Consider the following 121,896-nt stretch of genomic DNA (forward strand, 5'->3'; position numbering starts at 1 on the left):
ATGATTACAATCCTCCACATCTTGAAAGCAAAAAACGCACGGTAAATCATGCGGATTAGATAAAATACCTTTGGAAGCTAAAGCCGCTTTGGTTGGCAATTTCTCAATAAGCAGACGCCATCCAAAAACTCCCACCTTTGATGGAATATCATTCTTCCACATTTTATGTAATGCAGCCAATACATTTGGTTCGATAATGTTTGACTCAAGACGAGATTGCAGAAAATTATAAACAGATTTTACACTGAACAAACCTGTAGTGTCTGAGTTCCACCTCCATCGATCTTCTATGTTCAAATGTACTGTCAAGCCGAATAAAAGTTGTTCTAATTCTGCTTTCTCTACTAACTCAGCATGCGATAATGACGATAACCAATCTCTATTCCAATTTAACTCAAAACTATCTGCTTGAATTAATTCTGACACGACACTATCTTTGTGCAATACTTTCTCAAATAAGCTAGGAAATAGATCTCTTAAAGGAACAGCTCCATACCATTTCTCTTTCCAAAAACCAATTGATTTACCATTACCCAACACACTACTTACCTTAGAAGGAAACCAACAGTCATCATATTTTCCCCCGATTCCTACCACATCTCTCCACCATAGAGAGTCCTTAGATCCCGTTACAACTGCATCCCAGCTCAAGAGTTTAATAGATAAAGGGCCATACCTGTACATCAGCAGAGCATGCCAAATAGCATCTTTATCATTTAAGCACCTCCACTTCCATTTGCACAAAAGAGCCGAGTTAAACATTTCTATATTCTTCACTCCTAAACCACCCTTCTCTTTGGGTAAACACACTTGTGCCCAGCTGACCCAACAAAGTTTTTTAACCTCCGCGCTGCCTCCCCAAAGAAAATTCCGTTGAATTCGCACCAATTGATTAATAAAGCTCAATGTGAAGGTGATTGAAGAAGGCGTGGGAAAAATATGTTATCATGCGCAAATTTCACATTATCATTGGATTAATAAATCTCATCATTAAATCAATATCACATTTCATTTCATTCATAGGTGAAACTTATAGATTAATTTAATAGTAAAGATTTGTTACACATCACACTTGTGCACTATATATGCCTTAACCTTGACAGAGTTTTTCTTGCACTTTTGGCACATTTGTGGTCAAAATATTTTCAATTAATTATTGTTGTATGTGGCTCACGACTAATATTTTTCTTTTAATGTTCAATCCGATGAATATTAATATTGCTCTAATTTTTAAAGGAGATTCTCAACGGTAAGATTGGAGGTCTATCTATCTTTATAACGTAATTTATAAATTAGTAGCAAAAGTCTGATAAATAGGTTAAAGACTATTTTGAACAAGTTCATCTCTAATAATCAATAAGCTTTTGTCCCCAACCATTCTATTCTAGATAATACAACGGTAGCTATAGAAGTGATGCATTATATGAAAGCAAAGATAAGCGGTAAGATTGGTGATGTAAACATATGACAGGATTGACTGTGATTATTTACGTGAATAAGTCTAATAGCTAAACCTACGCTTTTCTAATCGGAATAAAAATGCTTATAATTTTTTTTTGTTAAATAGTCTAATAGCTAAAATTTCACTCATTTAAGTGAATAAGTCAAAAATTTGACTATCAAAGAGACGATGTGTAAAGTGATCCAAAGAGGATTCTCTCATGTTACATTTGAAAGTGATTCAAAAGTAGTTGTTGATGTAATTCATTCTAGGATTGATGGTGTCTCAGAATTTAGTAATTTAATTTCTAGTATCAAGAGTTTGTTACAACTATATCCCGACTTTGAGGTGAAGTTTATGAAGCGACAAACAAATAGAGTTGCTCATACATTAGCTATAGGGCGGCCTATACTAGGACTAGTCGCTATATTTTCGATTCGATTTCTCCTTATAAGATGAATATTGTAACACCATATAAACACTTATCAAGCCTTATACAATATTATAGCTAGTGTTCACGTGAACTTAACTTAATTGGTAAGAACATCGTATTTTATATATAGAAACAATGTTTAAATTCCGAATATTTTACTTATTTATCTTATCTTAAAAGTGAAATTTTAATCGCTGAACGACAATAATACATTTCGCTATTTATAATTGTTATAGCTGACGCTGAAATTTCATCTAAAAATAGCCTACTAACCTTTTTTTTGTTTCTCATTTGAATTGCACCGAACTGTTTCTCATTTGCATTGCACCGAAAGCGACAGACATGTGCAAGTATATGTTGCCAAAGTTCTCAAACATATATATAACATTTTTGTTTCCAAATAATTTTATTGCTTCCATTTAAATAATTACATCGTTTATGTCTCTGCCATGTTTTTGTTTCTATAATTTGGGGTTTACAGGAATAACGACAATTTTAGAATAACGCTTAGCCAACAACAAAGCATGCTAACTGGTAACTACCATCTATTTTTAATCAAGAAAGTATTTATACATAATTTGATTGAGAAAAACTAAAGTATAACTTATGTATCCACATATTTTCTGCGTAATATTAAATGGTGGTTCGAACTCCGGACACTCTACTTATTCTTCTTAAAAAATGAAATTTCTAGTCATTAGACTATTTGACAAAAAAAATAAAAACAATAAAACATTTATAATATGTTGAATATGTTATTTGTGTAGTCGGAGTTAGTTTGAAGTCTCACATTGCTTAGGTTCACGGGATGTGAAATGTATAAATATGAAGGGCAACCTCACCCTTTGAGCTAGCTTTTGGGGTTGAGATTCAAGCATATTTAACATGGTATCATAGCCGGGTTAAAGACTGCAATGTGAACATATGACCCAGGAACAACTTTTTGTCCATAGTACAACTATAAAAAATACGAAAATACCCATTTTATTTTTGAATATAAAAATATTATCATCTTATATATATCTCTCCGGTACAGTTTTTTCATGTCCTGTATTATCTTGTTCTGTCCTGTATTGTTCTCTCCAGTTCTTGCTGATTTACGAATCAAACGCATATGCAATTGCAATAGATTTTATATGCAATAAATTTGCGTCCAATAGGATTTGAATGTCATATAGGATTTTGGCCATCAGATTTTTAATTTTACAGTTTTGGTTTCTCAAATTCTATAAATTTATTTATGAAATTGAACTCACCACAATTTCTTTTATATGAAGCAAGTTCTTAGCCGATATGGAGTTAGAGTGGGACTTTTGTCTCTTATCAAAAAAAAAAAAGAAAAAAAGAGTGGGACTTTTGTGTATCCTTATTTGACTTTGAAATGATGTTTGTATTTGGTGATGTTATTCCACTGCATTTTTTGCAGTTTTGTACATTTTCTTACCGTTTGTATGTCTTATATTAATGGTCGAATGTTATAATATATTTGCCGATTAAAAAAAAAAGTTCTTAGCTGACTTAGCTTGTAGAAATGCGAAGTATATATTTGGGCCAGTTCTACGCACACAAGCCCACTCCCTTCTCTCTCTTTTTTTAGGAAGCCACACCCCCTTCTCTCTCAACCACAAAACCACACCTTATATCCTTTCAAATGATTGGACATTTGTTGCTTTATCTACCAAAATAATCAAACTACTTTGCGATACAATTAAGGTTTCTCATGCACCTTCAATTATGGTTTCTGAATGTACAAGTTACTATCTAACAATATGTCATCAATTTGCTAAACTTCACATAATCTGTATAAAAAAATCAACACATAATTTTAAATTTAATTAATTAGGATCAGAATCAACAAACAGAAACTAATCATTTTGGACTGATTTGGTGATACAATATAGCAATATTATTAATTAATATCTAATACTATATAGTATATGCTAGTAACAAATAAACTACATTGTTTTCAAAAAACTATAAGCTATATTATTGTTGTTTGTACGATATATATATATTATTTTTATTTTTTATAAAATAAGTTCCTCCCTAATGAGCATAATATACATTGTATTTGTATTAAGAGACAATAGAAGTGGATAAGAAAATGTAGAAACAAAACAAAGAATTATCAGCTTTAGTTTCTCATTCATTCTAATTAGCGGAGGCATGTGCATGTTTTTCAAACTAAAATCTCAATAGAGATATCATTGTTGAATTAGAAATTCTCTTTCCCATGTGCTTTGATGTTACTGGTGATTTTAATTTTTAATCATATATATGCTGATTAATTACATATATTTATAAATCTAGCTATATTTGTTAATTAAGAACATGATTAGAGATATATGCTGATAAATTTGGATGGTTATGTATAGGGAATGAATTCTCTCAATTTTATTTTCCTCAATTTTCTTAATTTTTTCAATCTTTACCTTTTAATTCATCTTTTTTCTCTTTTTCTTTTTTCTCTCCTCACAAATCAATGGTTAAGATTCTACTATATTTTTCAAGTAATGGAGAAAATTCATTCTCGTATAGGGAACCAAATAATCTCGTGTACTACGGTACTAGTATATTGGAATGGGGATATCATTGTTGGAATTGATCTCTTCCATGTGCTTGATGCTGCCAATGATTAACTATCAGGCTATCAGCCGCTGCAACATGCTGACTAGTTGAACATAAGTAGCCTTGTTTGTTTTCTTCCTTACAACTTTTTCTCATATTTTTTATACTTCAATTTTTATTTATTTTATTAGATGGAAAATAAAAACAAACAGCTCACCGACTAGCAACGCCCATAAATAAGCAATCAATACGAGATTGAGTTGAGAAAGACAATTATTACAAATCTTTAAAGTATCATTGGAGTAAACTTTAGCTTTACAGGCTAATCGACAAATTCATTACATTCTTTAAAAGTATGTTGAAAAGGGACATTTCAATTTCCTTAGTGGAGATGACGAATTTGTTGAATAAGTGGTTATTGAATCTCACACAATCATCATAGGTTTAACCACAAATTGTGGAACTGGACATGAAAGTGAAAAAAAAATAGCATTAACCTCAAATTTGAATTCTCTCAAAAAAATTACTTTACCTCAAAAACTCCTCATCCAAACACAATCTTAATGCATTTGCTAGTATGAAAAAAAATTATGAGATTTTAGATAACATTCAAGAATATCAAGATACAATACTTAAAAAACATTTAGAACATACATACTTCAATATGTTATGAGGTGACACAACTCTCATATTCTCCATTTCAACTTACTTGACTCCAGAGGCACAAAGACCCGATAAGAGAAACATTTATTTGGCTAAATCTAAATGATTGTCACTACCTAAATCATAACGTCTTCTCTCATATTCTTCTGAAGCGCGACCTCTCCATATTGTTCAATATCGCCAAAGTTCGACATTGATGAACAACATCACGTAACGGCTCTATTCAATGCTCCAACGACTCAATCGTCGCCTCTATAATACGTGTTTGCTTCTTATAACATATGTTCTCTACTTGTTTCCACCAACATAAATTGCAAAAACTAATTTGTTAAAAATGAAGCAGATTGAAACCATAGAATCATCATTAGTCGGAATCGAAAAATCCACGAGATCTAAATCAAAATTTGTATTAATTAAACTTTAACATTGACGGTTCACCACTCATCGTTCATCCAATTTGCTCAAAATCAATATATAAAGGAAAATAAATAATTTACGGAACATTTAAATTTGAAGTAGTTTGGACAAGGACATTAACGGATTAACAAATTTAACATGTGAAGTTAAGAAACACAAGTATTCAAGTTGAAATCAACCACTCCTTTGTAGCAACTCAACAATAAAACAAAAACAAAAAATAATAAGTCGATACTTGGGTCCATCAACCATTTGGTCCTGGGTTTAATCCTCGGCCGATACATATGGATAATTATTTATTGAGAGAAGTCAATCCGTTGAATGAATTTCAGTTATTTAGATTGATCTCTGTAGTTGCGCGTGAAAAATATCTTTGATTAAAAATAAATAAAAAATTTACAACTAGCCGGAGCAATCTGGGTGACAGCAACATCAACAGGCGGTGGCCGTGACAATTGACAATAACATCTCAAACTAACAGACAATCAAATTTCAACCGTTCAGCATCCTCCAACCGGTTCACCGGAACCATACATAACTCTCTCTCTTTCTCTAGTCTCTTCTTTTATCATCAAATGCAAATTCAAATTCATTTCATTCATTTCGTTCATTATTATTTTTTAATTTCAATTTCAACAACCGATCATGTTGGCGGTTACGCTAACAACCCCTTTTCTTCCCGCCAAACCCTTTCACTCCCGCCAATTCCGTCTCTACAAACGCCGTAGACTCAAAATCAATTCATCATTACCACTTCCTTCACCGTCACCGTTTGAAAATCTCTTCACCACGTTAATTTCCCAATGTTCTTCCGTTAATTCTCTTAATTTCATCACTCCCGCTTTAGGTTTCACTTCCGGCGCCGCTCTTTTCTTCTCCCGATTCAATAATCAACGAAATTCTTCTTCCGATGTTGGTGAGTGGATCCTGTTCTCTTCTCCGACGCCGTTTAACCGTTTTGTACTTCTTCGGTGTCCTTCGATTTCGTTTAAGGAGAGTCGTGATGAAGTGAATGAGAGGTTGGTGAAAGAGGAGAAGCATTATGGGAGGATTATTGCGAAAAAGAGAGAGAGGGATTTGGAATTGGATTTGGATGAATTGAGTTATCAGAGAGTGTGTTTGAGTGCGCCTGATGGTGGTGTTGTTTCGTTGGATTGGCCTGTTGAATTGGATTTGGTTGAGGAACGTGGTTTGGATTCTACACTTTTGCTTGTTCCTGGTACTCCTCAAGGAAGCATGGATGATAATATTAGGGTTTTTGTGATTCAAGCTCTTAAGAGAGGGTTTTTCCCTATTGTTATGAATCCTAGAGGATGTGCTTCTTCACCTCTTACCACTCCTAGGTATTATTTTTATTATTACTTTTCATTCTCTTTTTCAAAATTATTATTTAGCTGCTAGTAATTTAGGATAAAGTGTTCATTTTTTTAGTTATTTTTCCTGCTTATTGCGTGATTGGTATGCTATAATGTATAGATTTGAGAATCGACGAAATGCTAGTTCATTAAGGAATCTGTGAAGTGGAAAATGAAGCGACAGGAAGTATCTTGTTTGAGAATGAGTAGTAAAAATAGTTCATAGTTATAGTTTAATAGTTATGGTGTGGATGATAGAGATATGATGATGGTGGGTAAGGGTCTTAATCTTTTTGGGACGGAGGACCGTCTTCTAGACATAGTAACAAATCCTCTAACACACTTTCCAACACGCTTTTTTTATTGATTACTCCCTCCGTCCCAAAAAGAATGACCCATTTTGAATATATGCACTATTCATATATATTGTTTTGACCATATTTTTCTACTAATAAATAAAAATAAATATTAACATATAAGATGTTGTTAGATTCGTCTCGATGAGTATTTTCAAAATATCAATTTTTTATAATTTTTACTATTATACAATTAAAGATATTAGTCGCCAAAATTATGCATTGGCATGCGTGTTTCGGTCAACTGGGTCATTCTTTTTGGGACGGAGGGAGTAAAATTTAAATGGGTCTCACCAAATCATGTGGGTCCAATAAAATTTGGTGGGACCCATATGAATTTTAACCAATAAAAAAAAGTGTGTTGAAAAATGTGTGTTGCTAAGCATTATTCATTGCATTTTCAACCAATACAACCAGCCATAGGATTACGAGCATGACACTCTTTCCAACACTTTCTCTGATATTGGTTGAAATTCATGTAAGACTCGCCACTTTGAGAATAGGTCCATCACATTGGAAATGGACCCATATGAGTAAGTGGAATTCACACAAATTTCGACCAATAATAGAGTGCTGGAAGAAGACTGTCAGATAGTGTGCTCCTAGCTCTTCTCAAGGATTATTTAGCTCTGTGCCTTCTTCCACTTCTTTCCTCAGTCCTAAGGTCGGGGGGATGCTGGTCATCTCTTTATAATGGACTGGGACTTGGCAGTACCTTTTTTTTCCTGTCAATATAGACTCGTGGAAAAGATAAGACAATGGTAGCTTTATTTTCTGTAGGTTATTTACTGCTGCTGACAGCGATGATATCTGCACAGCTATAACTTATATCATCAAAGCAAGGCCGTGGACTACCTTGATGGCTGTTGGCTGGGGATACGGTGCAAATATGCTTACAAAATACCTAGCTGAAGTTGGGGAAAGAACACCACTGACAGCTGCTACATGTATAGACAATCCTTTTGATTTAGATGAAGCAACAAGAGCTTTTCCTTATCACCATGTTACTGATCAGAAACTCACTCGTGGACTTGTAGATATTCTACAAACCAATAAGGTAAATTAACTGCTTTCAGTTTTTACCCACCTCGTTCTTTCTCTGCAACTTTCCTGCATCCCATTCAATCTCCAATTTGTTTAAGGGGGGACACTCATTTTCAGTTATCATTCATTTGTTATCCCTTAGCACCAGTGGTTATGACTTAGCTAAAAACTCCTACTTCTGCAGGCACTATTCCAAGGAAAAATAAAAGGTTTTAATGTCGAAAAAGCTCTGCTGGCAAAATCCGTACGTGATTTTGAAGAAGCAATATCCATGGTATCGAATGGCTTTGTGGATATAGAAGTTTTTTATAAAAAATCCAGCACAAGAAATATGATCAAAGATGTTAAAATTCCTGTTATGTTTATACAGGTAATTATGCATTACTTTATATCATTATATCACATAATTCCCCTCTTGATCTATTGCATCCTTTGCATTTGCTAAATATTAATTTATTAAGTGTTCTATTGGTTTGGTGGTGACTGTTTTAGGAATAGGTAGTATACTTCTGATTATCCATGACATACTAAATAACTGTGTTTCATTACTTTGAGACTAGTAATCTCAACTTTCTTGTACTTGTACAAATATGGATGACGTATTTAGGGACAAGATCTGTTGACACCTATGTAGTCAATGATAGATAGCGTAGCAGACGGCCCCCAAAATACTATAGCGGTGAAGCAGGTAGCGGTAAGGCCACTACTGTGAAGTTTAGGGGAAAGAAAAACAGGGGAGAAAAAGAGGTATGGTCACACAGAACAGTGGAGATGTTGAGATCTGGTTGCACACAAAACAGGAAGAGAAGCTCGCGTTGGAGTTGCACAAGCAAATGTTGTAGAAAGGAGAGGAGAGTTTGCACTCTTGTAGAAAAAAGTTCACGAAAGAGAAGAGAGGGGAGGTTGCAAAAGTAAAAAACCCTAAATGGTTCAAAAATACTAAATATCGCACACATTTTGGCTTTTCCACCCGTCTTCTCTGTTACACATTACACTCTTCTCCGCTATTTCTCCACCATTCCTCTGTGATTTTGTCGCAACTGCCACAACACATAACCACTTTGTCACAGCATTTTGCTTAGCGGCTGACATCCGCTACGTCACGCGCTTCTGCTGTTGTGGCCGCCACCACCACTATTGCAGAGGTTGACTCCGGGTGCCAAACTTAAAATGTGGCACCTCTAATAACTTAGTGTGGAATTTGAGTTTCATCAATCCGCCGTCAAATTATGTTATATTATTTGAATAATCATATATACAAATTATTAGAAGATTTAAACATTGATAACCATTTAATTTAATGATATATATTAACCTTTATTTTAAATATCATATTACACATTAAACGCATGAAATAATTTTAGAATTATATGAATTTTTATAGATATGATAAAAAAAAATTCAATTGAACAGTGGGATTAAGTGAAAATTGTCTTCTACACAGAGTTTTAGAGGTGTCATTATGATTCAAATGGCACAACTGTCATCGATTGTTTTCATTTCTCACAATAGTAAATTGTTGCCACGTGAGAATGACAGTTTTTCAGATGTCATTTGAATTTGTTTCTGGGTGACAGGGGAGTGCTTTTCACGATTAAAACAATCGAGTGTGAAAATGAGCAAATGGAAGTGCAATTAGTAGAAGGTGGCAACTGGATTTTTATTTCACATTCAATATATAGAAATATAGATTGATATCAGAGACGTGTCTCTAAACCCAATATGCACAAGATAAATGTGAGCATTGAGTTATATACAGTAACAGCCTTGCTCCCTCATCCTTTCTCTTCACTGGGGTATTTGACAATACATATTTTTTAAGTTGGATTGACAATACTTACAAACAACAAATAATAGATGAATCTCAGTTTATGACGTGTTTTAGCTCCTCTATAACAGGGAGAAGTTCTATATATGCCTGCATCGACTTATTGTTTTATTTTTAAATTAAAAGTAGCATTTTTTTTAATTATCTTTTATTTGCTAATTATTAATACTGATTATGAATATATGCAAATGCATAAAATGTCAAAAGTCTTACTGTCGGGAAATTTTTATCAGAGTGATAATGGGATGGTTCCAGCATTCTCAGTTCCGCGTAATCAGATTGCAGAAAATCCATTCACAAGCCTGCTCCTATGTTCATGCTTATCATCAAGTGCTATGGATACTAACACATCTGCATTATCATGGTGCCAGCTTGTAACAGTCGAGGTAGCTATCTCTATCTAGTCATGGATGAATATGTTGTCTTATTTATGTAACATTCTTCAAGTTGGGATTTCTATTCTGGAATCTTTGCCTAGGTAAGGACCATATTAATTCATTTACAGGTTCTGAAAACAAGACTGGACTGGGCAGATAGACCAGCAAACCAGCTGGAGGTTAGGTTATACAACCAGTCAAGTCAACAGAACCTGTCAGGTTAAAAAGAAACTGAAAATTTATTCTGTTTTGACCTGACTGGTATTACCATTAATAATTTGGTCCCATGGATTGGCACCACACATTTCAGGACAAGAAATGTTGAATATGGGCGACTTTGAGCCCATGATCATCAGCTTGTATGGGATTGGGAAGTGCCTCCAAAAGTGGCAAACTTTCTTGTTGCTAGGATTAACTTGCTATATACTATTTTTTTAACGACTATAGCATAAACAGATTTGTTTTTATATTTAACCCCTGCTTAAGAGATGAGAAATATAATTACACAATACATGGAAAAGCTGAAACAGCTAATGGATTAGAAGGGGAGAGAGAGAGAGAGAGAGTAAAAATTTAAAACATTGTAGGATGCAGCAGAATGTGTGTGAATTATTTCCAGCTCACCCCTCAATTGATACTAAAATTTTCCTTTAGTTGGTCCTCTATACCTGTAACCAATCCCCCTTTAATCAACTTTAAGTTTAGGGCGAAAACATCCTCACTTGTTAAAACCATAACCCTAAATTCACTATTTAGGGCATATCCTCGTCTGTAGCCTACTTCCGGTTAATGTGGCCTCATGGGTCACCTCAGAAGACACAGTTCAGCCTATCCTTCAAGTGCTGCCGTTCTTTATCGTCAGAAATTTTTTGACGATCTTTCTGACAAAAATCAGCCTATCTCAATTTATACTTGGATATTATTAATGAAGGGTCATTTTGAATTTCTTTTTTCCTTCTGTAGAATATTGTGAGGTTTGAGTATATTTTACATGTGCTATTTTGGTATGCATATGCAGTGGCTCACAGCAGTGGAACTAGGACTCTTAAAGGGCCGTCATCCTCTTTTGACAGATATTGATTTTACAATAAATCCCTCTAAAGGATTAACTGTTGTGGAGGAAGTAAGGACGGAGAAGAATCCAAAAGTAGGAAAATTATTGGAACTTACTCGGTCAGATGCATATAGTGGATACTCTATTGACCCTTCTAAAGATTTGCTTGAAAAAAGTAAGGATGATGCTGGCCTCCACTTTAGGCCCCAACAAGATCTACAACAGAACTTTGAGCAAGGAGATGTGAGTTTACAGGTAAAAAATGGTCCAGCACAGCAGACTAGCTCAACTGGCAGCGATCAGATTGGAGAAGAGAATGCTGCATCAGTGGATGGTGAACATGGTCATGTTGTACAGACAGCCCAAGTAGTAACCAATATGCTTGATGTTACCATGCCTGGTACTCTAACAGAAGAACAGAAGAAAAAGGTATGACAAAAAGTTTTTGATTATCAGGTGTCATTTATGTGTTTGGAGGTTGTTTTCAGTTCTGTCTTACATTAATGTAATAATCCTCCCTGCTAATAGAATAAGACACAGGGAAAGCTTGCAGATTTGACCTTGATGAGATGAGATCTATGTGGGGAATGTAGGGATGTCAAGGGGCAGGGAGTACTCTCCTGCTCCCTGTTCCCCACCTCTCAAGTTTTTCACCCCGTTCCCGACCCTTCCGTGACTTCGTAGGTCATGAAAATAGTAATAAGTAATGAAAATTCAATAAATTTAAAATGAAATATATGACAAAAAAAAATCATTAACTTAAAGTTATGTCAATATGGGATGTATAATCTTTTGGGATTAGCAAGTAACTTGTTATCTTGATAAAAATAACGAGAAAAGTTCATCTTTACGAAAATCAACCACAAGAAAGGCACGATGAAATCTGGTCTGGTAATCTTAATTTTTCATCCACCCATGGCTGTGCATTTAGTCAAACATGTAACTTCTCTCTTTCTTTGAAAATTGTATGTTCTATTCTTCAGTTTCATGGGTCAAATGCTTCGTAAGATTTAGCACCTCTCAAAAATAATACATTAAAAATTTCTATAATACTACCTCTGTCCTATATGTAAGATCCAATTGTAAAATTTTATTGTCCTTTTTTATAAGACCCTCTTCAAATTACAAGATGCATTAATTACTTTTTCATAAAAATATCCCTAATTGAATGGAGAGAATTAAAAGACCAAACATTTCTGACTATTAATAACTGAAGGATACTTTTAGAAAGAGATTGTACATTCTAAACAAATTTAGTGTAAAAAGTAGTTTTTTAATTTTTGTGTTTTGTTCAATGGGGTCTTACTTACATATAAGGGCAGAGGCAGTATATACATACACATGTTTATATATGGGTTTTATTGCAATTTTATAAGGAATGGAGCATCGTGTGGGGGGCCCATCCCCACAGTTCCTTCTGGGTTGCCGTTAAAATCTTGCAATTGTAATAACACTTGTAACATATTTCCAGGTATTAGCTGCTGTGGGTCGGGGAGAGACACTCATGAATGCTTTGGAAGGTGCTGTTCCGGAAGATGTTCGTGGAAAGTTAAAAGATGCCGTTGCTGGAATTTTGCAAGCACGAGGCTCTGATTTGAAGTTTGATAGAATTCTTAGTACTCAGTCTCCTAATTTGTCACCAGAGAAAAACAACCAAGAAAAATTAACAGGAGCATCGAGTGCAGAAGTTAGGGAAGATGGGTCCTCTTCAAATCAGATGAAAAATACTAGTAGTTCTATAGATGGCTCTGATAACATTCCAAGTGGCATGGGTGAGCCTGTAGAAGGAACAGAAACAGAAGTTATTGGTGTAGAGAAACATTCTACAAATTTAGGTCAATCTCAAGAATCAAACAATGAAGTTGGTTCTATTAGAAAGGAAACCGGCGAGTCTAGAGACAATAATGATAAAAATGAGGATTTAAAAGGAAAAGTTGTTCCTGATATGGATCATAGCGAGAAGGGATTGGAAACAGATTCTAAATCATATACCCCCAACCATACTGATGGGGCAGGTGGTTCTGAAGCAGAAGCTGTTACTGAACAGAAAAGCCAAAACAGTGGAATAGCTCAAACAGACACAGAGGAAAATGATATACCGAAGGTTGACGAGAAAAGTCAAGATTTCTCTAGTGATCAAAGTAAAAAAGCATCAACTGATGCAAAAGAAGAACCGTCTTCTCCTCCTATGTCCTCCGAGAACCAGACAGTGGAAGGGGAAGTTAATGGTAGCGAGAATAAAGATATCAAGAATGTGCAGCAAACTTCCCCACAAACCAACTCTTCCAATTCAGGTTCTGCTGCCCCTGCCCTCAGCGTTTCTCAAGCGTTTGAAGCCTTGACAGGGATGGATGATTCAACCCAAATGGCTGTTAATAGTGTGTTTGGTGTGATAGAAAATATGCTGTCTCAGCTTGAGAAGAGCTCAGATAATGAAGCTGAAGTCAAGGATGGAAAAGCTGTTGAACACAAGGTAGAAGAACAACAAAAAAGTAATAGCCAAAACAATGACTCTAACACGTCTGGAAATCCTTCTCTAGATGATCACCATGATGACATGTCCTTGAGGAATGATTCTTGTCATGCAGAAGAACTAAAAAGCACCAGAACCATTAATGGGAGCGGTGTATGTGATTCTCAAAATTGTCACTCTAATGATCTCCCTGTTAAGAAGCCAAGTAATACAAATAGTCAACTGATTGACAAAAGATATCTCGTTGATGAATGGGATGGACACAGACATGTAAATAGAATGCCAGAGTTCATAATTGCAGGTTCATATGGACATGGGAACTCTCTGTACAAAAAGTACCTCCGCAAACAGCTTGTTTCAGATATTCCTACCAAATCACTTGATTTAGACACAACAACCGCATTATTTCTTGATTACTTCCCTGAAGGTCAATGGAAACTCTCGCAAAACATGGAAATTTCTTCTGCTGATGCTGAAATTTATAAAGAGGTTGGCAGCAAGATGAAGGCCCACACATCTGCAAAATCTTTTGATGAAAAAGAATGCATTGAACCACCATATGTGATATTAGATACTGAAAAGCAGCAAGAACCGGTTAAAGAGCTCATCACTAAAGACACTGAGAACAGAATGATTCATACGGGTGATGAAAGGTCAGAAAAGTCTATCCAGTTTGTGAAAAACAGAGTACTAGATTCTTTGAAGATGGAAGTTGATCGCAAGCTGAATGTTGCGGAAATGATAGAAATGAAACCAAAGCTTGCCGAAGATCTGGAACATGTGGCAAATGCGGTTTCACTGGCTGTTGTAACTAGCAAGGAACAACTACTGTATTCTGAAAGTCAAGATCATGATGTTAAGGGTGCTGTAGGAAAAGTTGGCACTCTTGATGGCGAACATATCATTAGTGCAATTTCATCCTCTGTTCAGCAAACGAGCTGTCTAAGAAAAGTGATTCCTGTTGGTGTCATTGTTGGATCCATCTTAGCTGCCTTGAGGAAATATTTTAATATAGCTCCACATCAAGAAAGTGACCAGGGAAGATCTCGGGCCCTTGGTGATGGGGGGAAACCTGGTGGAAAGAATTATGTCATTGTTGATGCAACAGAGGCAGATCAAGTACTAGATGAGAAAACTAGTTTGGACCATTGCATCAAGAGAGAGTGTGTAGAAAGTGAATTGGAAGATGCAAGCAAAAATACTGTCATGGTTGATGCTGCTATTGGGGCTTCTGCTCCACATCAAGAAAATGACCAGGGAAGATCTCGGGCCCTTGGTGATGGGGGGAAACCTGGTGGAAAGAATTATGTCATTGTTGATGCAACAGAGGCAGATCAAGTACTAGATGAGAAAACTAGTTTGGACCATTCCATCAAGAGAGAGTGTGTAGAAAGTGAATTGGAAGATGCAAGCAAAAATACTGTCATGGTTGGTGCTGTTACAGCTGCTATTGGGGCTTCTGCTCTACTCATGCAACAGAAGGTATTGTTTCAGTCTTTCCATATGTTTTCAGTGCTCTCGACAGTAAATACATCTGTGCAAGATAGGGATCAAGTGTTGTATTTTATGACTTGGTTACTTAACCGCTTTCTAGATATAGGTTTGGTACCGAGGTATGTCACGGTCCAGGGGTTGTTCCTTAAAAAAAAAAAAGATTTAGAAATGAGCTAAACATGTCTAGTTTGTCATATATTGTCTTAATTGCAATCTATTCAATTGTGTGGTTGTTCACTCATTATTTAGTTTTCTCTTTTCATATACTGAATTTGCATTTTACTGAAGTTGTTCTGATTTATGATTTTTCTTAATCAATTATTAAAAATTTAAATAATCAACTTGATAATAGACTAACTTAAGTTGTGTAAAAGAGAAGCAAGAACAGAAAGTGGTCAAACAGATGGGAGAAATATCAATTTTCTATTTTAAAATTTAACTACCAGTTACTAGTAAAGAAAAGTATCTGGGTATTTTTTAATTTAAATTGCTCTGTTCTAGGATTCACAAGGAGGAAATGAAAATCACCAAAAGAAGCCAGGAGAGCTTGAGGAGGAAGTCTCTGATAACCAGAGTAACATAATCACAAGCCTTGCTGAGAAAGCCATGTCGGTTGCTGGTCCAGTTGTACCTACTAAAGAAGATGGTGGAGTGGATCAAGATAGGTCAGAACACATATATTACCACTATACAAAAGTCCCACTGTTCTTTTTTCTGTATTAATAATTTGACACACAGCTTCCCTTTCTGATCAGACTGGTTGCAATGCTAGCTGATTTAGGACAGAGAGGTGGCTTGTTGAGGCTAGTTGGAAAATTTGCTTTGCTATGGGGTGGTATCCGTGGTGCAATGAGTTTGACAGACAAGCTTATCTCATTCTTCCATTTTTCTGAGCGTCCATTGTTTCAGAGGTAACTTGAACTGATGAATGTTCATTCCATCCTCTGTTTTCCTGCAATTCTGCTGCTTTCCATTTTGGAAATACCTAGTAGAAAATATAAGTCGTGTAATTTAGATACATTTTATCACAATCGATTCAATTTCTAGTTTTGACTTCTAGTTGAGAGCCAACAATATTATTTTTGAAAAACTGCAATTTTGGAAAATCTATTAATTTATCTTTAGTTAGAAACTCTGCTATCACCAGTGCTGCATGATCCCAATTCAAAATGTATTTTTTTACAAAAATCACTGTCTATTTGGTAGTTTTTCTCATTTGTAGAATTTCATGGCTGCCTTGAGGGAAGTGCAATCCTTAAGGTTAATTAGGATGATTTCTGAATGTTGATGTTTGTTATAGTGTATCTTCTTAAATAAAATTCAAGGTGGCCATTATGCATATTTTGGGGGTTAATCATGAGCGGTCTATTTGTGCGCCATAATTGAACCCTTTCAGTAAATCAATTATTTGAACATGATTAATCATTTTCAAATAAGTTAGAAAGTCGTGGGTATCAAAGAACATTCACTTGTGTCACATAGTACTCCCTTCGGTCTCGATTATAAGCAAAAGTAACTAATTTTGCACTTATTAAGAAATTTAGTTTAGTGTCTTGATCTTATTTAAAAATAATGTCTTCTCAAAAGTGGCCATCATGAGAACTTGCTCCGTGAAAATAAGAGTCATTAAAAAGTAAAATTTATATTAATTGAAGGGTATTTTAGGGAAGTCATCATTAAATACTAAATACTGGAAATAGTTAAATTCGCATATATTTGTGACCACCAAATGTGTACTTTGTTGTTTATATTTGAAGCTGAAAGGTATATTGATGTAATAAATGAAACACTCTATAGACAAACCCGTGAGAGCTCACACAAGGCCCAAAGCGGACAATAACTCGGAAACACAGTGTTGTGGAGTTGAGGCCAAAACATTGGCTCACCAGGTTGGGGTCGAACCCTCACCACGCTCGAGGGCCAGACCCTTTAGCCCCTTAACCTCGACTAGGGGCTATTGTTCCGGTACACCAAAAAGTCCCACATTGTTTGGGAATCGAGGCTAAGGATAGTTTATATACAACACTCACACCCCTCAAGGCCTCAACCCAACGAGGCGCCTTTTACAAACGACAAACCCGTGAGGGCTCAGACAAGACCCAAAGTGGGTAATACCTCGGAAACGCAGTGTTGCAGACTTGAGGTCAGAAGATATATGCTATTAAGTAACTTTTATTTGCATGAAATTTTATTTGCTTTATTTACTTCATAAAAACTTTTAATTCAAGTTTTGGATTGGTTAATATGATTAAATAGTAAATAGCCTGACACTGGAATTCCATTAGGTCTGATTGTGAGAAAATGAAGGCCTGGATTTATTACTCTAGATATTCCTATGTGAACATTGAATGATGGTTTTCCCATATAGGCACATGATTGTGGATGTATATCTTCCCTAGGTTTTTATATCTGGTGTGAAACTGAATTGCATCTTCTCAAACTGCACTGTGTTTTCTTGTCTAGGATCTTTGGGTTTGCTGGCATGATCCTTGTTTTATGGTCTCCTGTTGTTATTCCGTTGCTTCCTACACTTGTTCAGGGTTGGACAACAAACTCTCCTTCCAAAATAGCCGAGGTTGCCTGCATTATTGGCCTGTACATTGCTATAATGATACTTGTTATGATATGGGGGAAAAGAATCCGTGGATATGAAAATGCATTTGAGCAGTATGGTCTAGACTTAACTTCACAAAAGGTAAAGCTTTGACAGTAGTTTCAGTAAAATATAATGGAGATTATTTTGGATATATTTCTTTAAGATTGTCACTGTAATGCTATCATTTTTTGTTAAAGTTTGTCACTTCTAATGGGAAATAGTGCTTTGAAGTCTATCAACTTGTTGAGATGGAGAAAATGACAATAGATGCAGTACATAAAAAAGGAAAGGAAAAAAAAAAAGATAGATGCACTTAGAAAACTTATAAATGTATTATTGATTTATTTATAGTTATAATATATATTACTCCCTCCATCTTATTTCATTTACTACTTTTGGAATAGTGGTTATTTGTCGGTTGGAATATCAATTATTTTGTCAGTAATGCTCATATTTATTAGGCATTTCAACCGAATATATAATTATCAAAGATTTTTGAAACTTTGTTATTAAGAGCGTGCCAATTAATATTTCAAAATGTATTACAAACAAGTAGCATACCAACTACCAAGTATACACATTATGTTGCTTCAAAAGAAAAAAGTATACACATTATCTATGAAGCATGGACACTCCTCGGATTAGGCGTGTCCCGGTGTCGGACACGCGTTGGTTTCCGACACCTACACTTATGATTACATTGAATTGTGTCATTTTCTCAAATTATTATCGGTGTCGATGTGTCTGTGTCTGTGTTCGTGCTTCATAGCACATTATGTACAACTTATTTGACCAAGTAATGTACCTTGTATTAAAAATCAGTAACTGTGCAAAAGAGTATTGTGTGTTTGGTAGAACTATGGTTTGGACTTACCTGCTTCAATATGCATCAGGTGAATTTATTCTTTGTTTATGTTTGGGGATGGGTGATGGGAGCTTCAGGAAGATATGAAATCCTTATTGAGTATATTATTCTCCTGCAATACTTGTCTTGATTCATTAAAGATAAGCTAATTTTGGATCCTTGTTGCAGTTAATTGAATTTTCGAAGGGCTTGGTCGGTGGACTTATGTTCATTTTTTCCATCCATGCTGTGAATGCATTTCTTGGTTGTGCAAGTTTCGCTTGGCCTCATATTCCACCTTCTTTAGATCCCATCGCTTGGCTAAAAGTGTGTGGACAAATGAGTCTGCTAATTGTTCAAGGAACTGTAATGGCAAGTGTTATTTCGTTGGTGGAAGAATTGCTTTTCAGGTCATGGTTGCCCCAGGAAATTGAAGTTGATCTTGGATATCATTATGGAATTCTAATTTCAGGGCTGGCATTTTCTTTCTTGCAGAGGTTTGTCTTCTCTTTAGAATTATCTATGTTATTCATGCTTGTATTATCCATGCAGTACACTTTGGGTTTTACAGGACAATTAACTGCATTTTTTTATTCTTCCTTCCCAAGAAATCTTGTTAAAATATCTCATTTGTTGTTTTTCGCCTGTCTTTCTTTCTTTTTATCCTTGTACATTTGCTTGTTCCATTGAAAAGTTAAGGAGAGAAAAGAAGTGTTTGAATGAGTAAATTAAGGGAGAGAAGTGTTTGAAAGAGTGAAAGATTGAGATGAGATATGTTGAAGGGAAATGTCGAAACACATAAAAGTATTTTCTTGGACTGGCACACAATGAAGCTTGGTCCAGTTGGTAAGGATTCAACTCATATGGGGGTCTTGCTGTTGAGTGATATGTTAGTACATTTGTAATGCTTTTGAGCTTTGGGGCTTTCTCTGACCTTAGTGAGTTTTTGAGACTCAACTGACCTAAAATTTTATATTTCTTTTAAAGAATAGTTAGAAATGCACTTAGGGAGCATGAGTTTTCTCTCCACTCTCATATCACTGATTACCTAGGGGTGAAAATATGTTAGTTTCTTGGTTGAGGCCTAAGCTTGTCTCAAATTCAGGGAGCATGAGTGATATGTAAGTACATTTATAAATGCTTTTGAGCTTTGGGGCTTTCCCTGACCTTGGTGAGTTTTCAAGACTCAACTGACCCTATTTTTTAAAAGGAGTTAGAAGTGCACTTAGGGAACATGAGTTTTCTCTCTGCTCTCAACTGACCCTATTGGGATGAAAATATGTTAGATGTTTGGTTAAGGCCTAAGCTTGTCTTGCTCAAATTTAGGGAGCTCAAACACTCCTCGAAACATGCAAGAGGTCATTATTCACAAGATTTCTTAAGGCTGATGGTCCATCTTGAAATTTTATACTTGTTTGCCTATTTATAGGCCTAGGCTGGTCAGCCTATATAAAACCCTCATTAATAAGAATTAAATATTTTTGTAGACTTTCATATCGAGTCAGGATTTGAAATGGTGATGCCAAGTCTTAGAACAGCCCTAGTTTATTTAAGGCAAAGCTTGACCAGTTTCCACCCCTACAATAATCCCTCTTATTCTATTTGATTATAAAAGGTTTCTAACAACTTTAGAAAACCAATTTGTACTAGTTAGCACACAAAGGATGTATGCCAAAGCACATCGTATGGATTACACTAGCCTGCACCTCAATTCATATTTAATGCTATTCACTTCCTTATTTAATTCACAAGACTTAAAAAGAGAAAGGAGTCAACAACCATGTGTCATCCCTGTGGAGTTCTGTAGTTTAACATTGTGTTCAGCACATTGCAACCAGCATCCCTCTGCTCTGGGAAGATAGGTCTTAGATATCTTCTGTAAAAAAAAAACAGTGGCCCGTTTGCCTTTTTATCGAATTTGGGAGATCGGTTTTTCACAACACTTGAGTGATCCCTTTGCCATTTTCAGTTATCTCAATGTCTTCGTTTCATTGTACTGCATGTTGGCATTAGCGGCCCATAAATACACTCGGGACTCAGCTCCTATTCTGCTACTAGTGCCCTTGTCTGCAAGCCACAACTCCATTAACGCCAGAAGAGAATAACAGAAAGGAAAGTAGACAAACACAAAGCATACCCAACCTAGGCAATAAACAATAAATCCTTTAACTTCTGAGAATTATATACATGCCTTGCAGTCTAAACGTTGGATATGACCTTTTAACAAAATACCTTCATTTTATTTTTTCCTTAGGAGGCTTGTGTTTGTATTTTGCAAAACATGATTGTAATGCTATATATTAATGAACATTAGACTTATTCTTTTTCTTTCTTTTTTTTTCCATTTTAAAATCTAATCTTTTCTTTTGCTGGAGTTTTCAGGTCGCCACAATCAATACCGGCACTTTTGCTTTTATCTTTGTCTTTGTCAGGTGCACGACAAAGAAATGGAGGTAGCCTCTCTATCCCTATTGGGCTACGTGCAGGGATGTTGGCGTCCACTTTTATCTTGCAAAAGGGTGGTTTTTTAACATATAATTATACAGGAAATATTCCTCTTTGGGTGATTGGATCTCATCCATTTCAACCATTTAGTGGTTTAGTTGGTTTCGTATTTTCTCTATCATTAGCACTCATTCTCTACCCCAGACAGACTTTACCAAAAATTGAAGCTAAGGAATGAGTGATGCAGCCCTGTTATGTGCCAAAGTTGGAAGTAGTTGGTACACTGTTGGCCGTTTTGATCACACACGGTACAAGCTTTTCTTGTAATGTTAATTGGGGAGTAAACAATGGGAAAGACAGTAGTTGAGGCATACAAAGAATGAGGAAACTTTGGAAAATTGCAGGCTTCAGTTCTCTCAAGTATCATGCAAAATGCTCATGTAGAGAGGTAGGCACCATGGGTTTTAGATTGAAGGTAATACAAGGTCCTTTTTGTAGATAGAAGGGTATACAGGTTTATATAGAATTGTATATTTAGTTTTTATACTCCATATTAGTTTATTAGCCAATCAAAGTGTACAGTAGGATTTCTGCAAGTTTCACCATTTTTAGAGGCATGTATAGTGTACTGTTATGTTGTAACATAAAATCACGATTACTCCAATATTTTCCAAAGCAATAAGAATCCATGTTACTTATATTCAGTTATTCCAAAGCAGAATTTTCCGTATCCACTTCTATTACATCTATGCACGGTGTTAGAAAAGGCATCATCCATTCTACCAAATCTTCAAAATAGTAAACAAACAAGTATTTGTGCTGTAGTCTAAGTTTCAACAAGTTGTAGCTTTTCAAATGCACCCTTGATTACTTGAAAACGGCTATTCTGCTCCGAAATAAGTTCACAAGAGCGAGCAAGATTTTGGCTTAATTATAGATTGTCTAATTCACAAGGGAGAAAGATTTTTAAATTTTGATTAAGGAATTTTTTTTCCTCTAAATTTAATTAAAAAATCATGTATTAACCCTAAAGTTGTGACTCAAAAAATACTCCCTTCGGATTGAATATCTATAGCGTGACTTGAATAACCCAATTAAAAAAATTTATAGGCAAGAGTAAGAAATTGAACTTTCCACTTAAACAAATTCATTTAAAAGATTGAAATCACTTTCCACTTAAACAAATTCGCCTTTCTTCTTTTTGACTAAAAAATAAATAGTTGTGGATTTTTGTTTTAGTAATTACATATGTAAATTTTAACTCCAGAAGGTCTACTAAAAAAAATTGGTTAAGGTCTATTAAATTTTAACACTTAAAGTTTGTACCAAATGAATAAATTAAAAAAAAAAACTTTAAAAACTGCAATACTATGTTAATTGGCTCAGGTGACTGACTGTGCAGTGTAAGTGGAATCACGAGCACACCTAGAAATTCAATAAAATGATGTTTTTTCTTCTTCTTTTCATGATCAGAAAATGGACATTTATTTGTTCCTGACTTCAGAAAATGACAAGGAAAACAAAAAGGAAGAGAAAGAAAGAACTAATGCTCACAGGTCCCCACTTTTAGTTGTTAGCTCAACTCAAGGTCTTCAGATGCGACAATAAAGCATGGGATCCTAAGTCACTGTTACACATTTAAAAAGTAAGTGCTATATCATAATTTTTTTTTTGGTAACTTTCTTTTAACTAAAATATTTTCAACGTGTAACTGCATAGACGAATTCCAGCGAGATGAATGAGATTCATTTAAGGGTTTGATCTCTCAACAAATATTACTCTATACGTACCTGCGAGAGGTCGAACTCAAAACTTAATGGTTAATAGACTCAAGTACATAATACCTTACTTTACGACGAACATATACATTGTTTTCTCTTTATAGCTGGTAAATTAATTTTCAATTAAAAAAAGAAATTATTTTTTCCAGATAGAATATCCAATTTTGTACCAAAAAAAGAAAGATTATATCCAATTTTAGGATAGGCTAAATTGCAGTTTTGGTCCCCATGTTTTCTAATTGTGCGATTTTAATCCTCCTAGTTTCAAACGAGCGATTTTAGTCCCCCACGTTTGCCCCCTTTTGCATTTCTTGGTCCCTGGACTATTTTGACCAAAAAAAACTTATGACATGAAATTTTGGAGACACATGTCTTAATTTTATTAGACAACCTACAAAAAAAAATATTAAACATCCTTTAAAAGAAAAATTGAAAATGAGAGATAGAGTTGGAAGTTGGAACTACTACTACCAACAATATTATTTGGCTTTTCTTTCTTTGCACTTTGGTTTTAATTGAGAATACCTTAAAAGGGACATACCCTTCAAATTAGAAGACCCCCTCCCCACAAAAAAAACCTCCTGAATGCAGAATTTTTTGTTTTTTTATGTACATACACAAAACGTGTAACATTTATGACCCAACAACACATTAGCCCAATTGATAAAGACTTTGCATCACCCATTGTCCTCATGACTGAATAATACTACTAGTCCAACTATGAAAATTGAAAATGACAATTGCATCAAAATTGTAATGTCAATTATTGCCTTTTTTTTCTATTGATAGATAATATCAGGATAAAATTGAAGGGTATCCTTTGCTTTATACTTTATTATAGATTATAGATATATTATTAGTACTATAGATATGACCTATGATTTTTTGTTGTAGTTGCAAGTATTATATATAAAAAGACAAAAGATTGAACTAGAATCAGAAAAAATAAAGGCACGGCTTAGAATTGAATTGATAAGCTTCCCAATCACATTTCAAATCATGCAAAAGAAATTGACATTGACAATTTTTTTTATCAAAAGCTTAATGAACAGAATCAAAATCATTGACAACTTTATTTATAAAACTCAAAGCAGACTCTAAATAAGAAAAAAGCCGGTTCCTCCATTCTTCATGCCTCAGATTTTTACTCCTCAACAGCTAGGGGCACTGACTCAGCCTAAGGTACAAAAATATGTAACAAAATAATTAGTAACTTTGATAGAAAAACATTTATTAACTTGAACTTAGATGATATATTAAATTTCTGAGTCTAACTCGACCTTACAAAATTAGTATATATATATATATATGATAAAACTTACCAATTTGCGGTACTTGAGAGCATAGAACATCTCAAGATAGCGGCGACTCTCAAGGCGGTCGAGGTTAGAAACATGCTTCCAGAAGCCATAGACACCAGTGAGTGTAAGAAGCCTCTGAGAGTAAATTCTCCATGTATACCTTTGGAACCAAAAAACAAAACAAGTTAATCACAATTCACACAACCAAAATAAAGACAACAACTATGTGATATGGTTATAGTTAGTATCTTACTTCTCTTCGATACGTTGGAGACCACCATGAGAGATTGTGTCCCAGTGAGATGGATCAGCCTTGGTTTTCTCAAAGAATTCAACAAGGAGATCAGCAGCACGTTCGCCATGGTATGGATCAATGTGGAATCCAGATTTTCCATGGACAATGATCTCAGCAGGTCCACCATTTAGGGTTGCAAATGTTGGCAATCCAGTAGCCATGGCCTCAACAACTGTTAAACCGAAAGCTTCGTACACAGCAGGCTGCACGAACGCTCCCTTTGTGTCACAGATGACACGGTAAAGTTCTCCGTTTCTGACACGGTTCATCTGAGAGGAAATCCATCTGAATTGGCCGTTCAACTTGTAGGTTTCGATTAGGCCATACATCTTCTTCATCTCAGCTATCTCTTCCAAGTCCTTTGACTCCTTCCTCCTGTCTCCGGCAACAACAACGAGGTTCACCAGCTCACGAAGCTTGGCGTTCTTTCCGTACCACTCAACTAGTCCTGTAATGTTCTTCACACGGTCCAACCTTGCCATGGTGAAGATAATTGGTTTGTTGCGGTCCTTCAACACACATCTGTAACAATGGAAATGCATACGATTAGATGAATGTTTATAGAATTACAGTATAACACCAAGATTTCACCAAGTCACGGCCAATCCAAACATGCATCGAGAGAGAAAGAAACTCACATGTGCTCAGTATTCTCCACTGAGCTGTAAAGAAGCTCTTCGATTTCAGGGTGGAAGGATGTCAACCTGCGGCTAGTTTCGGTGTAAGGGAAGTAAATGGTCGGATCAGCTCCTGGAGATACAATGTTAAACTTAGGATCAAAGACATCAATACCGTGCACGACACGGTAAAGTCCTGGAAGAGTAAAGGCAGTGTGGCTCTCATACTGTCCAACAGTATCCTTGCTGTACAAGAAAACACAACAATTTTAGTGAGTCTGTTAATCAAAAAAATCAAAATTGCGAAAAAGGAACATAGTTAACAATTAAGGGATATCACACCTTCCAGCAATCTCTTGGAAGGTACTAGTGATGATGAAATCGGTGTGGTTCATTGCGAAAAGATCAGCAGTAAATTGGCAAGAGAAGTGATACTTCTCTTCGAATTTTTTCCAGTAAATATCGGATTCGGGGTATTTGGTCTTCTCAAGTGCATGAGCAATGGTACACTGTAATAATGGATAAAGAGAAAACATTAGGCCAAATCATAGTCAAAAAAAGGTTACAACATAGAACTAGTATAAGTGTTCATGTAGAAATACCTGAGTGACACCTAATTTATGTGCCAACAAAGAAGCAACAATGTTTCCATCACTGTAGTTTCCAACAATCAGATCTGGTTTGCCATGCAACTCTTTGGCAAGCTCATGAGCAACATCCTAATGACAAGATACATATAATTGGACTTAATGTAAGATAACAATTGAAAAATGAAACATCAAAATGTTTGAAAAAGTGTCGGGAGTATGGATCAAAATTATACCTCAGTGTAAGTTTCTAGATATGGCCAGACTTCAAATCGTGAGATCCACTTGCGAACAATTCCCTTCGAATCTCTGAAGGGAACTCGAAGAATGTGGCAATGTTCAGTTCCGTAGACCTTCTCAAGCCTTTGGCCACAAGTAGTACCTACTGCATCTGGGAGAAGACGAGTGATCTGTATTTAAAAACATCCACAAGTACGAATTAGAGAAAATATCCATATACCATATACAAGTAATAGATAAAAATCAGCTTTGATAACATAACATAACACAACATAAAACTATGCTATATTACAACTTACAATGAGAATGCGAGGGATGATATCCAAGCCTTGTTGCTTAATGCGAAGGAGCATCTCGTTCTCCAAGGCACGGACTTGATCCAAGATGTAAACAACCTGAATTGTAGATCAAGTAAAGCATGTGAGTTAAACTTGATAGGTATAACAATAGTATGAGACTCTCATAAACAGCGAAAACATTTGATCTAAAACTAACCTGGCCACCAGTATCAGGGTATCCCAAGACATCATCTTGGGCAAAGTAACCATGAGGAGAAAGGATGACAACATTAAAGACCATAGGGATTCTGTCAAGGAATGTCTCAAGGGTGCAAGGGTCAGGAGCCTCAAGAAGATCCAAGAGAAGTTGAATGGACTCGTGGACGCGGTCTGCGGTGGCACCCCAGCCCCTCTCCAAACCAATCTCCTGGAACTTGTGCTCAAATTCTGAGTATGGTGTTTCAGGAGCAATTGTGCCTAGATATTCTTCAGCTTTCATCAGAACATGTTGAAGAGAATCAGGGTTTTGAATTCTGTCATTCAACATCAATGTCTGCACAAGATCTCACAAAATCACTACTAAATAACAATATGCTATTACATGTCTCATATCACCAATTCATCTATGTATCTATATCTTAAATAAAGATATGCCGAGTGCATGAATCATTCAACGGTGAGTTCAGCAAAATCACAGTGGCACCCTGATTTTGTTGAACCTACAAAGTGTAGCAATCAAGGTGGCACACTTTGATTCTGCCAAACTCGTCGTCAATCCAAACATGCACTAAAGACATATTACACTTGTACTCAAGATCATATCTTACAAGGCAGTTTCTATTAGTTTTCACTACTAATTTGAAGGATACATAAGCATACAATTTTCACTACCATGCAAAAATGAAATTAAAATTAAGATCAAGAGCAAGAAATAGATACATACCTTTCCCTCGTAGCTGTGAAGTCTGAGAAATTCCAAAAGTGGATGTAAACTCTCTTTGTCATGGAAAAGTTTTGCAGAAAGGTGACGGTTGAGAAATTGCACACCATTTCCAATTGACTTGTTGAGAGTAGGACGAGGGAAAGATGCAGTAAATGGTGCAAAATCCAACTCCAGCACAAAGTTACCATTAGCACTGCAATCAAATTGAGACACAGAAACAAAACCATATTTAACAAAACACAAAACTAAAATAAGCCTTAAAGTATAACTTATTGATTATGATTAATACCTTCCATCAACAAGTTCTTCCTTGAATTTCAAAAACTCAGCAGGTTGCAAATTTTCAACAACAAGAGCATGCACATTCACTCTAAGATACTCCCAAACACCTGGCCTTGGTCTAACTGCAAGAGCAACCCAAGGTGGCAAAACTATAGCTTCCTATAAAGTCAAAAATAATAAATATCAGGAAAAAAATCAACAAACCCTTTTAATTATATAGCTTATTTATTAATCAAAATTAGTTCCTAGTTACCTGTGTGGATCTTAAAACTTCACCAAAAGCACCATCACTAAGCTTCTGTCTACTCTCTTCAGGAATTTCCTCAAACTCAGCAATAATTTGGTGATGTTGTAAGATTCCCTTTCCCTTTGCTTCAAACCTTTAAAAATCATCAAACATTTTCAATATTTAGAAATAAACATATTGATCTTAAATACTAATTACTAATTAAACTTATGCTTGCTTATGCTTGCGATCGAGAGGACCCTGGAACCATTGATGTCAGAACTGACTTTGAACCAGATTAGTCACTCTAGTGGACCGAATCCTGATGGTGAAAAAAAAAAAAACTTATGCTAAAAACATTAAATGATAATTAATGAACTAGTTAGTACCTTGAAAGAAGGGCCAAAATTTCATTCCTATTAGCAGTTAAGGTTTCATCAAGCCTCTCACGGAGACTATGAACTCTAGTCAAACCAGCCATTGAAAATCTTCAACTGCAACAACAACAACAACAACAAAAATCATCACTCTAAGTAACACATCAAAAATATTCAAAATAAATTATATAAAAAAATGTCCTAGAAGAAAAGGAAAAAAAAAAACTGGATTGGATTTTCAAAATTTCAACAAGACCCACTAGCCACCAACCACCTGTAAATTAAAATATTAATAACAAAAATTCCACTTTTCTTCTACTAAGATTTCAACCTTAAACAGTGCATGAGAATAATTTCATTTTTTTATTTTTTATTTTTATTTTTGCAGTGTGACCATCTTTTTAATTTTAAATAATAATAGTAACATAATTATTAAACTGAAACAAAAAGAAAAAAGATGCTTCAGCTTTTGAACATTCTTTATGAAGCTTAATTAACCTCATATAAGTTAGTGATTATTATCCAAAAAAATGAAAAAGAAAATGAGAAAAGAACAAATAAAGAATCTCTTTTGTTCTAAACCAGGCTGTATAAAGTTTCCTTCTTTTTTTTTTTTTGTTTTTTATTTAATCAAGGTCATGCATGTTGTCATCAAAGTTTCATCAACAAGTTTTAAGGAAAATTTCAGAACACCGACAGAATCTTGTATAGTGTTTCAAGAACACAAATTTAAGACTAAAAATGAAGTTAAATTCAACAAAAACAGAACCCCATTTTCATGTGTGACACAACAAGATCAGAATCATGGTGTAGAGTTTGATCTAGTGATCACAAAAGAAAGAACATGCAGAAGTGAAAACAGAGGAGAAACAGAGTAACAAAACAGGGGAGAAACAGAGGAACAAGAAAGAAAAGAAGAATACCTATGAAAATGAAAACAGAGTAAACGCAAAAAAGAGAGGGGGGGTGTAAAGAGAAGAGATGAATGAATGGAAAATGAGGTGATGGATGATTCAATTTATAGAGAGAAAAGAGAACACAGAATGGGAATTTCACATGCTGATGTGGAAATTGAGGAAAATAACTTTATTTTATTATTTAGTTTAAGACATTCACCAAAGGTCAAAAATCTTATCTATCTTTTTCTTACTCCTCAAGTCTAAAAGGTAAATATGCATAACAAATACTATAAGTATATTCCTTTATAAATGTTGCTTTTTTTAAAAGAAATAAATTCAAATTTGTTTTTTACTCAATTTGAAATAGAGCTAGAATATGCATTCTTTTAGCAATTACATAAAGTAGGCTTTTTTTTTTAGGGGTAAGGATATATCATTGTTCAAATTTATCTATTTTTTTTATACTAAAAATTTAAAATAACAAGATGATGTTTTAGTTTTAGACAAAAAAAAACTACTTGAAATAGCATCTCAAAAAACACATATAAGCTATTTTAGAAAAACTCGTTATCAAACACTTCATATTTTTATTAAATAAGTTTATAAACTAGTCCAATAAACTATAAGCTAATTTATTGGACTTACCATCTTTATAAGTTAAGTTGGTAAAATAATATTTCTTAGTGAAAAAATTAAATTATGTTTTTAATTATCTATTACTTCAATGTCAGTCGTCACAACTCACAAGCAAAGACTTTGTTTGCGTTTTTAATTAATCTTGGTTTACCTACTAATTAAACCTCATTCCTCTAGTTATTGGTCATTGGATTATGCATTAAGAGTGACTGACCCTGCAATTGAGTAATATTATGTACTATGATTGTAGTGGATAATATTATAAACAGCACTAAGAAACAAAGAACATATAAATAATGTTTTATAATGTAGCCGTACTTAATAAAGAATATGCTCCAAAATAAATAAGTCTAGCCAATGATGATGACTATGTGACATTTTTAATTTGGGTACAACAAGACTATGTGACAATTTAACCCCAAGCAAATGTCGAAAATACCAAGACTTGGCGTTAAATCATATATGGATTCCTATTTATAAATAAACATCAAGTTGATATACCTTGTCCCACGTAGAAAGTTAGGTTTACTCGGTCAGGAAGGACACATCACATTATATATAGAAGTTAAAATTTGAACTCTGAATACTTCACTTATTCACTTTTAAGATAAAATTTTTAGCTACTAGATTACCTACAAAAAATAATATTTTGGTTAACGATCTAATTCAGATCTATTTGGTAACGGATATTTTTTAGTTTACAATTTATAAACTCGTATAACTATAAAAGACTTGTCGATAATTGTAATTTTTCATAAATTTATTGTTTTTATAATTAGAAATATAGTGTATCTTAATTAATTCAAGTATCTTACATCTTCCTATTTATTTCTCTCAGTTTTACTCTTATTGTCTCAACTAAAAATATTAAATATTAATTTATGTAATTTCGTATATTTAGATATACCTTAGTTTTTAAAATGAGGAGGAGAAAACAAGGTAAACCAAAGTTAAGCAAGGGAGACATGTAGAGTAAATCAGTGAATACAACAAATAAAATAAAAGAGAGATTTAAAGAAGAAGAAAAAGAGTAAAGAGATATTTAAATGTATTTGAATCAAATACAGATAACTGCAGATATTAAAAACAAATCCGCTCTAATTCTCATTTCACAAAATTTAATGGAAAAATTAAAGAGAGGTTTCATTTTTTATTGACAAAAAAAAAAAAAAATTATTTTTGTTTTTATTTTCAACAATAACATTTGACTTTTGTTTATATTTGTGATGGAAGAAGTGGCCAAGAACAAGCTCATTTATAAATTACTAGTCCTTTAGATAGATTTTATTTTTCAAAGGTGGATAGAATAGTCTTTATGATCATTGCATATTAGGTGAAATATTTCTCGAATCATCACAATATATATTGACACCTTCAATATAATGATCATGAATCCATGATGGTGTGGTTAATCTTTTTTTCTTTATGGTGTGTTTGGTTTGAGAGATTAAATGAGAATGGAGAAAAATACAAAAATCAATGAATAAATGAATTATAACTAAAGTTAATTTAAATTCATTCATTGATTTCAATTTTTTTTGTCTTTTATTTTTTTTTCCTTTAAACCAAATGCACCTTTAACGATTTCATGTATATATTTTTTTTGTACTAAAATTGTATATTTTCTTCAAAAATTTAATAAAATGAGTTTTATTAATTAGAATATCCTTATCAATAAGATAGTTTGTAAAGTACTAGTTAGATGAATTGAGAGTGTTAAAATAGTTTATTTTACTTTTATTGAAACTAAAAATAATTAATGTTGTGTGGGATAGTAAGAGTATTAAAAGAAGAAAAAAAACACATAATAAGGAAAAGAAAAAAAATAATTAACATCACCAATAATATACCAACCAACGGTGGTGTCTACGGTGCACAAGTTATCAAATGATTTTCAATCTCTTTCTAAATTTTCATGAATAATCTATATGATATAAATTTTCAATCCAATAATAGATTTTATAAAACTCGTATCCGTTATAATATAATTGGTAACTTGTGCATCATACACCACTTAATCAAGTGGTGCATGTTAGAAAAGCCCCAGCGAACTTGCTCAAATTCACATAGTATTCTATTTGTTGTACTTAACACTAGAGAGAATCGAACTTGACACCTTAAGAAGGAGTATATTCATGGGTCTCAAGTTAATACAATCAGACCAATTCAAGTGAGTTTAATAATACTTTAATGACTTAATTAGTAAAATGGTCCCTTAAAGATATTTTTGGTTTCAGATTGGTCCCTTAAAGAAAAAAAAGGTCTGAATAGGTCTCTTAAAGAAAAAAAAGGTTCGAATAGGTCCCTTAAAACGGTGGCTTCTAAGGTGAGGGAGCTATTAAGTCCCTCACCGGTGAACCATTTAATTGTTACCGTTAGATCTGATCAATGACTTAGATCTATTAAAATTAGAAAAGGAACATGTACACTTATCCACATGCAATCCTGTCAAACCACAACTTCATCTCCCAACATTTCAATTCGACGGAAATTCCATCAAAACTCCATCCATCACTCACACAAACTCCGGCGAACAACCACACCTCCGGTGCCAACTGTCCCCATCACCGACGCAGACCACCACCGCCGTTGAATCTTTCTTTCGCTTGCCAAGCATCTGAAACAATATTAGTTTTGAAATTCTATTTGAGATTTTAATTGTTCATCTTGAAATGTTACAACCGGTGGTGTCACCAAAGCAAGACGAAGAAGAAGACAAAATTGTTTGGAGAATCATAGATAAAAGGATATTGCACAGTGATCCGAATAATCTTCTTGTTGCAATTTTGGGTTTTTTCAATGGTTTTGCATGATGGGTTGGTTTCAAAATTTGATTTTGGAGGTTTTGCTTCAGATTCTAAAGCTTCAGTTGAGTATGGTCATGGAAGAAAAAGAGAAACACAATCAAAGTTTTTTTTGTTACTTGCTTATTAAAAAAAAAAGTTTTTTTTGTTACTTAAGAAAGATTGTATGTGAACAGCTTTACATGTGTCTCTTTTTATTTTTAGTATATCTAAGCCATTAATCATATCTGATCGTAAAATTTTAGTGGTCCACCGGTGAGGGACTTAATAGCTCCCTCACCTTAGATGTCACCCCTTAAAACATATCTGTTAATCAATTTGGTCATATTCAGACATTTTTTTAGGAACCAAATTGATTAACGAATATGTCTTTAAGGGACCTATTCAGGCATTTTTTTCTTTAAGAGACCTACTCGGACATTTTTTTCCTTTGAGAGACCAATTTAAAATAAAAAATGTGTTTAAAAAACCATTTTACTAATTAAGCCTACTCTAATTTAGCTCTCTAATTTGAATTGGAAATTTTTTCTCTTAAAAAAAATGAATTGAAAATTGAATTGTAGTACATTTTTAGCAGTGTTTCTGGAAGAGAGTGATTATGATTACTGCCAACTTTTCCCGTCGCTGGTTTGCTGTTGTTTTCACAAAACAACTTTTCTCCATCGATTACAGCTACCACCCTTTTTACTCTTTTCTTTATATCTTGGCAAAATTACACTACAAGTCCTTTATCTTATTTTTTTGTAACATTTTGGTCCTTTATCTTATTTTTGTAACAATTTGGTCCTTTATCTTTTTTTTTTGTAACACTTTGGTCCTTATCTTATTTATTTATAAAAAATAAAGGATCAAAGTGTTACAAATAAAAAAAGATAAAGGACCAAACTGTTACAAAAAAAGGGACTAAAGTGTTACAAATAAAAAAATAAAGGACTAAAGTGTTACAAATAAAAGATAAAGGACCAAAATGTTACAAAAAAAAGATAAAGGACCAAAGTGTTACAAAAAAATAAGATAAAGGACTTGTAGCGTAATTTTGCCTTATATCTTTTATATTATAAGCTTGTATACACAAGCAAACTCTAAACCCTAATTTGTTTTCCATGTTTTCCCTCCATTTTATCTTGCAATTTTTATTAAAAAATAATACAATTTTGTCTTGACTAGGATTCGAACCCGTAACCCTTCAATGCAAGGCAATATTTCCAACCATTATGGCAACTATACCAATTATGATTAAAATTATGTGCAATAATTGATAAGCACCATCAATTTTAAAAGTATATCATATCAAAATTATTGTTGACTATATTATTCATCGCGAAATATTTTTATGTCTTTCCTGATCAATGATTTTTTTTCTACCGGATCATAAATTTAGAGAATAATTATCATGTAAGATTTGGAAAGTTATTATCACGTGTAATTTGAAAAGTTATTATCAAACTCAATTCTACTAAATCAATTTTTTTGCAATACAACCAAACACAACCATAGTCATGTCACTAATCACATTCATTATTTTGTTTTTAATATTGCAGATTTAATATTAACCGATGATCAATTGATATAATATGCACTAGCAGACCAATTGTGATTTAAATTATGTCCACAAAGTGTTAAGCTCCATCAACTTTCATAGGAAAGATTTCATACGACAATTAAGCACCATCAATTTTCATTGCACAATTTAAACAATTAAAAACCGATAATCTCTTATATTATAAGCTTGCTAACATAAGTTAACCCTAAACCAAAAAATTTTCCCCTCATTTTCTCTTTGTTTTTATTGCAGCTTTATATTAAAAATATACAGATTTGTCATCGAACCTGCATCTCTTACTTACAATAAAACATTTTAACCGCTAAAACATGTGCTTCAATTATGAAAGAATTTAGGAATCCTAATATGTTAACACTGTTTTCAATAAATTTGAACGGCGGAATTAATCACAATTTTTATTTATTTATGGATGTCTACTTAAGTTTATGTTTTTGATTACTTCTTTAATTTTTTTTTAACCTTTAATTATCATCAATTTTTGAACCTTTAGTTATCAGCAATTTTTTTTTAATAAGTAAACAAAACGATGGGGTTCAAAAATTATTTAAAAAATATATAAAATATAAAATAAGCACATAAACAAATATAGAATAATTAGTCCATGAAATTCCCTATACTCTTATTGAAAATGCTCTTAGAATTTTTGTATTTTATTTTTTATTATTACATATTACACCTAATTAGACTCATGCACCGCATGGGTCAAAGTTCTAGTTATTATTATTATTATATTATGATGACTCATCACTTATTTACGTTTTTTTAATTCTCATCCTTATCCACTTTTCCCTACTCATTTTTTTGTTCTTAAATAACCCCTTATGTCTATTCTAATTTGATTAATTAATTCTCTTTACATATTAAATAATGCTTTTAGTTAATCATCCTTATTTTTTGTGTGGTTCCTGTAGTATTTGACTCAATACTGTTGTCTCAACCGCTAAACTGCTGATGGCTTTGTTTAACTTTAATTAATTAGGAAATTAGTGTTAGTACTTACATAAGAGTGTTAGGAACATTATATTTTTTTGATTAAAAAATAAATTTCTTAGTTTTGACAGTGCTATGAATATTATTTTATTCAAAGCCTAGTTTATATTGTCAAACAAAAATTCCTCAGTTTTGACACCCTAAAAATAATCAGTGACAAATTTCTAAATAAATATTATATCTTCCAAAGTAATTCCAGGCTCTTGAATTTTGGTATCAATTCCAAACTACGTAGAAGTTTAGGGACTAGGTTAATTATAGTAAATTATTTCAAAGTTGATGAGAAACTTAAATACAATATTTTAAAATTTTAGTGGTACAAATGTACAATTAAAAGTTTAGGTATGACTTTTCAATAAAAAATTAATTTTGGTATGAAAAACTTAAATGCAAATATTTTAAAATTTTAGGGGTACAACTAAAAGTTTGGATATAATTCACATATACAATTATAAATTATTTAAAAACTTCATAGACTTAATTACAAATATTTTTATAATTTAATTTATATGCATCGTCAATATAAAGTTATTTTACACATGCGTCCAATAATATACCGACATATCATGTATGATATTTAAAAACACATGATGTGTCACATTCATTAAATAATGTGACAACGCATTAAATTAAAAATTCTTTACACCGACAGTGCACAATAATTAAACTCATATTTTTAATTCCAAAATCAAATTAAAAATATTCAAATATGGAATGCAAGAATATTGAAAAAAAAAAAGAAATACATCATCTCCTTATTATATATGTGGAAATTTTAAATTCACATTTCAAAAAGTTGACAAAAATAATTATCTAATTTATAAATCCATAAGAATAAAAAGTTGACAGAAATATAAATTCAATCTGCAAAAAAAATATCCGGTCCAATAAAATATTAACTTTGTTCTAACAATAATCTATATATTGGTCTTGTGAGTTTAACTCAGTTGACAAATACATTGCATTATATATGTAGGGAGATCCCAGTCATCACACTTATGATAAAATTTTCACCCACTAAACTACTCGACTAAAAAGAAAACAATATCCTATAATGACCATGTCAACCATATCCGTGTGAGTTTAATAACATTACTTTAATTGGATGCAAGTTTCGAACAGAACACCTCAAAGTTTAAGTTTAAAATGTTGAATAATACTAATTTGCAAACCTAGAAGCAACTCTAGAAACTGGCATTAACATTGCTTTTGTGGAATAGAAGAAAAATAACATGATGATATGATTAAATTAATAACAACAAAAGATAGCCACACTTTCTTCCCCGGATATGTGAGGAAAAGCAATGGATTCCCATGATCTCTAATTCATTACATATTTTGTTTCTTGTTCCAAACCATTAAACTTCCTTTTTTTCCCATCATCTTATTACTCTTCCCTTACAATCTTTACTTTTTTTATTCCAAAATAAAATATAGCGTAAGATCATGAACTCAAATCTCCAACTATTTGTATAACACCTTGCGTTTGAGTGTGTATGCATGTAATGTGTTTCGAAAGTTTTATTATGTGTGTGTCGGTTGTAGATTTTTGCACGATTAGGGAAAATTCACACTTACATAGTTAAATGATTTTAAACCCTTAAAATAAGCTTTTAGACAAACTCTTTTCTAGATTTGTATTTAATGTCGTAAACGACACCACTCAATATACTAAAAATGCACATTCATGTAGACAATGTGATGGATTAGAGAGTTTGTTGTTTCTCCAACCTCCTTTACATGATCTCTTACTAGTATTTCTTATAATTGTTTCTAACGTTTATATAGATATATTAACCTTATGTGGTTATCAGGCGAATGAGATCCCGATAATTTAAAGTTCAGTCACGAGTTAGGTAAAGTTTGACAAATAATTATTTCAACTTGTGTCTCTGACTTATATTGCACCTACATTAATGTGTCAAAATTTTATTAACAAAATAGTTAGTAGCGGTCAAAGTTTTTGTTTTGTAGAGTCGAGATTTATACTCTGAACACCCCACTTATTCACCTTTAAGGTAAATTTTCTAAATACAATGTTGTTTTTTCAATGTTTCCTACCTATTTTGTTAATAAAGAATTTTTTTTATAAGCCTTTTAAATTTAAAGAATACTCGTTACTTTCACTAAATAGTTTATAGAAATAACTCTTTCATCATTTTTTTATTTAAATAATTCTATTATGTCTTCTCCATTACTTGGAAAGGCTCTTCATCAAGCCTTTCTTCTTTCATTTCAGTTAGCTAACTAGATTCAAGTCTCTAATTTTCTATCTCTAGTGCTGTCTCTTACTGTATTTTATTTATTATAAAAATGATTAATAACAAACACAATCATAATAATTAGTATTTTACGAACAATATATGATAGGTCCAAACCAATAAATAAACAAAACATTTTACTAACAAGTAGATATTTTTTGAAAATTTTTACTATACGAAAATGACTTATTTTAATAAAAGAAATAGAAGATTCCAATGTTTTGGCTATTTAACATGACTTATCTTCCAGAGTTTATAAATACTTATAAAAATATTGTAAAAAGGTCAATACAAAAAAAAAATATTGTAAAAAAGTAAAGTGGCAAACAAAACTTACTTGTACTTTTTTTTTATAACCCTCTAGTTCCTAGGGAAAATGGACCATAATAGTCCATAGTTCGGCCGCGAGGTAAGTAAAGTCTGACCAAGAAATTATTTCATCCAGGAATCGAACTCGGGTTCTCCCGAAATCCTTCATTTTTTGTGAATCTCATTAACCACTTGAGCTCAATAAGTTGGCTACTTACTTCTAATTTTTTTATACAATAAAAGATTAATATTGTACGTGCTTTTCTTTAATAATATGTGCACGTACTTATATTCCTTATTTTTTAAAAATCTTTGTGATATATACGTAAAAAGAAGTGAAAGAGAAGAACGAAAGCATCTGAAAGAACACATATAGCGTCTATTTCAAGCAAGACCGGATGAATTATTTTTATTATTATTTTTTAATAGCAAATCGTTAGTTGTCAGTATTAATTAGTATATTACAATGTTAAGTTAGTTTTTTTCTCTTTGTCGGGATTTAAACCCTGAAACTTAACCAGTTGAGATACTCATCCCACCTCGGATGAAAATTTATTATAATAAGGTGATGCCTACTCTCTTTTATATATATGGATGCCTATTCTACTCATTCATAAATCATAATTAATTTGAGAGTATTTATCCATTAAGTAATTAGAACAAATCACATAAGTAAATTTGCATGTAATATCCACAACTAATTTGTATGCATATAGTTTGTTCTCATTGATTGATGGATAAATACTTATAAAGGAGTAGTTTAAAAAAAAAACCTTATAATAATTAAACGTAATAATAATTTCCTAAAAATCAATCTGAAGAAATGGATCCTCTCATGCACGATTTACACACAAAAGAATAAAGTATGATCTATCTATCACTGTTATAATTCACTCCATCTAAATTTTCTTATAAATTTCTCACTCGTGATAAATGATGAGAGACCACAATTTATTCAGGGTCTACCTTGAGCTATAGCATTGGCATTGAGTTGGCGCCAACGGTCTAGAGTCTATGTATATAGAGGTCCAATTTTTTTATATAGTTATTATATTATAAAAAAAAATACTAACTACTTCAATCATTTTTAATGGACTTGTCAACAACAAATTAAATAGTAGAAGTTCTTCAAATCCTTACTATAAAACATCTCATTTCTTTTATTTATGTTTTGCAAATTGATCAATTTATATTTGGCAAAACAATCAATTTACAATGCTATTGTTCTGTACTTTTGTGGTTTATTATTTTTTTCTTCTATTACATAAGGTTTAGTATTTTCTATTATTACTTTTACTATGTTATTAAAATTTATCATGTTAAATAAAATTAAAAAATAAAATAAATTGTAGGAAGTTATTTTCTTATTTAATTTGTTTGCTAGGAATTGACGTTGAATTTATTTCTCTCATGCATAAATTAAACATGAGAACTCCTTTCCCATTATTTTTTTTTATAACACTCTCATTTCTAAGGAAAAGAGACCCTAGTAGTTCAGAGTTCGACCGCGAGGTAAGTGAAGTTTGGCAAATTGTTTTATCCAAGAATCGAACCAAAGTTCTCCCAAAATCCGTCTTTTTGATGAAGCTCATTAACCACTTGAACCGAATAACTTGATTTTCATTCCATTATTTTGATGACAAGGCTTCATACATCTACTATAAAAATAAAAAATGGTTGTGTTTAAGAAAATGGTTTGATATAATTGGACAAAGTAAAACATGTAGGGTCGTTGACCTTGACCAACATGTGGCAATAAGTCTACCCCACGTATAGATACTGTGGTAGTAGTACTATAGTGTATAAGAAAATCAGTGGGTTACTTTTGATGGTTTTGTGGGGACGGAGATTTTTAAGGTGGTTTTTCATTTTATGGTTGGGGGCAAAATGACTTTTCTTACACTCAAAGCGCCACCAATTAGTACTACTGATTAGTGTAAAACAATATAATTAGTTTAGTGTTCCCTTCTTGTTTGGAAATGGGTGAGTGTGATCAACTCAACTCAACTAACTAGCATGCTTTAATTAAACAATATCATTATGTGATCTATAAGTTTATTTTAGCATGCATGTTATAAGTATGAAGTATTTAACATAGCTTTTGTAGTTAAAAAAAATACTGTAATAATATTTATAATGTTCAAACAATATAATATGTTCTCTCATTTTTCTTTTACATAGGTTTTGTAGTTAAAAAAAGAAGTATATGTCTTTAAATAAATTGACATCTTATGAAGTGTGGATTGTCTCATTGGTTAAATTGCACTTTTCACATTTAAATTTTTATAATATTATAATTTTGGTCTCCTAACTTTCTTAATAGCATATTTTACCCTCTAATTTTAACACTCTTTGCAAAAGACTCATCCCGATTGATTTTGATCAAGTTAACACACACGTTGACAATGACTCACATATTACGTTAACATGTCTTGTTATGTGGACAACGATTTACATGTCACATCAACATATGTAGCAAGACATGTTTTCGTAGCATGTAAGTCACTATTCAGATGAGCATTGATTTTGTCAAAATCAATAGAAGCTAGTAGTTTGCAAAAAAATCTAAAATTATAGGGTAAAAATGCTAATAGAAAAGTTACGAGATTAAAATAGCAAGTTTATGAATATTAAGGGGGTAAAAGTGCAATTTAGTCCAAAATTATTTTTAGACCTAAATATATTTTTATAGATAGTTTTAGGTTTTTCTCAATACACAATCTCTACACCCAATACTATTAAATTTAGTGAGCGGATAAGTGGCAGATGACTTAATAATAGATAGGCTCTGAATTGTGATACCATATCATAGTTTAGGTTGAATTAAAATAAAAATAATTCTTCTAAAAAGTATTTATAAGATGGCGAGTATCTCTTTTATAGGGGACTTTTGGATTTTGCTCAATATATATAGCATAAAACTTATCTATCATAAGTGTGGTCGATGACCTATGCATGCAACCAAAATTTGTATTTTGTTGTTGATGACCAATGCATGCACGATGCACCCAACACTATTGCTAAGAGGATGGTGGGTTTTGGGTTTCTTAATGGTTTGCATATAGGAGGGTATGGTTGGCTTAATTACTTATTGACAATGCGCCTTTGGATTGCGGTTGCAACTGTTACTACAGTTTTTTTTATCTACCCAATTGGTCAGGGAAGCTTTTTAGATGGTATGCCTCTAAAAATCTCACTAGGAATCTAACTTTAAATTGCTCAAATTTTCCTAGAGGCATACAATCTGAAAATCTCACTAGGAATCTCATCTGACTTTAAATTGCTCAAATTTTCCATTCAAAACAAAAATTGCTCAAATTTGAAATTTTTGTCACGATTGAAGCCAGTATTTTAGTAGTAGGAAAGAAGATTAACCGTTTTAAAAAAATTAAATATATTTGTAATCCTCTAAATTTTGTAGTTCAGTTCCTATATATAATTTTTTTTTTCAAACTTTAGTTTTCTAAATTTCCAATTTTAGTTTTTTTTTTAAAGTCCGTGTATCACAATCTAAATGATTTTTTTTTTAAAAAAAAAAACATATCATTATTAACACCTTAAAATGCAATTAGTTTAATAATTTAACTATTTAATTTTTGTTAATTTATCTATAACTTCAAATTAAAGATTAAACTAAAGATTAAATAGTTAAGTAATCTAACTCATAGTATTTTAAGGTCTTAATAATAGTATATTTTTGAAAAAAATTATTTAAAATATAATAGGTGAACTTTTGAAAAAAAGATAGGATTAAATTTGAAAACTGAAAATTTAAAAGGACCAAGGTTCAAAGGAAATTTTTAGAGGGACATGAACTTAAAATAAAATTTGATATATTTATAGGTATTAAAAATATATTTAACCATGTACCAAAAAATAAATTATTCAACCAATAGAAGAAAATTAAGTGTATGTTTAAACTTACCATGAATTGATTCAAACTTGATCAATAATTTGAGTTTGAGATTATTTTGTTAAATTCGTATAGCTAAACTATTTACCTCATGTTAAATGACTACAATATCAAATTAGAAATAGGATAAGGATTGTCTCCCGTGTAGTTTTCACGGGAGGGGTTAATGTTTACATTATGGTCATTCAGCTGTTTTTGATAATATAGGGCAGCCCGCAACAAAAAAAATGTGCGGTCCAAATTTAGCTGGAGACACATTACACAGGAGAGGATCCACTCCCTAGAAATAGATAGATGATATCAATAGTTAAATTTATTTCTGATCTATAATTTTTTTTTTGTGTACAATAGAGTCAATAAAATTCGAACATATGACATCATACGCATGCATGTTACCTAAATCTTTTACGGTAGTCGGTAGATCTCATATATCTATAATTTTTTTTGTCAAATAACATAGTAGTTAGAAAATTCACCCTTAAAGTGAATAAGTGAGGGGTGTTCAGGTTCAAACATCGGCCCCTACATATATAATGTGATGTCCCTATTAACTGAGCTAAGTTCTTGAGATACTATAATTATTTGGTTGTCTTGATAAATATATTTTTATTATATTAATTATAATAAATATTTTTTTATAATAATGAGATGGGTTCCATAAAAAATTAATGAGATGGAAAAATTGGATTTTCACATGAGAAAAAAAAATAGCACCTATTTTTAATTTTTTTCAAAAATGGCATCACTCTTTTTCAATTCCAACATAAATTGAGTGCGGAAACGATTTTCTTTAGAAAGTTAAGGTGGGATAAAATTTATTTTTTCCGATAAGAGGTGAGGTAAGAATAGTAGTAGCCGTGATAAATGACGACCTATGAATGCAACTATAAATTTATATTATACGCCATTATTTTTCATTTGAAATGTCATTTTTCAACGAATTTCCAATCTTAAACTAAACGGTTGCTATTACACTTACAGACACGAAGACTTTTAACAAGGACGGTTTGATTGAAAAAAGACAAAGCATGAAAGTGATACATATAATATGACATCAAATATTATAGAGAGTTTAATTGTTGTGCACTGTCAGTGTAAAGATTTTTTACACATACATTCAATGATGCGCTGCCACATCATGTGTTTTTAAATACCATACATGATGTGTCGGTATATTATTGGACGCATGTGTAAAATAAGTTTACACTGACGGTGCATATAAATTAAATTCTATTATAGATGTTACTCTCTTTTCATCTGTTAAAAAAACAAAAGACTAAATAGGAGAATTATAATTTTTGTCAAAAAAAAAAGAAGAAGGAGAATTCTAATTAAATTTTGTTCAATTTTACAATTGTTTGTCCGATTGAACATACAGGAGGATAAAAAAATTTACAAAAATATCCACAAATTCTAGCTCAATTGATAAAATAATCGAAATTGTTAGGTCTGATGTCATTATCGGAATTAATATTTATGTATTGAATTTTTTATTTATTCAAAAATTAAAAGTTTTTTTTTTCTTCAGAAATATAGTTACTATTTTAAATATTCTTAACATCTTAGAAATTATGTTAACATGACCCAATATATAATCAGTAATCACCAGTTTAGTTTATTTATTATTATTTTTTCATATGTTGAAATATGAGAAATTAAAGTTACATATATTAGTATAAGAAGATATTTTTAAAAGATCAACATACAAATTGACAAATAAAAGGTTGGAAAAGCTTATAATAACGGTCTGTTTGGTGCGCAAGATAGGATTGCGACAGGATGAGATAATGAGCTGGATAAGAATAAGATATGATAGTGACATGATAACATTTATCAAATTATGTGTTTGATACACATGATAAGAACTAAAATATCATTATTTTGTTTTTTCATGTGTTTGGTACAAATCTTATAGTAACCTAACAAAGTGTATATTATTTATCTTGCGGTCTAATTTCATTAAAAATGGGTCTCACTAATCTTCACTTTTGTCTATCTCTCTTATAAATGAGCAACAAACGGATGTGTAGTAAATGGAGCAAACCCAAATTCCAATTAATTGGCACACTAATTTTTTATTTTATTTTTTAAGCAATTGGCACATTAATCGAGCTTTTATTCATACAAAATGATATTTTAAAAAAAAAATTTAATTGCTGTGCACCGTCGGTGTAAATATTCTTTACAAATACATCCAATAATGCGTTGCCACATCATTTAATGAATGTGACATATCATGTGTTTTTAAATATCATACATGATGTGTCAGTATATTATTGGATGCATGTGCAAAATAACTCTAGACTAGCGGTGCATATAAATTAAATTCAAAAAGAAAATAAAATAAAATTAAAATATAAGTTCTTCATTTCTCAGTAGAATGGGCTGTGAATATTCCTTATGAAGAAGCCCACGAAGGCTTTTATGAGGCCCATAAAAGTGGGGCCCGATAATTGCATTTGATTCCGGAAAGAACCACCATTGAAGTAGCCGTTAGCCTTAGTCGTTACTATACCTCTCTCTCTCTCTCTCTCTCTCTCTCTCTCTCTCTCTCTCTCTCTCTAACCTCAGAATATTCATTTTCGGTACTTCAAAGTTCAAACTACGTCGTTCGCCATTTTTCCGACGAAATTCACCGGCATTTCTCCGTTTCCGACCGCTTTCAAGAACCGACGAAATTCACGGGCATTTTCGCGCTTTCATTTAACAGAGTAACTTTCTTTATGAGGATCAATTTCTATTTATAGAACTGTTCTTGTGAAATTGTAAAAGGAAAGTAAAGATCAAGAAAATTTAAGAAAGAAAAAGATTTAGGAAAGTATCAAATGTAACGTTGATTTCAAATTGCCTTAGTGTAGTAGTAGATTTATAATCTGAGAAGTTTCTCATAAATTGATTTTTTTAGATTCATGCTAGGTTTCAGCTTAATGTTAAGTTCATTCGCTCCTTGTAATGTAGAATAAGCTATATTATTGTTCATTCGCTTTATTTCTGTTTATTTAAAATGTTTCTTAATTTGGAATTTAGATCAATGGTTTTATATTTGGAAAGCAACTGTTGAAATTGAAAATTACTAGTATTAATTAATAATGTGTTGTTGATCTGCAGAAGTTTAGGGTGAACACGATGGTGGGGACACCGGCAGCGGCAACTCCTTCGTCTAAGGTACATAGGAATCTGGCCAGTACTCCCGGTGGTTCCAAAATTCGGGAAGAGAAAATTAGGGTCACGGTTCGGATGAGGCCGCTGAACAGGAAGGAACAGTCCATGTACGATCTAATTGCTTGGGATTGTTTGGATGAGCAAACCATAGTATTCAAGAATCCAAATGAAGGGAGGCCTACAACACCGTACACCTTCGGTATGTATTGCATCTTGCTTTGCATTGCATCTTGCTTTGCATTGCATGTGACTGTTGTTTGTTTAATCTTAGTTCAACTTTGCTCTTTCTGAATAGGTGAAATTAATGAATTTTTTGTTCAAAATTGTGAACTGAAATAGTCATTAAGGGAAATTAATGCATTTATGTTGTTTATAAATGGTAATTAAGTAATTGTTATGTTTCTATTTTCATCGTATTTAATTATTTAATATTTTTTAATAGCTGTTATTGTGATATGATTGATGTGATACAGATAGAGTTTTTACTCCTGCATGCTCAACTCAGAAGGTTTATGATGAAGGGGCAAAAGATGTTGCATTATCAGCACTTTCTGGAATCAATGGTAACTTATTCCTTGCTAAAAGACTACATCGGAATATGTTATCTCCCTGTCTCTCTCCGATTACTTCTCTTTTGGATCTATCCAACAATTTCAATTTTCTTGCAGCAACCATATTTGCTTATGGGCAGACGAGCAGTGGCAAGACATTCACGATGAGAGGCATCACTGAAAATGCTATTAGGGACATCTATGATTACATCAAGAATGTGAGTGACCGTTGGATATAGATACTAAACTTTATGTCAGGTATTTATCATTCTAGAAGGAGAAGCTGGGGTGAGCACATGGCTTTCTATGCAAAGTTAAAAAAAAGAAGGGGAAATGATATTCACGATTTGAATCCTATGTACCAAGTCTAATTGCAAAGGTTTTATAGTAAAAGCTTGTGCTAATGAACCTTTCTTTTCGATCTCACAGACACCTGATAGGGATTTTGTTTTGAGAATCTCTGCTTTGGAAATTTATAATGAGACTGTTATAGACCTTCTTAACCGTGAATCTGGTCCTCTTCGGCTTTTGGATGATCCAGAGGTATGTGGTTCATAAGTAAAGCTTCTACTTAACGTTATTAAAGGAATCCATACATTTCATTGATAAATATTTTTTATTGCATGCAGAAAGGGACTATTGTGGAAAAGCTGAATGAAGAAGTAGCCAAGGATGGTCAGCATCTAAGGCATTTAATTGGCATATGTGAAGGTAATTTAGAAATCTGGCTTAGTTTGTCTCGTATGAAATATAGGCATCCTAGTTTTCTCCAGTATCTCGTGTCGTCATGTTGTTTAGATAATATTGCTATATTTCATCCTTTCTGATGTTTGAATTAGATTTACCTTTGTATACATAAACCATGTAAAACAGAGGGTTAGAAAATATAGCACTTGGTGGACACTTACTACTGCTGTAATAGTTCTTGAAATTGTATCTGCAGCTCATAGGCAAGTGGGGGAAACTACTTTAAATGATAAAAGCTCGAGATCACATCAAATAATCAGGCTGGTAAGCTCACTCAACTACTTTAAAATGATAACACATACATATGTAAGTGTTTCATTTGGGATAACTTTTCCATTTCTCTTCTAGCTAAATGCGGAGGTAAGAGATCAAGTCTTCTTGTTTTCTGTGCTAATGTATTTATTTATCTATTTATTTATGTGTTATAAATATTTCAGACAGTAGAGAGCTTCCTTCGTGAAAGTCCAGACCATGTAAAATCTTACATAGCCACCTTGGTATGTTTTTATCTCCATAGTTTGACTTGAAAGTCTTGATAACAAACCAGTCACATTGATAAATTTTTATGCCTTTGTAGAATTTTGTGGATCTTGCTGGAAGTGAGCGCGTATCTCAGACAAATACATGTGGAGCAAGATTGAAGGAAGGAAGCCACATTAACAGAAGTCTATTGACACTTGCATCAGTCATCAGGAAGCTAAGGTAAAGGTCCTGCAATTCTAGATTTTTGAAGAACATCCGAAATCCGAATACACGTGTCTACCATTTCTTGTTGTTCTTTCTGCACAACAGAAGTCCTGATTGCAACAAGAAAACTTTTTAGCAGCCAAAAAGTTCATCATTCACGGTGACTACCTAACGGTACAAAATAAACTACTGAGGGGTCTTTTATAATCTACAGTACTTTTTTTAAAGAAAACATTGTTTATATGATTAAAATCATGTTTACACATTTTTATAATAATAATAATAATAATAATAATAATAATAATCAAATAAGTTTTACAAAAATAGCAAAGGGCTAAAAAAATTCCTTTAATAAACTCCAATGATTTCATGCAAGATTGTTTGTCGTATTGAGTTGCTTCTTACATTATGAAATTCAAATGCTATGATCTCTGGATAGAAATTAGGTAACCTGAAGTTAAATGTCATCTTTATGATAAAACAAAGACCTTTGGTGCTATGTGATTTTGCTCAATGCACAGGAGTCTGATTATGCTTTTGGAGTTTGCTTTGCAGTTGTGGAATACGTGGTCACATACCATATAGAGATTCCAAATTGACACGAATATTGCAATCTTCACTTGGGGGAAATGCTCGAACAGCAATTATATGCACTGTCAGTCCGGCTTTAAGTCATCTGGAGCAAACAAGAAATACACTATCGTTTGCTACCAGTGCAAAGGACGTGGTTAATACTGCCCGTGTAAATATGGTATGACTAACACCTAAACATGACATATATGAAAAATCTTGTCTACACTTTCTCCTATATTACTGTATATAGTTATTTTTTCAGAAAACGTGTTTTAAATAGAAGTGTGCAGAAGTTTGATAGTTGACATTCTTATTTTCTTGACAAGCATGATACTAAATTTAAGTTCTAGAGATCTCATCGAATTTAGATAGTTAGTAGTCATCCTCAAATTAACTAGTGAAAAGGGTATGTTTTAATAGAATGGTTTGAAATAAGTGAAGAGTAACGGATACTAATTTTTATAAATGGCATACTGTCTGTCATTTTCATATTGGTAAATCAAAGGGCTGCTTACAAGATTTAGTCTGTGTCACTCAAATGGAAATCCCAACATGTTTTTCTTTATAATATATATCACTCGGTGTATTGTGTAATGTATCTTCTATATCAAAATACCACTTCATTTATCAACTGCTTTCATATTTTTCACAAAACAGAAAACAATCATATTATGAGAAGCCTGTCTAATAGGCGGGTGGTGTTTCTCAACAGGTTGTTTCGGAAAAGACACGAGTTAGAGAATTGCAAAATGAAGTTGCAAGGCTTGAAGGAGAGTTAAGAAACCCTGAACTGTCTGCAGATGCATATCTAAGGTCATTGCTAGCAGAAAAGGAGTTAAAAATTCAGCAGGTACATAGTTTTTTCTTGGTCTTAAGTTTCATGCAAAATATTTGAGCTTACTGAGTGAAACAAATTTACTGAGTGAAAAAAATATTTGAGTTAAAAAAATTACTGAGCTTACTGAGGATATTATAATGGTATTTTTCGAAGTTCTTACATTATCTCTTAGCTCAAAATATGGTCATTGATTTGTTATATGAAACCGTATTTGTTAACGTTTATGGAAGTCTTGGAATCTATAGCAATAACATTTGACTTTCCGATGCCATAATGTGATTATCAAATCCTGCAAAGTAGCTTCAGCTTGGTTTGCTCTTCTAGTCTAAAAGACAAGTATAAACTGTGAAAGGCCTATTTTTTTATTTTAAAGTATGAAAACATGACTTTTCTTGAGTTTTATGCAAACATTCTTACTTTTTATGGAAAATTGCAGATGGAAAAAGATATGGAAGATCTGAAGCGACAGCGAGATCTTGCACAATGTCAACTTGATCTTGAAAGAAGAGCAAATAAAGTTCAGAAGGTATTTGGAATGATCGTAACACATTAGTTTAACCCCTAATTTTATTCTTCTGACTCAAATTATATGCAGGGATCAATTGATTGCAAGTCTTCTAGTCAAGTTGTCAGATGTCTTTCTTTTTCTGAAGAAAATGAATCAGATATTGGTAAACATACTCCAGAGAGAAGGGTAACAGTAAGCAGGCAGGCAATGCTGAAGAATTTATTGGCTTCTCCTGATCCATCAATACTTGTTGATGAAATCCAAAAGCTTGAACATCGGCAGCTACAAGTCTTTGAGGATGCCAACCGAGCACTTGAAGTGCTGCATAAGGATTTTGCAACCCATAATCTTGGAAATCAAGAAACGGCTGATACCATGTCGAAAGTACTGTCTGAAATAAAAGACTTGGTAGCTGCTAGTTCTACAGCAGATGAAATTGTGAAAGCAGACAAGACCAACCTGATGGAAAAGATAGCTCAGTTGAAAAATCAAGGGAACACTATTTCATCTTTAGAAAGGAAGCTGGAGAATGTTCAGAAATCTATAGACAAGTTGGTATCTGCTTTTGGCACCAAGGAGACTCCAGACTGTAAGACACAGCCTAGAAGGAAGAAAATTCTTAGCTTAAACAACAGCCCCAGTATGCAACACATAATGCGAGCTCCTTGCTCACCTCTCTCTTCTTCTTGTAAAGCAATGGAACATGAAATTGAGAACAGAGTTCCCAACATTTCATCCCCTGGTGGTGATTCTTCTGCAAGGTTGCATAAAGATACCTCACAAAAGGATGATGAAAGTAGCCCTGCTTCGCGGCAATCAAAATCAGTGAATGTGAAGAAGATTCAGAAAATGTTCAAGAATGCTGCCGAGGAGAACATTCGGAGTTTCAGAGTTTATATTACCGAGTTAAAAGAGTTAGTGGCTAAATTGCATTACCAGAAGCAACTTTTGGTTTGCCAGGTAAGATTTGATAGAATTTCTATTTATTATATTATGGTGCTGCCGTGTTTATTTTCTTCATCTTAGTTTTGTTTTCCGAATTCAACCGTTTTCCTGTCATGCATTCTTTATAGGTCCTTTCCCCTGGCAAAGATTAGTAATTTTTAAGTTATTAATGAATATATATAGAAAAACAAAAACTTGACAACATACTTTAAAAATCACTTGTATCTGACAATAACTTGGAATGAACAGAGTTTATCTTAGCACTTTACCTATTGCAGGTAAAGCTTTTTTAAGCTCAACTTTATTTGCAATTCATTCATGTTAATTCATGGTAATATATATAATTTAACTAATCCAATCATTGATTATTGTCATAATATCTTAATGATCAAACACACACAAAGTTGTATATAAATTCAAAATTCCTAGCTATGTAATCTAACCATCGATATTTACTTATATGTTCCTTTGACTTAATTAATGAAGTGTCAAATAGTTTTAAGAGTTTATAAAAATTTGTGGAGTTGATCTACTCAATAATTTTTTTATTTATTCTACGGTTGAATTAGTGAAATTCATTGTTTATAACGTGTCATTATATATATAATATACTGATGTTGATACTTTTTTTCTTTTGCCACGGGTATAGGTTTTGGAGCTTGAAGCTAACAAGTCCGTACCTGAAGAAATGGATACAATTGATCGATCTCCTTTATCATGGCGCATACTATTTGAACAGCAGAGAAAGCAAATTATTATGTTATGGCATTTATGCCACATTTCTCTGGTGCACCGAACACAGTTTTATCTTTTGTTAAGAGGAGATCCTTCTGATCAGATATATATGGAAGTTGAACTTCGAAGATTGACATGGTTGGAACAGCATCTGGCAGAGCTTGGGAATGCTAGTCCTGCTCTTCTAAGTAATGAACCTGCAGACTTAGTTTCGGGAAGGTATGCAAGTGTCTTTGATGATTCCATTAGATGCATATGTTTATAATTATCATTAGTGTCTTTGAAAAGGTTTATTTCAGAAAATACTCAAATAGTATTAATATTTTGCTGTTGATTGATCTGTCAAATGCAGCATCAGAGCTTTGAAGCAAGAAAGGGAGTATCTTGCCAAGAGGGTGAACTGTAAACTTACAGCAGAGGAGAGGGAACTACTTTATGCAAGATGGGAAGTTCCTCCAGTTGGGAAACAAAGGAGGCTGCAACTTGTAAATAAATTTTGGACTGACCCTTATAACATGCAACATATACAAGAAAGCGCAGAAATTGTCGCAAAACTCATTGATTTCTGTGTATCTAATGAAAATAGCAAGGACATGTTTGCTTTGAACTTTGCTAGCCCTTATAATAGGAAAACATGGGCAGGGTGGAACTTTATATCAAATCTTTTAAAATTGTAAACATGAATTATTGTAAATGACTAAATGTCTTTCATTTATGATTATAGTTGACACAACTATCAAATGTATTGCTTTTAGAGCTTCTTCAATCTGTTTATATAAGGAACATTTTCATATGAACATGAATAAAAATGATTTTTAGTGCACGAGTTACTTGAATGTGTTGCTTAAAAATAGGTGATTGGGGATACCTTTAGGTGTCATTGATGATTATCATAAGAGATATAAGATGTCTTAATCCATTTGTACTTTGGTGAATATGAACAAGTAAATACTCCCTGCAGCATGATATGTAAAAGCAAAACAAAAGTATATTTTTTAGATTCATCGAAAAAGTGATATATTTAGTCTATATTTTAGACTAAATATATCAATTTTTCAATGAATCTAAAAAAACTATTTTTGCTTACATATGAGGCCGGAGGGAGTATATCTTTTATGATGCACAAGTTAATAATCATTGTAACGAATATAAATTATTCATGTCAGATTTTATAAAATCTACTGTTGGATTGAAAGTTTGTATCATATAAATTATTCATGTCAGATTTAAAAAAAAATTGAAAATTATTTGATATATTATTAAGATTTATTTTTATTTTTAAATATAAATTTTTTTATTGAATTTATTTATCTTATATAAGTTAGTCAAAAAAAAAAAACTTTTTATAAGTGGTGTTCGTTTATAGAGAGGTAAAGTACAGAGAAGTACTAGGGTTTTGAGCATATCTACCGAGTTAGGCGAAATTTGTGGAAACAAACAGAAAGAGAGAAAAAGAGAGAGATGGGAAGAGAAACAGCAAAGGCGCAACAAGGAACTGCTTACACTGTTGAGCAACTAGTTGCATTCAATCGCTACAATCCCGATATTCTTCCAGATCTCGAAAACTATGTCAATGAGCAGGTCAGTATCATATCTTATCATCAATTTAGGGTTAGGGTTACGCAATTCAATTCAATTCATTCCCAATTAACAAATTATCATCTTTTATTTCATTAGGTTTCATCACAGACGTATAGTCTTGAATCCAATCTCTGCCTTCTTCGCCTTTACCAGGTTTTCTATTTCGTTTTATTATTTAATTTAATTCTTATTATTAATATCATTAATCTTGGTTTTGAGATTATTCTTTAATTTAATTTATAAAGTGATTACTAGATTATAAGTAAATTTTTGTTTATTATTGCAGTTTGAGCCTGAGAAGATGAGTTCTCAGATTGTAGCTCGCATATTGGTTAAGGTTTGGTTTCATCAATTTTTTGTTTATTCAATTTAAATTGTGACTGTGATTTTTAATTGACACTTGATGTTAGCACATGCTCAAAGATTTGTTTTTGTTTTTTGAATAGGCCCTCATGGCTATGCCAGCTCCAGATTTCAGCCTGTGTTTGTTTTTGATTCCGGAACGTGTGGTAAGATTCTTACAAAGCATTATTTTCTTTGTAGTCGTTGTTCTTATTCTCATGCATGATTGATTGTGTGTTTGAATGATCCAGTCACTCTCGTTAGATATGTTTTTGAATGAGAAGGGCCTATTAATCAATTGCAATTTTATGAATTTTACTGTCAATCTTTAGTGTTATATAGGATTTCAAGAGGGTTGGGTAGCTCAGCCTCAGCCAGTTTGAGCTAAGGGTTTAGGACAAGGTTAAAACCCTAGCGAAGGAGAAAAACTAACATACCGACATTTGTTTTTACTAACTAAACATTGCATTAGGGTTTCTGTGTCTCTGGTTTTCATTTGGGTTTTAGAAGTTTCTTTCTTGTTAAGCAGTACTCTGTTTGTCATTTTGTTTTTTATTTTAGCGTATTGATGATTTTTGTTTGCTGTGAATATTAGCAAATGGAGGAGCAGTTCAAGACACTGATTGTTCTGTCTCACTATTTGGAGGTATGCATTATTTAGTTGCCATGGCTTAAGCAGTTCTTAGAAACCAGAAATTAATATTGTTTTCTTCTTCAGACTGGAAGGTTTCGTCAGTTCTGGGATGAAGCAGCAAAAAGTCGTCATATAGTTGAAGCTGTGCCTGGTAATTATATATTCATGACATGAAATGATCTTGATTTAACTGTTATCTATCTTGTTAATTGAGTCATGTTATTGGGAAGCCTCGTGGTCTTTCACGAATATGATTGGGAAATAATAGTGTTGTTCTGCTTCAATATATTATATCTTATCGTGTATATGACAAACATTGTTATTTTAGAAATCAGTGGAGATTTTCACTTATCTTTGGTTTAGTATTGACACTGATTTAGCTTTAGATTCAACATTGTTAATGCATGCTTTTACATAAACTTAATTAGAAATTTATTGCAGGATTTGAGCAGGCAATCCAAGACTATGCAATTCATGTCCTATCCTTGACTTACCAAAGGATTCCCAGAACTGTGCTTGCTGAGGTATGCTTTTAGCTCTGTCCTTTCGTTTATTACTGAATGTTTTTGTCTAGCTAGTATATGCTAGCACCAAGTCCGTTGCATTACTTCTCCGAAATATAGTTTAAGGCTTGTTTGATGTACACTTCTTGATTCATGGCTATATTCTCTTTATTCCTTTGAGATTAAATAATTCTTGAAAACATTGCAGTTAGTTATTTGAATTATTGTCACTGTTTGTCAAATACAAGTGTGATTGGTCCTGTTGAAATTGTTATTGTTTTAAATACTCTTACATACCTATATGATAGTTGATTTCTCTCGTTACTTTTTGAAATGTATAATAAGACCATTTATTTTGTGTTCAACTTTAATAGGCTATCAACATAGAAGGTTTAGCCTTGGACAAATTCCTTGAACATCAAGTAGCCAACTCTGGTTGGGTTATTGAGAAAAGCCAGGGCAGGGGTCAACTCATTGTCCTTCCCAGAGATGAATATAATGATCCAATTTTGAAGAAAAACACTGCAGATAGTGTACCATTCGAGCACATTGCTCACATCCTCAATAATCTTAGTTGACTTTTTTATGGTGTACTGTGAATTTTCTTTCATTTGAGATTAGTTGAAGCGACATTTTGCAAACTCCCATTCCCTTGGCTGGTTCAATTTTTGAATTAGTGAACAACTATTGTAATTTATACTCTTAAAACGTTTTTAAATTAATGTTTGAAAACGATTTTGCTTTGTTATGCCTTGTTATCCATTAGGGACCAATTCTTTAAATGAACGGTTTCTTCCCATTTTTATAGGTGAGGCTAGAGTGGATAGGTGTCCTGTATAGTTTATGGTGGACAATATTCATGAACCGTAGGATCAAACATGATGCACTTCTTACACCAATTCTCTTTTCTGTTTCATTCACTAGTTCAATCTTCATCTTCCTCAGTAACACACCTCCATGACCGACATTGTTGTCACCATAAATTAATAACCCCAAAAAGTCAAATAATGAAACAACTTACTAATTCACAAAACCATCACAAGTTTCTTCAAAATCTTGGCAACAATGGATAAAGGGAATTATTAGCCTCCATATGGATGTCTCTATCAGCTTCCATGGCAAGACCAGATCTAACTATTGTATTTTAAGCCAAGTTAGGTTCCCTGATTTGAGTTCCTCTTCGAAGGCAATCTCACCAAATGCGTTCATTGGTGTTTTCACGTTTTGGTTAACCACCCTCCTTCAAAATCATGCCTTTTTAACAATTTTTTTTTTTTTGCAAATATACAGTGTGGACAAAAAGGGTACTTATGTAAGTATTCATAGACTATATGAATCATAGTTAATAATCTAAGGCAGCAGGAAAATATAAATGAACGGTTTCTTCCCTTTATTGTGCCTATCAATTTTTATTTTTTTTTGTGGATTTGTGCCTATCAATATAGATTTTGCTTTGAGGTTAAATATCTATTATAGAGGAAAAAGTTATAAGTTGCAACTTAAGTTAGAATCACTTGTGCAATCAAAATATATTCTACTCAAGAAAATCAAAACATGCCAATGAATTTTATATATTTAGAAGCATGGTCTTCAAACTGTGTTTGAGTCAGAATGAGTTGTGTTTGTAAACAAAACCTTAAACAGATAAATCAAGAACACTGATTAATAGATTTTGAGATTTTTGAAGGGAAAAAAAAAATCAACGACAAACTATTTTCAGAATCACAAAGTACCCTAGTTTTTCAATCTGTAATTTCCCATAATTAAGTTGATGATTATCAAAATTGTTATGGAGGTTCAACTTGAATAACTATCGTGATTATACGTTGTGAAAATCGTTGTCTCGCGTCAAATATAGACCAAGCACGAACTGGGTCGATGATCGGGTCACAATGACCCATTTTTCTCCTTCATTAGCAAATTGATCTGCACTTCGTTAAGAAGCTTGACAGTGTATAGATTTGCACCTCACAAGGGTAACTTGTGAATATTCTCACTTAAGATTGAGTAGCTCAAATTTTGAACGAATCGTATCCAAGCTAGAAATGTTGAATACCTATAGCGTGATGGAAATAGTAAAATTCATTTGTATGTTTTCCATTGAAAATTGAAGCATTCAAGTCATAGGTTTATGTAAGTTTAAGTTTCTTTATCCTATTTTTCATCTGGAAATGAACTTTTTTTGGGTCTGCAATTTAGATTCTGGAAATGAGTCCTCAATGGAATCATTTATAAAATTATAAGTATCACTCAAAACCTTACAAAAGGAAATACTGAAAAACTGAACCTGAACTTGTCATTTGAACTTATAAATATTGATGGGAAAAAATTATGATAGTATGTCTATCACAAAATCTTAATACAGAAATGTTCACAGAAAAATCAATTTGAAGTTCAGAAACAAATGAAATTCAGTTAGCCATTGATTTCCAAGTTGATTAAGGTAACTTATTAATCAAGAAAAGCATTCAAGAGCACATAACCTAGAAGAATGAAGAATTACCATCATATAAGTATACGGTTTTTTATGACCAAGAAATCAAATTTGGTATCGACCATTGACATATTAATATTATGTAATGACGAGAAAGTGTAAGATGGGAGGAAGAAGAAGGCGGTAACCAAGAGAAGTCGTGCTGCAAAATAGAACGACACGCGATAGTGACTCGCATGCTGTTTTTTATTCCAACAAATTTCCAAAATACACATGACGAAAATATTTCTTGACTTCTCAAGATTATAAGATATTATGCACTGCCTATAAATAACTATCTGAAAAAAAAATAAAAATGAACGACTATGTGATTTCTAGTTATCATAGTATACAAGCATTTTAACAATCATCATGTAAATCTATTAAAATAACATGCTAATGAAAAGACCACATTATCCCTTCTTACCCCTCCTTACAAATGAATACTTGGCCAAAAGAAGGTCAATTAAAACAACATACTAATGAAAAGACCACATTATCCCTTCTTACCCCCTCCTTACAAATGAACACTTGACCAAAAGAAGGTCAATTAAAACAACATACTAATGAAAAGACCACATTATCCCTTCTTACCCGTCCTTACAAATGAACGCTTGGCCAAAACAAGTCAATTTGTGTCTTTTAAGCCACAATTTATTTACCTATTATATAATTTTTTTTAATTTTTTTATTAATTCTACGGAGACATATATTTCTACTTATACATTAATATAAATGTATATTTTTTATAATTTCAACGAAGACTTATAGTTCTGCTCATATACTAACACAAGTGTATTTTTTTTTTTTATAAATTTCTACGGATACTTATATTTTTCTCATATATTAAGACGCATTATTTACCTATTATATATAAAAAAAAATTAATAGCTATTTGTTCTGTCGTTACTTTTAAATTGATTTTATGATTTGAACATTGTTATTTAGTACGAAAAATTTAAACAAGAAAGAGAAGAATCCTTAAAAATAAGGAAATTTGACCCATTGAAAATTAATAATGTAATCTTTAATAAAAACACAACAAACATACTCAATAAAGCATAGCACAAAAATTCTCCGGTGTTATAATCAGTTTTGACGGCGACCTTGGTTATTTCTCCAAATTTCTCAAAATATTGTCGTACGGTTTCATTGTTAGTCTCCTTAGATAAATTTCCAACAAAAATCTTTAAATTATCAACCTGGGACCTTAATGTCAAACTAGAACCCTGATTCGAGTCACCTGCCAATAAAAATAAATTAACAATAAAAACAATATACGACTGCAATAAAAATAATGTAAATTAATTATGAACACACAAGCAATAGTACGACAAGCTAAACAATTAAACTCAATTAGTCTCTCTAGCTACCATCAATAACCAGTTTTGGATTATGACAAGATCTCTTGGCAGTTTCTGGATCCTCCTGGACAACATCGCCCTCAATCATTGGTTTGTCCTCAATCACCGATTCATCTTGAATCGCCACTACGAAAATAAAAACAGCAATACTGGATGCGATGTTTGGAACAAAAAGATCACCTACCTTGTACGTACTGTATATTCAGGATTTGTGCTGCTAGAGATGTAGGCAATGTAGTACTTTATCCCCGCATCTCGGCACCGCAGCAACTGGGGTATAGCATAATAGGACATGAGAACTAGAGGAAAGGTTTAACAATGCAACAAAGTATGGTATTTGAAAAACTATTGGAAATGAGTGTAACATTAAGATTATGGGTACCGATAAGGTTATTGGGATTAAGAAAACTCTGTTTAGTGTAATGAGTATCATGATGTTAACCTTTGTAGATTACCGGGTTTGTTCATTCAATCCGTCAAAAAATAAAACTGTTGTTCATTCGAGCGTATGCTCACAAGACTCAAAGAGGAATGCAAATTCAAAATGAAATGGATGTGGGCACAAGGGATTAGACATGGGGTAAACATTGCCGCATATGATTCTTCTTTTTCTTTGAAATGAATTTCTTACTAAATAGCAATTTCCTTGCGTTGTTATTTAGTAAGAAAAATTTAAACAAGAAAGAGAAGAATCCTTAAAAATAGGGAATTTTACCAATTAGAAATTGGCTAACCGTACATGGGAGAGAGAATGATTATATTTGTTAGTGTTAAACATTGCAACATATGATTCTTTCTTCTACAAATGAATTTCTTACTAAATAGCAATTTCCTTGTTTCTTTGAAGTTGATTTTATGATTTTTATTTTAGCTTCATTGTATGTAGCTATTTATTTATGTAACAATTGTTTTGGAGTTGATTCTATAATGATTTTCCATTGCTTAGTTTTATTTTACTTTTTCATTGCATTTTTTTTCACTTCCTTCAAATGGTAAATTAATCGTTATTTATTAGATTGAAGCCACTGGTAAGAAGAGTTGACTAGATCTGGTGAAATAGTTATTAGATGAAAGGAAGAGTTGGGAAAATTATAAGTCTAAGAGACATCTATAGATGGAAATAGAATTTTATGAACTTAATACTGACTACTAAATAGAGTCAATCTATGTACTTGACCCCATCTAGTGGGGAAATGCTAAGTTGGAATTTTTTTTTTTAAAAAAAAAAAAAAAAAACTCCCTCCAATGTCATTCTCTTGAATGCTGGAATTAAAAGGCCAAGTAAAATTGCAGTATTGATGATTTTTTACTACACAGGAACATGATTGGGATATACAAGTAATTAATCAGAGATGGACCTTTTCTATAAGTCTAAGCTAATTCCCTAATAATTTATTGTATTGTATTGCATTAATATGAGTTGTGACAAAGACTACTCTGGCGATATGTATAATTAGGTGCATCCAAGAGCTCTATGATTAGGTGCATGAATCATAATTTGAGCATCACAATAAACCATATTGAAAAATCAATTTATCTACAAATCCAAAAGTGCAGATCCCACCATTAAGTAACAATATTTACAAAAGGTGCAACTATTGTAAACTCTTTAACTGGCCAAAGAAAAATAAAAAAAGTAAACTCCACGGAAACAACAATAAAAAGGAAACGACAGCTAGAATTTTACAACCATTTACTATGCACTATTTTGCACTATGTTCTTAGGATTTGATTGAGATTTTAACAACAGAATCAATGTTGCATGTCAACATTACCAGAATGGTCGAAGGATTCTTAGGTTATGATCATCTCGTCGTCATATGGAGAAAAGTCTACCCAAATCCATGTTTATTTCCTTTACGCGGTTCCTTAATATTAGCTCTCTCTAGTCTTCAAATCAGCATCTTTAGACCAAGCCAAGGCCAAGTCAATTTAAAAAAAATGTCAATAATATATCTCAGTGCAAAGGATGATATGCAAAAGCTCAATGGCAAAGTGTCTGTCCAAAAGTCACCCATTCAATAAAAGTATCAGGAAATTCCTCTGGTTTGTTGGACCGAGCATCACCATAGGATATCTCTGGTTCAGTTGAATCCCTCTCCTGAGAATGTTACATAGAATTAGAATGTGAATTCTGACATTAAGCATAACAAATTCGGAATAAAATTTATAGTCTGATACCATCTTAAAATTTAGTCTGATGAATGTTAAGATGAAAGCACAAGAGACTAGCGTGTTATATGGTTATCTCGTAAGATGCATTACAAAAACAATATCATACTTTTAAGTGAAAAAAGTCACAAAGCAAAATTATAAGTTGATCTACACCAAAGTAATTCAAGATTCATTTCATAAATCAAATGACAAAGGAAAAGTGGCCGAGTATAAAAAGTTGACAAAAAAGGATGGCCAGTTACCCTAAGTTTAGGTGGTGATTCATCATAGTGAATCAGGATCCATCATATTGAATCGGAATTCAAGATAGGATTCGTGTGCAAAATAGATATACTAGGGATGCATATCATTGGCTCAGTTTTGTATCGAATTGAGATATGACTAATGCATTGTAAGATGATGATGACACCATGATGCCTAACACAATTCCAAAAGCCTAACTTGTGAGGTGAGAGTTGTCCTACTAGAGTCTTACAAGCACTACTTAGATCATACTTCTGGTGGATGTGATCATACTTCTGGTGGATGTGAGACTCTCAAAAGTACTAAACATTTGGACTGACATTAAAAACTACATGAATGGCAACATATTGTACTGCAGCGTACAGACAGGCTACATCATCTTATATCAGATAGAGCAAAACCTGCCCTTAATAGTCCAAGAATATCCTTAGACAGCTGGAGTCTATTGTTTTGTTTTTCTACCCAAAATAATATTTCAAATCCTTGTAGATTATTAGAGGATTCAATCTATTCCATCATATTCATAGGACAATGAATTTATCTGAATGAGAATGTTATGAATGTGATATTTTACAATGTTGCAATGGGAAGTACCTTTATGCTGGTGCTGGCCCAATCACTAGCGGAGGCAGTTGTTTCTCCGACTATAACTCCATTGACAACATTTTCTGAAGAAAGCCCGTCAATTGGGGAGTTGGTAATTGATGACCTGCATCGTGTAGAAATAGGCCTTTAAAATAAAACAAGAAATTGTTTCAGGATAAAAATAATATAACACCACCAGCAAGGAGGAAATACTGAAAAAATTTGGTAGACAATCAAATATGCAGCACAAAAGTAAATCGTACACCTGAGACAATGATATTCACACCCAAAACCAAAATTCATAAATTTTAATCATACTCCTTATAACTTTTTTTTTTTGATAAAATCATACTCCTTATAACTTATTTCTCCATTTTTTGCATACCCATTGTGTTGCCTATGTATATGTATCTCCCGCAACAATATATTTCTTGCAACAAATATTCTTGCTAAGTACTTGTACAATTGCTTCAACAGGAAATATTACCTCTCGTATGGCTCTTCTTCACATGAATTTGCTGAAGAAGATAGCCAATCCAGGTCCACAAAGTTGGAGCAGCTGAAGGAATCACCTTGCTCAGAATAGTAAATATGATGACTCTCAGCACAGCGTTCTCTCTGCATGTCTACAAAAAGCTGTTTCCGAGGCATTGTGGGAGTGTACCTACACAAACAAAATTAATTGTATATCATACATATACATATATAGACTCGTGGGTAAAACAAAGCATCCAATGGCAGATGTTATCATGATGCAAGAAGAGAACATAACTTTTCAAACTTCATACCAGCAAAGTATGCACCCGTCGATACATTTTTCTAATTCTATCGCAAATTAAACTCTTTTCAATTGCCAATTTCAACATAGACACACAGCAATAGGATAGAGTGAGCCATGTAAAATATAATACGGTCTCATCTTCCAGATAATATTAGCGAAGAATATTCACCCTTTTAGTGACATGAAATTTCCCAAATCTCAAACAAGGTCTGCTATGAGAAGACATGCAAATATTTCAGATTACGGCAACTGATAACCGACAACTAAAAAAGAGAGTCTCATAAAATGAGATATCGACAATCTATTCCTCCTGAATACCCAGACAATGATTACACATTTAAGTTCACATTAATAAAGGGAACAAACCTTGATAATGAAATGTCACTCTCAGTCTCAGTAGTAGATATTTCGGGTGATGACTCACAAAAGGCCTTGCTCCCTTCTCCTGATCGGTCTGGTAAACCTGGGTTAGAGAATTTTTCGTTCTTGGCATTTGGAGCTGACATGGGTGTAGAACTGTCACGAAGAATGTTTCCATCTGAGAAAGATCTTTTGATAAATGACCTAAAAAAACAAATTTTATAGTTACCAGGTTAGCTGCATAGGGATAAGGTAATAAAAATATTTGTAAATTGCAACACCTCAAATGATTAACGTAATCTCATCAAATGCATCACTAAGACAGGCCTAACCAAAGATTGCTCAAATTTTCTTAAAATATCCCACATCATTTCCCAACATCTTTTTATCGGTGCTTCTCTACCAATATCACTTGAATGCATGAAAGCAACAATTTAATCCTAGGTTTTTCTAACTAGATAAAAAATTATTTTAGATTTTCTTGTTAGTATCCATGTCAATGTCTTTTTCACAAATCATGATATAGAAAGCATGGAAGGGAAAGGTAGACTGCATAAATTCCAGACAGAAATGTCCCAGTGCATAAACATATACCAATCCATAGAAGGTTAGAAAACAAAAAGGTATTTATTACATTCCCCGTATATTATATTTGAATACCTTGTATCATCGTCACCGAGCCTCCCTGTACCGTAGTGCTGATCTGAACGCAACTCCCATAGAGCAGGCATACCCTGTTGTGGTTGAAAATGCCCCAGGAATCTGCTCCAAGAGAAACAGAAAGGTGATCTCATGATTAATAACCAAATAAGACTGTAAAGGATCATTACAACCAAAACATATATCGTAAAAGAACAAGTATCCAAAAAGTATGACTCTGCAACAATGCTAGAAGAAATCAAGGCATGCAGAGGGATTGGATAACTCTCTTTGTTTTACAATATTTGAGGAAGGTTCCAAATTCTACTTTGTTATCCTTCTTTCCCTTTGAAAAAAATAATGTTAACCAAAACAAAAACTCTCCATAACAGAGCGACAGAACAGTAATAACAAAAAGATATATAAATCCAACAACTTAGAAATAACATAACTGGAGTCACATAACAAAATAAAATAAAAAATGCATGATTGAAGCACATACACATTGATTGCATCTTGTTTCTCAGCATCCATCCAAGCATTGCTGTAATAGCGTTGCAGAGTTCTAAAAAACTCCTGAGACTGTGTTGCAGCTTTCCATTGGCCCCTCCTCGCAGAGAATATCTGCATAGAAACAGAAGTTATAAGAAAAACGCCATCAAAAAAGGGTAGAGAACACGTCATACATACCAATATACAGTAAAGTGGAGTATAACAGACAAGAAATAAAGAAGATAAAAAAGACCGACCAACCATAATTAGACATGACATGTGATAACTGTCGGTAGTCACAAAGCCATATTGGATATGTCCTCAGAAAAGGATGCATGGAATCAATACAGGATATAAGCTCATTCTCACAGTACTAACTAGAAAGCTAACAAGGCCATTGTGTCCCATCCAGATCAGACAACACAATTAGATATGAAACTGAAGTAATTGTAATCCTCATCTTAAAAGCGGATTTTTTAGAGATAAGTTAGCCCTAAACCCAAATACTAAGAATGGGTAATTAAGAGAAAGAATGACGTAACAAACAGATCACTTCCCTAGCAACATTAGAATATGAAACTGACATAATTGTAATAAGCCACAGTTCCCTAGCAACATTAGAATACAAAACCGACATATAATTGTAATAAGCCACAGAACTACAAATCACCTTGTTGTGTGCAGCAGAACCACCATATTGATGTGCAAGTGTGTCACCCATCCGCTCATAAAACTGCATCAAATCATTAGCTACAGGATCATCAAGATCAATACTTGGGTGCTGAATAATTCCCAGAGAGTGAAGCTGGTGGCCAATAGCAGCCAACCCATACGCAAATTGTGCAACATTTGTGCGATCCAAGCAGTCTATGCAGTTGGTCCTGAGCACCCCCTTTTGCAACCTGGGTGATTTGGCAGAATGATTTTCATCGGAAATATTAATTCCATCGCTTGGTTTCCTCTCTAAATCATTAGCATCCTCGTTATCATATTCAGCGTGTACAGTAGCTGAAAAGCTTCCCTTAACAGAATCACTGCATGAAAACTTATTATCAGTGATCAAGAAATGCCAATGGAACAACTTTAGGCATTTTCTTGTCCATCAAGCATTAACCGTTTTTTGTTAATATTTTTATATTTATTGATTGGAAAAGTGTATGCCAATGTTCTTTTTTTTCGTAGACATAAACAAGTCCAACAATACAGAGTAAATCTTACAAATGTTGTAGAAGGTAATCGAAGATTCAAATCAAATTGAAAGCTTACTCTGTAGGCGGCCATTTTAGACAGTCTTCAGGTCTCAAGGTCGATGACGCTTGGCAATAGAAAAAACCTGTTAACGCCAATGCATATGCAGCCACTTTGCCTAGAAGCAGCAATACATTTGTAGCTTTGCTGAAAATAAAATAAAAGGCATACTTTTGTATCAGCTTACTCAGAACACCCATTTTAAATTGCTAATAAGGATAGAATCATAAAAGAACTATATAATTTAAAAAACCAACCTGTGAAAATGTTTGTGTAGATCCCAATGAAGGAACCTAAGCCTGTTGTCCTCAGATAAATCTTTGTTGATGAACTCTATGGCATTAGCAAACTCTTGACGAAGAATGGCCTCACGAGGCTTCTTCTCCTGGGTCTATTAGTTTAAAACAGAAAAAATATCAATCAACCACACATGTCTTGTAAACAATGGAATTGATCGAAATTGAAATTATACAGTTCGGGTAAGGAGGGAGAAAATGAAAGAATAGAGACTCAAAACAACAGATATTAAATTGCTAAGGTGTATTATGATATGGAACCACCAAATGGCAAATCCTAACCCAACAGTCCTATTTGTAATAATATTGCACCCCAAATTCTAATTAAACAAGGGAACAAATAAAAATAGCAAAAAACATCCAATTTATTATGTAACATCGTCTTTGTCAAAATTGTTTGTACATATTCAAATGCAAACATTCCACTTTGTTTATCTAATATCAGTCTTTATTTTGTTTATCTAATTCAAAGAAACAAAGAAAAAGGAGCTTACCTTTATTAAATTTAAAATTATAATGGGATTTCCGTATCTTTTGACAAGATTTTCAAAGTGGAGTCTAGTAGCTTGATAATTCTGGTCCTTCTTTGACACTGAGGAAGAACATATGATCACATAAGTAAACATATGGACAGCAACACATCAAAGTAGAGAAGCTGAGAGAAAAATAACTTTGCTCACTAGTGACTACTAATGCTAAAATATCCATAAAATGGGAAGACATGCCTATAATATCTGGTTTAATATTTAGACGTGAAGTTTCCTGTGACCAGAAAAGAGGGATCGAGCCACGATTCTGGATGACAGAGCTAATCGGGATGGGAAGACCTTCTGGAACATCCTCAAAGATTATTTGTTCTGTCTCAACATCATTTGCTACTCTGCCCTTATCGTTAACACCTCGCCTTAAATACCTACGCATAGTAATCAAATAAATGAAGCCATGAACTGCACATATAATATTTGCAAATAAGTATCTCTCCTTTCTGATTTTAAACATTTCCTGGTATACCCATCGTTCAATTTTTCAAGACTGTGCTACCTGCACTATGCTTCTCACCATTTTTTAAATAAATATCATTGAAAAGAAGAAGAAATGCATACCACCATAAGAACATAAAAGATAAATTCTTCCATGGGATACTCATTTTTAGTTTAAACTACAGAGGCACGGTGACAATTCAAAACGGCTAGAAAATACAAATGACTCAAACACAGCTGTATAAGAATCATATCTTTGATAGACTAGTTGGCTAGCAAATTTTGTACAAAGTCAAGTTATAGAATCAGATGTGTAACAAACTGAAGCATACATAAGAAAATGACTCAACACATACAATGCATTTGTAAAGAAAATATAATGAAATTTCCAAACCTAGTGCCAGCATAATGGCGTGATCTTCTCGCAATGAGTGTCAGTATGAACTCCCGTCCAGATATCTCAAGTGTGTCCTAATGAAGCCACCAATAGACATCAGATATTCAATTGCAAGAAATCAAAACTAGTTGAGTTGAGCAGGAGATAAAAGTAAAGTGTATAACAATTCAAACACTTAACAGGATTAACTAATAAAATAATGCAATATCCAAAGGATTTTAAAGTTATTTATCTTCACCTGTTTAAAGAAGCCATAAACTAGTGCAACTGTCCAAAAAGTATTCTGGAGTTGATTCCTAATTCCTCGGGTTAAGTATTCATTCCAGACAAACATGGTCTCGTAAAGGACATGGCCTGTCTCAGGGTCGCACATGTTCCTTTGAAGACTGCGCATGATGTGGTATGAGTAGCTGAAAAAGAAGTCCTTCGTAAGGTCAACTGTGCATAGAAGCTTCTTATACCTAAAAAATCAACAATAAAAAGTAATATAATTAATCAAAAAATCAGATTTTAGATATAGAGCAATAAAATTTGACACATGATCAAAATTATGTGTTTAAATTTAAAATGGATTTAAGATAGAAGCCGGCTAAATATTCTAGGTTATACCACTTCATTGTGACCAAAGTCTAGTCAAAATTGAGTTGTCGTCAACAAATCTGGGCATTTCTTTAGTACATAATATTTATATTTGAATCAAAAACGGGATATGTCGTGTAAGTTTAAAATGAAACTTTATTTCACTTCAAAGATTTATGAACGAGAATAACTCAAACATGGGATAACGGGTCAAAAACTAAAATGTTAGTAGAAACCCAATCAACTAAGAATAACTAACGTTCAAGTTTTCAAAAAGAAGTACAATTCATATAGCATGAGAGAGTGTAAACACCTGTTTTCATTTTTTGAATTAATGATATTAGAACGAACTGAAGAATTCGGCAATGGAATCATCTCAGTCTTTGAGATAGCATAAACTATATGACCACAGATTGAACCAATTTTCCTCCTTTTCGTGATAAGTAGCATGTAGTAAGGCCCCAAAAATTTGATGAACCCTAAAAGCAAAATAACATAAGATATCAAACATTTCAAGATAACAACTGATAAGTTGTCAACATGTAACTGAACAAGACATTATGGATTTACATACCAACAATTCCATAACAAGTTGTAACAAATTTCAGTCCACCAGTGGACTTGTTCCCTTCATTTATCCGCCGTAAAAGATCAGAACATTCCCTTTCTGTATATGTGGCAGAATCTTCAAGCACATTTAGCTCAGAAGGATCTAGACGGTCAATCTTTAGTACCCTCCAGTATGTCCTGCTCTTGTCTCTTCCTATCATGTAAAAGTTCTGTGGCACAAAATAGAACAAAGCGCAAGGTAAATATATTTCAAATATTTCAAATAAAATAAATATAAGATTATTGCTGAAACTCCAACAAGCCATCCAAAGCTTTAAACTAAATTTTCCAAATGAGATACATGTTTAATATGCATATATTAGATTACAGAAGGAACCTGTGTAATCTAATTGACAGAGACGATAATTTACAGCCAAGCATTTAAAAGCATGAAGAGAGGCTAGAGAAGACCCACTAAAGTTAAGGTACAAAAGGAACCATAAAGCATCCAATAGTTTCTTTAATTCAAGTACATAAAAATTTCATTTTGATACATTGCAGAAAGTCGAAATTGATGCATAACAAGATTGAATTACGAACAGAATACAATTAGAACTTAGTGAAAAAGGTTCATTAGTTCATTCTACTTCATCAAACAAATTTTAAAACTGAAAAATAATGAATCTAATGAACTTCAAATCATATAATGCAGTCTATCAATGTTTCTTCTAAAAACACTCAACATTGCAAAATCAAAACAAGAGCCAACTTCAGATGATAAGTGACACATAACTAGTCAAATAAATGCACTAAAACAAACATGTTTTCAATCAACATCAACATATATATATATATATGAACAACAACAAGAAACAATTGCATTGATAAAACTTCAGACCAAAGGTGAACATTAAAATCATACAAACATATTTTTGTACAAAACAAAACAAGCTAATCACATGTCAAAATCAAAGAGATCTATCTAGCTATAACAAACATAACTAAAATCAATAAATACAAAAGGAGTCAAAGGGTATTACCGATAGAGTCTCATAAAGCCGAAATTTCTGCATACAGAGATTAGGAGGAGGAATTGTTTCGCCAGAGAGAGAAGAAGAGTGAGGAGAGTGAGAAGATTGAAAATTGTCTGAAGAAGCCATAACTATGTTCTTGATAATATTCTTCAGATCCCCCGAGCCTCTGGCTCAAGGGAAACTACCAAAACAGCATGCAACAAAGTGAACCAAATTATCAAAATTCAGAATCATCACAATGTAAAACATTCACAATCCAAAAAAACAAACCCATATGAACTTTAGGTAGCTTCAAATACAACATTATTTTCTCAAAACCGATTTAGAATTCATTGTTTTTTCTCAGACAATGAATTCCGACCAGAAACACAAAAAACATCACTTACACACCTATGTTCTATAGAAAAAACAACGACCAAGTAATTTTTAATTGAGTTTCGATAGACACGGATCGAAAATTTGCAACCCCGGAAGAAAAAATTGAGAATTTTGTGTATTGGTAGATGGATAGAGAAAAACCTAATTATAAAAATGGAATATTTATGGGATTGGAAGGAACAAGATAAGGAGAAAATTAAGCTGGAAATTGAAAAAGGAAGAAGAAGATTTCGGAGATTCGAGAACAAAAAGGTTTGGAACCACGGGTGTTTGAAGAACAGCTCCTAATAATTGATTCTATTTTTTCTTTAATAATAATAATAATAATGACAATTTTCACTCAAAAAAATTAATAATGAAAAATAGATTTTAAAAAACTAAAAATAATAATAATAATTTTTGGATAGGTTTTACTTACCTCATCGTCGAACTCTAAATTATCAAGATATTTATCTTGGGAACCAGAGTCTTGATACCAAAAATAAAATAATATGAAATTTTGTGTTTATCCGATGATTATTTATAGAGTCGTGTTAACCAGTTAAGGAAACAAAAAAAAAAGAAATAAAAGGAAAGTTTTGGGTGAAAAATATTATTTTTTTAAAAATTTAAAGATAGTCTTTCCAAAAATATTGAATGGACTATTTCTAAAAGTATATTTTATATTTAATACTCTCCGTTTGTATATGGAAATAATAGGTTTATTGAATTAATTATATATTTGGATTATATTATAGACCAGATTAATTAGTTTTTTTTTTTAACCAAAGATTAATTAGTTATTTAATTGACTTAAAAAGTTTACTTTTTTTTTAAGTGATGATCGGAAGGAGTAAATGTCAATAAAAAATACTCGTTAATATTTTTCTTATATTAAAAAATAATCAATAGATATCAATAGATATATAAAGTAATATTCGTAAATCGTGATTAATTTTCACCTTGAGTAACACGTACGACTCTGAATAAACGTTATAGATCAAACTTGCGACATTTATAGTATATTATAACTACAAGTATTATGTTAGTATTTATAATTAATTTGCTAATATGATCATCATTTTTTTATTATTATTTTCATAATCTTCTTCAGAAGTAGGTATAATTTTAAACTACATTTAATTCTTTTATCAAATAATAATTCCATTTAATATAAGAGAGGTTAAAAATTTATTTGCATAAAGGAGAGGAGTAGAATATGCGAATGAATGAAAAATAATTCAACGTGTGAACTCTCCATCCACACTTTAAAAATTCGACTAAAGAGATAGTTTCTTGGGGAATTATTTTTTGGGGTTCTATAACTTAGTAGTGGTACTCATACATATATATGTGAAATAGACATGTCAATGTCTTATGAAAAAAATTTGGTTAAAAAATGAAAACACATTTTATGTATCTTACTAATTTTCCAATTTTTAATAAAAATATCACTGCATTAAAAAGTGTTAAATTGACCAATTTAACTAACAAGAAATAAATAACAATATATAATTAATTATTTGTAGAAAAATTCTGATAATGATTAATTAACTATATCTATATATTCAATGATCAATTAAGACAAACAGCCTCCCAACACAAGACGTACTGATGTAGACTACAAAAATTTACAAAGAGTCAGAGAATCAAAATCATAATCACATCATACAAGGCCCAAACAAAGTAAAGAACTAAACCACCAGTTATGTAAATATAAACTAACGTGACGCCTAGATTCATCAGTGGCAGCTATGAGAAAGGACGAAAAGGTAAGAAATTTACAAGTATGAGTGAAAGTGGACAACTCACAAAGACATACGACTTTGTCTCTGTTAGACTTGTGTAACATACTTATTTTTAAATAAACAATGTTAAAGTTTCTTGTACTTTGAATCAAAATAGAAAGTACGATAGGAACATTAGTGTTTTTTATTTTTCTTATAAGATTGTATTTGTAACGATGTGATTCTTGATCTAAGACATGAAAGACATTAATGTTGAAATAACACTTATAAAAGTATATTTACCTCGTCAAACGACGATAGCATGCTCCAAAATGGGGCCTCTAGGTTCTAGAGTTGTCTTTTTTTTATTGTCGGAGACTCGTGAAGTGTGAAGATAAACTATTATAGATTTGAATAAATTAAATTAAAAATACTATTTCGTGCGTCCCTTTTTATAAGATTTATTTTGACCAAAATGTACTATTTATTTATCTTATTTTGAACGTATTTTTTTAATAATATATAGATGTAAACATTAACATACAATATTTTGTTTTATTTGTTTTGATAAGTATTTTTAAAATATTAAGTTTTTATAATTTTTACTAATAAATAATTAAAAATTTAGTGATCAAAATTATGTATTAGCGTACGTGCATTGGTCAAACTGTCTCTTATATACATGAAAAATATGTTTTTTTTTTACACGAGAAAGAACCTATATATATTTTTTTTGAGAAATCAATAATGCACTTTTTTATTTTGTTTTTTGACAGCATTATACGCAAGCACGTGTCATCGTGTAAACGACGCCGTTTATAGGTAGTGTCGTTTACAGCTTAATCAAGTTAATTACTCCATTGGATAATCGCAAATCCAACACCAACGTTTCTTCTGAGTTTCTCTCTCTTCATTCTTCTCTCTCTCTCTCTCTCTCTCTCTCTCTCTCTCTCTCTCTCTCTCTCTCTCTCTCATCACCAACGTCCCTTCCGATTCTCAATTTGCTTCAACTCATTCAACCTTCGCAGCTCCATATTTCAATCCAAGGTCAGTACTATACTATTATTCTTCATGTTTACTTCCCTTTTCGTTTTCCTCTCAAACCCTAATTTCACATCCCCCGCCACCTGATTTATTGCTAATTGATCGTATTCTCGTTGCACGATTGATTTTACTGCATGCAATTCGATGCTCAATTTATATTTTCCCTAAACCCCAGTTCAATTTTTTGTTCCATTTAAATAAAAATAGAAACTTTGATCATCGTTTTCCCCTTTCTAAAGTTGTTTCAATTATGTGATATATGTTATTTTTTTTCTATACCCTTTCAATAAAGATTGTAACTTTAGAACCTTTTATTGCAGTTTTGGATTGCTTAGTTTAAGCAAGTGCATGCAGTAGTGTAGTTTTGTTATTGAATGGCATCCTCTGATGGTAGAGTTGCGTATGCTTCACTCTCTAAGCTAGAACTAGAAAAAGAGAAAAACCAATTTGGTTTTGATGCTATGAATCGTCATGTCGAGTCTACTTGGTCTGAGCCGGAGCCGGAATCTGGCATCGCTAATGGCCCATTAGCCTCAAACCAAGAGATATCATATGATTCATATCAGTTTCCTTATGAGGATGATGAATTGTTGGATGGAGGTTATGAGTCAAATGATGAGGCTCGGGGTATCACCCGTTCTAACATCCCTCCTGAGGTGAATTTGAAGAATGTGCTTTCTGGGATTTTTTCTATTTTGACTGGACAAAACAAGGCTCCAAGGATTGATGTAAATCAGCAGTTGCCGAGTTCAAATTTATCGTTTCTTGGCTCTGGGAAGAATGGAGATGTTTTCCTGGAGTCTTCTGTGTACACACCGAGTGCACCACCACTTTGTTTGCCAAATGGGGCTGAATATAGTTCCTACAAGGATGTCCTTGAAGCTGAACCACCTGAGTGGCTTCCTGACAGTTCTACTACTGTTTGTATGCAGTGTTCTGCTCCGTTTACTGCTCTTACACGGGGAAGACATCATTGCCGGTTTTGTGGAGGGATTTTCTGTCGAATATGTACCAAGGGGAGGTGCTTAATGCCGGTTAGGTTCAGGGAAAGGAATCCTCAGAGGGTTTGCGATTCCTGCTATGATAGGCTTGATCCTTTACAGGGCGTTCTTATCAACACCATAAGCAATTCTGTGCAGGCAGCTAAGCATGATGTCATGGATTGGACTTGTGCTAGAGGGTGGCTTAATCTTCCCATTGGTGTATCCATGGAGCATGAGATATATAAAGCATCCAATACATTGAGAAACTACTGTCAGGTTTGCTAGCTTGATCTTGTAATTTCATTGAGCAAGTGACTTCAATTTTTTAATCTTATGTCGATCCCATGTTTAAATTGCTTTTATAGCTTCTATTTTGTTGTGCTTGGGGGTGTTTGCTATACCTGTAGTGTGAAGTACTGACAAGTATTTGCACATTATAATATATCCGAATAATATATTTTAGTATTATATTTGTTTGGATTGCAATTTCCACATCGACTGCTTTACTATTGCATCCATCAAGTTTTTATGTACCAGATTTTTCGGAATACGAGCTTTTTATTTAAATATTTTGTATATGGGCAGGTGGCCAAATCCAATCCTGAGAAGTCCATCCCGTTATCTGTTCTCAAAAGTGCCCAAGGTCTAGCAATTCTAACGGTTGTCAAAGCTGGTGCGCTGGTCTCTTACAAAGTGGGTACTGGTTTGGTTATTGCTCGAAGATATGATGGATCATGGTCTGCACCATCAGCTATACTCTCCTTGGGTTTAGGATGGGGTGCTCAGGTAAGGAGATTATATGTAGGTTTAGTTCACGTGTAAAATCATGTCATTCTGGTTATGCTCACTGTGTTAGTTTAATTGAAAGAATATAATGAATAGAGGTGGTACTGTTTTAAAATTTGCACGTGTTTATAATTTGTCCTTGAATTTTGAAATTGATTGGCATGAATATTCTTTCCCAGTTCTTATTAGCATGGAACACTTTTACATTGGCAGTAATCATTTCTAAGCCATCAATTAATCAAATTTAGAGCCCATTTGCTTTGTGAAAACGTTTTCGATTTTCATTTCCTAAAATTTGTGTTAGCTTTACTTGTTAACAAGGAGAAAATAGTCTTTTGAAGTGAACAACTGTCTTTCATTTCCGTAAACAATGGAAATGTCAAAAGAACTACTTTTGTTACTTCAATAAATGCATCATCCCTCAATCACAATGAGTCACTTCAAAAGTCTCTCATCTTCTTGTTAGCAAGTTAAAATGAGCACATTCTAGAAAATGAAAAGATGATATGTTTTGGAAAGTAAACACGCCTTTAATTAAGTACCCTAATAATAGGAATTATGAAGTCAGTAGAGGATATAAATGTCTTGTCGAAGGATACATGTTTCTGTTAGCTTGGGCACTTGGTTATACATTCTTTTTTTGGCTAATAACTACAAGTTTATCCTGTATTACCAGATTGGTGGTGAACTTATGGATTTTATAATTGTTCTTCATGATACGAAAGCTGTGAAGACGTTCTGCAGTCGCATGCATTTTTCTCTTGGTGCTGGTTGTAGTGTTGCAGCAGGGCCTGTTGGGAGAGTCGTTGAGGCAGATCTTCGTGCTGGTGACAAGGGCTCTGGCATGTGTTACACTTACAGTTGCAGTAAAGGTACTTAAAATGAAATTTTCTGCATATCCATCAATATTCTGTTTACATGAAATTCAAAGACATTTTTCAATTTAAGTTCATTTAAATCCATGAACATAAACATACTAATATCATGTTTTAGAAAACCAAAATAATCTAAATGCATGAACATATTTAGGCTATTTATTATCTAAACTATGGTTTTCTAATTGAGTAGTTTCAACATATGATCTGATATATTGTCAAGGCTAGGTAATATAAGCACATTCTACTATTGTGAACATGTTACTCAATTTACCATGTTTATTGCTAGTAGTACAATAATGTTTGAAAGTATAGTAAAGTAACAACACGAAATGTTGTCAAACTGTAGGCGCATTTGTAGGAGTGTCACTGGAAGGGAATATAGTTGCAACCAGGATGGATGCCAATCTGCGGTTTTATGGCGATCCTTATCTCACCACAACTGACATTCTACAAGGCATGGTGGACAGACCAAAGGCAGCTCAGCCATTATACAACAGTCTTCATGATTTATATTCCAGTTTACGCCACTAGTCCCTCTGGTTTCAGTTGCAGAATTGAACCTTTCATTGTATATACAGTTCTTTGCTTGCTCATGTATGGAGTTATGAAATGCTATTCCGCTTACTGATTTGAAATCCTTATTTTTATTAATGGTTTATTGTTTTTGCGTTATATAATTATTTTCAATAGTGTAAAGTATTCAATAACATCTATATTGTGAATATTTGATTAGACTTAATTGTACATACATACTACATAAACAGACGGTAGAACAAGTTATATTTGTTCGCTGAATTCTAATAGTAATATCCTTGCTGAGGGGGTTTTATGGACTTTTTCAGGTTGGTAACGTGTACTTGTATTAAAAAATTAAATATTACTAGTTTACATCCACGTAAAGATAAAAGTGATGAACATTATTTGATGCAGAGAGGTTGTTATCCTAAATTTGACCTCAGATGCAAAGCCGCAATTTGTTTGGATTTATTATTACAACATATCTGATACGTCTCACTCACATGGATTGGAAGCATTGTCCCACCTTGTAGGATCTGTCTTTACCACTTTTGGCTGTTTATGATTATTGTGGTTTTGGTAAAGATGTTATTTTGAACCAATGTGATGTCAAAATTATGAGTAGGTGGTAATTCTCAACAATAAATTTAACAACATATAAGTACATCTTTTTTTGTGAACAACATATATATAATTTAATCATAAGTTACAATACTATTTAGGTAAGGCCTATATTACCCTTCATAATTTGGACCGTGGTATTTTAACAAATTTTTTCTTCACCCCAACCGAAATCAATAATAGAGGAGTGCTAGGGTCACATCCTCTAACACACTTCTCTAACACACTTCAATCATAATAAGACACATCATCCCCTTCTTTTATACCTTTAACTTGCTTCCGATCTGTTTGCATATGGGTTTTGGTAAAGTTTAAATCATTGCTTCCAATTTGATATGATTGTAAATGAGTTTTGTTTGGAATTACAAATTTGACATGATTGTAAATTAATGGGTTTGTTTGAAATCAACGATGAGTTTCATAAAACACCTATAAAAGTTTGCGACGGTGGCACTGGCAGACGATGGAGTATGTAGAGAGAACACAATATTGCTGTTATAATTTTTTTTTTTTGCTGAACACTGCACATCAATTATAACTCAACTTGTACAAGCGGTTTCCCGGTAAAGGAATAAAAGAATGTGATGACATGTCTACTTATAATTGGAGCGTATTAGAGGTGTGTGTTAGAGAGTGTATAACACTCCTCTTAGAGTTTTGATGTTATAATAACATATTGATGAACTTGAGCAATGATACACACCAATTTGGCAAAATAGAGTTATTATTAAATATTTTTAATAGAACAAAATTGAGTTAAAGAGAAAGTAAAATATGTAAGAGAACCCTTAGAGAAAAAAAAATACCAATTATGAACTAAGAACACCACAACACAACACGGAAAAACAAACAGCATAGTACTAAGACGATGAACAACAAAATGTCACACTCAGACGATGTCGACACCACAACAAAAGAAAAAAACTTAAAATATACAATCCATGTGAAATCACTTATTTAAATTAAAGAGAGAGAGAAAAAAAGTAGATGGGCGATTTTAGGCGTAAATGAAGAAAAAGAAACTCAAAGAAAAAGCTAGGTCCGGCCGAGAGAGAATTTGCTATCAGCTCTCCGATGCAATTTTATTTAGTAATTTGGAAAAGATAAAGATTATTTTTTTTATAATTTGGAACAAAAAATATGAATTTTTTTTCCTTCTTTTATAATTTGGGATAGAGATAATAATTTAGTTTGTCAAAATTAATCACAAGTTAGTTACTCAATTAGTTTATACAATTGAGTTTCAATAAATAGAAAAGTAATTTACATAATTCATATTTTTTTTTATCAATGACAATACCCACACCATACAAGTCAAAATGAGTTTTATATAAAAATTTAGTTAGATCCAATCTAAAGTTTTAAAATAATATTATAGTTTATTCATGGTAGAAAAGAAATTGCAAATAGAGTTTATATATATATATATATATATATATATATATATATATATATATATATATATATATATATATATATAGAGAGAGAGAGAGAGAGAGAGAGAGAGAGAGAGAGAGAGAGATTTGAGAGAAGGGCAATTTGGCACATAAAAATGCAAGAGAGATATTGTAAATGAATAATAGCCATCCAAACTTGGTAAAAAGTAAAACTGAGTTTGAGCACAAGAAAATCCACGACCCATCTACAAGTTTTATATTTTTTTTTACGCAAAATAAACTATATTCATTCTTTTAAATTGATATAGTATATCGATGCAATACAAATTTAAAGTCGTTAAAAACAAAAATGATGAATTTGCGAACAAACTCACGGTATATATGTTAAGAGCATAAAAAGTCAAATTACATAAGCCTACAAATTTAAATATGATTATATTGAAATGTCCGGAATATTCATGTCTCTTAATCTGTAGCGTTGATGACACTATATGCAATAACGATGTTTAACTCCCAGGCATGTATGTCGTCCCAAGACATTTTGAGGTCTAGGACGAATTTAAAAATGAGACCTTCGAATGTTAATTTCTTTTAGTAAAATTAATATTTTTTTTTACTCTTTAAAAGACAAAATTATTATTGTTGTAAAAAAAAAAGACAATTGTTTATTAAATTTTGTTACTTGTAAGCATATAAAATTATACTACTATATAAAAATTAATAATTTATATGATCATCAATAATTTGAGGTCTTACGTAATAAAAAGATTAAATCCTACTTTCATATTTATTTGTGTGTTCAATGTGGAGGGGCTAAAATTAACAACTTTTTATGTATGATTCGAAGAGAACTGCTATACCAAATTTCTAATTTGTTGTGAGTATGAGATCTGAGCGTTATTTTGGATAATCATAAATCTTTATTTTTGTTTGATGATAGACCAGAAAAGAGCATAAAGTTGTGGTAGAAAATCTGGGTTGTGATTTTTTTTTTTTTAAGGTCTGGGTTTTGAACTTGTGACAGGATGTGTGGGATACTTTGTGAGAATGATCGATATAGATGTTGGTCACTGGTAAATTCAAGGATCTGGATTTCCTGCGGTGCAATTTGCACGCAGTTTCACGCTGTTTTGGATTTCGACCGTTAGATTAAAATCAGACGGCCCAGATTATATATTAATAAAATCAGCTGTTTGTAATCTGAACCATTCATTTATGATCGGATGGCTGAGATCCGAAACCGCGTGAAACTACGTGAAAAATTTACTGCACGAAATCTTGCTCCTGTCCTTCATTTATGCCTATGACCTTGCTAAAACGTGTATTGGATTCACAACAATAGTTTCAGGTCATTTCTATCTCGCTAAAAGGTAATTTCTTTATCAAATGAACGTTTCATGAATCTGCTTCCTCCGAAATAAAATAAGCCAACTTTTTTAGGCTCATAATGAATCCTCAATTGCTTTAATTTCAAAAAAAAACTAACTCCCATAGTTTACAAAGCATATACAAACACATGCATATATGTATGCTTATAAAAAAAAAACATGCATATATGAAGAATGTTAGGGTAGAAACTTTACTTTTAAACATATAGTCCTATTTTGTAGAACAACAGTAACACATTTGATGGATGTTTGAACAATACAGAGTTCCACATAAAAACATTTGGTTCTTCTTCTTCATCACCAATTATAGGTGGTTTCCATATTTCATTCTACCAATCAAATTTTCATTCACAATATAAAAACAAGCAGCAAAAAAATTAGATTCAAGTAACAAAATCTCCCTCCAATGTTCTAAACTCCAAAGATATGAACAAGAAACAAATATTAATACAAAGATGAGATTTTTACTGATTTGAAATCAAATTATTCACACTTTACATGTCAGACACTTTGAAAATATTCATATATGTAAGCATTATTCTATTTCAACCTACGTTGCTTAGGTGCGGGTACGGTACTGGTACCTGAAAAACTAATGTACGTGTATGAGCATAAATTAAGGTACGAGTATGTACCCGATGATACTAGTACAGGTATGCAAGGTTATCAAAACCGGACCGGACCGGCTGGTCGGACCGTGAACCGGTCATGAAAACGGTTCGGTTTTGAGCAAAAAACGGATAGGAAACCGATCGGCAAAAAAATGCGTGAACCGGGGTCGAACCGGCGAACCGGGCGGGCGGTTCAAGCGGTTTTGCAGATTTTTTTTTTTTAAAAAAAGGGCAAAAACGACGTCGTTTTTATTTTTATTTTTATTTTAAAAAAATCTAAAACAAAACAACGACGTCGTAGGAATAGGAAATGTTTTTGATTTTCATCTATTTTTCATTTGGTTTGAATTATAAATTTTATTTTATTTTGACTTGTGATATTTTATCTTTTTAATGTGTGAAATTATGAAATATTGAACAATTATTCATATATATTTATTTATATATTAATTAAAATATATATTTAATTAAAAACGGTTCGACCCCGATTGAACCCGGTCCGACCAATTGAACCTTGAACCGGTGAGCTCGCCGGTTCGATGACCAGTTCGGTTCTGACAACCTTGCAAGTATGTACCTGGTACTGTTAGTTTCCCTCAAATAGAGTACTCGTGAATTATTTCAACCTTGTTGCTCTAGTTTCCATTATTCCTACATATGATCATATCATTGATGCTCTGTTTTCACATTTTAAAGCAGCCATGCCATTGCTCTATTTCGTGCTATCTATTTTCACTTAGCCATTACTTTCTTTCTTTCAAGTTTTCTATTTTTGGTTGAAGTTTTATTACTCTGTTGTCTATATATGCTATGCTTCCTTACTCTTATTTTCTTACTGTCAACCTGTAAAATTGACCTTTTTCACTTCCCCACCCACATGAATTTCAAATGTTTTTAAACTTCAATTCAAATTGATATTTCTGTGAACATTTCTGTATTAAGAAAAACCTTAAGCCACAGACTAATAACTGTCAATAAATAATAATTAAAGTCCCTCAATAATTCAATTCCATAATAATTTTCTAAGAATAATAGAGAACCAAGTTTTATTTGTCTGATTAATGTGAGTGAGCATTGGTGTATTGTATGATATGATATGTTCCAATTAGAGGTAGTTACGGTCTGGCTTTTGTCATATAGTGTCCGTGTGACTTGGGTTGGGCCATGTCAAAAGCTACATTTAATTTAAAGCTCAAAATAAGTGCTGCTGTGGTAGATAAGACCATCTTCAATGGTGTATTACCTATTAGGTACTCATGGTACTTATTAGGTACTACCATTGGAGCACAACACATTTTAGTACCTAATAGGTACCACTTCTAATATAAGAACTCTCTCTTTCTTCTTTTTATGGGACCCACTTTATTTAATATATTCAAAAAAATTTAATTTGGCAATATTATTTTAAATTAAATTTCAAATTTTAATGATGTGGAGTTATTGATGGACCTATTTTAGAACTTTTTAAGAAATGCTCCATTGGAGGGGTTGAGTACCTATTAGGTACTATTATTAAAAAAATAATAAATTGATGATGTGTCTACGTGGGACCATTTAAGTACTCAAAAATGGAGTGCTCCATTGTGGATGCTCTAAGGACCTCTCATTGACGATGAAGCTGATCAAAATGAAAGCATGGACATGATGAACAATTCAACATTATATGATCTCCAATGCAAGAAATCTAATGTTGGATTTTTTTACATGTCATACACACTCTTACATATAATTATAGTTGTTAAATATGCTTGGATCTCATCCCAAAAGTTAGCTCAAAGGATGATGTTGTCCTCACATATTTATACACTTCACATCCCGGGAACCTAGGCAATGTGAGACTTCAAACAATCCCAAACAACACAACAACACATTCAATACCCACCTTTACGTCTAGCGTGGTCCTGGGTCAAATGCCCACATTGCAGTCCTTAACCCGGCTTTGATACCATGTTAAATATGCTTGGATCTCATTCCCAAAAGCTAGCTCAAATGGTGATGTAACAATAGTAACTACATGCATTAGAAATGTTTTCATGCAGTCCGTGAGCTTAGTTCAATTAGCAGGACACTGCATTATATATATAGTAGTTGAGGTTCGAACTTCGTCATCTCACTTAAGCATAAAATGTCTAGCTACTATAGACTACTTGACGGAAAAAAAAAATGTTTTCACCGCAATTATTAAAAAAAAAGTTTTCACTGAGAGTCAAGTATATGATGAATAAATTATATTAAAAATAATATAGTCAAAGTTGACCCACAAGGTATTATTTTTGGTTTTATAAAATTCTTAAATAAAACTGCAAAATTTACTTTGAAGCTTCACTGAATATATCCAATCTCACTTTTGGCATATTCATTCACCTACCAAGATTTATCTAATGTTGGCATATCTACCTCTTATCACTTTTTGGAACTAAAAAAAAATGAGTTGTCATGTGATTTAGACTTTTCTGTAAAGTGAAGTTTTTTTTTTTTTTTTTTTTTTTTTTTTTTTTTTTTATCAAAAATAAAATGAAATGCATGATATAGTAACATTTTATTTATTTCCAAGATAATTTAAAAAACAAAAAATGAAATGCATTTTGTTCTGTCCTTACAATAATTTTGAGTTTCATTTCGGTTTGTTCTCACAACCATTATAAAAAACAAAAATTTGATGTCAATATTAATTGCATTTTCTACTTATGGAATTTAGTGGAATAGTTACGTGATATTACTGCTAGTTAGATTTGTAGCATGTTGACAAGTTTCTTGTGACCATGAGAAAAAAAAGTGAACAAATACTGTATACCAAATAATCGTGATCTCAGAAGAAAAAATGAAAATGATAATATATTCATTAAAAAGAAAGAGAGAAAACGATGTGTATATTATTGAAAATTGGAAATAATTAACAAAGGAGAAGTTGGTGGATTTTACAGATGTACAAGGTGCGTGGCAGTCGGTTAACATTCGTACCAACAGATAAATATTTTTAAATTTAATATAAATAATTAATTAAATCATGACATTAAACTCAAATGATTAATGAGTTTCGACGAATCATTTGAAAAAATTCGAGTTTAAATTTCTTGTAGAAATATTTTTTAGTTAAACTTTATTTATTTCACGGTTGAACTTTAGATTTTCGGACTCATTATCTTTAGAAGTAGAAAGTTAATAAAAAAATAATATAAATAATTAAAATAATTCAATTGGTTGTACGTACATTTCACACAGCATTGTTTTTACATCCAAATGATTAAGTTTTTATATTTGATGTAATCCATTTTTGCAAAACTAATTTGTAATTTTTTATTTAGAATAAAACTTGGGTATTTTTTTCTAATTTTTTTGTTATATTAGTTTTATATTTTATTTAACTATTTATATTGAGATGCAATATGTTTTTAACACCTTAACGCTTTGATGAAAATAAGTTTTATGTGAATTAAAATTTAGAGTTTCGCTAGAGTCAATACAAATTTTAAAGTCAAAAAACACTTACAGACAACATATTTAGTCACCATAATCGTGTGTCAGCGACCCCGTGATCCTTTTTAAAGTGAAGAGTGAAAAGTGAAAACAACAATCTATTACTAGTAGTTTAAAAACATGTGCGTCAATTGATCTCTTAGATGCAAAAATAAATACTTCAAATTATCTACCAACAAAATCTATATACTGAAATAAAGAATTAAACAACGTTCTCATTTGTTATGAGTCAACTTCTTAACAACTTATACCGATCGATGTCGATACATATTGTTTTATCAAAAAAATAAATAAATAAGATAAATAAATTATAAATAAGAGAAAATATAATAAATTGCCTAAAAAAAATAAAATAATAAATGATAATAAAAAATAAGATGAGGTAGTAAGTGTTTGGATCCACATGTGATAAGCTGTGGCGCTAAGCTGATTTTCTCCTTCTTCTTCTGTGTTGTGTAGTAACTTGTAACTCTCTCTTTCTTCTCTTCTCATCATTCAAATTTTCTTATTTTATCAATTTATTATTTTTCACACTCTTTTTAATTATTATACTATTTATTATTATATTATTATTACTACTACTCTGGCTTTTTCTGAAGAAGCTGTGTGTCACTGAGATCTGATAACAGCGGTTTGTTTCTCAAGGTTTTCAGTTTCTAAAAAGTTACTGTTTTTACATGCATGTTCATATTTTTACGGTTTATTGCTTTCTGGGTTGCTCAAATTTTCAGAACAAGCTTTAGATGATCATGATTATGTACTTTCTTTTTTTCCTTGCTTGATTAGTTCATGTTTTTGCTTCTGGTTTATTGTTTTGTGTTCAATTTGGTTTTTGGGTATGCTGGAATTTGAGGCATTGAACTGAAAAATTGTTTTTTTTTTCTTCCATTGATATGGTCACTGGCCACTTCCCAATCTGATAAAGTTCATTTGGTAACTAAATAGTACTATCTGTTCCATTTTAATTGTGAATTTAGAATGCCAAATTTGTTTAATTGATATTGATGTTTTGAATTTTTGGGGTTTTGATGAATTAAGATTTAAGGGCTTTTGGGTTTTAGTTTTAGGGATTGGGATTATTATTATTATTTTTTTAACTCAAAAGGATTGGAAATTTGGAAAAGTTAAAGCAACAAAAAAGTGATATGATGATATGACAAGGTTTCCAGCTGTTATTTTATTAGCTTTTTAGGTTGAAATATTGTTCTCAATTGTTGATGTTTTTTGTGGACAAGATTGTTATAAAACTTGACTTAGTTGACTGAAATGAAATCACATGTTACTATTCCATTTTTTTATTTAGCATTGAAAAGTGTACTTGTTAAGGATCATGTTGCTGGTGATTTAGTTTTGAATTTATTCCCAGTTCTTAGCTGAATAAATTGATTTTTCTTTCATGTTCTGTAGTTAGTGTATAATGAATATTGTTGTCTATCATATGGTTATTCTTGCTTCGAAACATTCATGATTGTGATAATGTAAAAAGGTGTTGATTTTGGTTGCTTTTCGATTTCTGAAGCATATTTATTTGTTTACCAGCAGCATCATGAGCCAAGATACACGGATTGTTAACAAGGCTGGTCAATGAAGAACTCATAATGAGTGGGGTAGGGTGGAATCACAGTCCATGGGCACCCCTGACAAGAAGATATCTGATCTTGTTGATGTAGTTAGGTCCTGGATCCCTCGAAGGATTGAGCCACCGAATGTGTCGAGGGATTTTTGGATGCCAGATCAAAGTTGTAGGGTATGCTACGATTGTGATTCACAGTTCACAGTATTCAACCGCAGGCATCATTGTCGAATCTGTGGTCGAGTTTTTTGTGCAAAATGCACTGCCAATTTTATTCCTGCGTTTCCACATGAGGCAAATAACGGTCGTGAAAATTCGGAAAGGATTAGGGTCTGTAACTATTGCTTTAAGCCATGGGAGAAGGGAGTAGCAGCTGTTGATAATGCCACTCCCTCAGCCACCCCTTTGCTCAGCCCTTCACCATCTTCGACAAGCTTGGTCAGCTCTAAGTCCAGTCACAGTAGCAGCAGCACTGCCGGTTCAGTTCCATACTCAACTGGGTCTTATCAGTGCGTGCCTTGTAGTCCACATCAATCTTCCCAAATGAATCCGATAACAGACGAGCAAGAAAATTTAAATTCAGGGATGAGTACTAATCCCTCCGAGGCTGTAGAGAATTTGAATTCTAACCAAAATGGCTATTGCTTCAACAGGTATGTCTTTCTTTGAGGGCTCATTTTTGGTAATTGAGACAGAGTTCTTGCCTAATGATAATCTTATCTTGCAGTGATGAATAATATTCTTGCAAATATGTGATTTTGCATGTCTGCAGATATGGGGTGTGAATGTTTTGTAGAGAAAAAAGGGGTGTATAGATAAGACCCTCTTTTGCATTAGTTCTGAATCTCATTTTTAAACTCTGATTCAATGACTTTTAGGCTTTGTATGCGAGTTGGTTTTTGGGAGGACTTATTTTTCTTTTTTAAATTAAGAACACTAAAATGTTTTTAAAAATAATTGAAAGAAGAACAGGATAAACGATCACATAATACTTCAATCACACTTAGATCATTTTATAGTATTCTTAATTTAAAAAAGAAAAATAAGCCCTTCCCTCACTTCCCCTCCAAAAACCAACTCGCAAACAAAGCCTTAGAACTATATATTTGACTAGTGCACCAAACCATGATGGTCGATTCTGTTGTTCTGACTTCTGATTAGTTTCCCCCCTCTCCTGTTCTTACTGTTATTATATGTTTATTCTTTTGAACCAGGAGTGATGATGAGGATGATGATTATGGTGATTCTGACACAGAATCAAGGCATTATTCTCGCGTCAATGACTATGATGATCTAGTTAACATTCAAGGGATTGACCGTGTATATGGACCACATATAATGCATTCTGATGGAGCTAACTGTCAAGAAAGAAGCTCAAGTTGCCTATCGCCACCGCTGAATCTCGAGTTAGACGGTGCAGATGGAATTCAAACACCAGGAAAAGAAGCTGATGAGCATGATCCTACAGATGGATGTGAAACATCTCCCTATCAGGAGGAGGTTAATAATATGGAGCCCGTAGATTTTGAGAATAATGGGCTGCTGTGGCTACCTCCTGAGCCGGAGGATGAAGAGGATGATAGAGAAGCTGTTCTTTTTTATGATGATGATGAAGATGAAGGTAGTACTGGTGAATGGGCATATCAACGATCCTCGACTAGCTTTGGTTCTGGAGAATTTCGCAGCAGAGATAAGTCAGGTGAGAATAACAAGAAGGCCATGAAGAATGTTGTGGAAGGACACTTTAGAGCTCTAGTAGATCAGCTTTTGCAGGTGGAAAGCCTAACTGTTGATGACGATGGCAAAGATAGTTGGTTGGATATAATTACCTCTTTGTCTTGGGAAGCTGCAACCCTTCTGAAGCCTGATATGAGCAGGGGTGGAGGTATGGATCCTGGTGGATATGTAAAGGTTAAATGCATAGCTTGTGGGCATCGAAATGAAAGGTATGGATAGTGAACCCTTGACCGTGGAAAAATAGTAATGGATTAATGTATTAACCTATAGGCTTCTCAAGCTTGTCTTTTGATATGCTGTTTCAGTCTTCTGGTAGACAACACGTGTGTGATTTTGATCTTTACTGATAACTCTGCATTGCTTTGATTCTTTCCATAGTTTTCCCTGTATCAGAGAAAAACAATATGACTAAATGTATGACCCTTGATAGGCCCCCTATGAATATTAGGCCCATACTGTTCACATCAGAAAGAATAGAAAGAAAAGAGAGGAGAATGAGCCTAAGTATCCAGGATTTAGGCAAGTAACAGAAAGTGGCTTGGAAAGAGAGGAGGGAAGGGAGAAACAACATTATGGAAAAGGATCCATTTTTATGGAGTAGATGGGTGTTTCCATTATATTGAAGGGCACTTGATTGATTTTATTTCTTCTTTTTAATCTTATTCTATCCTTATTGTTTGTCATATGCATTCTGGTGGAAACCATCCTTCCCTCCTTAAAATAGCTGTTAAGAAAAAGTTCATATAACTAACTGCCTATACAGTATAATTTTTTGCATCGTATGTCTGCTTATGTGTGTAAGTCCATTATGCTTATTTGAGGGATTGATTGCTGGGTATATAACAATCTGAGGATGGTAGAGTACACAGGTAAGTCGTAACTGGTGCAAGTCTGTTTTCTTTATAATAACACAAACTTAGTGTTTGGAAATGCGGGTGAGTGGAAAAGTGTGTTATCTGATCCATATGATTCTCGTTTCGAGAGAAGGCTTTATACTCGTCATTTCTTATTTCTGTCTCTATATAATCTTGATGTTCTAATTTCTATTTCCAGCATGGTGGTTAAAGGCATAGTTTGTAAGAAGAATGTGGCTCATCGGCGAATGACATCAAAAATTGACAAACCACATTTTCTAATACTTGGAGGTGCTTTGGAGTATCATCGTGTTTCTAACCAGTTATCAAGTGTTGATACATTGTTACAGCAGGTTCTCCACCAGTTTCAGCTCTTTGAAATTAATAATTATATACTAAACAAATATGCACACTCTTACATTGGAATAAATTTCCTTTGGATATGATATTTATTATCTGACCCGGCCAAATCAGAGATAACCTTGGTTGTCATTTTTTTACATCCATAATATTAGTAAAAGTTCTGAATTTATGATTTTATTACTCTTCCCCAGGAGATGGACCATTTGAAGATGGCAGTTACGAGGATTGCTATTCATAAACCCAATGTTCTTTTGGTAGAGAAGTCAGTTTCTCGTTATGCCCAAGAATACCTTCTCGCTAAAGACATATCTCTTGTTCTCAATATTAAAAGGCCACTTTTAGAACGTATTGCCCGTTGTACCGGGGCACAGATTGTCCCTTCAATTGATCATTTGACCTCTCCCAAACTGGGTTACTGTGAAACGTTTCACGTCGACAAATTTTTTGAGGAGCATGGCAGTGCTGGACAAGGTGGGAAAAAATCAACAAAGACTTTAATGTTCTTTGAGGATTGCCCCAAACCGCTGGGTTGCACCGTAAGTTCTATAACCTGACATTTTTTGAGACATGAAAATCAGTGACAGCACATACACATATTGTTGCACATAGTCTGAGTCCTCTATCTCTGTTATGGTTTATTATGTATCCCAACCTTTAAGTTGATACATTTGTTACTAATATTTTCTTATTTTCTAACAGTATACTGCTGCTGTAATTTGTATTTCCTATTCTTCTTTAACCTAGCTAGGGTCTCTATTTGACATAATAATAAGTTATAAAGAAAAGTTGAGTTGTTCTGCTGCTCCACTTTTTCCAGTGTATATTGATCGTGTGTATTTTTTATGTTTTACTTTGAAGATCTTGCTCAAAGGCTCTAATGGGGATGAGTTGAAGAAGGTGAAACATGTAGTCCAATATGGAGTCTTTGCAGCTTATCATTTGGCGCTGGAAACATCTTTTCTGGCAGATGAAGGTGCTTCCCCCCTAGAGCTTCCCTTGAAATCTCCCATAACCGTTGCACTACCTGATAAACCATCTAGTATCGTAAAATCCATTTCAACTATCCCTGGATTTTCTGTTGTCACCGGTAGAGGGCATCAGGGAGCTGAAACTAATAAAGAAGTACCAAAATGTAATGATGGCTTCAAGACACATAGAACCTCATCTAGCTGCAGTGAATCCATGGAAAGATCACTGGCGGGTGAATCAATCCACATGCACGAGATCTCTGGAGATGTCACCCAACTAGCTCAGGATATGTCATCTTCCCACTGCAATAGTTTCCTCACAAATACTGCTTTTGAGAAGGATGGCAAAGAATGTTCGAAGGAATCTTTACATTATAGACAAGATGAGGGAACAAAGACCATGATACGCGCTGATCTTATTTCAGATTTCTTTGGCACCTTTGAGCCTTCTGGGAGAGATGGCAATAACCACATCAAAGCTGTAGCATTGGCTTCAAATCAAGGAGCTGGTCCTGAGTCACCTATTGTAAGACATGACAATGACAATAATAATAATTTTGATAATGACATGATACATTCAAAAGAAGATTTTCCTCCCTCAACTTCCGACCATCAGAGTATTTTGGTCTTCTTATCAACACGTTGTGTATGGAAAGGAACTGTTTGTGAAAGATCCCATCTTGTGAGAATTAAATACTATGGAAGCTCTGATAAGCCTCTGGGTCGATTTTTGAGAGATCAACTATTTGATCAGGTATTCGTTCTTCCATATCACTTCTTTTTCAAATAAATTTTATCTCTGATTGCTATCTTGTGACTTCAAAACTAAACAAGATTAATATTTCCATTTTAGAGTTACACTTGCCGCTCATGTGAAATGCCACCGGAAGCTCATGTTCATTGTTATACTCATCGGCAAGGGAGCCTGACAATTTGTGTGAAGAAACTCTCAGAGTTTCCTTTACCAGGGGAAAGGGAAGGTAAAATCTGGATGTGGCACAGGTGCCTCAAATGTCCTCGTGTAAATGGTTTTCCTCCTGCCACACGGAGAGTAGTTATGTCTGATGCTGCTTGGGGCCTATCTTTTGGTAAATTTTTGGAGCTGAGTTTCTCAAATCATGCAGCAGCAAGCAGGGTTGCAAATTGTGGCCATTCTCTCCACAGAGACTGTTTAAGATTCTATGGGTATGTTTTTCTCCTCATAAACTAAATGTATGGTAAATCGGGTGTGGTTGAATAGTATAATGAGCAAAAACTATACTGAACTCGAAATTCTTACAAAGTTGGTACTTTTGTTTAATCAGTTGCAAAAAATTGTCTTCACTAGTAAGGTGTGATACTTGAACTGCCTCCTCACATAGGATTGTGAAGCATTTAAAATACGTAGGCTCCAATTCAGATGGAAGTTACATCCAACATTTGTTTGTCTTCTTGAATCATTTTTTTTTCCTGTGCAGATTTGGGAAGATGGTGGCCTGCTTTCGCTATGCTTCAATTGACCTTCATTCTGTTTATCTTCCCCCATCTAAACTGGAATTCAACTATGATAGTCAGGACTGGCTACAGAAAGAAGCAGACGAGGTCGATAAGCTAATCTTAGTTGAGATATTAGATATAGCACTCACTTCTGAGTCTTTCTGTATTCATGCGATTGTTGATCTTGTCCAGCAGGTACGTAGCAAGGCTGAAATACTGTTTAGTGAAGTCTGCAACGCTCTAAATCAAATTTCAAGAAGGGGAAATGCAGTGACAGATTTTAAGCATCTGATTGCTGAACTTGAAGGAATGCTGCAGAAAGAGAAAGAAGAATCTGAGGTAGGTGATTTGAGATGTTGTGATTCATTCTTCAACTATTCTCAGGATGCCTTCCTCTTCTCAAAAAAAGAGTTTCCAAATGAACAGAATTAAAGTTTTAGACTGCATACTTACTAGATTAATTGTTAAACAAATTGGGTTCATTTAAATTGTGTTGATTTTCCTTGCTCGGTAAGAGGTGATTGCTCATTAATACTTGATTCTCTGTTGTAATGTTGAATATCTAGGAATTGTTACAAAAGTTTCTGCATAAAGAGGCCAAAGCTGGCGGGGTCATGGTTGATGTTCTAGAGCTCTGTAAATTGCACCGGCATATCCTTATTCTTTCTTATGTATGGGACCAGCGCCTGATATATGCATCCAATCAAAGTAAAAATACTCTTTCAGAAGATTCAAGGCACTCCTATCTGAAAGAGAAATCGATTGGTTCTAAGGAAAAGGTTGTCGAGACAGATGTGGTCACTAGGCCTACAAGAGGCCGTAGCAGTTCTGATTTCTTTCGTTTGGAAACAAAACCTGATGGAAATCTTGATTTAGAAACCACTAGCCACCTTAGCCAGTCTGGTGAAGTGATCAAAGGTCAAGACAAGGGCAAAGACACAGGTCATGGTAAGTTCGAGCCTTCTCTCTCTCCTGGCGCAAATATCAATGATAAACCTAACTGTTCAGAGTTTGGAGGAGCTGCACGGAGGAGGACTTCATCTGAGGGCGGATCTCGTAATTTGGCCAATTTATCTGATACCCTGGATGCAGCATGGACAGGTGAAACTCACCCGACAAATATACTATACAAAGAAAATGGTTGTAGAGATCCTGATGTGGAAGCTGTGGCAGTTCATTCACCTACGGCAATAGTTATTGCAAAATCAAATCCTGATAATTATACTGCTGATATAGGTGGGATTGAAACAGGAGACATTCATGACTCTAAATTGCATTCCAAAGGACTTGATACTAGATGGACTGGGATGCCTTTTGCTAACTCATGTTCAGTGAACAAAACTTCTGCCTTCAATACACAGAAGCTTGTTGATTACAACTTTGTCCACATGTTATCATTTCGAGAGTTGGACCGCCAGACTGGTGCTAGACTGCTTCTTCCTGCTGGCATTAATGATACCATAGTGCCTGTCTATGATGATGAACCCACTAGTGTTATAGCACATGTGCTTGTATCAAAAGATTATTATATCCAGATGACAGAATCTGATAGACCTAAAGACAGTTTAGAAAGTTCAGTTTCATTGCCACTATTTGATTCGACAAGCCTACTTTCTTTCAACTCTTTGGACGAGACTATTACTAACAGCTACAGAAGTTTTGGATCGTCTGAAGAGAGCATGACATTATCCACTTCTGGGTCTCGGATGGTTGGGGATTCACTCCTGTATTTAAAGGATTTTCATGCAAGGGTTTCTTTTAATGATGACAGTTCCCTCGGAAAAGTGAAGTATACTGTAACTTGCTACTATGCAAAGAGATTTGAGGCTCTAAGAAGAACATGCTGCCCTACTGAGCTAGATTTTGTGCGGTCCCTTAGTCGTTGTAAGAAGTGGGGGGCCCAGGGAGGAAAGAGCAATGTTTTCTTTGCAAAAACCTTGGATGATAGATTTGTTGTCAAGCAGGTTACAAAGACAGAGCTTGAATCATTTATCAAGTTTGCACCGGCTTATTTTAAATATTTATCCGAGTCAATCAGTACAGGAAGCCCAACTTGTCTAGCAAAGATATTGGGCATTTATCAGGTACTTTTTGTGAAATTAACCTATGTTCTGATGGCATATAGAATATTTACTGATCATTGGATTATCCAAATATTTTGTCAGCTTCATGTTCCATCCTATATTTTAGAAACTGTCACATCACATGAAGAAAAAAAAAACTTATGCAACCAAATAAATGGTTTCATTGTAGATTTCGGTTGAATCTTTCTTGTGATACCGCTTTCCTAGTCTAAAATATTGATACATTCTCATTGGGTGTGCTGGTATGTCTTTATTTTCTTTGAAGGTAACATCAAAGCACCTCAAAGGAGGGAAGGAAACAAAAATGGATGTTTTGGTTATGGAAAATCTTCTCTATCGGCGTAACATTAGAAGGCTTTATGACCTTAAAGGTTCTTCCCGATCAAGGTACAATCCAGATACAAGTGGGAGCAATAAAGTTCTGCTTGATCAGAATCTCATTGAAGCTATGCCAACCTCTCCAATATTTGTTGGGAACAAGGCAAAGCGGCTTCTTGAGAGGGCTGTGTGGAATGATACTGCATTCCTTGCTGTAAGTCTGATTGCCCTTCTTAATGCTTTACCCTAACTGTACCTTCATGTGGTTTTTTGCATTCAATTTCCTTTCCCTTTTTTGCTTTGATTGTGATGTTAGAAAGGAAAACTTTTACACATGATTTATAGTATCTCACCTCTATTTATATTTTTTAACTGTCAAGTGAGAACAAAGTATAGCTAAAACTGGTTTGGCCATCATCCATATGTAGGATTTATCTAGCGAGAGTATGAGAGTACTTGATTTATTTTTTTGGTCTCTAGACGAAGTGACAATCACCATATGAAATTGCAACTCACACAAAACTTCAAGGTCCCGAATTCGAACCCGGGTGAAGGTGTCCAGCCTAACAATATCAGTATTTGTCAGCTGAGCCAGGCCTTACTGAAAGTACTTGATTTTGAATCATACAACCAGACATGCATAGATTAAACCTAGTCATAATCCTTCATTTATGCTTTATCCCTAGATATGTTTCTTTCGTGTAGCAATCTCTAGTATTTATATTTTCTTTAGGTGATATAATATTGTGTGCATATTTGCAGTCAATATATGTGATGGACTACTCATTGCTGGTTGGTGTGGACGAGGAAAAGCATGAGCTAGTTTTAGGTATCATTGATTTTATGAGGCAATATACATGGGACAAACACCTCGAAACTTGGGTGAAGACCTCAGGCATACTTGGTGGACCCAAGAATACTTCTCCAACTGTTATATCACCACAACAGTACAAGAAACGGTTCAGGAAAGCTATGAGCTTATATTTTCTTATGGTGCCAGATCAATGGTCTCCTCCTAGCTTACAAACCAGTGAGTCTCAATCTGATCTTTGTGATGAAAATTCATGAGGTGGGGCCCATTTGATCGATATGTTCAAAGTTTATATCTTGTAAATGTTAAGATAAATATTACAGCTTTCCATTCATGTCTGTTGTATTATGTATGCTGCATTGTATTATGTGATAAATGCAGGTGTAAATTTGTGTTCCTTAGCAAAACATAGTATAGGTGGCAGGTGCACCTCCAATTACAGGGGAATGTTCAAAGGGTATGATGGATCATGTCTGTCAAGGCTAACTGTATAGTGAATTGTTTTTTCCCCTCAAATTTTATTTTATAGTGTATTTCATCTTTTGCTTTCCCTCAAATTTTGATTTATAAATCATAACTTTCTTTTTTGTTGCTTGTGAAATAGTAACATGAAGAAATTTTTGGGTCAGCACTGTTTATTTATCATTGTAGACACTGATGAATGCATATAGTGCGAACATCTTTCCAACGAAATTTGACGAAGCTTTAAAAATTGTTTCTACATTACACGGTGTAACTATATTTTGATCTTTGGTTATCAATTAATTATCATTGTTTGCTTTGGAAATTCAAGGATTTCATATAGTAATACTAAAAAAATTAGTTGAAAGTTGAAACTCAAATGTGACTTTATATTTGATCACCTCTTCGTTCTTCCTACTCTTGTTGGCGAATCCATACTTTTTTCAATTGGTTTCAGTTCATAAAAGAAAAAGCATATGATGCAACATGGTATGCAGTTTTGGAACTTTCGTTGGTAAGAATTTTGCACCAAATAACATTTTTCTTAGTAGAAATATTATTATAAATATTAGTTTAAAGTTATTGATAATTATAAATCACTCAGTCAAAATATAAGTTTATAGTCTATTAATGATGATTTCAAATCACTTAATATACATAGTTTTTTTTTTTTAAAGTATGCAATTTCATATAATAATAATAATAAACTTTGGCTTTTCTGTCAATAAAAAAAAACTTTGGCTTTGTTTCACAAAAATCAACAGTAACTGATTAAAATTTTCAAACTAGGTTATTTAAAAATAAAATAAAAACCCACACTTTTAGCCACCGCATTAAATTAAAGAACATAAAGCAAATGGCCACACGTTAATCACAGATCCAACTGTTAAGATAAGGTTGGCAATGGTTGTTGACTAATAAAAGAATGTACTTACAAACATTAAGATATTCACGAGTAAAAAATAAAAGACAGGACAGATCATCAGCGGCAAAACCACAACTATGTCATCTCTGGCTATTAATTCTACAAAATGATATAACATATGCCTGTATGTATTTGTTCAAATATTCTCAACTGGAGCAAAAAAAATGAATATCGGGTTATTCCAAGACCTTTACATACAAATCAAAGAAAATTATCAAGCTCAGTTTGCAGATCCTGTACGGATTTCAGATTAATAATCTGGATATCTTCACTTGTGTATTCTGATTGTAGAAGGGATTGTACTTGGATATGAGCTTCAATGATATTAGTCCTACACGAACACCAGATAAAAATCATTTGACTAATAAGATTCTGCATAACTTGAAAATAACATTCTAAAACAAAAGCTAGATATAATAATAATGTAAACCAAAATCAAGCAGTTGTCTCTAACTTAACATAAGCATCAATGCACAACAGATTATCATCTAATTAATCGGCATCTTTTGATATAAGATCTATTGCGTTGAACTACCAATGCGTTTATATTTGAGAATGTTGCAATTAATAGAAGGAATATAAGAAATATTGTTTGTGCTTCTAGCATACAAGAGGTTATAAATTTATAATCTTAGTCGTACAGCAGGCTACTAAAAAATAACTGGCCTTGCTTACGCTAAATATCTAAATATAAAAATAAATATTACAGCAACACTCATGGGCATAATAGAGAGAACAATTGAATGAGATGAACCAACTCGAGTTTGAAAACTGGAGTACGGGAGCCAATTTGCAGAATGATAGGCCCAATTGGGATGGATTTGACAACATTTAAGAGGTTCAAACTGCATAGGAGACAGGATTGGAGATCATCTTTGTAAAGAAGCAGGAACGACAAGGATGTGCAACAGAATTATATATTGAGACCATGTTCTTAATTTGGTAAGAGTAGGTAAGGAGAAATCACAAGCTATGGTTTGGCGGTTGTCAAGTTCAATGAACTAAACAGACCTGACCGAAGAAGCCATTCTCAAAGGTAGATACCATGTTGGAATTAATTATGGGGAACATGTATAGAATATTATTTGTGGCACTTCTAAATATATATTACATATTTAGTTGTAATAAATTTTTTATCATACTGAACTAAATATATACTACATATTTAGTTGCAATAATTTTTTTTATCAGATTGAAAGATTATTGGATAGTTAAGCCACCCCCTGAACCCTTAACCACAAAAGGAAACAAAATCAAGCAATCGAACTGTCACGGTACAGGTAGGTAGAAACATGTTTTAAATATAATTATACACTGTATAAACTCACTTTATTGGTTTGAAAAGTATTGTTCTTGTCGATGAATTTTGCAAATAGAGCTTCATCTTCGCTATCACCACTGGCAGTTGTTCCTGAATAGCAGTCTGGACCTATTAGACATCAAAATATCAGTTAAGTTTGATAGAAGAACGGGATTGCAAAACTCCATTATCCATAGATGAATGTTTCAATTAAAGAAGAGAATTCATAAATCAAGATTACATAGTGAAGTTGTTTCTTTCCTTTTCAACTTGTGTTTTCATTTAGATCATTGATGTAATGTAGATGAGCTTATGCCAAGTGACAAACATTACAATTCCTGGGTTTTGGTGTAACGTCTCAGGAAGCTTTCATAATTGATAAGTACTCCCACAAACGCACACAAGTCCCTTTCAGTTTGTTTTGTTCTCACCGACATGTTTCCTGGAAAACTTTGCATATGGTCCAATGCATGAATAATGTATACATACTTTTAATGAGTAATGACATACCTTCTGAACAAGTTCAGCGACCTTATCTGGAGTAGCAAAAGCCTGATTCTTCAGAGGTTTAGCCATAACTGACTCTAGCTTTTGATTCTGGCCACCACTGGATAATGCAACTTTCACCGCAGTAACCTACAAAAGAGAAGGAAAATCTGGTAAGAGTATGTCTTTTAATAAACAATAGTAAGCATAGCAGGTGTTGCCTAAAAGCCATTTCGTTACCAAAATAATAGCAAAAGTTACAAGGATAGATTGTTGACTAGTTTGGATAACATTCTCGTTTATTGTAGCTTCTCAACAAAGATAAGCATTTGGTTCCTACTAATTTACAAAAAAGTCCATAAAGTCTATAGACGCATGTGGACAATTAAAATGACAGAGCTAATGAAAAAGCTAAGGCGCACAAACTGAATTCAACTGGCATGGAAAGTTATTATTTAGAAGAATGGTATTTAATGCAAGATCATTTCGACTTCTCATTAACAATAAGTACTTTCTGAAAAGTTTATCCAAACGGAGTCTATGACTTGAGAGTAAGTAATGAAATATTTTATCCCAGTAATAAATTTACAATTACAAGTGCCTTCACTTTAAAGCCATGACTCTGTTTTCAGTTCAACAGCCAGCAAATAAATATATAAGATACAACTTATTTATAGACAAACCTTTGTAACAAAGGAGAGCAAAGGATCCACAACTAGTTTAGTAACTGACATGATGAACTCCTCGCATGTGACTTTAAGGCTTTTTTCCAGTTCCTGAAAGAAAATACATGTCAAAAGGAATTAGATAATGGTCAAAATTTGAGTAGCATTATTTGAATAATAAAATGATTACAGAAAAATTACAAAACAATTTTTTTGGATATAAGTTGTATACCAAATGGGTTGTGAAGAGTGGTCAACATGGTGCTACAATTTTATTTTGTGGTTCACATTTTCCTTTAATTCCTCATTTTCACTGAAAATTCCATTATAATAACTCTCCCATCACTTATGATGGTATATATGCACAAAAAATCATATTAACTAATCGAAAAAACGATAGTCACAAACTAGCAATGCACAACCAAAATATAAACAAAGGTTGTTTGTCAAGTCATTTGTCTAAACCATTTAATTCCGCAAATCACAAACCTTCTTGGTGTCAATTTGATTTTCAAGAACTCTTGGAGACAATGTTCTTGCTAATGAAGTTGACCTTGTCCAATCAAATAGTGAGGCTTGACCTCTTAGAAGTCTCCGTAGATGATCCTGAACCATATTTCATATATTCACGAGTTCAATTCAATCAGACTTTCCTTTCACATGATATGTTAAGTGATATTAAAGTTAAATCACCAGAGTCACAAGGATATACACATAGCATATCAGGTCACAAAGCATACTATTAGGCTAAGAGACACTAACCAGTAAATGGGAGAAATCAAGCTCCTTTTGTGTGACTGAAAATTCAATATTGAAGGGAGCAATCTGGAACACCAAAAACAATTATTTACAAGTTATATAAAATCTACTAAATAGTTCATAAAGGTAAGTCGAACACACAAGGATTACCTGCTCCCTTAAATTTAGAAGATGCTTTATAAGGAAGAGCTGTCCATCCATTTGAGATGATCTCTTTGCAATTAATTTGCTTGCTTTCTGTGGCAAACAAGAAGAAGCAACAATCAGAAACCAAGCCAATAGCAAGACCTTACTTTCTAAACATATTTCTATTGCATTGATATAACCATCAAAATTAGTATTATATAAGGTATCTGATTTTTGCTTAACCTGAATAGATGTCGAGCAAACTTCCACTGCTTCCTGATTGAAATAACGAACAGCTGATTGTTGATAAATATTCAAAGAAAGGGAATACAGGGCAAGAAACTAAAAATAGTTTAAATAAAGCCTTTAATACCTGTGCTAAACCTGTGAAAACTTCTGACTCTAAACAACGATACAACTTCGAAAGACATGATAGGGTTTTTTCCAGGGGTGGATACCATGTCTTAACTGTATCTGGGTTGTCATCAGCCTACAAATTTAGAGCAAAAATCAAATTACAAAAGATAGAAAATGAATATATAGAATGTTTAGAATGCCATGTACAAGTGACAAAATGAAAACATAAAACAATCATCACCAAACAGGTATATACCAGATTGTAGTTTCCAGTGGAACAAAGAGACCAAAACTATGCTACAAACATGCATGTATGCAACAAGCACGTGAGATATTCATTAACGAGTCCACATCTAAATCAATAGCTATCGAACCCTCTCAAAGGGAAATTAGGGCAAAAACCAGAAGGTATCAACAAAATTTAAACATTGTTTGGTAAATCATATTTCTACATCCCATAAGCTGCGCAGTAATATTTGAAACATAAAACAATCAAAGACAAAATAGAAGAATCAACTCACAGTTGTGATGTGACGAAGTTCACATAACAAGCAACTAAATCTAAGGCAGCAATAAACATCACCAACTGAAAATACTGTGACAAAGATAAACGGAAGAAGACTTGCATGCAGTAATCATCATTGTTGAGAAGAGCATTCACAGTTAAACTATCTATATATACAAGACAAGAAATTGCAGGGAAAGACAGTTTAGTGATTTACAGGATTGATCTCAGATGTGCTTTCAGCTGATCTCTTCAGCTTTTCAGGGTAGTCCAAGTCTTCATTAGTAGGCATGTAGTTCGCTATCTGAAAACAGATCCAGTAGAAAAGTATCAAGAAACCAATGTAGAAGAAAATAAATATATTTTTTATTATAAAAAACCACTTCAAGAGCAAGATATGGTGAGTCAAAAAGCTTAAACTTTCAACCAGCAACCGAAAATAAAAAGTACATTTACTTCACATGTTTCTTAAGATTGGAAACATTTCTTTCAACTGTCTAAATACCTCTGGATGGAAGGACTTTTTATCCCTCTAATCCATTGACAACCACATGGTGACCAGAGTATATATTCATATATACCTTGTTGAATTACTAAACCAGGAGACAAGATAACAAAAGTCCAACTAGGTTAACAGAGAAGAGCGATATTTTTTAGATAAAATCAAATATTTAGAGCACCATTGTTTTCCAAACATGCACATGAACACCAAACAAATCTGTATTCCTTAAAACATCAAGATTACCAAATTTTTCATTTTTAGAAAATAGATCAAGAGGCTCTGTCTTTTAACAAGCCTGGCAAAAATCCAATGTCTTTCTAGAAAAACCAAATTTGAGTATAAGAAATTGTGAACAAAATTGACAGTTCTACACTTAATGGCGATTTTTAGTTTTTCTTCCTGTTAGTAATGAAGTAGAGAGCAAACAACCGCCACAAAAATCACAGAAAAAGATGTATCTTCAATCAGAACACGAAGATAAGGAACTCACCTCATCCCGTATATGAGTCCGAGCACGAAAAGTCAACCGCTCGTGAACATCTGCTAAAATTCTCTCAAACGTAGGACGAAGACCAGCCAATGATTCACTCCTTCTACTATGTTGTTCCCCCAGGACTTCCATTTTAAGTATATCAACGAGTTCACAGAGAAAATCAATATTTGTTTCATGAACTAGTTTGGGGCGCAGTGTATCATATAAATATGTTGACCTGCAAGTAAAATGGATCAAATCATTAGGGAGACAAACACTATACATTTAAAGAATAACAGTTACACTAAATGATAAGAACAGATAATAGATAAGAGACTTATAAGTGAGATAGTATAAAACACTATTCTAATGTTCCTTTACTTCCGTTGTCAATCACAAACAGTATCTGGACGACTGGACAAATATTCTACATGCCCGTAGTATTTCCAACCACGCTCCCAAAAGATTTCGTGTACTTAGACTATTGCCAGCTTAACCTTCTCCATACATAAACGAAGCTACCTGCCCACTATGTGAAAGCTCCTTTCCATATCCATAGTGTTAAGAAGTCTCACATCAGTTGTGAGATGACCTGAATATATATTTATAAAGTAGAGGCAATCCTCACCTTAAAAAACTGGTTTTGTAAGGTTAAGTTAGGATTGCCTCTTTAAAACCCATGCTCAGGCCAACTCACATCCGATATGGGACTTCTTAACACATAGCTATAAAAACAGTAAGTCCTAACTTCTAAACCTTTCTCAGTTGTATTTTTTTTTCCTCTGCCCTGTTTTCCTTCGAATTAACTCTAGTGGGATACTATGACTGATTACTCTCCTGTGTATCTCCTCTCCCTTTCCTAAACAATGTTTTTCTGTTCGAATAAAACAAAACGAGTGTGCTTATGTAACAGGAATACAAACTTACAGAGGATCCATTAATGGAGATAAACTTGAAGCATCCTTCGAAGAAGCTGGGAAAAAATGATCAAACAGCTGGTGTTCAAGTTGACAGACCTGCACTTCAAATTACAGTAAATAAGCCAATAAGGGGCTGTTTGAATTCTAATTTCAAAAACTGTTTTTATCTTTACAAAATTAAAAACTAAAAAAACTTGTTTGATTAGGTTGTTTTACAAATTTCTTTTTTAATATTAGGGTCCTACTCCTAGTTATATTAATATAAACACAAAGATAAAAAAAAATATAAAATTGAAAGCCGTCAACCAAACTTTAAAGCCAACTATAACTCTTAAATATCATATAGTGAAAACAGCCTTAATTCTATGTAAAAACTGCGCACCAATGACCAAAAGCCATTATTTGATATTTTCTCTCCGGGCCCCACATGTATCTTTTATACCCCCCAATATTCCAATTTTGCCCTTGATAAAAACTTCGGTTCGCAGAAACCGAAGTTTTTTCTAGTTCAAATTAAAGGAAATTTCGGTTAACAGAAACCGAATTTTGTTTTCAAGACAAAAAAAATTCGATTCGTAGAAACCGAAGTTTTTATTGAAGGGCAAAAAAGTAAAATCCAGAGGGTGAAAAAGAACCATGGGGGGCCTAAAGAGAAAATATCCCATTATTTAACATCACAATGTTAAAAATAACACTACCTGTATGAGATATGCACATCCTGATCTGGTCAATGATGGCAACGACTCTTTCTTGGAAAATTCAGATATTCGTCGCTGAACTATGCTTCTTATCTTCATGAAATAAACAAAGAATCTTGCAGTCAGTTGACTCAGTCATATGGAGAAATATTACCACAATATAATGACCAAGCTTGTATCATCTCACCAAAGAGAGGCGTTGCTCACAGTATAATCTGTGGCATTCTATAAGGATTTGACCATATTCTTTCCTTGAAGACCTGCTTTCAATTTCTTCAAGCAGTGGTTTAAGCTGAAAAAGACACATTTAATAGTGCAGAGGTCAGGTAGAGATATTGCGCTGAAAAGCTTATTCATTAAAAATGACCTTAATGTTTTTGCTCTCGGGTCAGTAATAAACCTTCATATTGAAAGATTTATTCCAAATAACTTGGAGACACTTACCTCACTTGCTGCTGCCTTAAACCGAACATATATTACAGAAGCCTCAACTCCCTCGGAGATAGATGCTTTGTCACCCCCACTTCCACGAATTGCTTCCTGGACCTGATATAGAGGTAACTTCCAAATTACTTTACCATAGAATTCCAAAACTATATATCCTTGAAGAATAGATATAACACATTTTATCTGCTTAACCTGTTATAAATTAATTTCACCTGAGAAGAGGCACCTTTAAGAATGGAAAGTACATGAGAACGCATCATGCCCAATGCTCGAGACTATAAAAATACAAATATTCCAGATTAGTATGTATTATATTAAATATTTGTTAAACATGAGTTTAGACAGTTTTTCGCTATAATTACTCAACAACTCCCAGTAGTTAAATTTATATACCTGGAGTTGACGAAATTTAAGCAAGTAAACACTGGATTCTGCATACTGTGGATTGCTTTCAACATATCTAAAATAACAATCAAAATGTCAATGATCACAAAGATTGTTCAATTATTACAAAGTGCATAAATGAATGTGGTCTAGTACTCACGAGATGCATTCATCAAGCCTTTTGAGAAGTGGGAGGAAGTTTTCATTTCCAACGTTCATATTTGGAGAATAAAAATTGGTAGCAACCTGCAGAGCAGAGTTTAAAGAAACCACATACATCATCTAGAAATTATAACTGTGGAGTTTTCACATTACATTCACAAATTTTGAATAAAACAAAAACCTTGAGACCCTATGTATAAAGAATACATAACTTCATTTAAGCTAGGTAAAAAGAAAACAAATAAAAAATCCACCTCCACTAGGAGAAGCATGCTTAATAAAAATAAGATGCAGAGTTTGAAAGATTAAAGCAGCAGCAACTAATATTTTTCTGGTAACTATATCAATTAAAAGACTGGTGTAATTGAGTATAATCGAATAAAACATAAATGTCAATACACCAAAAATATATGATTTCATACAGTGGCAATCAGAAGGAGTAATTAAAGGGACAAAATACAAATTATAATTCTATATGATAATAGAAATTTCATATGCAATAGAGTTAATTATAACCTCTCTGATGTTTATGATAACATTTCCAACATATCTCAAAACCTAATGCATTATAATGGTACATGTTCCACAGGAAATGACTAACGATAGAAACTTATTAAGATTTAATAGGAAATGACTAACATGTTAAATTTGCAAGTTCACATTCTTTAAAAGTTATACGCTATTAGATAACTAAGAAAACAAGAAGTAAATCTAAGAAAAAGATCCAGTCAAGCTAGCAGTCAAACCTTACATTCTCCAGTTCATCAAAGTAATTGAGTTTACTACGAAGTGCTTCCGCAAAATCAATCAATCTTTGCTTCTCTTGTACCTGTAATAGGAACAAACAGGTAAGCAAATCCATAGTTTCAGCCGAAGAAAAAATACAAGTCATTGAGTGACAAAACAATAAAGATCATACGTTTTCAACTTCCAAATACAAACAACAGATCCAACAAATTGTGTTGCATGTAACTCAATCATACTCATATTTGCAACTATGCATAAAGGGAAATGCAGTAACGCAACCAAAAATTCCCACTACCATTTAACCTGTTTTCTAATTTAACTTAGTAGTTCTAGATTTACATAATGTGGCCAATTATTAAAGTAACAAGAAATTGCATTCAAAGGGCAACCATTATCCACAGGCAACAGTGGCTTTCACAATCATTCCAGGAAAAACAGAAGATGTTAAGTAATAAGAATCACACCAGTCTATCACATGCATCATGAAGCGTCTTAGTCTTTGTAGCTACGGCCTGATGCTGCAACTGAAGTTCGTTGAATAAGTCGAGGGTGTCATCAACCTACACGAGACCAACAAATCCAAATGAAACTAAATGAGAAATAAAGCAAAACAGTCACCAAATCAGATAGCTATAAACTAACCCAATATAACCAAATAGATAAAATGACCTGTTGAAGAATATCATCACATGTCTGTATACGATCGGTGAGAGTGCTCACGTAATGTTGATATTTCTCTTCAGTCTACAGTCAGAAAACAAGTTTAACAATCCCACAATCAAATCGAACAAAAGCACGAAGCACTTGCATAACAAGACATCATCACTAACCTCTGATTTCATGGCAGATTCAAGATCTAAAAACCATTTGTAGAACTGCATTGATTCAAAACTAATTAATAATAAAGTAAAAACACACTCCAAGCATTAAAATCCACAAATCAGAATTCCTAAACAACTAACCTGATTGGTATTAACCATAACAGTTTTAATAGCACCAGAATCATCAAAAGAACTATCCTCAGTTGTAACAGACAACGCATTGTGTTGCACCGATGCATTCTCTTGAGCCTAACAATTCATAATCATAAACATAAACATAAATAACAATTCAATTCAATTCAATTAAAACGATAACAATAGTAGCAAAAGTAAAAATAAGTTACCAATTTGAGAGGCAAAGGTCGTTCAGAAACAGCATGAGAAAGTGAAATAATCGCGTTTTGTTGATGTTCAGTTAATGGAGCATTCTGCAACAACAACAAAAAAGCGAGTTAGTTGAAATTCAAATATGAAATCGAAGCAAATTCAGATCTGAATAATCAATGATCTGATCTAATCTAATCTAATGATATACGGAGTGTAATGAAAATTTGAATTAAGATGAGAAAATTGAATAGAAGAAATGCAATTGAAAAAGGTGAGATCTATGAAATGGAGGGAAATTGATTGAAGAGGTTAACCTGTTCCCAAGTGGAAGCGAAGTTGTAGCCTCTGGAAATGGCAGCCGAATTAGGATGGGATTGAGGTGGACCTCTGCTTCCCATTTTTGCTTCTTCTTCTTCTTCTTCTTCTTCTTCTTCTTCTTCTTCTTCTTCTTCCTTTCTCTTCTCTGTTTTCTTACTTAACTGGTTGTTAAGCTCTGAGTTTTTCTGTACAGGGTGAAACGCTGCGTTTTGTTTTGTTTCTCAATTTAATTAATTTTGGTTAATTAATTACTACTACTAGTAATAATAATAATAACAGAAGAAAATAAGTAAAATAGAAAATGATATTATTTTGTCAAAAGGATATTATATTTAGCTAGGAAGCACTGAAACTTCTCAGATTAGACGTGTCCGTGTCGGACACGTGTCGGTGTCCGTGTCTAACACCGACACCGACACTTATAATTACACTAAATTATGTTATTTTTTCAAATTTTTATCGGTGTCGACGTGTCAGTGTCCGTGTCGTATCCGGTATCCGTGTCTGTGTCCGTACTTCATAGATATTTAGTGTTTTGTATAAAAAGAAATGAAGGAATATAATTTTTTTTGTTTTGGTACAATGTTTTTTCTTTTGACACATTTGGTACAATATTTTTTTTAATTGCATAAAAAATAATATAAATACATGACTTTTTGTGTGACTAATACTAAAAGCTTATTTACAAGAGTGATGAATAAAAGAAACCATTTAGCCATTTTAAAAATGTGAATAAAAATTTAGTCATTTTAAAGAATGAAGTAATTACTCTAAATAGTTTCTTTTATTCATCACTTTAAAAAGAAACAATTAAAAAAGAAACCATTTTGAAGAATAAAATAATGACAAGTAGAGTGATGAATAAAATAAATTATTTAGCCATTTTGAAAACGTGAATAAAAATTTAGAGAATGGTATGAAATTTATGAATGAAGATGAAATATGTATAAAATTAAAATGTCGGCTATTATTACCGTTGGGGATTATTATTACCGTTGAGATAAAGAAAATGTCCATAAGAAACAAAACAATGATAAGTAGAGTGATGAATAAAAGAAATCATTTAGCCATTTTGAACATATGGATAAAAATTTAGAGAATGACTTGAATATTATGAATGAAGGTGAAATATTTATAAAGTGTTAGGAGGTTATTTTGTTTACCCTACATTGTCGTTTACTTACTATATTACCACTATGTGTTGTATCTCAAATTCTCAAGGATGTTTTTAATGTTGTCGGTTTGGCTTCAAAATTAACAAGTTGTAATGGTTATGAATTTATGTAACTTTTTCGGATTGCCTACAATTGTGCTTTAAAACATGGTGTGTTAATTACCTAGTGCATTCAGCACCACAGACTGGAGAATAACTAGACAAACATGCTTAATTGTGTTAATTGAAGCACCTACCATAAGCAATGAAGTAATACCTCATCACTTGACATGTTTAACTTCAAAACACATAGCATCTCACGTGGCAAACACACTCCAAAGGAGGAATCAATAGGTCATTGGGAAGAATCATGGAAAATAGAGAACCCAGAGAAAGAAAGGATGAAATGATTCCACACTACAAAAGACAAAAACTTTGCTTCTGCAGTAGTGTAGAATGAAGGTATAAGTGCAGCATCACAAAGAAAATTCTAACAAGCTGAGAATGAAATAGAATCAGAAGTGAGAGTAATTTCCTATCTTGTATACAAGCTTGTTTTTCAAAATCCTTACACTCCCTTTCATAGTTGTAACCTCCCTCCAACACCACAGCCAAACTGTCCATAATCAATAACCAAGCTCTACCATCACCACTATCTTATTGAACCAGCAGTACAGCCATGCATTAACACAAGCCATTACCATGATGTATACAGTTTGACTTGGAGCTGAAGATGAAGAGAAACCAAGACTCTTAAACAATATTCAAAAATATCAGAAGTAGTGAACTACCAATTACTCTCTCTCACCTTTTAATTATTTTTCTGCAAAAAGTTCAGTAAGTGGATATCTTCTAGAACAATCTACCTTGGCTACACAATCAACACTGCAACAATTATTGCTATCGCAAAATGCAAAGAGAATTAAAAAGAACAGCGGTAAGAAAATAGGGGCCAACAAAACTGAACATTATTGCAAAATTAAACACTAGATACTTGCAAATCATCTTTTACATCTAACAAAAGGACGCATACAAAAAAAAAAAAAAAGAACACTCAAGGTTTCAGACAATGCTCGAATTGGTCAGTCTTTAACATCTGAAACACCTTCACCTAAAATCTGAAACCTTGCTTCAGCTTCAGCTAAACAAGGAGAACTAATCACTTTACAGATTCGCTCTTCCCCTCTTCCTTTCCTGAGAGCTAACCTTGTTGTGGTTGCATGAGCCATAATGTTGCCTCCAATAGGCTTGGTTTGGGGTCCAGCAAACATTGCAGAACCATCTACCTGTGAAACTACTTGATTTGTTATGACAACAGCCACGCCGAACTACAATTAGACAATCAAAACAAGTAATTAGATATAAATATATACTAAGAGAACTCAAACATATACTAAGCAAGAATCATGAATCAGTTTATAATCTATAAAGATATTTGTGCAGTACAAGCCTGACATGGACTTTTTACCTCGTCTGCTAATTTCTGAAGGCTCCGCAAGAACTTTGCTAAATGCATTTGACGGGCTGAAAGCTCCCCTCTTCCCGAAAAATCTGTCCTATAGAGAGCAGTAGCACTGTCTACTATCATTAGAGCAAACCTGTGTATAAGCCAACAAAACGTAAGCCTCAAAAACAATTTTGATATCTAAAGCACATCACCAAATCGAGACCAAACATCACTAGTAAAGGAAAAATCTTATAATACAACTCAAGGCCCAATAAAAAAAGAATAAGAGAAAAAAAAAAACTTAGCCAGTTAAACTGGTAATAATGCTAGTCTGCGACGAAGTAAGATGATACTAATTATCCTAGTCTGTGACATTACTATGCATATCCTAGTCTGTGACATTACTATGCATATCCAAAAGACATTTGCCAGATCTCAACAATACTGAGCAAAAGGAACCGTCAAAAGTCACACCTTGTATCCACCATCATTGAAGCTGCTTCAAGCAGAAGCCGTGATTGATGATCAGTGTTATAAGCTCTAGCATATGCGACATTTTCCAATACATCAGGACCATTCAGTCCAAACCTGTAGCATTAAGTAACATAAATATCAAATGCACATTTCACAGACACAGGTCAACAAAGCAAAATAAAGAATCATTATACCTGTCTGCTATCTGCAAGAGTCGCTGAGGCCTAAATGTTCCCTCAGCATCTATGTACATAGCTTTACCCTCACCTCCTCCTTGATCTAGTGGTAACTACAACATCAACGATACATTAAATTAGTAGACAATGGCATTAAGTTGTAGTGATAAATCAATATGAACTTCAAAAAAACATTTACAAACTGAATATACAAGAATCTATTCATCAGTAATAGAATCAGGGTCAATTGAGAGAAAACTCTCTTGCCCATAATCCAGTTCTACATGCTAGGACTAAACATATAGAGCATGATCTATATGTTGACATTCTCATATGGGAAAAGGTTCTCAACAAGGAACTGCAAGTAGTTTATGTATCCACAGCTGATCAATATGTTGATATTCTAACCAAGGCTCTTTTTCCTATGAACTTTGAAGTCATGAGGCCCAAGCTCAGACTCAGTGTGTGTGATCTTACCCTTTTTTCAAGAATCACACCTACCATTAACATGTGGACTACTGGATGTTATCCTAGTCCCTCCCTCTTGTATTCAATTTTTTCTCAGTATTAGACATCTGATTCTTTTAGAGTCTTTCTCTTGGACTACTGGAAGTTATGCTAGTCCCTCCCTCTTGTATTCAATTTTTTCCAATAACTGTCTTTGTAACTACCTTAGATAATAAGTTAGTAACAGCTGCAGTTCAAATTATTGATAGTCGTAAGTTGTCCTCAAGTCATAGCTCTCCCTATATAGGTTAATAGAGCTCTGGTAACAACAATTCATTTTTCAGATTATCAATAATTTCTATAAGTTATATTACTGAGTGACTATATTCTAAAGGCTGCAAAGAGACCACTCTTCTGTCATTTATGCTTCCCCTGCATTCTTTTCAGTTACCACTTGGAAGAAAGCACTAGAACAAAAACAGATAATACCACAAAAAGTAAACAACATACTTGGCAAGTGACACAGAGAGTGTGACACAACTGAGTCTTCCCAGATCGAAATTCTCCATACAACTCGGTGATAGAACCCGTCTCAATTCCACCTGATTGAAGCATCCATATATAAAGTTATTGGCACTCAGCAGTGGAAACATTGGTATGATGTTAAAAATCAACACATAGAGGAAGTATTTATGATTGAATCTGACCTTCCAATATCTTGTCAAGCTCTCTTGACCCAGTGGTTATCTGAATAATCGATTCTCGTTGGGCATGGAGCTCACTTGCACTAGTAAAACCCATAGGCACCAGCTTAGAAGCTGCCAATCAACAAACAAAGCAAACACCAGAGACTCAGCATACCTTCACCAATAATGAGCATTGGGCAATGCTTGAAGAATTATACAAATTGAATGTTTGGATAAACAACTTAATTAAGCGCTTGCTATAAGCACTTATCGAACAAAAGATAAAATAAAGTCCAATCATTTTTATATAAGTTGTGTTCATAAATTATCCTATAGGGCTTATAGAAATAAGTTGAAAACAACTTAAGGGTGTGTCATATGTTGTTTCCACTTTCCATAACCTCTCTGGAACAGTCCCACAATCGCTTAAACAAGTCAATAAGCGGATTGAAACATACCCTAAAACAAAGGTGAAGGTGAATGAATGAATACCTGCTTCAATAATCTTGTCAACCTTGGCTTCACTGATACCTTTGATTTGCAAAAGATCCTTCCTAGGAGTATAAGCAACAGATTCAACAGTGCAAATACCAGCATCTTTAAGTTTCTTAACGTCAAGTGAAGCTATACCAGATGCCTGAGATTACAATTAAGCACAAAACAATCATCAATGATAATTGATAATAATTAATTGGGTTCCTATAGCATCAGGAAAAAATGGGGTTTTTTTGGCTTTAAACAATTGGGAAAACCTAAAGAAGACATAGCAAATAATGGGTCGCGAAAATTAGGGAAAAACAGAAGAAATTTGAAGAACCCATTAAGGGAAAAACCTGAAGTTGTTCGACGGGTAAAGGACCATGTTGAATCTCTTCGGTTTCTTGGTCCTGTTGTTGTTGTGGTGTTTTCTGAAGTCGCTGTTGCTCCATGCTTAAAGATTCGATCTTGGAACAAAAAAAAAAGTGAATTGTAATTTGACCTAAAATGTGAATTATTGGGAGAAATTGTGTGAATTGGGGAAGAAGAGGAAGATCGTGATGAGAGGGATTCAAAAAGTGTCAGAGGCGCGAAAAGAAATATTTTCCTTCGCAACTAATAAAGCTTGCTTCGGAAGCTTGGGGGATTTATTCCAAACAAATTTTAATCTATTTTTGGAGAATTAATTTCATTTTAGGTCGACCAACAAATTTTTATCTAAATAAACCGTTCTTTTTTTTTTTTTTGGTACAACTAAATAAACCGTTCTAATTAGGATGATTATTTTTTATTAGTAAGAAAAAATATTAGGATGAATTTTTTTATTGAATTCTTTATGGGAACATGTATCCCGCCCAAGTATTGTCAAAAAAAAAAAAAAAAATGTATCCCGCCCAAGGACCCACCGACAAATAACTCGATTAAAGAACAAGACTCTATGTGGATTGACTTAACTTAAAAATTGTTATCGAAAAAAATTGAATGTGGTCGACACTAGACAAAATTCCGATATTATTGTAATTAGGATATTTAACTTCAATACGTCTCTCAAGGTATTTTCACATTACTTAATTCATTTAGACTGTTATGAGATCAATCATCAAATCAGCAGTGAGGCATCTTATTTTCATTTTCCTAGGGCGGAGTAGTGGACTATCTCTCAAATTATGACTTTAAGAATTAAACTCGTATTCTTTCCATGTAGAGAGAGTAATGTTAATTTTGTGTGTTCAGAGGCAAGGGAGTTTGCTCGTTCGTTGTTCAATATCTCGGCTGCTCAAGAAGTTGAAATAGTGTCTCTATCCAAAAAAACATGTTTTTTTACCGTCGCACAAAGATTTGTATATAGAAATCCTTGAACGCAAGTGTTAAGAATAAAGACTCTATAAATTGTCATTGAATTGTTATTTTTACTTTTGAAGTTTCATTATAATTTTCTAGATAGTTGTAACTTAAGTTGATTGTTGTGTTCAAATCACTATCATCAACATGAGAGAAGGTAAGAGAAATATTGATTCATCATTTTATTAGCCAGATAGTTTGTTAATTTTCCACAAGTTTTGTAGACTCATATTTACTATGAAATCTATAGCATTTTTTTTTCCTAACATAAGCCTATATTTACTTGAACATTTGGTGATGAACAAAAACAATCCTATGCAACTTCTATTCAGTCCAATTGTGATTAGGTGAATATTTTACATAAGAAGATTAAAATTTTCAAAGGCAAAAAAACAAAACAAGTAAAAAAAAATAAAAAAATAAAAAATTACAATAATAATCCCAGTCAAAATGATTAACTTGTGGATTTTTACCACTAATAATAATTATGTAGCACATGTACTCATTGGTTGAATGATGAAACAAATTCATTCAAAACCAAAATGTTTTTTAATTGTACAATCCTTGCTGTGAAGGTACACCTGAGCTTTGAACCCATGTACCTTTCAAGAAATTTGCTACAGTGTACTTACTAGCTTCTTCTTTGTTAATAACTTTGTAACCAGGCCACTTAACCCTAGCACTAGTACTAGCACCAGGTCCTGTGTTATTATACTCAGCATAATACAATGTATTCAATGCAAAGTTTCCTTCCCAAGGTGTCCATCCATCTGGATGAATAAATTCACCTATTTCAGTTTCCATAACAATTGTTCTTGAAAATTCCTTCCATGGTCTACCAAGGTAACTTTTTATTTTATCTTTAACAGCTAACAATGTGTCATCAGCTTTAATTTGACATTTTTGTAGAACTGTTCCTGTTGCTTGTTGTTTGTCCATTCTACCTTGTGCTGTTACCATGTTACCTTGATTGTCCATTGGTTTTCTAACAATCATGATACAATTTTGCAATACAACTGCTGCGTCTCCGAAGATGAAATCGATTGTTCCTGTTATGATACAACTACGGTAAAATTGTCTGTGTGCTTGTGTGTATAATGTGTCTTGGTATCCTTCGAAACGACAGTTGGCAAATACAGCGCGATCTGCTTGGATTCTTGCTGCCACTGCTTGATGTCCATCAGGACCAGCTGTGTTTCTGAATCCCATTGCTAGTCCTAAAAATCCTTCTCCTTCTACCACTGCAGGTACAATAAGCATACATATTCATCAATGATTGCATTCGCTAATTAAAAGCACTAAAGTTTAATTAGTTTTAGACTTACCAAAACTTGCAGTTTGGAAGGTCCTCACTCCATCCCTAAAGTTTTTGCTACCAGTGATGATACTCTTTTGTGATCCCTCACCATACATGGTTACATTTTGCATTTTCTTTGTTATTGTCACTTGCTCGTCGTACACTCCTTCTTTAACAAAAATCACATACCTGCATATATGACCAAAATATGTACAACATGAAAATGTAACTTCTATAATTTGTATAACGGTCGGTGTGAAACTATTTTAGTGACGCATCCAATCACATTTCACCACGTAGATAACAAAATGGCATCATAACGTGATTTGATCAGATGCACGTGTAAAAAAGTGTTATGCTATTGTTGGTGCATTGAAATTAATCTGATTATAAATATACCTTCCAGTATAGGTTGCAGGAATGGCAGCTAAAGCTTCGGAGATGGTTTTGAAGTCACCGCCATCTTTTGCAACAGTGACATTAGGTGTAGGTCTAATATCAGCAGCCTTCAAAACCCTTCTTTCCTCGGCATGGATCCATTCAGGAATACCTTCAGAATCCAAAGAGGCGGCAGGGGAGTTATCGGACAACAACAAACGGCCGCGTGCAAGGGTCTGAACCGTAGAAAGGAATGTAGAAACCTGAGTGACCATAGCAAGTGAATTGCTAACAAATTCCTTAGAATCCACAAAAAGTTTCTGAAGACTAGTCTTCGTTTTCCCTTCAGGAAAACCATCAATACAAGTCTGTTGAAAAGAGATAACAGCACTCAACCAACTGTTCAAGTCAGGTGCTTTTGAAGAAAGTTTCTTGAATTCAATTGCAGTGAGTTGATCAATAGAGGTTTGTAAATCATCCTTAGCATCTCCAAATAGCTTTTTACAATCCTCAAATGCACCTTTCTCTTGTTCAGTTTCAAATTTGAATGTGTTTGTTTTGTCGAAAGCTTTGGTAACCTCATCTTCGACAACTTTAACATATACTTTGAGAAGATCTTTAGGGTGTTGAAGTTTAGGATCAGCTTCTATTGCTTTGTTAAGAGGTCCTTCACATTTTTCTTTGTAATCTGCAGAAGTGCATACCAATTTCACTATCCTTTCTGAATGTGCAATATGTTGTTGTTTGTTACCCTTAGAAGTTTGAGAAGATTCTTCCTTTGTATTGCCACCAAAAACGCCTTTTGAGGTGACAACGAAGAACGCACAACCTATAAGACCCGCGAGAACAACGGTAGAAACAACACCGATGAGGATTCTTTTCTTCAGTTGTTGTCTCTTCTCACTTTTTCGTCGTTCTGTGATGAGGTCGAAATCTTGAAATGCCATTTGTGAAAAAAAATTATATTTTCTAAGGCAGAGGAGTCTCTGCCTTAGGTACAATCTTCACTCCAGTCACGAGAAAAAAGAGACAAATAGATAACTTGTGATCAAATGAGGGTTAGTTTCAACTCCTTTTGAACTAATTTGTTTCATCATTTGTAACATTAATGTGGTTGTTTTTTTGCATGGAGACACCAATATTAGAACAGTGGATGAGAGACATTTGAGGTGTTCTAATTTTAGATTAAAACAAAGTGGTCAAAGTTGTTCCAAATTACCTTATTTGCCGCAAAATCTTCATATCCTTCACAATAAAACAACAACTTTCAATATCCTTCTCTCATTTTTCCAAAGAGCTAAAAGTAGAATGAAACCAAACATGGCACAAGTGTGTTTATTTTTATCTTAGTTATTTTAGTTCACTTTTCACTTCCTCCTAAAAATATGTCATTAATCATGTATGTTTAATTTTACAACTGATCCTAAATTTCAGTTAAAACGTTCAACAATCATTGCTTTGTTTGTTGTATTGAGTGAAAAAAAGATGTTTGTTATAAATTTTCAACTTTTCATAAGCAAGTAATCTAAAAAGAACATATTAAAATCAACCAAGCTTTTTCTTGAGTAAAAAGTCATCTTAATCATTAATTGCCTGCGTTGTCGCGTAATAAATTCTTGAGTGTAACAAAAAGTAAATCATTTAAATCTTTGAAATCGTGAGGATCGAAATGTTGATTTACTCATGTACCAAAATTACAAAAACATACTCGAATGTCTCTTATTTAATCAATTTAATCTATAGAATTACTAACAAAAGATATACTTATAGATGGATATGTAATTCCAATACACTCAGAAACTTACGTAGACAGCATCTTACACATTCAAATAACAAAATGATCATTTACTCTTGTTTTTTTTTACTTACATTAATAGAGTAAAGATTAAGCAGAACAAATAAGCTAAATCTATATTCCTTGTTATTTATGTGATCAAATCCAATCATCATAAGGGATAGAAGTAGATCCAATCCAAGCATCACCAATAATGAACTCAGAAACAGTGAAGTTATTTGCACTATCAAAATCCATCAAATGGTACCCTAACCATTTCACTCTTTTATCTGTTCCAGAACCAGGTCCATAATTTGCATACTCACCATAATACAAAGTATCCAACCCTTTATCACCATCATGAGACCACTTTGTCCATCCCATTGGATTAATAAACACATCAATGTAAGACTCAATGTAAACAGTCCTAGAATAAACCCTCCAAGGTCTTCCAAGGTAACTTTTAATGTTGTTAGAGTTGTCATACAAATCAGTAGTAGCTAAAATTGAACAATTTTGGATTGAGATGCCAGTGTCTTGATCAGGAGAATCTCTGGCTTGTGCAGTGATGACAGTGAATTGATTAGGTAATGGCATTCTTGAAACAATGTTACATGCTTGTAAAACTACTGCTGCATTACCAAATATGAAATCTATGGTCCCAAAAATGTCACATTCTCTATAGAATTGTCTAAAGGAATGAACATAAAGTGTGTCTTGGTAACCATACATTGCACATTTGTAAAAAGCTGTTAAATCTGCATTCACTCTTAAAGCAACTGCTTGATGCTTCTCTGGTCCTGCCTTGTTCTCAAAAGCTATATCGCGTGCCAGAAAACCTTCACCGGAGACCGCTGACAAAAAAGAAAACAAGGGACAAATTTGATAAATTTTTTGCAATTTTAGAATATCAATTATGTGAGAGACTAAATTGATACAATCCTATAATTTCAAGGACTAATTTGAGTCCTAACTCAATTTGAGAATAACAGCAGTCCTATCCCTTACTCAATGTCAGAACACTTACACATGACTTTCAAATGTTACAAGTTGTGTGAATCATGGATACTTCTCGGTTTAGGAGTGTCTCGGTGTCGGTGTCTGACACGAGACTGACACTTATGAATTATGTGTCACTGTCTATATCGTATCTGGTGTTTGTGTCTGTGTTTCATTGGTTATAAGTTATATTAGGCACATTAATACTTAATAGTAGTCCCATAAATAAAGTGTTTAATCAATGATTACCTAAAGTTGCAGATCTGAAAGTGGTCCAGCCATCAACAACACTTCTATTGCCAGTAATGAGAGTGACATCACTTCCATCACCAAGTAAAACAATATTGGTTTTATCACTTGAGATTTCAACATTTTCCTCATACACTCCTTGTTTCACATAGATTATTATCCTATCATAGTTGTTATTTGGAGCAAAGTTAATGGCTTCATTGATGGTGCTAAAGTTTCCACTTCCATCTGCAGCCACAACTACATCATTTGTACTTTGCAAGAACCGGCGGTGATCTTTGCTTGATAACCACGTTAGAGAATCCATTAAACGTCTGTTACCACGTCCTTTCAAAGCTCTTTCCTCAGGCTCAGGGAGCATTGACAGAGAATTACTAACATGCTTATAAGTGTCTATCACTGAATCCACTAGAACTTGCTTCATTGTACCCGAAGCCGAATCTAAGCTTTCTAAACATGTGTTCTTATCAGTAAGTGCTGCACTGAGATAAGTTCTTGCATCAACTAACTTTCTAGAGTTTGAGGAACTGATTCCAGATAATGATCTTTTTAAGGAAGTCAAAGTAGATTGTTGAAGTTCATTGCAATCTTGTAACACACCTCTTTTGTTCTCTATGATGTTTGAATGTTGTTTAGCATTGTTGAATTGATTAGATAGTTTTGTTGTTTCAGATATTGCTACTTGAAGTGTGTTAAGAAGGATGCTAATGATGTTTGGATTTATGTTTATTGAGATTGATAGTTTTGATGAATTGAAACAAACTTCAGGATATGGAGTAGTTTTGCAGAAGGATTTTAATGAATAGATCTTTGCATGTAATGTTTTTGTGGAAGAATTTGAGGAATTGTTGAAAGTTAAAGTGTGTGAGTGGAAAATTGTTAAGAGAAGAAAGAAGAGTTTAAAAGATAAATTAGCCATGAAAAATTAGAGAAAGAAAAGAAAAGTGTTGAAGTAGTCACATGTTTGAGAATTTTAGTACTTGACTAATTCACTCCTTTAAATAATGCAACTGATGCATGGAAATTCAATTAGATTAGAATCTCAAGGACAAATTACAATGCCTAGCTAGCTTAAAAATCAGCTATGGCCAAAGGGGGATGAATACATACCGAGTCGAATATGTTATCTCAGACATAAAATCTGACATAACAGATTCAACGCGGTATGTCTGGAAATACGGATTCCAATTTTTTGATTTTTTCCTCTCTACTCAGTTCCAATACCACATACATTCGATATTGGATAAACTGTTCGACTTTTGTGTGTCTAAATAATACTACAAGTCTTTTTTTGAATTATGGTTTGGACAGGTCACCTCACATATTTTGTTTTTACATGAAGAGCAACTTATGATTATTGCCACACCGAATATTAAGCTATGACTATGATGTATCAACTTTTGTAGGCATAATTTATCTTAGACTTTTACATAGTTATGTGTCGTATATAATAGTTATATAATTGTGATATCTATGCATGCAGGCGGTAGGTGAAACACGGGTATGTATAGAAGTGAAAATCAAAATGTAATATAAAGAAACACAAGTTGAGCTAAATCACGTTACAAGTAAGTCACAATGTGCCGGTCACTTGGTCCACAGAATCTGTCAAAATCCCAACCGTGCAGAATCCACTTTGGTAATGTTTTGACAAATTTAATAAATAAATATTTTCAGTCACGAATTTGGTTCCTATGTCATTGGGTTAACGTTTGTTACACATATATATGTACAACATCTTTATAGTATATACTAGTGGCCAGAGGGTCACGCGGCACGTCCCATCTATGTGATCCGCTTTTTTATTCTGCTAACATATATATAAATCGTAAGCAATAATTTTTGTGTAAATTTAATTTTTGACGAACCCTTAAAATCTCTTGCACACAATCGTAATATTAATATTTGGTTGAACACACTCTTTAAGGCTTTAGAGGAAGGATATTTGTTCACTAAATTTTTGACGTAATTTTGGACTTTTGTAGACTTCTGTATTGCCATTTTTAAGAATAACTTACAAAGAGTAAGATAGTCTTTGGCTGAAATAATTTCAAGGTTGTTTTCTACAATGAATACCATTACATATGTGGTTTGCTATTGTTGGGCAATTACCCTCAAACTATCAAGAGATAGAATATGCCTCACATTTGATTAATTATTTAGAATAATATATTATATATTTTTTAGTTTGGAATTAACGCGCTGGATTCTAACGAATGAGGGTCTAGTAATCAGAAGTCCGACCGTAAGATAAGTATAGTCCTGCCAAGAAATTGTGACACTAGCCAAAAGTGTGTTGGAGGCAGTACCAATTTATCATATGATGTCAACTAAGCTCCCTAAAGCTTGTCCGGATGATATTCAATGGATTCAAAGAAATTTTATATGGGGAGACATGGAGAGTAGTAAAAAGTTTCATGTTGTTAGTTGGGAGAAGGTGACCACACCAAAACGAATGGGAGGTTTGGGACTGAGAGAGTTAGAGGTTATGGTGTTCTGTGCTGAGAGGTAAATATGTACAAGATTTTATTTGATTTGAAGCGACATGTCATGAGTATTTGTTTGTGGAGTATCGGAAATGGTTGTGAGATTGAAGCTTGGAATCATGCTCTCTAGAAAATATTCAATACGAGTACTAGGTATTCAATTCCAAGATTAATTAATCATTATTCCTTTCATCGGGATATATGAATTGAACAAATCCGGTTAATTCGGCAAAATCCGTCAATTTTTTTTTTTTTTTATAAAGTAATTTAGTAACTAGAAATTTCATAATAAAAGTAGATAAATCGAGTGTCCAAGATTCAAACCTCGACTTTTACATAAAATATGTGATATCCCGACTAACTGAGCTAAGCTCACGAGGACACCAAATCCATCCAATTTAACCTAAATATTTAGGTTGGATCAGGTAATTGGCTGAATATAAATTTCACAAATGAAAAAATCATAAAAAATATATTAGAAATATATTAGGTTCTAAGTAAAACCATATATACAATATTGATATTTGGCTTAAATGCAGTTTTACCCCCCCTATTTTGAAAAATGCGGAATTTTACCCCCCTATTTTAAAATGCGGAATTTTACCCCCCCTATTTTATAATTTGTTGGATTTTGCCCCCCACCAAAATTTTGCACAAAATCTGCTTCTGAGCCTCAAGTTCAAAGTTTCGCACAGAACTCAATTTGGATCAATAATTCACCAAACTGGTACCGAAACGACCTCAATCGAGTTAGTTTTCCACAGAATCAAACTCCACTAAATTTGGAGTTACAGAGAGAGATTAATTACTGTTTTAGTGAAGGTCTGTTCAAATTAATTATCGTATGAAACTACTACTGGTATTCTCGTCATTCCTCTCACCCTGTAGCTCATTTTTTAATACTATTTACATGTATGGAAATCTAACGAAATTACCCTTGTTGGCATTTCAATTTCGTCGAATTTGGAGTTACGATGTGTTCGGTAGACGATGTTGAATTTGAAGATCACAAGTAGATTTCTGCAGAATTAGTAATTGGCCAGACCTTCACTAAAACGGTAATTAATCTCTCTCTGTAACTCCAAATTTAGTGGGGTTTGATTCTGTGGAAATATAACTCGATTACGGTCATTTCGGTAGCCATTTGGTGAATTATGGATCCAAATTGAGTTGTATGCGAAGCTTTGAAGTTGTGACTCGAAAGCAGATTTTTTGCAGAATTTTGGGGACATACCTTCACTAAAACGGTAATTAATCTCTCTTTGTAACTCCAAATTCAGTGGGGTTTGATTATGTGGAAAGATAACTCGATTACGGTCATTTAGGTAGCCGTTTGGTGAATTATGGATCCAAATTGAGTTGTATGCGAAGCTTTGAAGTTGTGACTCGAAAGCAGATTTTTTGCAGAATTTTGGGGGACATACCTTCACTAAAACGGTAATTAATCTCTCTTTTTAACTCCAAATTCAGTGGGGTTTGATTATGTGGAAAGATAACTCGATTACGGTCATTTCGGTATCCTTTTGGTAAATTATTGATCAAAATTGAGTTGTGTGCGAAGCTTTAAAGTTGTGACTCGAAAGCAGAATTTTAGGGGGGGCAAAATCCAACAAATTATAAAATAGGGGGGGTAAAATTCTGATTTAATCAAAACAGGGGGGGCAAAACTGCATTTAAGCCATGATCTTTTAAGTTATGAATTTTAAATCCTTTAGGTTATTTAAGTTATAAATTTTAAATATTTTAGTCTCTTAAATTATAAAAATATTTAACAGTCATCAATTAAAAGACCAAATGAACGAGAAAAAATATAAATTAGGATCAAATTGTGTGATGTTTGCAACTTAAGGGTGTAAAATGTAAAATGAAACAAAAAAAATTTAGGCTAAATTGCAGTTTTGGCCCTCTAAATTTTAGAAAGTTGCAATTTTGGCCTCTTATGTTTCAAAATAGCAGTTTTGACGACCTATGTTTGCTCCCTTTTGCAAAAGGTCAATTTTGACCAAGTCAGCGCTGATGTGGTCAATCACTTAAGTGACTCAGCTGCCACGCCAACTTCTTTTGTCACCTAATAAATAAATAAAAAATAAAAAGATTAGAAGGAGGTGATCTCAAAATCGGTTATCGACCGTTCGACGGGTCTTGGATTGCTGTGGCTGTCGATACTTCAGTGTTCCTTAAGGGTGCGTTTGATCTGCTAAAAAACAACAGACTGGACAGGACAACGTCTGTTGTGTTGTGTTTGATTTTAAAATTGTTCCTAGTACTGGACAAACTGGGGGCCAAGGGACATGACAAAACTTGAAATTCTTGTCTACCACAGAATCACGAGACAACTTTTTGTCCTCAGCACAAGTTGTCTAAAATACCAAAATAACATTTTGTCCATCAAACATCGTACAACACAAAGTTTGTTCAATACCTTAAACGCTCGTCCTGTGTTGTTCTGTCTTGTATTATTCTGTCCAGTATTTATATATTTTGCAGATCAAACGGAACCTAAATTAAATCATTAACAACAATGAATGAAAACTAAGGGAAAATCCAAATAGTGAAATAAGGAAATGTGAGAGATAGAAGAGAATAATTGTTTACAATGAATGAATTTTGATTGGATTTCTTTTTATTACAATGAATGATTTTTTTGGTACCACAAAACTATTAGCCTACTTTTTATGTTAAAGATGGCGTTGCATAAAGTACATAAGCTATAACAATTGTTTTGAAAAAGAATGAGGGTTGTAGAACGGTTGTTGAAATCTGTATTATGCTCTTGATAAGCCAGTCACAACGTTTCTTGATGTTCTTTGTTATAAACATGAATAATTTGCGAAACATGCAGTTACACAATTTATGCACAAACTTACATTTCTTTTTATTTAATTTTTTATTTATTTATTAGGTGGCAAAAGAAGTTGATGTGGCAGCTGAGTCACTTAAATGATTGGCCACATCAGCGTTGACTTGGTCAAAATTGACCTTTTGCAAAAGGGGACAAACATATGGGCCAAAAACTGCTATTTGAAACATAGGGGGCCAAAATCGCAATTTTCTGAAACTTAGGGACCAAAAGTGCAATTTAGCCAAAAATTTAAAAAAGACCAAAGTGAAGCTTAAAATTAATTTTAGGACAAAAAATGTTTACTAATATAAAAAAAAAAAAAAAAAAATTGGTAAGTTTTTTTGCTAGTTTTTGCTCTCTCCCTCTAAGGTGGCATTTAGCCTGGGAAAAAAGAGCATGAAAAATGATTAAAAAGACAAATTATTGAAAATTGAAATGAAGTAGTACTGTTTCGGAATTCATTTATTCATGAAAAAACAAGTTTTTTTATACTAGGAATGGCTCTTTTTGAGTTCAAAAACTGTAGAAATAATAAGAATAAAATTTTCATTTGCAATATTTATTTTTCACAAATAACAAATCAGATTTTTCTCCTTAAAGAATTATTTTCCAAAAAAAGACAAACATTTAAGTTTTTTTTTTTTTTTTACCGTAACATTTAAGTTTCTAGCATTAGAGCTCATAACCTCTTTTTTTTTTACTAAGAACTCATAACCTCTTGGTTAGTACTCTTTTGATATCTCTCCGCTCACGGACAGCTTGAGATTAAAGAAAATATGTACAAATAATATTATTTTTTTTGTTAAGTAGCCTAGTGACTAAAAATCTAATAAGTAAAGTGTCACGGGTTTGAACTCGGACTCCTGCACATATAGTGCAATGTTCCTATCAACTGAGCTAAGCTCACGGGGACGAAAATAATCTCATTTTAAAGTCATTATAAATATGTTTTCACTACTCCTATTTTTATTAGATAGACCAAATGACAAAATCATTATAAATTCATACACATATATAAATGATCAAGTTTGAAGTTCGAACTCTGATCCTAACCTCCAATCTAATAATTTCAATATTTTTTTATTTAGTTAGGATTTTTATTTTTTTATAATCAAATGATATTATATTAAAATATAAGGGGTACTCAAACTCTTACAACAAAGAACAAGTAACTTAAGAGTTATGGATATGTGAACTCCACTGCACCTGCTTTATTTACCTAGGAAAAAAAATTCAAAGCAAATCTAATTTGACTTTGACTTTGACTTTGACTTGTTTTATTTATGTAAGTTTGTCAAACAAAAAATAAATTATGTAAAACCACGATAAATTATGCAAGTTTGCTCCCAAAAGGAAAATGCTACAAGCCTACAAGCATGGGTTACAAAATTCAAATTAGCTTGATTCATATGGCTAATTACGAGTAGTAATATCACTGTACAAGACAAGATAAAATATGCATATATGGTGGGATCGTTAGAATAACCAAGCGGAGTTTTCGTTGATTTTCATTAGTTTTCTTATTGATTTTTATTGAGAAATAATGACATTAATTATCCAATTAATTATTTCAAAATATGGAATCGAGCGGTTCAAAATTAAGTACAGAAACGAAACATATTGCTATCAACTACCAATCAAGACACGAGGAGTTAATGAGATTCTCGTATGATAAAATGTCTGGAAAAATTCGATTTCGGCAGAAATAATTTGTTAGATTTTAATTATCTCGTGATCGAATTTTAAAATAATAAAACCATTTTATTCTAGAAACCAAAAGATTAATAAAAAATATTAACGCTAAAATCTGTATGAAGATGAATAAATGTAACATTTTTATATTGTTTATTCTTTAACATAAACAAGTAAACAACAAAGATCACATATCTCCCTTTTGAATATAAGTTATGGCTAAATTTCCAATACGACTAAGAAACTTCATCTCATCATTCGATGCAGAAATAGATGGATCATTAACTTTTTTTTCGTCGGCCAAGAGCTTGTCACATCTACTGGGTTCATCACCGGCAACAAAGGCATCATAGCTTGCACTTAACGGATCTTCAACCAATTCTTTCAACGCACTCTTAAAATCTCCGACACATGAATCGTAACAATTGGTTGAACACTCTTTGAGGGCTTTAGAAGAAGGATATTTGCTTGTCAAACTTTTGAGATAATTTTGAGCTTTTGTGGACCTCTCAATTGCCATTTTTAAGTATAACTTACAAAAAGTACGATAGTCATTGGCTGAAATAATTGCAGGGTAGCTTTTTAGAAGTTTCAAACAACGTTGTTGTTCATTAGAAGCATCTCTACATACATTTTCATAAGGTTTGGTGCTGGGTTTTTGTGAAGTTGCAAGAGAAATAAAAATCACTAAAGTAGTGAGTAACACAAATAAAGATGTTGACCGATTCATTCTTGTGTTTGAAATGGACTATGAAAATTACTTACGATTCTTAATTTATAGACCTTATACCAACCTTTATCAATTAAACAATTAATGTAAAAGTAAAATAAAATAAACAATTTCTACGTTTAAAAGAAAATACCATTCATTTTTTTAAGAAGCGGTCAATTTTTTATGTTCATTGAATGACTAATGTATTTGATGTATAATATA

At 33.2% G+C, this 121,896-nt stretch overlaps 12 protein-coding genes across 43 annotated transcripts; 5 read left to right on the forward strand and 7 right to left on the reverse strand.

Annotated features, from left to right (window-relative positions):
* Nucleotides 1–5,931: 5,931 nt before the first annotated feature.
* LOC123907154 lies at nt 5,932–22,088 on the forward strand. Of its 4 annotated transcripts, none has more exons than XM_045957267.1 (12): nt 5,955–6,865; nt 8,014–8,290; nt 8,462–8,647; nt 10,339–10,491; nt 11,501–11,965; nt 13,008–15,218; nt 15,438–15,491; nt 16,005–16,168; nt 16,259–16,414; nt 17,967–18,198; nt 19,133–19,440; nt 21,326–22,088. In XM_045957267.1, the coding sequence occupies exons 1-12, from the start codon at nt 6,168–6,170 to the stop codon at nt 21,624–21,626; spliced, it is 5,205 nt and encodes a 1,734-aa protein (XP_045813223.1). In that variant the 5' UTR covers nt 5,955–6,167; the 3' UTR covers nt 21,627–22,088. The 4 variants fall into 4 exon arrangements, with proteins under 4 accessions (XP_045813220.1, XP_045813223.1, XP_045813221.1 ...); XM_045957265.1 differs by having other exon boundaries at nt 13,008–15,066; nt 15,286–15,491; XM_045957264.1 differs by having other exon boundaries at nt 5,932–6,865; nt 13,008–15,491.
* Nucleotides 22,089–24,111: 2,023 nt separating this feature from the next.
* On the reverse strand, nt 24,112–29,385 carry LOC123907155 (sucrose synthase). Its single transcript, XM_045957269.1, has 14 exons — nt 29,239–29,385; nt 28,328–28,432; nt 27,966–28,092; nt 27,720–27,871; nt 27,431–27,623; nt 26,705–27,040; nt 26,509–26,604; nt 26,206–26,379; nt 25,985–26,101; nt 25,725–25,891; nt 25,404–25,628; nt 24,724–25,287; nt 24,492–24,630; nt 24,112–24,346 (listed from the first exon to the last, which is right to left on the reverse strand). The coding sequence occupies exons 2-14, from the start codon at nt 28,417–28,419 to the stop codon at nt 24,314–24,316; spliced, it is 2,415 nt and encodes an 804-aa protein (XP_045813225.1). The 5' UTR covers nt 28,420–28,432; nt 29,239–29,385; the 3' UTR covers nt 24,112–24,313.
* Nucleotides 29,386–44,186: 14,801 nt separating this feature from the next.
* LOC123907156 (kinesin-like protein NACK2) lies at nt 44,187–51,267 on the forward strand. Of its 2 annotated transcripts, none has more exons than XM_045957271.1 (15): nt 44,187–44,402; nt 44,800–45,052; nt 45,327–45,416; nt 45,522–45,622; nt 45,834–45,947; nt 46,034–46,115; nt 46,348–46,415; nt 46,589–46,648; nt 46,729–46,853; nt 47,394–47,589; nt 48,124–48,261; nt 48,686–48,775; nt 48,845–49,717; nt 50,352–50,656; nt 50,790–51,267. In XM_045957271.1, exons 2-15 carry the CDS (start codon nt 44,818–44,820, stop codon nt 51,112–51,114), a joined length of 2,802 nt encoding a protein of 933 aa, XP_045813227.1. In that variant the 5' UTR covers nt 44,187–44,402; nt 44,800–44,817; the 3' UTR covers nt 51,115–51,267. The 2 variants fall into 2 exon arrangements, with proteins under 2 accessions (XP_045813227.1, XP_045813226.1); XM_045957270.1 differs by having other exon boundaries at nt 44,227–44,402; nt 46,327–46,415; nt 50,790–51,257.
* A 528-nt stretch (nt 51,268–51,795) lies between these two features.
* Nucleotides 51,796–54,245, forward strand: LOC123907157 (eukaryotic translation initiation factor 3 subunit K). The gene is made up of 8 exons (XM_045957272.1): nt 51,796–52,018; nt 52,115–52,171; nt 52,305–52,355; nt 52,465–52,527; nt 52,956–53,006; nt 53,079–53,145; nt 53,436–53,518; nt 53,872–54,245. Exons 1-8 carry the CDS (start codon nt 51,899–51,901, stop codon nt 54,073–54,075), a joined length of 696 nt encoding a protein of 231 aa, XP_045813228.1. The 5' UTR covers nt 51,796–51,898; the 3' UTR covers nt 54,076–54,245.
* A 4,586-nt stretch (nt 54,246–58,831) lies between these two features.
* On the reverse strand, nt 58,832–68,401 carry LOC123907158 (phosphoinositide phosphatase SAC3-like). Of its 2 annotated transcripts, none has more exons than XM_045957274.1 (16): nt 67,699–68,401; nt 66,684–66,888; nt 66,423–66,588; nt 65,769–65,991; nt 65,528–65,604; nt 64,879–65,066; nt 64,648–64,745; nt 64,115–64,248; nt 63,876–64,004; nt 63,280–63,643; nt 62,620–62,741; nt 62,139–62,240; nt 61,485–61,682; nt 60,825–61,001; nt 60,347–60,461; nt 58,832–59,435 (listed from the first exon to the last, which is right to left on the reverse strand). In XM_045957274.1, exons 1-16 carry the CDS (start codon nt 67,816–67,818, stop codon nt 59,319–59,321), a joined length of 2,535 nt encoding a protein of 844 aa, XP_045813230.1. In that variant the 5' UTR covers nt 67,819–68,401; the 3' UTR covers nt 58,832–59,318. The 2 variants fall into 2 exon arrangements, with proteins under 2 accessions (XP_045813230.1, XP_045813229.1); XM_045957273.1 differs by having other exon boundaries at nt 60,347–60,482; nt 67,699–68,395.
* Nucleotides 68,402–70,693: 2,292 nt separating this feature from the next.
* LOC123907159 lies at nt 70,694–74,300 on the forward strand. Its single transcript, XM_045957275.1, has 5 exons — nt 70,694–70,823; nt 71,141–72,079; nt 72,389–72,589; nt 73,266–73,461; nt 73,814–74,300. Exons 2-5 carry the CDS (start codon nt 71,195–71,197, stop codon nt 73,996–73,998), a joined length of 1,467 nt encoding a protein of 488 aa, XP_045813231.1. The 5' UTR covers nt 70,694–70,823; nt 71,141–71,194; the 3' UTR covers nt 73,999–74,300.
* Nucleotides 74,301–81,831: 7,531 nt separating this feature from the next.
* On the forward strand, nt 81,832–92,218 carry LOC123907160 (1-phosphatidylinositol-3-phosphate 5-kinase FAB1A). Of its 27 annotated transcripts, none has more exons than XM_045957302.1 (12): nt 81,832–81,942; nt 83,017–83,703; nt 84,265–84,996; nt 85,841–85,994; nt 86,196–86,540; nt 86,863–87,726; nt 87,826–88,157; nt 88,430–88,553; nt 88,644–88,787; nt 89,015–90,532; nt 90,798–91,064; nt 91,613–92,218. In XM_045957302.1, exons 2-12 carry the CDS (start codon nt 83,105–83,107, stop codon nt 91,916–91,918), a joined length of 5,385 nt encoding a protein of 1,794 aa, XP_045813258.1. In that variant the 5' UTR covers nt 81,832–81,942; nt 83,017–83,104; the 3' UTR covers nt 91,919–92,218. The 27 variants fall into 27 exon arrangements, with proteins under 27 accessions (XP_045813258.1, XP_045813248.1, XP_045813234.1 ...); XM_045957292.1 differs by having other exon boundaries at nt 81,836–81,942; nt 88,641–88,787; XM_045957300.1 differs by having other exon boundaries at nt 81,867–81,942; nt 83,020–83,703.
* Nucleotides 92,219–93,009: 791 nt separating this feature from the next.
* On the reverse strand, nt 93,010–103,286 carry LOC123907161 (conserved oligomeric Golgi complex subunit 3). The gene is made up of 25 exons (XM_045957303.1): nt 103,041–103,286; nt 102,744–102,827; nt 102,541–102,648; nt 102,409–102,453; nt 102,248–102,322; nt 102,043–102,138; nt 101,583–101,660; nt 100,830–100,915; nt 100,679–100,745; nt 100,498–100,560; nt 100,283–100,384; nt 100,026–100,130; nt 99,839–99,931; nt 99,148–99,236; nt 98,239–98,458; nt 97,464–97,550; nt 96,758–96,874; nt 96,628–96,660; nt 96,409–96,495; nt 96,262–96,324; nt 95,989–96,105; nt 95,518–95,610; nt 94,859–94,984; nt 94,377–94,477; nt 93,010–93,379 (listed from the first exon to the last, which is right to left on the reverse strand). The coding sequence occupies exons 1-25, from the start codon at nt 103,122–103,124 to the stop codon at nt 93,250–93,252; spliced, it is 2,349 nt and encodes a 782-aa protein (XP_045813259.1). The 5' UTR covers nt 103,125–103,286; the 3' UTR covers nt 93,010–93,249.
* Nucleotides 103,287–105,143: 1,857 nt separating this feature from the next.
* LOC123907163 (DNA repair protein RAD51 homolog) lies at nt 105,144–108,545 on the reverse strand. The gene is made up of 8 exons (XM_045957304.1): nt 108,261–108,545; nt 107,920–108,064; nt 107,449–107,559; nt 107,252–107,343; nt 106,313–106,407; nt 106,119–106,232; nt 105,666–105,795; nt 105,144–105,525 (listed from the first exon to the last, which is right to left on the reverse strand). The coding sequence occupies exons 1-8, from the start codon at nt 108,354–108,356 to the stop codon at nt 105,280–105,282; spliced, it is 1,029 nt and encodes a 342-aa protein (XP_045813260.1). The 5' UTR covers nt 108,357–108,545; the 3' UTR covers nt 105,144–105,279.
* Nucleotides 108,546–109,399: 854 nt separating this feature from the next.
* Nucleotides 109,400–112,036, reverse strand: LOC123907164 (putative pectinesterase/pectinesterase inhibitor 45). The gene is made up of 3 exons (XM_045957305.1): nt 110,942–112,036; nt 110,571–110,731; nt 109,400–110,486 (listed from the first exon to the last, which is right to left on the reverse strand). The coding sequence occupies exons 1-3, from the start codon at nt 111,865–111,867 to the stop codon at nt 109,795–109,797; spliced, it is 1,779 nt and encodes a 592-aa protein (XP_045813261.1). The 5' UTR covers nt 111,868–112,036; the 3' UTR covers nt 109,400–109,794.
* A 589-nt stretch (nt 112,037–112,625) lies between these two features.
* Nucleotides 112,626–115,171, reverse strand: LOC123907165 (probable pectinesterase/pectinesterase inhibitor 12). The gene is made up of 2 exons (XM_045957306.1): nt 113,943–115,171; nt 112,626–113,548 (listed from the first exon to the last, which is right to left on the reverse strand). The coding sequence occupies exons 1-2, from the start codon at nt 114,859–114,861 to the stop codon at nt 112,854–112,856; spliced, it is 1,614 nt and encodes a 537-aa protein (XP_045813262.1). The 5' UTR covers nt 114,862–115,171; the 3' UTR covers nt 112,626–112,853.
* Nucleotides 115,172–121,149: 5,978 nt separating this feature from the next.
* On the reverse strand, nt 121,150–121,482 carry LOC123904669. The gene has a single exon (XM_045954304.1). It carries the CDS (start codon nt 121,480–121,482, stop codon nt 121,150–121,152), a length of 333 nt encoding a protein of 110 aa, XP_045810260.1.
* Nucleotides 121,483–121,896: the final 414 nt, after the last annotated feature.

This window comes from Trifolium pratense, linkage group LG2, assembly GCF_020283565.1.
Source record: "Trifolium pratense cultivar HEN17-A07 linkage group LG2, ARS_RC_1.1, whole genome shotgun sequence".
Classification (NCBI taxonomy): domain Eukaryota; kingdom Viridiplantae; phylum Streptophyta; class Magnoliopsida; order Fabales; family Fabaceae; genus Trifolium; species Trifolium pratense.

What these genes read in the sequence shown, in the direction of transcription:
- LOC123907154 (XM_045957264.1), top strand. Translation starts at nt 6,168, where the DNA reads ATGTTGGCGGTTACGCTAACAACCCCTTTTCTTCCCGCCAAACCCTTT. An exon ending in TTCCTGTTATGTTTATACAG is followed by an intron (nt 8,648 to 10,338) that starts GTAATTATGCAT and finishes AATTTTTATCAG; the next exon opens with AGTGATAATGGGATGGTTCC. An exon ending in GCATTTTCTTTCTTGCAGAG is followed by an intron (nt 19,441 to 21,325) that starts GTTTGTCTTCTC and finishes TGGAGTTTTCAG; the next exon opens with GTCGCCACAATCAATACCGG.
- LOC123907155 (XM_045957269.1), bottom strand. Translation starts at nt 28,419, where the DNA reads ATGGCTGGTTTGACTAGAGTTCATAGTCTCCGTGAGAGGCTTGATGAA. An exon ending in ATCTAGAAACTTACACTGAG is followed by an intron (nt 26,102 to 26,205) that starts GTATAATTTTGA and finishes TCTTGTCATTAG; the next exon opens with GATGTTGCTCATGAGCTTGC. An exon ending in CTCCAACGTATCGAAGAGAA is followed by an intron (nt 24,631 to 24,723) that starts GTAAGATACTAA and finishes TTGGTTCCAAAG; the next exon opens with GTATACATGGAGAATTTACT.
- LOC123907156 (XM_045957270.1), top strand. Translation starts at nt 44,818, where the DNA reads ATGGTGGGGACACCGGCAGCGGCAACTCCTTCGTCTAAGGTACATAGG. An exon ending in GAGCAAATAAAGTTCAGAAG is followed by an intron (nt 48,776 to 48,844) that starts GTATTTGGAATG and finishes AATTATATGCAG; the next exon opens with GGATCAATTGATTGCAAGTC. An exon ending in GCAGACTTAGTTTCGGGAAG is followed by an intron (nt 50,657 to 50,789) that starts GTATGCAAGTGT and finishes TGTCAAATGCAG; the next exon opens with CATCAGAGCTTTGAAGCAAG.
- LOC123907157 (XM_045957272.1), top strand. Translation starts at nt 51,899, where the DNA reads ATGGGAAGAGAAACAGCAAAGGCGCAACAAGGAACTGCTTACACTGTT. An exon ending in TTCTGTCTCACTATTTGGAG is followed by an intron (nt 53,007 to 53,078) that starts GTATGCATTATT and finishes TTTCTTCTTCAG; the next exon opens with ACTGGAAGGTTTCGTCAGTT. An exon ending in TATAGTTGAAGCTGTGCCTG is followed by an intron (nt 53,146 to 53,435) that starts GTAATTATATAT and finishes AATTTATTGCAG; the next exon opens with GATTTGAGCAGGCAATCCAA.
- LOC123907158 (XM_045957273.1), bottom strand. Translation starts at nt 67,818, where the DNA reads ATGGCTTCTTCAGACAATTTTCAATCTTCTCACTCTCCTCACTCTTCT. An exon ending in GGCTTTATGAGACTCTATCG is followed by an intron (nt 66,889 to 67,698) that starts GTAATACCCTTT and finishes TTTGTGCCACAG; the next exon opens with AACTTTTACATGATAGGAAG. An exon ending in TATTAAACCAGATATTATAG is followed by an intron (nt 64,746 to 64,878) that starts GCATGTCTTCCC and finishes GTTCTTCCTCAG; the next exon opens with TGTCAAAGAAGGACCAGAAT.
- LOC123907159 (XM_045957275.1), top strand. Translation starts at nt 71,195, where the DNA reads ATGGCATCCTCTGATGGTAGAGTTGCGTATGCTTCACTCTCTAAGCTA. An exon ending in CATTGAGAAACTACTGTCAG is followed by an intron (nt 72,080 to 72,388) that starts GTTTGCTAGCTT and finishes GTATATGGGCAG; the next exon opens with GTGGCCAAATCCAATCCTGA. An exon ending in GTTTAGGATGGGGTGCTCAG is followed by an intron (nt 72,590 to 73,265) that starts GTAAGGAGATTA and finishes CTGTATTACCAG; the next exon opens with ATTGGTGGTGAACTTATGGA.
- LOC123907160 (XM_045957278.1), top strand. Translation starts at nt 83,105, where the DNA reads ATGGGCACCCCTGACAAGAAGATATCTGATCTTGTTGATGTAGTTAGG. An exon ending in TGTGGGCATCGAAATGAAAG is followed by an intron (nt 84,997 to 85,840) that starts GTATGGATAGTG and finishes TTCTATTTCCAG; the next exon opens with CATGGTGGTTAAAGGCATAG. An exon ending in GACTGTTTAAGATTCTATGG is followed by an intron (nt 88,158 to 88,429) that starts GTATGTTTTTCT and finishes TTTCCTGTGCAG; the next exon opens with ATTTGGGAAGATGGTGGCCT.
- LOC123907161 (XM_045957303.1), bottom strand. Translation starts at nt 103,124, where the DNA reads ATGGGAAGCAGAGGTCCACCTCAATCCCATCCTAATTCGGCTGCCATT. An exon ending in TTAAGGCAGCAGCAAGTGAG is followed by an intron (nt 100,131 to 100,282) that starts GTAAGTGTCTCC and finishes TGTCTTTTTCAG; the next exon opens with CTTAAACCACTGCTTGAAGA. An exon ending in GATGTGCATATCTCATACAG is followed by an intron (nt 99,237 to 99,838) that starts GTAGTGTTATTT and finishes TTTGAAGTGCAG; the next exon opens with GTCTGTCAACTTGAACACCA.
- LOC123907163 (XM_045957304.1), bottom strand. Translation starts at nt 108,356, where the DNA reads ATGGAGCAACAGCGACTTCAGAAAACACCACAACAACAACAGGACCAA. An exon ending in TACCCGTCGAACAACTTCAG is followed by an intron (nt 108,065 to 108,260) that starts GTTTTTCCCTTA and finishes TTGTAATCTCAG; the next exon opens with GCATCTGGTATAGCTTCACT. An exon ending in CTCTCTGTGTCACTTGCCAA is followed by an intron (nt 106,408 to 107,251) that starts GTATGTTGTTTA and finishes TTGATGTTGTAG; the next exon opens with TTACCACTAGATCAAGGAGG.
- LOC123907164 (XM_045957305.1), bottom strand. Translation starts at nt 111,867, where the DNA reads ATGGCATTTCAAGATTTCGACCTCATCACAGAACGACGAAAAAGTGAG. An exon ending in CCTGCAACCTATACTGGAAG is followed by an intron (nt 110,732 to 110,941) that starts GTATATTTATAA and finishes TCATATATGCAG; the next exon opens with GTATGTGATTTTTGTTAAAG. An exon ending in CTTCCAAACTGCAAGTTTTG is followed by an intron (nt 110,487 to 110,570) that starts GTAAGTCTAAAA and finishes TTGTACCTGCAG; the next exon opens with TGGTAGAAGGAGAAGGATTT.
- LOC123907165 (XM_045957306.1), bottom strand. Translation starts at nt 114,861, where the DNA reads ATGGCTAATTTATCTTTTAAACTCTTCTTTCTTCTCTTAACAATTTTC. An exon ending in TTTCAGATCTGCAACTTTAG is followed by an intron (nt 113,549 to 113,942) that starts GTAATCATTGAT and finishes CTTTTTTGTCAG; the next exon opens with CGGTCTCCGGTGAAGGTTTT.
- LOC123904669 (XM_045954304.1), bottom strand. Translation starts at nt 121,482, where the DNA reads ATGGCAATTGAGAGGTCCACAAAAGCTCAAAATTATCTCAAAAGTTTG.